At 47.9% G+C, this 144,179-nt stretch overlaps 1 long non-coding RNA gene across 1 annotated transcript; it reads left to right on the top strand.

Moving 5' to 3' along the window:
- Positions 1 to 43,903: 43,903 nt before the first annotated feature.
- On the top strand, positions 43,904 to 91,196 carry LOC119954479. Its single transcript, XR_005458249.1, has 3 exons — positions 43,904 to 44,305; positions 45,198 to 45,297; positions 91,134 to 91,196. It is a non-coding gene; the product is annotated as an uncharacterized LOC119954479 (long non-coding RNA).
- Positions 91,197 to 144,179: the final 52,983 nt, after the last annotated feature.

Below are 144,179 nucleotides of genomic sequence, written 5' to 3'. Positions count from 1 at the left end.
AGAACGTTGGTACCCACAAGTGGTTGCCCAATATTCTACCGATAATGGTAACTATTACATCTGCGGTATTACTGAATACCCTTGGCTCCCAATGGGATGGAGAGGAGCCTGCTATTTAGGATTCATTGTCCCCTTCCTCTGCCAATCTCCTTCCCTTTCCCTAGCGGATGTTGTGAACGCAGACTCAAAATACGGACATCTCATCCCACAGCTTGACAGATATCAAACTACCAATATCATCAAAAGGTCTAAACGTAAGATCACAGGGGCTGAGAAATTCTTTTCTGCTCTCAGCCCTGCCTATGGCGTAATTGTATTGACCAGAGAATGCATTGAATTGGCCGCAGCCTTTGAGAAAATAGCGAATGACACTACCTGACCACTAACTAGCATTTCAGCCGAGATGCTAGCCATTCGAACTGTGTCTTTACAGAATCATAGAACATACAGTGCAGAAGGAGGCCATTCGGCCCATCCATTCTGCACCGACCCACTTAAGCCCTCACTCGCACCCTATCCCCGTAACCCAATAACCCCTAACCTTTTTGGTCACTAAGGGCAATTTATCATGGCCAATCCACCTAACCTGCACGTCTTTGGACCGTGGGAGGAAACCGGAGCACCGGGAGGAAACCCACGCAGACACGGGGAAAACGTGCAGACTCCACACAGACAGTTACCCAGCAGGGAATCGAACCTGGGACCTGGGCGCTGTGAAGCCACAGTGCTTTCCACTTGTGCTACAGTGCTGCCCAAATCGGATGGCACTTGACTATTTGCTAGCCGAGAAAGGTGGCGCCTGTACCCTGATTGGTGCGGAGTGTTGCACCTATATCCCAGATAATTCAGAAGTAACCAAAAGCTTGTCAGCACATATCCAAAAAGAAGTTAGGAAACTTTAACAACCCTGTGACAACACCCTTTGGGATGGCTTTCCTGATGGTTGGGTGGCATATGAATTTCCATCATTTAGGAACTTCTCTTATTTTGCGTATTTGGACTTGTCATTTACGTAGTGATTTTGATGATCAGATGCATTGGCCAATGTATGGCTACCCATAATGCCCCATCAATCAAAGTGGTTCACAGTAGTTCAACTGCACCACCAGCCCATGACATTGAACAAGGCTCATACTATTGAACTGTTATTTACTGCATTATTATTGCATTATTAACCAGTTATTACTGAATCATATAATAAACTTCAATTATTGCTAAATTGTTATTGTACTATATAATAATTTTTTTTGAATAAAATACTTCTAGAATGTTTGTAACGCTTGCAAAGCTCACCCGCTCCATTGTTAAAGGCTGCTCTCAACCATTAAAGGCAATGTGAATGAGTTCCTCTCCGCGCTTACCTCTATCCTGTCACATTTCTTCCTTGATTTCAATTTGTTATTTTGATTCATCTTATTAATATGTAGAGGAATCAAAGGGGGGGGGGGGATGATAGAAATTGACTATTCTAGCCAGATATAAGGGGCGAAATTCTCCGCACCCGCGGAAAGTCGGCAAACGGTCGTAAAAATCGGGACCGTTTTACGACGGTCGCGAAGGCTTCATTTCCCGACCGATTCACTTCCTGGAAATGGGCTAGCAGCGCGGCCGCGTCAATTACGTGCGTGATGACGACGGAACGCGACGACGACACGAACCCGCCCATGTGACGCCGCCCGACGCCGTAAAAAGGCGCGGGCGACCACAGAATCTGTCGGGCAGGATGTCGGAGCCTAGGCGAGCTGCACCTCGCTTTATTGATGCAGACGTCGAGGCGCTGCTCGATGCCGTGGAGCAGAGGAGGGGCATCATCCGCCCGCGGAGAGGGCATCGCCAACCTGCCAGCACGGTACGCCAGGCCTGGCGTGACGTGGCTGCTGCCGTCAGTGCTGTGGGGCAGACCCCTCGCTCAGCAGAGCAGTGCCGAAAGAAGCTACATGACCTCACCAGGTCTGCCAGGGTAAGTGCCATGAGGGTGCCCCCTAGTCACAACCATCCCTCCCCCTTAACTGCCCGGGGGGGGGGGGAGAGGGATTGGGGCAGAGTTATTTGAGGGTGGTTCACAAAGTTGTCACAGACCCAGCGCTCTGGCCCCGAGGAGAGATGCAATCATCTGATGACAACTTGCCCCCCCCCCCCAAACTGTGCCAGTATCAGAACGGACTTCTGAGACCTACCGTTTTGTAATGATCTACCTATGTTTCCTCCCCCAACAGGCCAAGGCCGGTCATAACCACCGTGAGCGGCACAAGACTGGAGGGGGTTCGCCCAACATGCACCCCCTCAGCACCTTTGAACAGAGGGCACTGGACCTTGTTGGGGGGTCTGCCACCCGCGATATCGCGCAATGCGAGGTTGGCGGAACTGCAGCAAGTGAGACAACCCTCCCTGACAAACACCCTCCCCCCCCCCCCATCCTCTGTCCCTTCACACACCCTGCCCACTGGGACACCTCCCCATCCTCTGTCCCTTCACACACCCTGCCCACTGGGACCGTCCAGCGGCCTGCCGAGCAAATCGAAATAACCCGTCTCATTCTCTTCCCTAGGACGTGATGCCGAACGACCAGGGCCGTCTGGCTGCAGACGGAGACACGAATCTGCCGCCACCTCACCCGGGGCCTCACAACAGAGGGTGCCCGATCAGCGGGCAGCCCTATCTGCCCCAACCCAATCTGCGGACCAGGACGCACAGAGGGTTCGAGGTCCACCACCACCACCAGAAATGGCCAGGGACAACCCTCCTGTCGCTGAGCGGCCCCACACCCTGGACGAGGACCTAACCATTGAGAGCGTCGGGCTTGCGGCACTGCTTTCTCCCACCACTTCCATCATCCCAGAGATACACACCCCGGCGGGCCTATTTAGTGATGAGTCTCCTGGGGCACAGTCTGGTTGTCACATCACAGATGAGCAGGTACAGCAGGTGGAGGTCGGAGCAACAGAGGGCCCGGACACGCGGAGGCCAGACCAGGCCCAGGATGCAGCTGGCTCCCAGACGTTTTCGGAGTTCCTGGAGTTTCTCAACCCACCCGCACAGCCGATGCCTCAGGAAACCCAGGGAAACAATGACGGGATGAGGGCTTCCTTCCAGACTCTGCAGACGCTGTTAGAGGAGTCGATCCGCGTCCAAGAGCAGGGAGTGGTGCCGCTCATGGCAGAGACCCAGTCCGACACCGCACGGGTGGCATCCGCGGTGGAGGCAATGGGTCAGGTTATGCAAGACGTTGGGATTAATGTGCACGCGTCATCCTCGGCCCTGGACAGGGTTGCCCTCTCACAGGCAGCAATGTGCCAGAGCCAAACCGACATTGCCGGCGCCCTGCGGGCCATGGCCGAGTCTCAGCAGGTCATTGGCCAGTCGCAGCAGTCAGTCGCCGAGAGCATCAACCGCCTGACACATGTGCTGGATGGCGTCGTGCACAATCAGGTTGAGATCGCACAGTCCCTGGCGGGAATGTCTAACTCCCTGGACTCCGTCTCTGCAAACCTTCGGATCCTGGTGGATACCGTTGCAGGCCTCCAGGACTGGCAGCGCCAGGTGTCGGTGGTGCGACGGGGAACCTCCCCGCTCGCACCTCTGTCCCAAAGTGAGGCCCGGGGGCCACCGGGCTCCCCGAGGGAGGAGGAGGTTTCGGGGCCCGTCCCATTAACTCCATCACGGGACGTCCCGGAATTCTCGGCCTCCCCCCGTCCCATCCCTGGTGCATCGGGTGGGCAGCAGGCAGAGCAGGGTGGCACAATGTCACCCGAGACGCCCGCAGAGCAGCCTGGCCCATCAAGGCCGGGTCGCCCCAGGAAACGCTTGGCCAAGGAGAAACGAGTCGAGGGGGGCGATTCGCAGCAATCCTCCTCCACTCCTGCTGTATCATCTGGGGATTCACTTAGACGTAGTGGTAGGGCCCGTAAGGCAACTAAGATAGACACTGAGTAAGTTGGCACGGGTGAAGGGCACAGTTTAGTTGTAGGGGTAGGGCACCTGTAAATAATTGTTAATATTAAACACACTGTTCCACCTTACTTGTAATACCGTGTGATTGTTCCACAGCCACAGGAATCGTGATGGTGACCGAGTGTCGCTGGGGGTGGCGGGTGGTGAAACCTCGGTGCCGGGTGTGCAGTCCCTGCCCCTACCCCCCTCCCACAGCTAGCCCACGCGGGCACGTGATGGAGTGTCAGTGACGAACTCAGCGGCCACCAAGGTGGATGGTTCAGCTATTGCCATGGGTCAGACTCTCTCTAACGATTCTGAGCTCACAGCTCTTCGCAGAGCGGGCTGTCATCATTCCACATGGCACTGATCACACCCGCTGACACAGCCATCAATGTTGTGCCATTCCGTCTGGACCCAGTGATAAGCGTCATGTCGAAGTGGAGCAGTGTACACTGAGGGGGGGGGGGGGGGTTTGGTGGTGGCAGTTGTGTGGTGACCCTCTGCATGACTAGCGATGCAGGTGGTGGTTTGGTGTTCATCGGGGACGTCACATGCGATGCGTGAACCGTGCTGCCACCATGGCGTCGCGTGCCCGCCGTCCTTGCCGGGTCCGTCGTGCCGCCTCCTGGACATCACCAGCACCTGGGTCGTGTCTGCGTGCTGCGCCCGCCACTCTGCCAGCCTCCTCCTCCTCCTCCCTCTCCTCCTCCTCCTCTGTGCTGGCACCACTGCCACTAGCTTCTCCCTCCGCCTCCTGCAACAGGTCATCTCCCCTCTGCATCGCGATGTTGTGCAGCGCACAGCAGACCACTACAATGCGAGCGACCCTGTCGGCCTGGTACTGCAGGGCCCCTCCGGAGCGGTCCAGGCACCTGAATCTCATCTTCAGGAGGCCAAGGCAGCGCTCCACCACACCCCTGGTTGCTGCATGGGCCTCGTTGTATCGTGTTTCCGCATTGGTCTGAGGCCTCCGTATCGGCGTCATCAGCCAAGACCTCAGCGGATAACCCCTGTCACCTAGCAACCAGCCCCTCAGCCGGGGGGGACGTCCCTCAAACATCGCAGGTATGAACGACTGCGCCAGTATGTAGGAGTCATGCACACTCCCTGGGAACCTTGCAGAGACATTCATGATCCTCATGTCGGGGTCGCATACCACCTGGATATTCATGGAGTATGTCCCCCTCCTGTTTGTGAACACGTCCCTGTCCACAGCAGGCGGGCGCATGGGGACGTGAACACAGTCGATTGACCCCTGAACCCTCGGTATCCCGGCCACACTGGCAAATCCACGGGCTCGTGAGTCTTGACTTGCTCGGTCCTCGGGAAAGGTGATGTAGCGATCGGCGATGGCATAGAGGGCGTCGGTCACATCCCGGATGCACCTGTGCACCGATGACTGGGAGATCCCAGAGACGTCCCCGCTCGGAGACTGGAAGGAGCCGGTAGCATAGAAGTTCAGAGCGACCGTCACCTTGATGGCTACCGGGATCTCGTGTCCTCCCCCCGTTCCACGTGGGGCGAGGTGCGACAGGAGTTCGCAGATATGTATCACCGTCTGCCTACTCAGCCGGAGTCTTCTCCTGCAGGTGATGTCCGGCATTGTTAGGAAAGAGACCCGGACACGGTACACCCTCGGCTTTGGTCGTCGCCTCTGACGCCGTGGCTGCACCCTCACTCTCTCCTCTTCCTCTTCCTCCTCCTCCTCCTCCTCCCCCCCCCATGCTGCTCGACGACTGGCAACTCCTCGGCCCTTCCCTCTGCTGCTGCAGCTGGCCCTGCAGCCACTGCGGGTTGTGGGTGTGGATGCTGCTGCATCTCCAAATCCAGTAGAGCTGCCCCAACCACTGCGCAGAACATAGCCGTTCTGTTCCCATGCATCGTGCTAACCTACAGAAGGGTGGTGGGGGGCGGAGAAACGGGACATGTTAGACGGACGTTAGTCGACACCTCGGCAGCCGCCAGCCATGGGATACCAGTGTGTCCCGGTGGCCTGGTCGCGCTGCTGACACGCGGTCAGCCTAACCCCTGGTCACTTCCTGCATCCAACGGCCAGTAAACTATGTCCTCCTCACGGGTGCGTCAGTGGCCTGTGGCCGGAAGCCACAGGGGAACCAGCGGCCGTGTCCTCGTCACCTGCACACCATGGCATGGTGGCAGACATTTTGTTACGGGGTTGGACGGCTCACTCTCTACCTAAACCCCCCCCCCTCCGTCGCCCCCCACTGCCTCCCCGTCTCCCCCACTGCCCCCTCCATCTCCCCCACTGCATCCTCCGTCTCCCCCACTGCCCCCTCCGTCTCCCCCACTGCCCCCTCCGTCTCCCCCACTGCCCCCTCCGTCTCCCCCACTGCCCCCTCCGTCCCCCCCACCGCCCCCGTTCTGGACCCCCTCCCGTTCCCAGGGATGCCTTCCCCGTTGTGGCCAGACTCGAGCGGTGCGCTGAGCGGTGCGCTGAGCGGTGCGCAGAGTGGTGCCCTGACCTCCTCCAAGCAGTCGTCAGCCAGGCCGACTGGTTGACGAATTTAAAAAGCAGGTGTGTTTCACGACGTCCAAACAGGGCGCCATGACGTCGGGACTTCGGCCCATCCGGGCCGGTGAATAGCGGGGGGGCTCTCAGTGGCGATTCTGGTCGTGTCAGGGGCGGGAAGGAGGCGTTTGTCGGGAAACGCGACTCCGACAATTTGCGGGGTTCGGAGAATAGCGGGAGGGCGTCGGAACAGCGTCGCCGTAAAAATTTCCGACGCCCGCTATTCTCCGACCCGTCGTGAGTCCGGAGAATCTCGCCCAAGGGGCGCGATTCTCCGCTCCCACACCGATGGGAGAATCGCAGGAGGGCCGCTCTGGCACCCCCCGCGATTCTCCCACCCCCCCCAAAATGGCTGTCACGTTTTGCGGCACGGCGCTCGGAGAATCGCAGGCTGCCATTTTTCATGGCGACCCGCGATTCTCCGACCCGGATAGGCCGAGCGGCCGGCCATTCCTGACCGGTTCACGCCGGGGGCAACCACACCTGGTTGCTGCCGGCGTGAACATGGCGGCAGCAGCTGTTTTGTGGCTTGTGGGGGGCAGAGAGGGGAGTGAGCACCACGACCCGACGTCTCAACGGGACGCACTCTTTCCCCTCCGCCGCCCCGCAAGATCAAGCCGCCATGTCTTGCGGGGCAGCGGAGGGGAAGACGGCAACCGCACATGCGCGGGTTTGAGTTATCACCCGTCGTGACCTCAGCCGCGCATGCATGGGTTGGAGCCGGCCAACCCGCGCATGTGCGGTTGACATCATTAGGCGCGTCATTCTCGGCACGCCGGGCCTTGACGCCAGCAACAAGGCCCGGCGGCCGAGATTCACGGCTCGGCCCTCCTAGCCCCCTGGCGGGGGGAGAATAGGGGGCCAGGAGCGGCCTCCGACGCCGTCGTGAACCTCTCCGGGTTTCACGATGGCGGCGGGCCTGGCTGAGAATTCTGCCCAAGGTTTGAATGAGAACTCCTTCAGTGTAACTATGGATGGAGGCATATTAAGGGTTAATCCAGATCCAACACTTTAGCTTTCATTCATTAAAACTAGACTTTAACATTTGCAGACTAGCTAGAGAATCCAAGGCCAGTGACGTTAGCTGGCCCAAAAGACTACATTGTATGCAGCTACTTTCTCAAGCCTGGACAGTTCCGTTTCCATAGTAATACACAGTCTAAGGTCATAATGCCCAGAAAGCGATGCAAGTGTCGGTAAATCAGAAGATTAGCAAGCAATAGTATGAGAAATTCACATCGACTTATTTAAATACATATCTCTCTCAAAATTGACAGACAGACACTTGGGCCGAATTGAGTGAATTATAAGTTAGTTAAAGCCAATCAGAGATGAAAAGAAGGTGAGACGTAAAATAATAATCTTCTTAAAAAATCACTTGTCGGGATGGAAATATCCATTCGGGAATCAGCAAGTTTGTACTGTGTATCATGATTTGAAGAATTACCACGATTTGTATTTTAAACTCAACTCCTGTATGCGCTAAAGACAATTAATCTGACCTAAGTTTGTATTGTAACCAAAAGTTTACCAGTGGACATTAAAGCTTAAATGAAGTTCAACGAAACTTTGCCAAAAAGCACAGCCTGGAATCTCTGTTATTTGGGAACTAAGAAGGGAAAACGTATATCCAGGGTTCCGAATAGACACAGAGATCCATCACTGTCCCTCTACAGATCTATGCATAATTTGCAAACTTAGCAACAATGTCTTCAGTTCCTTCTTCCAGATCATGAATGTATATTGTGAAAAGTTGTGGTCCCAGCACTGACCCCTGAGGCACACCACTAGTCACCGACTACCATTCTGAAAAACACTCCTTTATCCCCACTCTCTGCCTTCTGCCAATCAACCAATCCTCTATCCATGTCAGGATCTTACCCTAAACACCATGGGCTCTTAACTTATTTCACCGTCTCCTATGTGGCAGCTGGTCAAAGGCCTTCTGGAAATCTAACTAATTCACGTCCACTGGTTCTCATTTGTCTAACTTCCTTGTTACTTCCTCAAAGAACAGATTTGTCAGACATGAACTCCCATTTTCTCAGTCCTATTTTATTATGAACTTCCAAGTACTCCGCAATTTCATCTTTAATAATGGACTCTAAAATCTTACCAATAACTGAAGTCAGGCTAACCAGCCTAAAATTTCTCGTCTTCTGCCTCCCTCCCTTCTTAAAGAGGGGTATTACATTATCCACTTTCCAGTCATCTGGGACCATTTCTGTCTCCAGTGATTCCTGAAAGATCAACACCATTGGCTCCACAATCTCCTCAGCTATCTCTTTTAGAACCCTGGGGTGTAGTCCATCCGGTCCAGGTGATTTATCAACCTTCAGACTTTTCAGTTTCCCGAGAACCTTCTCCTTCATGACGGTCACTGCACTCACCTCTGCCATCCCACTGGTGTCTTCCACCGTGAAGACTGATGTACAGTAACTGTTCAGTTCCTCTGCCATTTCTTTGTTTCCTATTATTACTTCTCCAGCCACATTTTCTAGTAGTCCAATGTCTATTTTTGCCGTTCTCTTACCTTTAATATGTTGAAAAAACTCTTCCTATCTTCCTTTATATTACTAGCTAATTTACACTCATATTTCATCTACTCCCCGCTTTTTTAGTTGTCCTCTGCTCATTTTTAAAGGCTTTCCAATCCTCTGGCTTCCCACTAATCCTCGCCACTTTGCATGGTTTTTCTTTTGCTTTTTTGCTGTCCTTGACATTCCTCGTCAACCATGGATGCCTTTTCCTCCTCTTAGCATGTTTCCTCCTCCTTGGGATGAATTTCTGTCGTGCCTCCCGAATAACCCCCCAAAAAACTCCTGCCATTGCTGTTCCACTGTCTTCCGTGCTGAGCCCCTTCTCCAATCAACTCTGGCCAGCTTCTCCCTCATATCTTTGTAGTTACCCTTATTTACTTGTAATACCGTTATATCGGATTGCAGCTACTCCCTCTCAAACTGCAGGGTAAATTCTATCATATTGTGGTCACTGCTCCCTAAGGGATCCTTCACCTTAAGTTCCCTAATCAAGTCTGCCTCATTACACATCACCAAATCCAGAATTGCCTGTTCCCTAGTCGGCTCTGTCACAAGCTGCTCCAAAAAAACATTGCTTAGACATTCCACAAATTCCTTTTCTTGGGATCCAATACCAATCTGATTTTCCCAGTCCGCCTGTATATTGAAGTCCCCCATGATTATTGTAATATTGCCTTTTTTACATGCCTTTTCTATCGCCTGATTTATTTTCTGCTCCACATCCTGACTACTGCTAGGGGGCCTGTACATAACTTGCATCAGGGTCTTTTTACCTTTGCGATTCCTCAACTCTACCCACAGAGTATGCCTTCTGATCCTATATCGCTCCTTGCTATTGATTTAACTTTATTCCTTACTAACAATGCAACCCCGCCGCCTTTGCCCACCTGCCTGTCTTTTCGATAGGACACATATCCCTGCATATTTAGATCCCAGCCCTGATCTCTATGTAGCCATGTCTCTGTGATGCCCACACATCGTACCGGCCAATTCCAATGGGCACAAAAAGCTCATTTACCTTGCTCCATATACTGTGCGCATTTATGTACAACACCCTTAATCCTGCATTGACCACCTCCCTTCTCACACTTGTCACTTTTTTTTAAAATTGAGATTACCCAATTATTTTTTCCAATTAAGGGGCAATTTAGCATGGCCAATCCACCTCCTCTGCACATTTTTTGTGTTGTGGGGGCGAAACCCACGCAGACACGGGGAGAATATGCAAACTCCACACGGACAGTGACCCAGAGCTGGGATCGAACCTGGGACCTCAGCGCCGTGAGGCGGTTGTGCTAACCACTAGGCCACCGTGCTGCCCTACTTGTCACTTTTTTTGCTCTGCCTGAGGGTCATGTGGTTCTCTTATTTTTGTTCTCTACTTCCCCTTCAGTTATTACACCTTCTAAGCTAACATTCTGGTTCCCACCCCCCTGCCATACTAGTTTAAATCCTTCCGCGTGACTTTAGCAAACCTACCAGCCAGGATATTGGTTCCCCTCCAGTTTAGCTGCAATCCGACCTTCTTGTACAGGTCCCACCTGCCCCTGAAGAGATCCCAATGGTCCAGAAATCTGGAACCCTCTCCCTCCCACACGCCTGTTTAGCCACGTGTTTAACTGCACTATCCTCCTATTTCTAGCCTCACTGGCACGTGGCACAGGGAGTAATCCTGAGATTACAACCCTAGAAGTCCTGCTTTTTTTAGCTTACTGCCTAACTCCCTGAAGTCCTTCTGCAGGATCTCATCACTCTTCCTGCCTATGTCGTAAGTACCTATGTGTACTAGGACCTCTGGCTGTTCACTCTTCCCCTGTGATCATTCAGAGACATCCTTGACCCTGTCACCAGAGAGGCAATATACCATCCTGGAATCTCTTTCATGTCCACAGTAGCGCCTATTTGTGCCCCTTACTCTGGAGTCCCCTATAACTATCACTCTCCTGCACTTTTCCTTCTCCTGCTGAGCAACAGAGCCAGTTGTGGTGCCACTGTTCTGGCTGCTGTTGTTTTCCCCTGAAGGCTATCCCGCTCAACAGTATCCAAAATGGTATACCTGTTAGAGAGGGGGACAGCCATAGGGGATTCCTGCACTGACTGCCTGCCCTTTCTAGCGGTCACCCATCTGCCTGCCTGCACCTTGGGTGTGACCACTCTATAACTCTTAACTATGATGCTTTCTGCCACCTGCATGCTCTTAAGTGCATCCAACTGCTGCTCCAACCAACAAAGCGGTCTGTGAGGAGCTGCCATTGGTTACACTTGCTAGAGATGTCGTCGACCAGAATGCTGGGAGTTTCACGAATCTGCCACATCTCACAGTTCGAGCACTGCACCCCGCTGAGTGACATTTAAGCACTAGTTAATTAATTTAAAACAATTATCTCTGGGTATAGGCACCAATCCGTGGACTTTGCTGAATTCCTGATGTTTTCAGTCCATGGGTAGTAGACTGGAAAGTATCAGATACACACCTGCTTTAGCTATCCAGTGCCAAATCTCGTGGAACCATATCACTAGGAATGGGACGTAATTTTCATCTTCTAAAACAGTCAGCTTTCACAGGATCATTTTGGAGATTAAAGATGACCTCAGCTTCCTTCCTCCATTGTGAACAATTTCCATAAACCTCTCTCACCTGTCCCTTCATACACAGCTTCAACAGTAGGTGCAAAGGAGCTCATGGACTTGTTACTAAGGCCGAAGCTGCTTTTCATATTTTTGTCCAGACATAAAAGTGATGTTTCTATAGTGGTGTTTTGGCACACTACAACGCATGTCACTCCTTTGAAGAACTCTAAGAAATTGGTTAAACACGATTTCCCTTTCACAAAACCATGCTGACTCTCCCCGATTACCTTGAGTTTTTCCAAGTGCCAAGCTATAACCTCCGCAATGATCGATTCTAACTGTTAACACACTGTTAACCTACTTAAGACTTCATTACGACTGACCGAATGATATCCAAAACCCTACGTCAACACCACTCCTTTCCCAAAGGGGCTGGTTTAGCTCACTGGGCTAAATTGCTGGCTTTTAAAGCAGACCAAGCAGGCCAGCAGCACGGTTCGATTCCCGTACCAGCCTTCCCGGACAGGCGCCGGAATGTGGCGACTAGGGGCTTTTCACAGTAACTTCATTGAAGCCTACTTGTGACAATAAGCGATTTTCATTTTCATTCATTTCATTTTCAAATACTAATCTGTCAATTCCTAATTGATCTTGCAATAACTTTTCCGAGGAATTGTTCTTTTTTGAAAAACAAATAAGGTGTCGCTATGTCTCCATTGACAGATTCAGTTTTTAAAAATTAATTCTTGTGATGTAGGCATCACTAACATTTATTGCCCATCCCTAACTGCCCTTGAGAAGGCTGTGGTGAGCTTCATTCGTGAACTCAATTGAAGGGCTTGCTCAGCCGTTTCAGGGAACAGTTAAGAATCAATGACATTGCTGTGGATCTGGAGTCATGTGTAGATCAGGTGAGGATGGTAAATTTCCTTCGCCAGAGGACACTAATAAACCAGATGTGTATTTCCTGAAGTGCTGTGGTCGCTGTTAGCAATGCCAGCTTTTTATTCCCGATTTCATTTAATTAACTGAATTTAAATTCCCCCAGTTGCTGTGGTGGGATTTGAGCTCGTGGCTCCGGATCGTTAGTCCAGGCCCCTGGGCTGCCAGTCCAGTAGCATAACAACTATGCTATTGTAGCTCTAATATGCTGGTCTATGTCTGTTATAGCAATAATTTTTTCAATGATAATATATATTTGACCTTGTGAGAATATTATTGCTGAGTGTTTGATGTCTTTTATATTTTAAACTTCATTTTCTTCAGTTGATTCATTGACACTGGGGTGTGCATTCGCTTCATTTGTTAATTCAATCATAGGTCAGGATTTGATTTCATGTGGCAACACTTTACTTGGTGAAAATTATTATCATGCAGATGCAATTTTTACACAGTACTTCACAATTATTAAGTACTGTATTAAACTGAAAATGTATCTGAATCTAAATTACAGTGATTTGCATTAAATAAACAGTTGGCATCAGGTCAACACATATTGTAATGACTCTTGGGTCTTGCCACCATACATGTGTGTGAGCCAATCAATAAACAGAATAAGCTATGAGACAATTTGCAACTTGGGTGTGTATTGTTCTGCATGAATGTGCTGTCGAAGACAAACAGAACTGGAACTGAAGCCCCTCCATAATTATTTAACCATTTTTTATTTTATATCACGCCACCAGAGGGTTGCTTAACTCAGTTGGCAAGTTAGCTAGCGTATGGTTTAGAATAATGGCAACAGCATGGGGTCAATCTCTGTACACAACTGAGGTAGCTCTAGGGGCCTGTCTCCTTACCTTTTGGCACAGAGCTAACATTGCATGGAAAATGGAGATGGACAGAGAGATTACCCCACCACTGGTGTCCATGCCATGAGCTCCTAAGGCCCTCAGATCTGGAATTCCCTCTGTAAACTTCTCTTCCTTCTTTACGATGCTCCCTACAGCTTTTGATCATCCGCTCTCGTATCTCATGCGATTAGATGTCAAACTTTCCTTCATAACACTCCTGCCATGGGCTTGTGATATTTTATTATCGTAACAACGCCATATAAATGTAAGTTGGTGTCAGTTTTGATCATCTATGTTATATAATCAGGTAACTATGACAATAAATAATTCCTAATGGCAGCTATAGCATGAATAGTTATAGCAATGCAGAGAACTGGATACCTACTTTATCCAGTTTCAATTTTGTCCAATGTCCTCCTGATGCACTGACTTGGCTGGAATACCCCTTCCGCTCTTTGTCAAAATGGTCAGGCTTCATGTACAGGTCTAAAGAATGAGACCAGCAAGCTATTTTATCACTGCTGAGTTCAATTCTGTCCTCATTTGACTTCCACACACGTGCACGTTCCAGCACCGACAGGTCACTGCATCTTGATCAGGACAGAAAACCTGGACTTTTCCCACCATAATCTCAGGACTCTGAAGCCAATTTTAATATCCAGCTGAGATCAGCGATCTCAGCACAGAACGGGAACAAAGATGATGCCTTCCTGGTTGGTACCATTTCAATCAGTGAGTTTTTTATTGTTTGGGACAGTTAACGTTTGAATTTGAGGGAGGGGATTAACCTGGTCATTTCCAAACATGAGCTTCTGATGATCAGACTCACAGTTGAAATTTGCAACCCTTATGGAGCTAACGTCCATTCCAAATTCTGCTTAGTCATTTCCTTATTCTTGTGATGTGACCATTGCTGGCAAGCTCAGTAATTATTGCCTGTTAGTAATTGCCCTTGAGAAGCTGGCAGTGAGCTGCCAGTGGTGTAGGTACACCCAGAGAGCTGTTAGGGAGCGAGTTCCAGGACTTTGACCCAATGACACCAGTGTTTTTCAAACTTTTCTTCCAGGGATCCAGTTTTACCAACTGGCCAACCATCGCGACCCATGCCGGCCGACCGTTGCGACTCATACCTACCGACCTTTGTGACCCACCATTTTAGCTTACCTTTATTTCGACAGGTGAGCCTGCTTGGTCCTCACAATCTCACATGTTTTGTCATTCAATGTTACATGTCTGTATGTGTTGTTCATCAGAGGTTTTGGTGCTCACACCAGCGCTGTTTTGTTCTGTTGTGGATTCTCCCGAACAGCCCACACCACCATTGCCTGGTCCTGCTGTGGATTCTCCTGAACAGCTCACACCACCATTGCTTTATGCTGCTATGGATTCACCTGAACAGCTCACACCACCACTCCTTTGTCACGCTGTGGATTCTCCTGAACAGCTCACGCCAGCACTGCTTTGTCCCGCTGTGGATTCTCCTGAGCCACTCACTCCAGCAGGTTTAGTTGTGAGATCCTCGCCTGTTTGTGTCGCTGGCCCTCTCTTCCTTATTACAAAATGATCCATTTAAAATTTTACCGTCCTGTTGCTTGTTTACTGCTGACAAAATGGAGGAATCGCCATCGCACCCAGAGCACGTGACGTCAATGTTTGGGACATGTGACCTGTTCTCTGCCGTTACTTCAGACAGGAAGACTGCATTTAAAAAAAGATCTTCTCCTGGGTCAGGGCACTGACGTCAGGAGGAGGCGGTCTCTGGGCATTGATGAGCGGGCACGCCTGCGCAGCGCGATCGCATTTTGAAAGCCAGTCTCAGAATGCATTTTTAAAAGCCGGCTGCTGCGGTCAATGCGCATTAATTCTCGCGATGGATGGCTCCGTGACCCTCCCAACACCTGCCCGCAACCCACCCATGGGTCGGGACACTGACTTTGGAAGTGACTGCAATGACACTAAACGAATGTCGATGTAGTTCAAAGTCACCATGGTGTGTAGTTTGGAGAGGAACTTGCAGGTGGCCTGGCGCACTTGTTCTTCTAGGGAATAGAGATTGAGGATTCGGAAGGTGCTTTCGAGGAAGGCATGGCAAGTTGCTGAAGCACAACTTCAAGATGGTCCACAGTGCAGTCAGCGTGTGGCAGTGGAGGAGGGATGAATAATAAGGTGATGGATAGGCGCTGATGAAGCCATTTGCTTTGTCCTGGACAGAGTCGAGCTTCTTGAATGTCGTTAGAGTTCTTCTCATCCAGCCATCATACTCCTCACTTGTGCCTTGTATATGGTGAACGCACCTTAGAGGGTCAGGAGGTGGCTGCTATTGAGTTTTGTTTTTTTCTTAAAGTACAATTCTTAATGATGTTTTAATGGTGGGATTTTGAAAACTATTGTGTTGAATATGGTTTTTAACTCTCCAGTACTAGTTTATACGAATGTTATAAAGCTGAAATCTCATTAATGTTCCATTGTGTTCAGTGATTCTGTAATCTTCCATTGATGGATGCAAAGCCTGCTGTGTGATGTGCTAAATATATGTTGTAATGTAAACACCAACATTCAGAACACTCTTGCCCTTTTTCCAGCTTATGAATAAATCTGCAATAAATGCAGCCATGAATAACAACAACATTAAAATTAGAACATTATCTCAAATGACAGACCATTGCAATTATTTTAATTTTTGCAATTGACTTTTCCTTCAGTTCCTTTGTATGTGCTGTGAATTAAGAAATTGAAAATTTGCTCAAGAATAGTATTTTTTTTAAAGATGATCATTTTAAATTGAAATTCTACTTACAACAAAATAACGAGTATTCTTAAACGTGACAGTATTCATGAAATTCCTGATGTTGGCGAGCGAATATTTATTGTCATATTTCCCATTTGGAACAGGCTGAATGCCAGTATTAATCTCTCTCTCTCTCTCTCTCTCTCTCTCTCTCTCTCCTCCCCCCCCCCCCGCCCCCCCCCCCCCCCCCCCCCCCCCCCGCCCTCTCTCTCGTGCTCACTCCCTCTCTCTCTACGACCATGCATCTTGTTTCTGGAGTAAGCCTAAAGCATACGTTGCGAAACTGTATCTATGTCAGGCCTCGTGATTGCTGGAGAGGTAATGGGGATTAAACATGTGTTCGGAGGCTGGAATAATGATCGTACGCTAATAGGAAGAAACATAGATATATACACAGGTATTAAATTGTTTACAACTAAAAATCTTGTCACACATACACAATTACATCCCATCCCTCTGAGCCTGAGTACTCTTGTTTTTATTGTAAGGAAAAGTGGTATCCAGGCCCCCAAATTATTATTTTTTTTACATTTAGAGTACCCAATTCATTTTTTCCAATTAGCTTGGCCAATCCACCTGACCTGCACATCTTTGGGTTGTGGGGGCGAAACCCACGCAAGCACGTGGAGAATATGCAAACTCCACAGGGACAGTGACCCAGGGCTGGGATTGAACCTGAGACCTCAGCGCCGTGAGGCAGCTGTGCTAACCACTGCACCGCCGTGCTGCCCAGATAGGCCCAAGAATGATATTCGCAGGAATTAATTGGATAATCTGAAATTGTTCATTTTGGGTCATTTGAGCTTCTTAGAACAGCATTCGTTCCCACTGAATGGACCATTTAAGATATCTGTAGTAGGTGAATGCTAGGAATAATATACATACATGACACTGACCATTTTGCAGCTTGTTGTGTCATGTCTGTATTGAACCTGCTGTGATTAAAATGCCTTCCCTGTACATTTTGAGTCATTACTTTTCCCAATATACCAATAAATATCCAATATCCATGACCATCGAATTATGTGCACGCACCCCCTGCCCCACTCCTCCAACTGCCTGTTGAGAATCCAGAGTGTCCCTTAATTGATTCCCCGAGAGTTGGTCACTGTGTTGCAGAGGCTTTCTGACATCTTCAGAGAGGCGTGTATACAGGGCTCAGAATTTGTAATGTGTCCATTCTTGTCCAAATAAAGGGTGATAGTATCCAAAATTCATGTAAACACACCCTCTGATTGATTGTGGCTTTAGCTGATGTGCCTGCAGCATAATCCCTGCTTCTGAAACATTGCCAGCAAACGCTGCATAAACATTGTTTGCCATTCATTTTTGGAAGGGCACTTCCTGTTTATTCCCTGCTAATTCCTGTATTTTCCCTTTCTTTTATTTAGCTGTTGCATTTTTGATCTGTGGATGATTAATGGACATGCCACTTTAAGACAAGCAGCCTGTAAGAAGACTGTACCTTTAATTGAAACAGAAGAATCTGAAGGCTGTGCTGGTTTAAATTGGTGATTGCAGACTGACCAGCATCAGTGAGGACCCAGTTTGATTGATTGGCTGGTGGACAGTGAATTGGCCCAAAAGGCTGTGCTCTGCCTGATAACAGGTGGTGATTGGATCTGATCCCACTGACATGTTTTTCAGAGTCCCAAGGCTTGAGTTTGGTTTTAGTTTTGATTTTGGAAGCAAGAAGGAGACATGAACCTCCATAAAGGCTGTGTTCCTCAATTGGCAAAGAGCCTGGATGAATCTATGTAGAGGAAGAGTCCATAGCCGACTAACACTCTCTCCGGAAAGGTAAAGGCAGAACCGACCAACTCCCTCTCCAGAAAGGTAAACGCCTGAATGCGAACCTCAAGCTGAAGGCCCAGTTTGATGAAAAGGTGTCTCTCCAAAAAGCCTGCTGCCTGCGAGTACTGCATTTTCTAAACTACAGGGATCCCTGAATTACTGGCTGTAAACCAGAGACTTTAATCAGCAAGCTTGCTGTGAAGAAAGTGGGCTAAACAACCACCATCTGAAGCAAAGACCTTCATCCTTAATATTCATTACCAATTTCCACCCCTCTGTCTGTTTTGTGTGTGGATAGAGATTGGAACAGTTAAAGTGGGTAGTTGGTGTTATCTGTCGTTAACCAGTTGCATTTACTGTATATTTCATGATAGTACTTGTTATAAATAAACTAATTGTGTTTAAACTTACAAACCTGGCGACTGTAACTATTGGGCAACCAAGGGCCAAAGATTTCAGGAATTTTTCAAAGAATTATTGGTTACTTCACTTGTGTTGTGACTCCGGGGTACATGGGGCTGGAATTGACTGCACACTAGCCCAGGATGCCATCATGACAACCTGTCCTTCTTAGAAGCAGGCTAGATGTTAAAGGGTAACTGCAGGAGTGCTGCAATGGAAATTCTTGTAAAGTAAATGTCAGGGTAGAAAGAAGGATCCAGAATGTCAGATGTAGTGCAGGAGGTATGAGGAGAAATGCTTCCAACAGAGGACCCTCAAGAACCATCCTCAGAAGGATGGGAGCAGCTCTCCAAAGTATCCAATCCCAGGTAGGAATCCCCAATCCAGAGTCAGAAACCTGACATTCAGACCAATCCTGTGTCCCAAATGCCTACAATGTGTTCCTGAAATGCCCACCTCAATTAAGTGTCAGCCCACCAATGGCTAGAGAGAGGGCACACTGTCTGATGGATTCCTGAAAATGGAAAGATAATGGATGTGCCTCGAGGTAGAATGTTACACCCTAATTACAATGGAATTGCAGTGCCTCTAGCAGTGATACACTGGCAGTTCCACAGGATAAGGTGGTGGTGTTGCCTCGGTGGAGAGAAAGAGGGTGCCTCAACATGGAGGCACCCGCTGCAGAAAAGGTCAAATTCTCATAGAATTGCAAATGACCACAGCTACCTGATCTTGACCGTTTGAGAGGCAGGCCCTCCACAAGTCAGCCAACAGCTACAGCTGTAACCCCCTGGCCATGACAGGTGTGGGTGGGGGTGTCTCTCATGGGATTAATCACAGAGCCATGTATAATCATGAGGCCACCTTGATGCACTGATATGCAAAGCCTGTTTTTCGACTGGAAATCCCCATTGGCATAGGAAAGGAGGCTCATAAATGCCCTCATCTGGCTTCCTGCCACTTCTCTCCTATCTGGAGGACTAAATGTTCATGAACATAATTTCACATACTGGGACTCATTTTAACTTTCGTCACTTTGTGCTAATGAGGCAGTAACAGTCTCAAAGTGTGGGTAACCTCTAAAATGCGATCATTGCTATTTTATTAGGATCCTATGTCTGGCAACTCAAAGCGCCTGCCTGTTTAAATATGCAAATTAGAGACCAAAGTCTCATATACACCCTCTTCAATAGATTTGTAAAATCCATGCCTATACAAGTAAGAGCAGAGGAATTGCCCGATATCCTGGCTAACTTTGATCTTCCCCCAACAACACTGAAAGTGGACTTTCTAATCATTTACCTCATTGCTGTTTTTGAGACCTTACCCTGGGTAAATTGGCTGAGCAAAGCAATGACCAAGCTTCAGAAGTACTTCATTGGCTGTAAAACACTTCAGGGTATCCTGAGGATGCAAAAGCCACGATATACATGCAAGTTCTTACTTTCTATTGTCTATAAAAATGATGGAACGCTGACCAAAAAGGTTTGAGGCAGAAATATTACAAGACCTGGGAGTAACACAACAGTAAAAGAAAATTCAGCATGACAATAAGACCACAAGTCGTAGGAGCAGAAGAAGGCCATTTGGCCCACTGAGTCTGCTGTACCATTCAATGAGATCATGACTGATCTGATATAATCCACGTCCACAGGCAAGAAATGAAACATGGGGCTGGTTTAGCACATTGGATTAAATAGAATTGTAATACAGAACAAGGCCAGCAGCATGGGTTCAATTCCCTTACCGGCCTCCCCGAACAGGCGCCGGAATGTAGCGACTAGGGGCTTTTCACAGTAACTTTATTGAAGCCTACTTGTGACAATACGCGATTATTATTATTATAAAGATAAAAAGCACATCAGTGAAAGAGCAATGTCCAAGCCTGGTTTGTAAATGCTCGCAAAATTAAAAATTCCTTCTCAATACGCAAAGAGTTGGAGACATAGAAAAGGTACTGGCTTATTGAAAGTAACAGATATGCTACGGTAAGTTAGGAGTGAGAAAATTAACTGAGTTTTGTAGATATTGTCATAAGCCACAAGACCAAGGTTCAAGTAGTCTAAATATCAAAGCCCTGAATAATATTGATGCCCGTTATTTCCAGAAGTTCCAGACGTTTGTCACAATAAACACCCCCAAGGGCCTTTTTCAGTATACAAGACTGCCATTCCATACTGCACTACTTTCCATAGCACGATGGAAAACCCCCTCCAAGGAATTCCCATGGTGATGGTTTATCTTGACAACGTCCTAGCTATTGGTACCACCTCTGAAGAGCACATGTCTAGCCTGAAGGAAATGATAAGAAGGTTTCAGGATATGGGGGCCCATCTCAAATGTGACAAATGCACATTTCAGGTCCCAGGAGTGACCGATCTAGGATTTTGCGTTGATTCGACAGGGTCACATCCACTGGAGGAGAACATCAAGGCCATACGCAAAGTCCCAGCACCCAGAAATGTAAGTGAGCTCAAATCCTTCCTCAGGATGGTAAATTATTACGGAAGATTAATTTTGAATTTAGACATGATATTGGCACCATTACACCAACTAGTAATAAAGCATCGGCGCTGGCAAAGGAGGGAACCTCAAAAATAAGCTTTTTGAGTGGTGAAGCAAGCCTTACAATCCTCAAACCTTTTGGTTCACTTCAACCCAGGAAAACCGGTCGTGCTCACATGTGGGGCGAAATTCTCCGACCCCCAGCAGGGTCGGAGAATCGCCTGGGGCCGCCGAAAATCCCGCCCCCGCCGTGGCAGAGATTCTCCGCCACCCGGGAAGTGGCGGGGCGGGAATCACGCCACTCCGATCGGCAAGGCCCCTGCGGCGATTCTCTGGCCCGCGATGGGCTGAAGTCCCGCCGCTGGGAGGCCTCTCCCGCCGCCGAGGTTTGAACCACCTCTGGTGGCGGCGGGATCGGCGGCACGACCGGGCCCCCGGGGTCCTGGGGGGCGCGGGGCAATCGGACCCCGGGGGGTGCCCCCACGGTGGCCAGGCCCGTGATCGGGGCCCCCCAATTAGGGTGCGGGCCAGTGCTCTGGGGGCACTCTTTCTCCTCCGCCGCCACCACGGCCTCCGCCATGGCGGAAGCGGAAGAGAAACCCGCAGCGTGCATGCCCCGGTGGTGACGTCAGTGGCAGCTGGCCACTGACGCCGCCGCCGGCGCATGCGCGAACCGACGAAAGCCTTTCGGCCAGCCCCGCTGCCGGGTGGCGGGCCTGGAAGGCCGCTGGCGCCGGTTTTTGCGCCAGTCGGCGTGGTGCCAACCGCTCCGGCGTAGGGCTAGCCCCCAAAGGTGCAGAGAATTCCGCACCTTTGTGGAGGCCCGACCCCGGAGTGGTTGGCGCCACTCCCCTAATGCCGGGACCCCCCGTCCCGCCGGGTAGGGGAGAATCCCGCCCGTGATGTGTCCCCTTACTGTGTCGGGGCAGTACCATCCCACAAGATGGTTGTAAATGTCCCATCGCCTTTGCCTCAAGGACCCTTTCAGAAGCGGAATGGAATTATGCCCCGATCGAGAAGGATGGCTGAGCAGTCATACATCGTGTGAAGAGATTCCGCCAATATGTGTACGGTTGGTGATTTGACATAGTCACTAACCTCAAGCCAAAACTAGGACTTTTAAGGGAAGACAAGCCGATACCGCCAATATCTTCGGCTTGGGTGCAGTGTTGGGCCTTGTTACGGGTGACCTACAACTAAGCCTTTCAGCACTGGTCAGGCGGTCAGATTGCCTATGCAGATGCATAGAGCCCACTCCACCTGCCGAAGAGCGCCCAGCCTCCATCAGTACGCCAAGAGTTTGTATTGGCCTTGAACTTCCTTGGCACCTTGTCAGTGTCGGCCAGACACATTTGTAACTGGACCCAGAGGGACCCCATACTATCAAAAGGAAAGAGGATGATACAGACCGGGTGGCACTATGAACAATCTGAGAATTTGAGGCCCTATCTTATCCGTCAGGATGAATTAACGTGCGAGGATAGTGTGATCTGGTGGAGATCATGAGTTGTCGTCTTGCCACCAGCCAGAGGACCGGTCTTACAGCAGCTGCATTGTTCCCACCTGGGGCAGACAACGATGAAGATGCTGGCAAAGAAATATATCTGGTGGCCAGGCATTCATAAATTATAGAATTATAGAATTTACAGTGCAGTAGGAGGCCATTCGGCCCATCGAGTCTGCACCGGCTCCTGGAAAGAGCACCCTACCCAAGGTTAACACCTCCACCCTATCCCCATAACCCAGTAACCCCACCCAACACTAAGGGCAATTTTGGATACTTAAGGGCAATTTAGCATGGCCAATCCACCTAACCTGCACATCTTTGGACTGTGGGATGAAACCAGAGCACCCGGAGGAAACCCACGCACACATGGGGAGGATGTGTGGACTCCACACAGACTGTGACCCAAGCCGGAATCGAACCTGGGACCCTGGAGCTGTTAAGCGATTGTGCCATTGAAGAATTGGTACAACAGTGTCACACCTGTCCAATGCAGCAGAAACTGCCTCTGCCGACCACTCTACACCCTTGGGGATGGCGAGGATGTCCATCTTCACCTCATTTTTATTTCTATCAATTTATTGGGTTCACATTGACTATGCTGGCCCTTTTATGGACAGGATGTTTTGAGTTTTGGCGGATTCCCACTCCAAGTGACTGTCTATACAGGAGATGGGGACCATGACATCAGTGACCCCAGTGTTTGCTGTGCCAAATGTTTGCTATTCATTTTTCTTTATTTTATTTTTTTAATATAAATTTAGTGCACCCAATTATTTTTTTCCAATTAAGGGTCAATTTAGCGTGGCCAATCCACCTACTCTGCACATCTTTGGGTTGTGGGGGCGAAACCCATGCAAACACGGGGAGAATGTGCAAACTCCACACGGACAGTGATCCAGAGCCGGGATCGAACCTGGGACCTCGGCGCCGTGAGGCTGCAGGGCTAACCCACTGCGCCACCATGCTGCCCATGTTTGCTATTCATAGACCTCCTGAGTTCATTGTATCTGACAATGGCACCTTTTCTGCACGTGGTGAATTCCGGGTTTTTGTTCAAGTTAATGGCATTCGCCACACTCGGACGGCCCTGTATCACTATCCGTCTAATGGTTTGGCTGTTCAGACCTTCAAGAACGCAATGCAGAAACAGTTTGATAAATCGCTATACCAATTTATACTGGCCAACTTTTTGCTGTCATACAATTCAACCCCCCACACCACCACGGGTGAGCTGCTGATTGGCCATTGCCTCAGAACCCGTTTGGACCTCGTATTTCCTAACTTGGTGGGGAGGGCGGAGGCATGTCAGGCCTCCCAGCGAAGTCAACAGGCTTCACAGAGGGGTGACAGGTCAATCCGTTTGGGGGACCCAGTTTGATGTGTAATTTTGCCTCAGGGCCACTTTGGCTAGCTCGACGGATTGTGCCCCAGTCAGGGCCTGTGTCATATATGATGAATGTAAATGGAAGGACTGTCAAAAAGCACATTAAGTCCCACTCGTGTTGTTGACAGTCCTGTGAATGTTCCTGACCAGAGGGAGCTGAGGACTCCCGAATTCACCCAGCCAGCTGGACTTGTGGAAGTCGCTGAGGCCAGCTAGCCTATCACTGCAGCGATGTCTCCTGAAATGTCACTGGCCACTGACAGAAAAACAGAAAATTCTGGACAATCTCAGCAGGTCTGATAGCATCTATGGCGGGAGAATGGAGCTAACGTTTCGAGTCTGGATGACTCTTTGTCAAAGCTGGAGGGAACTGGGAATAGGGTCAGATTTATACTGTTGTTGGGGAGGGGGGGAGCATAGAGCAGTGGGGCAGGATAGGGGGCCAGTGATTTAAAAAAAAAAATTTAGAGTACCCAATTATATTTTTCCAATTAAGGGGCAATTTAGCGTGGCCAATCCACCTAACCTGCACATCTTTTGGGTTGTGGGGGTGAAACCCACGCAGACACGGGGAGAATGTGCAAACTCCTCACGGACAGTGACCCAAAGCCGGGATTCAAACCCGGGTCCTCAGCGCCATAGGCAGCAATGCTAACCACTGTGCCACCGTGCTGCCCTAGGGGGGCAGTGATAAGTGGAGCTTGACAAATATGTCATGAACAGAAAGACAAAAGGAATGTAAATGGGGGTGATTAAGGCTAAGGAAGGTGCTGATAGCGGCACATAAAGAGATTAGAATGTGTTAACGGCAGGATAAAGGTGTGCAGTGTGTCAGAGGGCAACTAGGAACAGGGAAAAGATGGTCCAAGTGGAGTGGGAGGATGGGGGACATTGGTGAGGGAAAAAATAGATCAATGGAAGAAATTAAATTGATAGAAATAAAAATGGGGTGAAGGTGGAGGCGAGAGTTCACAGTCAGAAGTTGTGGAACTTTACGGCCTACTGGCGGCTTGACTACCTCGAAGGTTGCCGAGCCTGTGGGCAGACTGCAGAAGTCCGTGAGGTCTCTGAGGTCTCCAGATCAATTGACACCTTGATGAGCTCTCTTTCCCCAGGAGTCTGTTGCTGTGTATATAGGATCTGTATGTAATTTTTGTCTAAAATGTGATAAGGCACTTCAGGATGGAGGGATATGGTCGTGCGACCCCTTAAAGTCGGTGGTCTTGGTGGGTCACATGACCAGCTCAGGGCCAATCACCCGAGAGCACGTGAACCCTGGCCAATAAGGAGTTTGCTTTGGGCCCTGGGAACAGGACTCCAGTCAATGGGGACCCGAGAGCCAATGAGGCAACACTGTTTTCTGTGCCTGAATTGATACCAGCCTTTCATCAATAAACCCCTTTCTTACTTTTGGAAGCCTCCGGTTGTGTTTCTCAAGCCACCACAATCATATACCAAGAGAGCCGGATTTGAGCCCTTTAGAACTGGCATTAGAATTCTACCTTGAATTCACTCCAGGACATCTTCAGTTTTATATAACTTACATGGAAAGTATATGAGAGAATTTCTTTCAGTTTTGAGGTTGTTTTATAACTGCAGCGTAGTCACTTCCAGTTCTGAGAATCAGTGTACTAGATGTTGCTGATACATAACAATCCTCATGCTGAAGGATTAATGAGTGTGATACAATGGCTCTAGGTTTATTGGAAAATGATGTAATGTTGAATACTGGTACATCGTATATCCAGTCGATATTTGGAAGTAAAATGTGTGACTGTTAAACCACGCAGCAGGGCCATTTTTGCTGAGTTCAGTGACGTATTACTATCTCTGGGCATTTAAAAAAAAAACTCCAAAAGAAAATTCTCCCATTGGCCCAGTCTAGAGATTCAATTAGTACGTAGTCTTCTTGAACTAATTTATTGTAACCAAAGGCACTACACTCAACAACTGCAGGTTAATGAGGTACAAACCTAATTCCTGCAACAATGTGGATTCAACACCTTTTATGGAATAAACATATATTACTGACCTCACAATAGCTCAAGCAACATTAAATGTTTTGGGGAAGCAATCGTACTTGCGCAGTTAGTGGAAAATCTCTAATTTGATCTTTTTTGAATTAGAGAATGTTCTGTGTCAGCACATTTTAAAAAGCGTGACTTTTATTTAAACAGCAAAATCCTCCTTACATTAAAAAGCAATATGGGTGGCATGGCGGTGCAGTGGCTAGCACTGCGGCCTCAAGGCGCCGAGGATCCGGGTTCGTTCACTGTCCGTGTGGCGTTTTCACATTTTCTCCGTGTCTGCTTGGGTCTCACCCCAGAATCCAAAGATGTGAAGGGTAGCTGGATTGTCCATGCTATATTGTTCCTTAATTAGAAAATAAAAGGGCAGCATGGTGGCGCAGTGGGTTAGCCCTGCTACCTCACGGCACTGAGGTCCCAGGTTCGATCCCGGCTCTGGGTCACTATCCGTGTGGAGTTTGCACATTCTCCCCGTGTCTGCGTGGGTTTCGCCCCCACAACCCAAAGGTGTGCAGGTTAGGTGGATTGACCACATTAAATTACCCCTTAATTGGAAAAAATTAATTGAGTACTCTAAATTTATTTTAAAAATTTAAAAGAAAACTAGAAAATAAAATACATTAAAAAGCAATTTAAAATGTAATTTTCTCCCAAGGTTTGTTTTTGTGACTCAGTTTTTATTCTTTGTTGGCCTAAACATAATAGTTAATATTTAAAAGCTCAGCTAGCTCAGTTGTGGTAGTGCATCAGTCTGTAAATCTGAGGGCCCAGTGTTTAAGACGATGGGTGGTGTCATAATATCCACTCATATATATAATGAGATGCAGACAGGCAGTGATTGACACACAGGATGACCAATGAACACACAACACAGAACAACCAATCACCAGACAGGACACTACCACTATAAAGCCCACAGGGCATTAAGACTCTCCCTCTCTCAGGACCCAGCTACTGAGACAGTCAGAGTGCACAAGCTAGTGAGCACTATCACCATGCGGTAGCTAGTAAGTCTGGTCAAGCCAGTAAGAGGTCATCAGTTAGATTAGTAGAGTGTCAACCCACAGCTGAACATGTACAGCAGTCCACTAGTTAAATAAAACAGTGTTGGATCATCTCCTGTGTCAGATGTCTGTTTCTAGCTTCACTGCATCCTGTTGCAGTCAGCGTCAAACCAACCTGCCGAACACATCAGGTGGGATTTCCCCCCCCCCCCGCGGTGTATTTTCCAGCATTGGAGGACGGCCCGCCATTGGCTGGCAGTGGGATCTTCCAATTCCGCTGATGTCTACAGGGTTTTGCGTGCCCCACATCCTCCGCTGCCAGGGATCGCACGGTTTGGGGGGGGGGGGGGGGGGGGGGGGGGTCACCATCGGTGGGACCAAAGGATCCCGTGGTGGAAAGTGCCAGAAACCTTTGACCCATGTTCTCTTGCTGCCTTTAAAAATCAAGATCCTCATTTCGTACTCAAGCAGCTGTATAAAACACAAGCAATAGGCAAAGACCTTTCCTGTTGTTGCAGCAAAACAGATCTATTTCAATAATACAAAAGCAGAACGCTGCAGGTTCTGGAAGTCTGAAATAGACACGGAAAATGGTCAGTAGGTCAGGCAGCATCTGTGGAGAGAAACAAAATTGACCTTTCAGGCCCAGATGACATGAATATTACAGAATGGAAAGCTGACTGTCTGAGACACAGGAAGCAGATGTGGGGAGCGAAAGGACAGTTATTCAGGATGGGACGTGGGGTCCCACAAGGATCAGTGTTGGGATTATTAGTGGTGACAATTCACATCACTAATTTAGATTTTTGAATCAAAAACTCCAAATTCCAAATTATTAGGAGACACCAAATTGGGAGGGACAGTTAACACTGATTACAAGAGGAAAGAAATCACAAAATGGCATTAATAAACTTGAAGAGTGGGGGGATAATTGAGAAATGAATTTCACCATAGGCGAGTGTGAGGCCCGACCTTCTGCTAAGAAAATCAAGGAGGTCACATGTTACTCGGAAAATAAGGGCAGGATTTTCTGGCCCGGCCGTGGTGGGATCTCCCATTGCAGTAGCGAGCTAGCCAAAAGCCCACTGATTTCGCTGGGACCAGGTGATCAGGCCTGTGGGCCAGGCCAGAAAATTCCAGCCAAAGAATCTAAACGGAATAAAGGAGAAAAGGGGTCTGAGAATTTAAATGCACGAATCACTGAAAGTTGCTACTCTGGTTAACAAGATAAGAACAAATCAAGCTTAGGCCTTATTTCTGAAAGATTGGATTCGAAAAGTAGTGCTGAACTTGTATTGGACTTAATGTGTGGAGTACTGTGTACATTTCTGGTTGCCATATTGTAAAAAGGATGCAGAAGTACTGAAGTGGCAGCAAAAAAGATCTACAAAGATGACACCAAAGGTGTGAGATTATACCTGGCATGAAGACTTGAACAAATTGGATCTCCGCTCTTCAAAGAAGGCTGAATGGAACCTAATCGAGATCTTCAAAATGATAAAAGGCTTTGATGTATTAGACACAAAGAGAGTCTTTCTATCAGTGGGGAAGAGTGAAACTGAAGGCTATCAATATAAGATGGTCACAAAAGAAAATCAAGTAAGGAATTCAGAGAAAACATCTTTGCCTAGACTGCCATGAGAATTTGGAACTTGCCACCACAGGTAGTGGTCAAGACAAAAAACATGGACGCCTTTAAGGAGAAACTAGATAAACGGATGAGGGAGAAGGTAATAGATGGTTTTGCTGATAAGAGTCAGGTGAGGAAGGATGGGAGGAGGCTCGAGCGAAACATAAATACTGGCTTGGACCGACTGGCATGTTTCTGTGCTGTATTTTCTACATAATTCCATGTAACCATAACTACCTTCCTGAATGCAGTGCCGTGTGTGCAATTTAGATTTTGTACCGGCGCTAATCCACTGCTGCTCTATATTTTCCAAAGCTTTATGTGTTGGTGACTTACAAATCAAGAAATTGGGGGATGTATATATGCAGATAGGTAGACAATTTTCTTTCAAAGCAAATGGATTTTTGAAGTGTCAGAAGTCAAATAATTTGAGCTAAGTTAGTTTTGATATATTTCTTTTGGGTGCGTTTATGCAGGAACAGTCTGTAGTTATTAGCAAGGTTATAGCTTACTGTAGATTTGGTCATTCTATTTATAAACCGCCCACAAGACCATGTGATCAGTCAGACTAAAATCCCCAAAATTACTTGGTTTGCAGATTCTCACAGTGAGATTTTCCTTTCTAATTGAAATATGTAAAATGTTCATTTTTATTGTAAATGATGATATGTTTTTAACTCACAAGAAGGCTTAAAATATGAAGTCCCCAAGAATAAAATTTCAATATAATAGCAAAAGGCTCTGGTAAATGTGGGCGGCACGGTACTACAGTGGTTAACACTGTTGCTTCACAGCGCCAGGGTCCCAGGTTCGATTCTCGCCTTGGGTCACTGTCTGTGCGGAGTCTGCACATTTTCCCCGTGTCTGTGTGGGTTTTCTCCCACAAGTCCCGAAAGACGTGCTGTTCGGTGAATTGGACATTATGAATCTCCCTGAATTGTACCCGAACAGGAGCCGGAATGTGGCGACTAGGGGCTTTTCACAGTACCTTCATTGCAGTGTTGATGAAAGCTACTTGTGACACTCATAAAGATTATCATTATTTTGATAATCTCACTATCTATAATGATTGCTGAATGGCCAACATGCTACACAGCCTGTAAGAATGTTAAGTTGCTTGTCAGGCCAGCTGTGTATGTGCAAATTTGAAGGAAAATGTATAGGTGATAATTTGGAAAAGCATTTTTTACAGACCCTGCTGTCTCTGCATTTGCAAGCTCTGTTGCAAAAAACGCTGTGATATTTCTGATGGAGGAAAAGCAACTCCTAAATAATCAGCAATGGTAACACAAATGTGCAATTAAAAAGTCAACATGGGGTCGGCACGGTGGTGCAGGGGTTAGCACTGCTGCCTCATGGCGCCGAAGATCCTGGTTTGATCCAGGAACTGGGTCACTGTCCGTGTGGAGTTTGCACATTCTCCCCGTTTCTGTTTGGGTCTCACCAATCCAAAAGATGTGCAGGGTTGGTGGATTGACCGTGATAAATTACCCCTTAATTGGAAAATCTTTTTAAAAATTAAGTTAATATGGTATCAACTACATTGAAACATGCCTTGAAACTTGGTAGAAATGTATAAAACATAGAAGTGGATTGCACAGAAGGAAATCTTTGGGCCCATTTCACCATTGCCAGCCATTGAAGACTTCAAGATATCCAAAGCTTTTTAAAGCAAACCAGTGCTTTTAAAGTTCAGTCCTTGTAGTAAACGCATCAGGTAATTATTACACCGCAAGATTCCTGAAACAGTGTGATAATGACAAGTAAATCTATCTTTGTAATGCTGGTTGAGGATAAATATTGGGCCAGAACACCAGAAACATTACAGCCGCTAATGCAGCACCATCTTGACTTCAGCAACTATTGTTTGCAGTCCTGGAATTTTACAGAAAACCCGTATCGCAAATAGCATTCATCTGGATTTGAAACCAAGTCACAAAGGCAAAAGGCTAACCCCCTTGACCATCAGTACCCTTTATGGTTTATCATTAATCTGAAGTTATAGATACACTAACATTAGTGTGCAAAGATATATTACACCCGGTAATGTTTGGAAGCTGCTTTCATTGGCTAACATGAATGGGAGTTGATGTGTGCATTAAGGTGCACAGAGAGGTGGGGGGTTTGTGGATCTTGGTGGTTGGAAGGATGAAGATGCAGACAGGATGCCGGGAACGGATGTGGGAGGAATAGATGGCATGAGTGTTTCTTGCAGCAGGCTCCTCTCAACATCCTCTTGCTGAACTGTTTCTTGTCAATCAAAGCATTTTTTCCTCTGGAGTCTCCATGAGGAGGCTTCAGCGTTAAAAAAAAATCCTGCTGCATGGTGTGCACCGTCAAAATTCTTGACTGACTACTTTGAGGATTGTTCCAGACGCCGTAAGTGTCACTTTAACATGCTCGTGCTGAATGAGGCCTAGTGCATGAAAAATCATGAACAGGCACAAAGAAAAATCAAAAAAGCTAATGGAATGGTGACCTTTATATCTAGAAGACTAAAAATACAAGGGATTACGATAAGTACTACAGCCATACAAAATCCTGATTAGATCACACGTGTGAGCAGTCATGGGCCCCACCTCTTATGATGGATATTGGGGTGAGTGCAGTGTAGATTTTCTAGGATTGAACCTGGACTCTAAGGTCTAGATTTGTGTCTGTGCGTCAGATGCACAGTTAGAAATATTCCTGGCTCCGTGAACCTATCTTCTAAAAATGTCTGACTGATCATGCAATTTTTGGTCGGAATGTGGTGATGGACTATGTTTGGAGTCAGGCCAGGTGACCCGGAAGTAGTGAGGGGTCGGAGAGAGGCCTGGCACGGATTGGGCAACTCAAGCGCAGGTAAAAAGAGAGCCCTCAGAAAGGCCCAACTGAGAGGTTGGTCATCACTGGTGAAGTTCCCGTGCCTCGGAGGAGATAAGATTGACTTGTCAGGTGAGTGGGAGCCCTGTAAATGTTGTCCAAATGTTAACTGACCCTGGAATGGATGGCCCATCATGGTCTTTTCCCAGTAGAATATTGTCATTGTTGCTGCCTATTCAGTGTATCGTATTGAACCACTTAAAGCATGGAGTGGATTTGCAAGACACAGCCATGGAGATGCATCATCCCGCTGGCACTGCCTGGTACAAATATGCTGCAGTCATGTAGTTAGTTGCCAAGACTCAGTGGATAAATGATGAACACTGCCACACTCATTATACCCATCCACTTGCCCTTTTGTCACCCATTTATCAGCATGTGTCTACACTGTTGCCCCTTGACCAGGTTCTTCACAGCTGCACACTCTCAGGGTATAAGAACCTGACTAAAGGGGGAAACCAGGAGGGCTGTCAGTAGTCACGAAAAGTTGCAGTTGCAATATGAATGGCACCAAGCATTTGTGGAGTGATATTTTCTCCACCAAACCTTACCAGCTTGTCATTGACTTCAGAAAGCAAAGTACTGTACACACCCCTGTCAGCATCAATGGGGCCGAGGTGCAGATGGTTAGCAGTTTCAAATTCCTAGGACTCAAATCTCCAAAAATCTGTTCTGGTCCACCCACGTTGCGCTACCAGCAAGAAAGCACAACAGCACCTATACTTCCTCAGGAAACTAAGGAAATTCGGCATGTCCACATTAACTCTTACCAACTTTTACAGATGCACCATCGAAAGCATCCTATCGGGCTGCATCACAGCCTGGTATGGCAACTGCTTGGCCCAAGATCGCAAGAAACTTCAGAGAGTCGTGAAGACAGCCCAGTCCATCACACAAACCTGCCTCCCATCCATTGACTCCATCTACACACTGCCTGGGGAAAGCGGGCAACATAATCAAAGACCCCTCCCACTGCAACAACCAGGAAGGTCTGGATTCAAATTGGGGCTGTGGTGAACACAGTCAGAGACCGTCAGTGCACCTGGGTTCAGTGCAAGAAAAGGTTCAATTACCTGCTGCGTTCTGGCAAGGACATCCACATAGAGTCCCAATGGAAGGGTCTTATCTACTTGCTGCAGCTGAGGTGCAACCGTGACACATAGCTCTGCGTCAGCATTGAGGAGTTTATGTGTAAGCAGGACATGGAGGTGCTCACAGAACACAAGTGAATGCACTGCTGTTTATATAAAGGTACGAGGCTGTGATGGATGTCGTACCATTTGTACAATATGATGAGGCACATGGTTCCAGTGTGAAATCAGCCGCCATTATGAGAATCAATTTTGCACAAAGGGCTAATTTGGCAAAGATTCCCTTCCTGCAGAGAGTCAGCCCTGTCTACAAGTCCACACATCTCAGCTGCTCTGCTAGGTGGCCTCCTCCTTCACCTCTATCAGAATCGACAGAGGCATCCACCTCCTCCTTTTCCTCATCTTCCTCCTCCTCAATGATTGGAGCTCTGTCCATCTGTCTGTGGCCTCACTGCTATCGACTTGTAGGCTGTCTTCTGTGCAATGTTCTGCAGAATGCAGCACATCATTGCTATCTTGATCGCCTTCCAGGGGCATAACGCAGAGCTCCACCTGAGCGGTTGAGGCATCTGACCCACATCTTTAAAATGCCAATTGTCTGCTCAATGTTACACTTGGTGATGAATTGGCTGCTGTCGTGGTTGCCTCTGCCTCTGTCTATTGTTCCTAATGGGAGTCGTTATCCAGGTCCTTATGGAGAGGAGCCAGCCACGGATCTGTATTGGTGACTGAAATAACCGAGGAATTTGGGAGAAACCAAATATAAAAGTCATGGCAGCTGCCAGAGAACCTTGTAAAAACCACCTGGACGTTGAGTGAGTGGAAAGACTTCCAGTTGACTCAAGAACTTGTGAACATAAGAACTAGGAGCAGTAGCTCCTCGAGCCCGCTCCATCGTTCAATACGACCATGGCTGATCTCATCGTCACTTTCCTGTGATGTGGTTGAGAAACTTTCCAAAGTGTAGAAAATAACTTCTTTGCAAGTGTGAACAAGCAGGTAAGGAGGCGGCTGTGAATATTGACTATTTTTTTAGCAGGAGATGAATTCAGCCCCTTAAATGCCACTGTGTTCTTGCTTTCAACAGTAAGTTTTAGGAAGCCAGGCAAATATGTCCATACTCTAAAGTTTGAAAGTGAGTTAACATATCGCTCTAATTAAATAATTAATATCTGTTCTTAGGCAACACATCTCTCCTGAGGGGTTTGGGCACAAGCAGTCTGACGTGTTTTATTTAAACCTAGACGTCAGTGAGTTGGAAACAGTTTCCTGGGGGGGGGGGGGGCTGACAAATTTGCCTTTTTAAAGCCCCACCCCTCAACACCCAAACATAAAATTCTCTTTTGTGTTTAAAGTGCAAAATGGACTTGACCCCCCACAAACAGTATAAAGCCCGTTTTACAGGCAAACACTGGTGACGAAGGGCTGGACGTGGTGGGTGGCATGCATGTGCTCATCACATGGTAGAAGTGCACAGCCTGCCATATCAATAGAGGCCCGTCAGTAGATATTCAGGGTGAAACAAATTTTGAGCCTTGGCTTTATGCCTCAGGGTTGGCCACCTGACTTGAAATTAATGTTAGACTGTGATGGGCAGTGCGGTCACAGATGGTGCTTCAGTAATGAGGTGTCAACCCGGTGAAGCTGCAATACTGGAGTACAGCACAGCTACGCAGCAGAAGCAGCATGCTGTAGTTAGAGATACGTGATCCCCCAATCAACAAATCAGAACGAATCTCTGCAGTCCTGGTAATTAATTCTCCCACGGTACCTCATGGATAACCAGTCTTGAACTGTTAAATCTGTTCTGAACCATCTCATTTGACACAGTTGTACTGCTGTGCAAGAGACTGAATGGTGCTCTGAGTGTGAAGATGGGACTTTGTCTCCAAGGTCTGTGCAATAGTTCCTCCTACTAATACCACCATGGTCAAATACATATGTGAGGGCTAGGTTGGCGAAGATGAGGCCACAAATGATTTTCTCTCATATTGGTTCTCTCACCATTGGCCACATGTCCAGTTTGTCAGCTCTATCCCTCAGGACTTTGCCAACCTATTCAATAGTGGTGCTACTGCACCATTCTTGGAAATGGATATTGAATTCTCCACCTATTGTTCCTTTGCTGCCTTCAGGACATGTTCCAACATGGAGGAGTACCGGATCATCAACCAAGGGAAAGTGCTAAGTGGTAATCATCAGGTGCTTTCCTTACCTGCCTTTCACCTGATGTTATGAAACTTTGTGGGATCCGGAGTCAATGTTGAGGATATCCAGGGCAACGCCCTTCTGAATGTATACCATTGTGCCATCATCTCTGGTGGCTCTGTCCTGCCGTTGGGTCAAGACGTACCCAGGGATGGAGATGAAGAATCCTGAGACAGAGGGCAGGATTCTACAGTCTCGTCCATGGCGGAACCCATTGCGATCGAGAGCGGAAAATTCGGTGTTCCAGCCAAAACCCCATTCACCTTCAGCGGCACTGGAATATCCCAGCCACAAATGAGGATAGAAGATTTCGGCTATAGGCTGAAAAGTATGATTTTGTGAGCATGACTGGCTCAGGCTGTTGTTCCAATTTTTGTATAAATGTCCCCAAACGTTACTGAAGAGGGCTTTGTGGGGTCAACTGCGCTGGGAGTGCCTTTGCTGTATCTCAATTTGATGCCAACATCAAAGCTTGTGTTAAAAGGAATGCTTGCTTTTATACAGTGCTTTTCACAACCATTGGAATCTCAAAAGTGTTTTACAGATGATGAAGTAGTTTTTTTTAGTAACTATTGTAATGCAGGAAACACAGCTACTTTGCACGCAGCAAACACCCACAAACAACATGATAATAATGTAAGGGCCTTTTCTGTTGATTCCCTTTCTTCCCTTTTCTTTAATTTAGCTGCTATCATTTTGATCCATGGATGCTTAATGAACATACATCTTTAAATCGCGCAGGGGAAGTGAGGAATTCAAGAGTTACGAAACAGCCTTCGGACAACAGAACTCAGACTTCGCGGTACCCGAGAGATCAGTGAGGCTTGGTTGGCTGGTGGCCAGTGAATAAGCCAAAAGGCTGTATTCTGCCCGGTAACAGGTGGTGATTGGGTTCTGCCTGAGTGGGATGATTTTCAGAGCGCCAAGGTAAGCAGTTGAAGTCCTGAACACTCAGAGGAAAGAGGCTGCTCTCTTTCTCTACCTTGTGTTTTTTTCCAGAAAAGCTGCATAGCTGTACACAGAATCTGCATGAATCTACAGTTAAAACCTTGGACCGAAAGCCTAAATTGAAGAAAGGAGTGCAGGAAAAAATCATCAAAAACTAAGACTATCTTTTAACGTTCATTATTATTTTGGCAGCAAGGTGGAGCAAAGGGCTAGCCCTGTCGCCTTCCAGCGCCGAGGTCCCAGGTTCGATCACGGCTCTGGGTCACTGTCCGTGTGGAGTTTGCACATTCTCCCCGTGTTTGCGTGGGTTTCGCCCCCACAACCCAGAGATGTGCAGGCTAAGTGGATTGGCCATGCTAAATTGCCCCTTAATTCGAAAAAAATAATTGGGTACTCTAAAAAAAAAATTTTACCGTTCATTATTATTTTTATACCCCTCTTTTCCCCTCTGTATTTGTTTGTCTGTATTGTGTGTGTATGTAGAGGGTGTGGATGAGTTAAAGGGGGCGGTTAAAAATTAGATAATTGTTAACCCATTGTTTTTTCTGCAGATTTATTCATAGTTATTGTTATTAATTAAATTTAATGTGTTTAAATTTTACAAACTGGTGACTGTAGTTATTCGGCAGCCAAGGGCCAAAGATTTTGTGTTTTTCTCAGAATTATTTATTAATTTCAATTGTGTTGCGACTCTGGGTCAAGTGGGGTTGGAATTGACTATGCAGTAGCCCAGGGGGCTGTAACAATGACCAGATTATCTTTTTTGTGATATTAATATTATTACGATCCCAGACCAGACCGTTACGATCCCAGACCAGACTGTTTAGTACAACGCTAAATCGCTGGCTTTGAAAGCAGACCAAGCAGGCCAGCAGCACGGTTTGATTCCCGTAACAGCCTCCCCGGACAGGCGCCGGAATGTGGCGACTAGGGGCTTTTCACAGTAACTTCATTTGAAGCCTACTCGTGACAATAAGTGATTTTCATTTCATTTTCAAATTGTGTTTTAATTTTGTTAGACTGTGAGGAAAGGATACCTCACCCAGGAGTGATTTCACACAAAATAGAGATAAGGTATATTAAAACAAACTTTAATACTAACACAGTATTAAAATATCATCATCATCACACAAGAAAATGGCTTACAATTAATACTTGACCAATGCTGATCAACACAGTGTCACAATAGTCCTTCCCCAATGTCCTTTAGGGAAGGAATTCTGTTATTCCTCCCTGGTCTGGCCTACATGTGACTCCAGATCCACAGCAATGTGGTTGACCGTGAAATGTCCTCAGGGACGGGCAATAAATGCTGGCCCAGCCAGCAACGCCCACAACCCATAAACACATTTTTATAAACTGCTATCTTTATTTCCACTCAAACAACAAAACATTGCAGATCCCAATCCACTTTTAAATGTAGTTAGCACTCAGGAATGCTTGCTGTACAGAGATGACTTTACAGACTGTTTGAAAACATAAACCTGAGCTCTGTCAGAATGATGCAGAATCTCGGGCAACATTTCATCATAAACTGCTTCTCAGCTTGCCTTCCATCCACAGGCTAGCTCTTAACCTCAACACCTGACACCTTCAGCACTTGACTTCTCCCATTAACTACTTCTTACTAAACTGAACACAATGGGCAGGATTCTCCGCCCTACCATGCCACATTTCTGCCCTCACTGGCCGGCGGGAATCTCCGTTACGCCAGCCGGTCAATGGGGCAGTCCCACGCTGTTGGGAAACCCCAGGGTGCCGGCATAATGGAGAATCATGCCGGCGGAGAGTCCCGACCAATGTCTCCAATTAACTACTCTCCAGGGAACCTTCTCAATATAAACAAAAATCCATCAGCCCAAACTTTTACGATGCTTTAATTACACATCCGGCGCCCAGAAAGCCGAGCTGTCTTGAAAATCAGGGTTTTTAAACACACTACAGCAGCAGTTAAACACACATTAACTCAGGCTTTTAACCATTACTGCACCAAATACATATAATACCATTTTCCTGAAAATCCTACATTCATCACAATATGTCCAATTTGAATCCTATTAATGCTTTTTCATAGTGGGTTAGTATAATTGAGCATTGTGCTCGGTCATTTCAGAGATCAGTTAAGTGTCAACCGCATTTCTGTGACTCTGGAGTCAGAGGTGGGCCAGCAAAGGTAAATGTGAGATTTATTTCCCTAAAGGACATTAATGAACCAGATGGGTTTTTAAGGCAAGTTGTTAGTTTCATAGTCATAGTAGTTTTTTAAAATTCCAAATATGCTTTTCTGAAAGCATTGATAGTGTTTTAATACTATAAGTATAATATATGCAATGCTTTGGTATAAGACATATTTCCTGTATATCATCCACAGATTCTTCCTGAAACTTGACCCCTCACCTGGAAGTTTAATGCTGGAAACAGATCTTATCGAAAAGGCAAATGGAATAATTTGAGGCTATTCTCAGTGATTTTTCAGACACGGCATTCTGCACTGCATAAATTCTCTATCCATGAAAGATCATCTGCAAGGAAACCATTAATATGTTAACAGCCAGAGTGATAAGTTATGCAAAAACACAAATATACTTTCATGAACAAATTATATCAGAGCGATCGACTGAACTCGAATTGGAAGAGGGCCTTTAGATACACATGGGAAACTTTCCACCTTGGCACAAAAGTACAAATGTTTTGTTTGTACCAACAGTGCTAACTTTTAATCCTGTTAGGGATACAAAGAGCCACTTTGAGATACTTTCAGTTCCCGTCTGACCTGCCATTAGGAATTTTACATCATGGATATACAGAGTCTGTTAGGCAGAAGTGTGGAAGGATAACAGCATGGAATCCCACATAGCAATTACCCATTTTTTAAACTGTAAAATAGTTCTTATATCGCATGTACAAACAATGTCTATCTCTTATTTTTAAATATTGTGTAAGATAGCATTGTGCCACCACAATGACATTGGCCCAGATCTTCTGAGGAGCAGCGATCATCGTCGGATTGCTGCTCCATTCGAAAACTTCCCAAACTCAATGCTGATCCGCGTTTCTTCCAGGATCATCCGAGCCTAGCTTTTTCAGAAATGTGGAGTGCAATATCCCCAGGGATGTAGTAGAATCAGGGGGAAGACAGGACAGGCTGCCTTTTTATGGCGCCAGCTACTGTTTGGTAAGTTTAAATGTTAATGAATGGGTGAGTGAATGAATGAGTGAATAGCTAGGGTGTGAGATAAGTGGAAAAGTTGATACGGTAGGTGAGGTAAATCGGTAAATGGGTGATTGGGTAAATGTGTAGGGCAAGTAGATGTGTGGTGGTCAGGTGGGTAGGGGTAGGTGTCTGAGGTGGGTAAGTGCGTAGTGGGATGAGGTGGGTGTGGGTAGTGGGTAATTGGGTGAAGTGGCAGATGTCTGAGGATGGTAGGTGGGAGTTGGGTAGTGGATGAGGTGGGTAAATGGGGATTTTATGATTTAATTTGATTTATTATTGTCACATGTATTAGTATACAGTGAAAGTATTGTTTCTTGCAGGCTGTACAAACAATGCATACCGTACATAGGGAAGGAAGGAGAGACTGCAGAATATAATGTCACAGTTATAGCAAGGTGTAGAGAAAAGATCAACTTAATACGAGGTAGGTCCATTCAAAAGTCTGATGGCAGTAGGGAAGAAGCTGTTCTTGAGTCGGTTGGTACGTGACCTCAAACTTTGGTATCTTTTTCCTGACGGAAGAAGGTGGAAGAGGGTATATCCGGGGTGCGTGGGGTCCTTAATTATGCTGGCTGCCTTTCTGAGGCAGCGGGAATTATACATAGTGTCAATGGATGGGAGGCTGGTTTGCGTGATGGACTGGGCTACATTCACAACCTTTTGTAGTTTCCTGCGGTCTTGGGCAGAGCAGGCTCCATACCAAGCTATGATACAACCAGAAAGAATGCTTTCTATGGTGCATCTGTAGAAGTTGGTGAGAGTCGTAGCTGACATGCCAAATTTCCTTAGTCTTCTGAGAAAGCAGAGTTGTTGGTGGGCTTTCTTAACTATATTGTCGGCATGGAGGGACCAGGACAGGCTGTTGGTGATCTGTACACCTAAAAACCTGAAGCTCTCGACCCTTTCTACTTCGTTCTACTTCTGTCTTGAGGTAGACAGGGACATGTTCTCCACTACGCTTCCTGAGGTTGATGACAATCTCCTTCATTTTGGTGATATTGAGGGAGAGATTATTGTCGTTGCACCAGTTCACCAGATTCGCTATCTCATTCCTGTACTCTGTCTCGTCATTGTTTGAAATCCAACCCACGACGGTGGTGTCATCAGCAAATTTGAAAATCGAGTTGGAGGGGAATTTCACTACACAGTCATAGGTGGATAAGGAGTATAGTAGGGGGCTGAGGACACAGCCTTTTGGGGCACCGGTGTTGAGGATGATCGTGGAGGAGGTGTTGTTGCCTATCTTTACTGATTGTGGCCTGTGGGTTAGAAAGTTCAGGATCCAGTCGCAGAAGGAGGAGCCGAGGCCAAGGCCACGGAGTTTGGAGATGGGTTTCGTAGGAATGATGGTGTTGAAGGCTGAGCTGTATTCGATAAATAGGAGTCTGACATAGATGTCTTTGTTATCTAGGTGTTCCAGGGTAGAGTGCAGGGCCATGCAGATGGCCTCTGCTGTGGACCTGTTGCAGCGGTAGGCGAACTGTAGTGGATCACGGCAATCCGGGAGGCTGGAGTTTATTTGTGCCATGACTAACCTTTCGAAGTACTTCATGATGATGGATGTCAGAGCCACTGGACGATAGTCATTAAGGCATGCTGCTTGACTATTTTTTGGTACAGGGATGATGGTCGTCTTCTTGAAGCAGATAGGGACCTCAGATTGTTGGAAAGAGAAGTTTTTTGTTTTATTTTTGCCGGAGGGGGAGGTGTCAGTGTTGGAGGGAAGGAGCCGGTGCCGGAGGGGGGGGAGTTGGTGCTGGAGGGGGAGGAGCCGGAGGGGAGGAGTTGGTGCCGGAGGGGGAGGAGTTGGTGCTGGAGGGGGCGCAGTCGGTGCCGGGCTGGAAAGAGAAGTTGAAGATGTCTGCGAATACCCCCGCTAGCTGATCCGCGCAAGACCTGAGTGCTCGTCCGGGTACGCCATCCGGGCCAGTGGCTTTCCATAGGTTGACCTTCGAGAAGGCTGCTCTGACGTCTGCAGTAGTGATCTCAGATACAAGTTCATCCGCGGCGAGGGTTCGCTCTCGCTGACCCCTTGCTCAAAGTGGGCATAGAATGCGTTGAGCTCATCAGGGAGGGGTGCGTTGGAGCCGACGATTTTATATGCCTTCATCTTGTAGCCCGTTATGTCTTGCAGACCTTGCCATAGACGGCGGGGATCCGTGTGGCTAGCTTGGGACTCGAGCTTGGTCCGGTACTGTCTTGTGGCATCTTTGATGGATTTATTTAGATCATATCTGGCTTTCTTGTATAGGTCAGGGTTGCCTGACTTGAACACCTTAGACCTAGACTTCAGCAAGCAGTGGATATCCCTGTTCATCCAGGGTTTCCGGTTGGAGAGCATTGGGGTGGGTGGGCTGGGGAAATGACGGGGAGATGAGATGGTAATCTGGTCGGGGGGGGGGGGTAGTTGATGGTCAGGGTGGTGTTGGGGGGTGCGGTAATCAGGTCAGGTAGATAGTCAGATCAAACAACGGGAGTAGTGGTTTGATCGGGTGGCCAGTGTTGGTGGTCAGGGGTAGAATTCTGGTCAGGAATGTGGGTAAATGAGTGGCTCAGGCATTGGTCAGGGGTATGTAATTCTAACAGGACAAGACAGGGTAGATGCAGGGAAGATGTTCCCAATGGTGGGTGTGTCCAGAATCAGGGGTCACAGCCTGGGGATTCAGGGTAAACCATTTCAGACAGAGATAAGGTGACATTTCTTCACCCAAAGAGTGGTGAGCCTGTGGAATTCATCACCACAGGAAGTAGTCGATGCTAAAACTTTGAATATATTCAAGAGACGACTGGATATAGCATTTGGTGAGAATGGGATCAAAGGCTATGGGGAGAAAGCAGGATTAGGCTATTGAGTTGGATGATCAGCCATGATCGTGATGAATGGTGGAGCAGGCTCGAAGGGCCAAAAGGCCTCCTCCTGCTCCTATCTTCTATGTATTGATGTAGATGGGTTATTAGGTGGTAACCGGGTGGTTTGGGGGACGGGTTGTTGGAGCTGACTGGCTGGTTGTGGGGAGTCGTTGGGGTAGTCAGGAGAGTATTCAGATGGTCAGGGGAGTAGTCAGTGAGATAGTTAAGGGGGTCAAGGATGTCGGTAGGTGGCTGGGGGATAGTGTAGTGGTTCGGGTGCTAAATCGGTTGGCCAGGGGTGGGAGTGGGTGTCATGATTAGTGGGTCAGTTCTGTGCTTATCTGGAAGTTAGACTAGATTTGAATCTGTTTGACATTTCTTGGGTAACCATCCAGGTGAGCACATCGAATTCTCCCAAGTCTACGACGCTTACTCAGATTTTGAGACATTCGTGGAAGAGCCCAGGAAATAGCATATCGGAAGTTGAAACTTCCCAGACAATTCCACACAGGTCACCATATCAGGGCTTCCCAAGGCCGAAGAATATTTGGACCATTAAACGTTAGTGCCTCCAAAAAGTTATTTTTTAAAATTTAAATGGGAGAATTGAAATGCTGTTGTTACAGCAGTTTGGTCATTTTCCCTGTTTAGGCTGATCTTTAAAATGGAATCTGAAGCAGAACCAACTTCCACTTAATCAAATCAAAAAAACAAAGTTGGGCTGAATGCTGGATTTTATGTGATCTCACACTTTCTTCCCCAGTGGAGACACAAAGCATTTATATTACACATAACACACTTCCAATAAAGAAGAAACCTTTGTCCATAATTTGTCACTTGCTGGTGCCACTAATCTGCAAAGGTAATGGTCGTCGAGCCCAAGGTTCTTTTCCTTCGAGCAATTCGCCACCTTTTTAACTTTAAGACACGCAGTTGATCAATCAGCCTTTTCTTCCATTGTGAAGTGGTCAAGATCACCGAGAGTGAAGGGAGCTCTGTTTCAAATTTCATTGCGTCAAAAGTTTCGCTTTTTTTCTCTCTCCTTGAGCAGGTTTTCTTTCCGCATCTGTTGTGGTCCTTTCTCAGACACTGAAGCAGGCAGGCTAGCGCCTGGCTGCAAAAGGCTCTCATTCAGAGCAGGATTGCTCGTCTGTGCCTCGCTGTCACACTGTCAAGCCCAATCAGTCGCCGATGGAAGTGATGCAGTGGCAAAGCTTCGCCGGCAAGACCAAGAACAAAGGCAAACTCAGAGCGGAGCACAGATTTCACATCCAATTTAACTCTTTGGAAAAAGGATTTCAGGAGATACATGGCCGAGGGTTGGAAAAAATAGAGTTGGTTGAAGTATAAAGGCTAAAAGCATTATCCTGGCTTAGATAGCTACAAAGATAGGCTGATACTATTTTCTTCCATAAACCACATTAGCTGGCATTACACACTGAGCTTTTTTTTTACTCGTTACTTGCAAGGAGATTTGAGAAGAATTTAACAGCGACATGAAATGACTCTTTCATGATTCCAGCTTTAACAGTGGAGTTAGTTGTACAAGGTACATGAATAGATAGCCCCTAAATCGTGTTGTCAAACAAATCTGGTTTTACAGAGTTGGGCTGAGTTTACTACTTGAGGCTCAGTTAACTGAGAAAACATAGGACCTAATACCTTGCATGCCTGATAGGAAATGATTTGGACGCTTAAAAAAACACACAAAGGCGTCGCTTTATCCAATAGCACCACTTGCGAGTTACATAGACATTTTATATACAGCTGTATCACCCTAGGTTAGAGAGTTAGCAAGATGCGTCTTTTGGTGATAATCCAGTATTTATTAGCACAGCTGCATGTGGCTAGTCAAAGACACAAACTATTCATGATGTATTTCAGACTTCTATTGGTGTTCCCTCTTTGAGGAATACTTTGCTCTGAAACTGACGATCAACATTCTGGGACCGTTTCGAAGCAGGACTCCTTATTTATTTTCCGCTGATGATACACTTGCAATATTTCTCATGTTCCCAGGGTGACGTTGCTATTTGTCAGTAGCGTCGAAATGAGTGACACCAGTGGAAAAGCACATTGTGTTTTTTCTTAAAAAAACGGTCTGTCACTCCACTATCGCCTAAGTGACCAAGATCAGTTTCACCCCCTTTTTTTGAGTTTTTCTATTTTGCTACAAAAGACAAGAGATGAAAATGCTGACAGTCCATCCTGTCGAGAGTGATAAATTCAGTACTTCCAGCCATTTTCTGTCTCTTTTCACAGGATGTGTCAAAACCAAGTTGTGAATGCTAAGAAAAAAAAATATGAAATGACAAAAAAGATACAGTGGACTCGTGTGTGGATGCATTCTTTCAGCTAGCAAACACATTGAGTTTTACTGGCTGCTGTAGTCGTCGGATTAAAACACGTTTCTTTGTTGTGCATCAAGTTCATTTTCCAACATGACCTAAAAGGCTTGGTGACACATGCCAGAGCGGGGCCATCCAGGCTTTAGTTGCAGATTGGGAAGTGTGTTTAAAACAAAACTGCTTTCTGTAAACAAGTTGCTTATTATAGATGGGCAGATTGACAGATACCAACATTTCATCTCTGAATACAATTATGTTAATAATTGGAAATGTTCTTATGTTAATTCTCTATAATTAAGTAAGCAATTAAAGACAAAAACAGCTCATTAGTGATTTGTGACTGCTTTGCAGATGATTGCCAAGGAAGGTCATGGTGAGTAGTTGCGCAGGACAGCTGAATGTTTGCAAACTGTTCCGCTTTTTATTAGACACACCATTGTACATGGAGGACAGCTGCAGTTACCTCTCCCAGTTTTTGTTTGCGGGGATTGGGGGGAGCAGGTATATTGGAAGCTAAATGTTTCAATGCAGTAAATATATACTGTCCCAGTAAGGCTGGGAGCATCAACACACAATCTGTTCACGAAGTACAGCAGCATGGGGAACAATTTGTTTCAATGCTTATTGATTTAACTTGATACAAATTACCCAAATGTACAATATTTGTGAAGAAGGCATTGCTGGATAAAACATTCACCCGGTGGCACCATCAGTAGTTCTTATTTTAATCCAGGGTTCTGCAGCATATAGAATGGTAGCTAGAAAGCATATATTTTCAGAGAAATGTTGGGCCATTAATTCTTTTTTTGTGACTCTGGCTTTCAGCAATCATTGGTGAATAAGTAAGGTACAACCCCAACAGCGTTCAATTGAACATTTGGACATCAGAAAACTTTTGGGGGGGGGGGGGGGTGGGGGCAATGTATAATTACATTCAAAATAACAATTTTACTTTACCAGCTCTTTCAAAAGGTAGGTTAAGAATGCCGGGCATAATATACAATATATTTTAATTACAGAAAACTTACAAGTATGGAAATATACAAGTAATTTGACATCATAGAGATCCCATTATTTGCTGAGAATGGAGAGGAAAGAAACACCCTAATACTTGCAACAGGATGCACTGTTGCACTGTCATCATCATGGTTTGGCAATGTCTGTTTTTTGGACAGTTGTCTTTGAAAAAATCATAAATTAGTGCAAGAAGATTTTGATTCCAGTTGACCTGGCATTTCCTTTCCCCCCTCCTCTTCCCAACACAGATTCCTAACCAAATTGAGACAGAAACCTAGTCGCCAGATGGACAAACAAAAGGACTCTCTGCTTGCTCTGCACTGGTCTATCAGCCTTCAACTCCAACAGGTAATCAGCTCCTTTCTGTTTACCATTTCAGCATTCGTTTTTTTCTCTCCCAATCAGTTTTTTCCCCCAAAATTAAAGAGCATGAGCATAATCCATAATTGTATCAGAATTTGACTTTTTCAGTACAGGCCAGGAACAATATTAATTGCAGAAAATGAAACGTGAGCACAGTAGCATTCTGTTTATTGAAGTGCTGTACATAATTTTAAAAGTCCAATAAATCAACATTTGTCTTCCGATTTTAATAACTGATAGTGCAGAAATCACGTCTTTGTTTGCTTGTGTTTCTATTGTCTCTACATGAGCCATTTAATGAACATTTTAATTATTTGTCTGAATATTCTATCACCAATCTAATGTTTCATTCGGTTAATGAGAAGTTTGATCAAACAGTTCGTAAACTGATGGGCTGTCTTTGAAATTAATTCAGAAAATACAACATGATGTGACGTTGGCAAATGTCTGTTCCTTCTGGGAACAGATGTTGGACAAATTTGGCAACTAGTTTTGTTCTCTATATCTGTTGCAGTTCAAAATCCTCATGAATCTAATGTTTAAATAACATGAATAAAGATAAAGTGAAATGAATTCAACCTCAGTTTGAGCAGCAGAATAAAAATGAGCAAATTGTATTATCTCCTGCCACCTAATTTGGGTTGAATTTCCTCTGTATCTTTTTGTTTGTCGAAGGATCCTTTTTTATGAGTCTCCTTGGCCATTGACAAGGTCTTTTGAGATGAATATGAAAAGATAGATTTAAAGGTTAAGGCCAGGGTCAGCTGGATGCAGATGTTTTGAGAGAGATCGTACTTTTGGTTGTTAGTAGTTCTTTCCTTTCGTAATTTAAATGGAGGCAGTGTCATGCACAGCATTTTCTAACGGCCTTTGTTTACCTGTTCACATGCTTATATCGACACATGCATGGTTGTAGAACCTAATATCATCTTTATGTTGCTGTCTATTGGAATGTGCATCAATGTATTTGCCAGTCAGCATGCTGTTAAAACATTTAACGGTGATGCTGTAACATAATAAAGCAAGAGAGCAGAGCCTATGGGGTTATAAAAGGAATGCTGCAAACAAGGAAAAGCTAATGCAGGATGGCGTGAAAATTTAAAAAATTTTGTTTAAAAGGGGCAGAAGATTGCAGAATTTGCCAAAGAATAGTAAAGGCCTTAAATTAATGAAATAATTGAGAAAAAAGCTTTTGATAAACTTTTGTTTCCAAATTAAGTGGAAAGGTTTATATCGGTAGAAGGAAAGAATGAACTGATGTAAATAATGACATCATGAGAAATTGGGGGGGGGGGGGGGAGGAAATCAGAGCAAGAGTTTTCTGAATTTTCCAATCATAGTGAGAGAAATTTCCCAAAATAAAGTGATTTATTTTTGTTCGGAAAGGAAGTTGTGGGTAATGTTTAAGAAACAATAACCAGAGGGGGAAAAAATAACCGGCACTTGGAGAGGAGTGAGCAAATGAAGTATGGCCAGGGTGGGTTTGTAAAAGGCAGAATAGGTCTGACTAACCTAACCAAATGTTTTGATGGAGCACCAGAGAAGATAGATGAAGAGAAAGCACTGGATATTATCCGTACAGATTTTTAAAAAAGCATTTGACAAAGCACCATAGGCTGATTAATAAATAGGAGGGTCAGTGTCTGCTTGAATAAACAAATAGCTTCAGGACAGGAAACAGCAAATTATAGTAAATGGTTGGTCTTCAAACTAGAAAGATACAGAAGTTGGAGGTATGGCAAACAGTAAGGACGATAGCAATCGTCTGCAATAGGGCATAGCTAGTCTAGTGGAATGGACAGATGAATGTTCAGTGGAATTTAATGCAGAAATGAGAGGCAATGTATTTTGGCAGAAAGGATAAGAAGTAGCAATATATACGTAATGGCACAGTTCTAAAGAAGATGCAAGGCCAGAGGGATATGGGGTCCACGTGAGTAGATCTTTGAAGATGGCGAGACATATTGAGAGTAGTCAGTTAAGCATATGGGATCTTGGGCTTTATATATTGAAGTGTGGAGTGCAGGGAAGTTATGCTGAACATTTACAAAGCCCTGGTTAGGCCAGAACTAGGACATTGTGGCCGGCTCTGGTCACCACACTTCAGGAAGGCTGTGAGAATCTTTGCGAGGGTGCAGAGGAGCTTTACCAGAATGGTTCCAGGCATGAGAGAATTTAGCGGCAAGCTTAGGTTGGAGAAGCTGCAGTCTCTTTGGAGCAAAAGACACTGAGGGGAGATCTGATAGAGGTGTGCGGCAGACAAGACTCGATGGGCCAAATAGCCCAATTCTGCACCTATATCTTATGGTCTTATGTCCAATATTATGACAGGTTTACATGAGTGGACAAAGAAAAACAGTTCTCATTGGCCGATGATACAAGGACTAGGGGACACAGATTTAAGGTTTTGGGCAACAGGGGGGATGTGAGAAAGAACTTTATCATGCAGTAAGTGGTAATTTTTTAAAAATATAAATGTAGAATACCCAATTAATTTATACCAATTAAGGGACAATTTAGCATGGCCAATCCACCTAGTCTGCACATCTTTGGGTTGTGGGGGGCGAAACCCACGCAAACACGGGGAGAATATGCAAACTCCACACGGACAGTGACCCAGAGCCGGGATCGAACCTGGGACCTCAGCGCCGTGAGGCAGCTGTGCTAACCACTGCACTACCATGCTGCCCTTGCACTGAGTGGTAATGGCCTCAAACCCATTGCCGAGGAGGATGGTGGAAGCGGAGACAATCAACAAGCTCAAAAGGAATTTGGACCGACATTTGAGGGGAATAAAATTGCAAGGCTATGGCGATTGACTAGGAGAAAAGTGCTGACGAGACTGCGCTACAGAGAGCCAGCATGGACTCAGTACCATAATCATTCTGTGAGAAATATGAAAGGGACAACTAACAAATAGCAATGTGAATGTTAAAGTACATGTAAAATGACATCAGTTGTTTCAGCTCAGTTTAAAGAAAACTAAATACAGTTGTTAAACCCGACAGTAGGAAACAGAGGTTGCACTAGTTCTTTACATTATTAGAATCAGAGGGTTGAATTTAAACACAGGCTTCAGGACTTCAATGTTGGGACAATATGGGGATCCTGAGCCTATATTTGACGGCAACGGGACCAGCCCAGCAATCTTACTAGTGTTGGACCCTTCCGAACTCGGGCAGGATGTAAATACTGCCAGCCTAATCAGAGGGCCAGCAGCTCTGAATCTGCAACCCCCCGCCCCTCCGCCAGCTCGAGAGGTGGATGCTCCTGAGGCAAATCAGCGATCAAGAGAACCCCTCTATTTTGAGGGATGTTAGGAAGGATAAGAAAGAAAATGTTAAAACTCTGAGGGTCCGAGCAGGCAAGCCCTTCCAGCTGGCCCATTGGGCCAGCGAGGAGCTTTGTTGGGGGGGGGGGGGATGACGTTCCCTGCCCGGGGTCCCCTATTTGGGTCATGAAGCCTTCAATTCCAATGCACACACCTTTCCCTCCCCATCCCCACAATCCCTGGATGGCTGCAGGGAGAACATCTCCATGAAGCTGGCAACATCCCAAACAGAGGGGGCTGGTGTCGGCCTACCTTTGGCAAAATGCCAGTGCATCAGAAACATCTCCCTTAATCAGGCCTTTAGATAATTATCTAAAATGGCTGCCCGCCTAATGAAAGAGGGCAGCTGATCCACATCCAATTCTGCCACTAAAAAACGTCCCTGGCATTGGGAACGTATCAAGAAGCCAACCCAACACAACTCCCTACTATTTTTACAAACGCATCCACGAGCAGCTTACCGATTCTCACAGCAGGGCGGCAGAAAGTCGCCATCTCCATCTTTACCTCATGGGGTAGAAAGCCCAGGTGCCATAATTATAGGGCACCCGGTAATCCTGCACTATCCCCTCCACCTTTGCCCGGCCGCTGCTCCACCCTTCCCCACTAAACCTTCCTTGGTCAATCTCTACACAACTTCCACTGCCACTGCCCAGTCTCAAGCATAGGCATTTACAGATGCTCCCCAAACAGGACAATGCACTAAGAACTCACATTTAATCATGGAAGAAGGCAACCTCGCCAGGTGTACGCCACTTATGTGGAGTCATGAATGTGAACATTCTAATTTCTCGTAAGCAGGAAACTTAATTTGTCGGGGGAGCTTAATTTCAGTGAACTGGCCCTTTATTGAGTATGCTTGACACGCTAATGCCTGCAAGAGGGCATCTCGACATTGTTTGTCCGGGAACTCGACCCGATTTTAAAGACCGGAAAACTAATTGCCAAAGTTCATCCCACCGTCAGGAAAGTGATTGTTGGCCTCCCAACAAATTAAATTCCCCTGCCTGCCAAGCTTCCTGCTATTGGCAGAAGCAGGAGATTCCACATGGTCGCCATTACCGAGACTAGCATCAGTTCCAGATTTAATTCCACTATAATGGAGCTGATCCCATGTCCCCAGAGAATTAGCCTGGGCTTCTGGATTACTAGTCCAGTGACATTACTACTCCACCATCATCTACCCTGCATCCCTATCCTGATCTCTGTCTTTATCCCTGTGCCTCCTCCATGAGGATTCCAGCCATAATCACCTTGCCAGCCACATGTCAACTTTCGGCAGGGTGGCAAAGCCCACCCGACTCCCCCCACCACGTATTTGAGCAAGGCACGTGGCCTGACATTGATATTTTTACTCACCGAACTGCCTGTGGAAACTGCTGGTGTGGCAGCTCATGAGTCACCAGGATTAATCCGCATGAATCCTTTGGCCTCTTGCTCTAGCAGCCAAGATGGCCAGAAAATGGGCCCAAACCAGAATCTACCCCATACGTTCCAACCTTATCTGACATTAGCTCTAAGCTTTAACTCATATTGAAATTAATATAAATATTCAAAACATGCCGAGATTAACATGGACACTCCAACTTCACTGGCATTAATATATCTCCAATCTCAAGCTGCTATTAAATTGGTCACATCTGCCCCCTCATACTGACAATATAAAAGTCATTTCAGTTCATTCTGCCATCAGGCGTACATTACCAAGAAAGACGGCCAAGAATGTTTACCTGATTCTTAATGAACAGAACTTTAATTCATAAATGCTGAATTAGTAGACCAAATTTAGACCAAGCTCAATGTCCTGTCATGGGCCTTTTGAAAATGGCCAAATTCCACTGGAAGTGGCACAAAATGTTTAACATGCCTTGTTAAACATGGGTGTTGAAAAGTTACATTGTTGCACGTGTATATTTTCCAATTAATCTGTAATGGGTTATTGATCTATTTAAGGGATTTGCCTTCCAAATTAAACACATAACGATTCCAGTGTAAATCAATGCCTGTGATGGTCAATGCATCAGGCAGGTAAGCATGTTCAATTTGGAACCTTACAATAAAGATTAGTATAAATTGTTGGCTTAACCAAATAACACAACAGTGTTCCACTAGTGCAGGTTATCTGGTGTTGCCAGGAATCATTTCAGTACAGATCCCAACAACACCACCACTTTCACTGAATGTAAAAATCGAATGTTGAATATCACTTTAACATAGAAGTGTTATGCAAATTGGTATTTTGAATCAAATAATGTCAATCAAGTGACTGACACCAAATAAAAAGGGGCGGTATACTGCTGTCACGTCAAAACCTGCCTCATGATTGTCAACTTATTCCTTAAAATTCTCTTCTCAGTTTTCCAGCTGTTCTCCCTTTCTCTAATCTCGAGGTTTCTATGTTCTATCTGCTGTTTGAATGTGTTTGGAACCTTTAATATAATACCACAGCCCAAGGTACTTCACATAGGGGAGGATAGGTCAAGTCAGAGAGGTGACCCAAAGTGTGTTTTATTCTTGCTATTCAGGGTGGGGAGGGAAGTAGAAAGGTCTAGACTTTAGGGAAGGAATTCCAGAAGATAGGAACTACATGGCTGAAAGCTCAATCACAAAGGGAGTAGGGATAGTCAGGCTCTGAGGGATTGTATGAGAAGAGATGCAGGTGGATTAATTTCTGGCTGTCTGCAGGGAAGGTATCCTGTTTCTTCACCAAAGCTTCTGAGATGGCTCCATCTCATATTGGGAATCATTTGTGTGGGTATTCTGTGATTATAGATTCTATTTATGGACAGAAACAATTGTCAATTCAATTTTAGCTGATAACTTAAAATAGAAAATCTGTGAAAACGTTACCTTATTGCACGTGGCGTCAGCTGTGGCTCAGTTGGAGCTGCTCTTGCTTTTGTGTCAGAAGATTGTGCGTTCAAATCCTACTCCTAGAGACTTGAACACAACAATCTAGGCTGACACTGCACTGCATTACTGAAAAAATGCTGCACTATACGAGGTGTTGTCCCTTAGAATTCTCCGGCTGTTTACTGGCGGCGCACCACGCCCGCAGGTTTCCCAGCTCGGTTGGGTGGCTTCGATGAGCATTACTCTTGACAGCAGCGGGAACAGAGAATCCCTCCACCAGCGAATGGCGCACCGCCAGGAAACACGCATCATGGAGGCCAGGGAATCCCGCCCACTATCCCATGTGAGTGTAAAAGATCCCATGATGGGCAGCTCGGTGGCGTAGTGGATAGCAGTGCTGCCTCCCGCTGCCGAGGTCCCAGGTTCGATCCCAGCTCTGGGTCACTGTCCGTGTGGAGTTTGCACATTCTCCCCGTGTTTGCGTGGGTTTCGCCCCCACAACCCAAAAATGTGCAGGCTAAGTGGATTGGCCATGCTAAATTGCCCCTTAATTGTAAAAAATGAATTGGGTACGCTAAATTTGTTAAAAAAAAGATGCCAGGATACTGTTGTAAAGAAGAGCATGGGAGTTAATTCCAATGGCCTGGCCAATACATACCCTTCCAACTACATCACTAAAAACAGAGTATCTGACCACTATCAGATTATTGTTTATGGGATGACCAAATTAGTTGGTACATTTCATAGAATTTGCAGTGTAGAAGGAGGCCATTTGGCCCATCGAGTCTGCACCAGCCCTTGGAACGAGCACCCTACTTAAGCCCACGCCTCCACCCTATCCCCATAACCCAGTAATCCCGACTAACCTTTTGGACACTATGGGGCAATTTAGCATGGTCAATCCACCTAACCTGCACAGCTTTGGACTGTGGGAGGAAACTGGAGCACCCGGAGGAAACCCACGCAGACACAGGGAGAAAGTGAAAACTCCACACAGACAGTCACTGAATCCGGAATTGAACCCAGGTCCCTGGAGCTGTGTGGCAGCAGTGCTAACCATTGTACCACTCTGCTCCCCTTTCCTGCATTAAAACGGTGATTATACTTCACAAGTATTTCATTGGCTTTAAACACTTTGGGACATTCTGAGGTCATGACAAGTGCTTTACAAATGCAAGTTTTTTTTTCTCCTGTCATGTCACATTGCCTTCTTGATATTGTGGTTTGGGAGAGGAGCCATAGTCAATTTTTGTAAAGCAGCATTGTCCGTTTCCATCACGAACCCGTCCCCTTTCCACCATTACTTGGAGAAGTGGACCGGAATTCTTTGGCCGTTGCTATTCTCTTTTCCCGCAGGCAGTGTAGCCTGACCCGTGGGTTTCCCAGCAGAATAGAGTGGCTTCAATGGAAAATCCCATTGACAAGTGGAGGGGAGTTGATAATCCACCCGCTAGCGAACGGTGGCGAGAAATACGTGGCGGGGGTATCGGAGAATCCAGTCCATGGTGTTTAGAAAAGAGTGTGAAAAAGGTAATTGCGCATCAGCAATAAGACCCTGTTGAACTCCGCCTCCCCTCTCCAACGAATCGAGTGCCAGCAGGCAACCTCTGCTGCACTGCTTACACCAATTTCAGGTGGTAACTGGTTGGCAAAATGTAAATGAGGCTGGGACTCCACGGAGAATGCTGGGATGGCAGCATGCATGGCCCACCCAGAAGTGCGGTAAATTACATGTGAGAAACATTAAGACCAGGTAACAGTCGAAAGAAATGTTCAACCATGACATTGGCAGTTGACATATTAGTTCACTTCACAACTTACAGAAATTATTACAATAGAAACCCGAAAGGTCAAAGTGCAGCACCGTGGATAGAGGTCTCTGAGTACTGCAGGATTCCTCCATTCCTTTTAATACCCTTTACCTGTTTTTATCTTCATAAGAAGCTGTTGTCAGCACTGAATCAGAGGTGAATAGAGAGTGTCATGGATTACCAGCATGACTGGATACTAAATTAAATGTTTGGGATGAAAGAATGGAAAATGTGACATGCATCGATAGAATGCATTTACAGAATTCTACAAAGATACCTTTGCAGATTAATGCAGACAAAAGGCACCAACACTAAACTGAATCATATTCCTACTGCACGCTATTATACCCAGTAAACCACCCAGGATTTGAAATGCTATGCAGTCTCCAATCAAGTCTATCTCTGGTGAAATAAGAGTCTAGACAACCTTAGATTATATCGTGTTACAATGACGGCATACACAGAGATAAAAGATCATATTTTATATCACAGCATCTCCCACACAAGAGGCTTGAATCAGGATCACATTGCATTGGATAATATTTCAATTACTTAAGCGGAAGTTAAATTTGACATAAAATGGATTGTTTCAAGTTTAATCCGTTTAGTACTGAGTTTCTACGACAAAGTTTTGGACATGATAACACATTCTCAGGCTTATCCTCCGTTTCTATTGAGGAACCTGTGACAGGTGATACCGTGTGTTCAGTGTTTGTTTGTGAAAATGATCTGACATAGCTTTGTATTGGTACCAATATGGAACAGGGACTTGTCCTTGTTGTTTAATGGTTAGTGTGATATGTGGAACGTTGTGTGGTTGATTTTCAAATCTTTGTTACTGTTGACAGTTTGCTAAACAAAATATTTCTCTGGCAACTTTTAGAAAGCACTACAGTTTCTCCAGTATAATCTGTACAGAAAAGTTGTAAATTGTGAATATTGGAAAACCACAGCAAGATTAACCTATACAGTTATCAGACTCAGATATTAAAGTGGTGAGATCTGTCATCAACATCTGCAGAACAACAATATGCAGAGCACAATATTTCAGGTATGCCAAGACATCAAAAATTCTAAAATTATTTTGGAGATCTGAAAGTAATTCCTGCAATTAAGTCAAATATGTTGGTCAGAGCCAACAGTGCATGGATAAATCTTCCAACACAGAGAAATGATTATGTGCCTCAATGCAAATAGTAACATGTACTTTTTAATAATACAAAGCAAAGTAACAAATCAGTTCTTTCTGAATATTAAACAAGGACTTGTGCCAATTTGCCACATGCTTTTATATGCAAAATAATTGCAAAGTAATTAAGATGCAGTAAATAGGACAGCAAAATCAAAACTACAGCCTTATGAGATTTTCCTAATAAACAATAATTATGCATTCATTGCCAAAATTAAAACAGTTTTGCCCTCTGGCCACGTGTTCTGTGTGGAATAGCCACTAAGATGCTGTGCATTTGCATTAAGAGGCATTTTGGGTTCCCTAATTCCTACCTGAAAGTTTTTTTAACAGTAACAATGCAATATTTCATTGTCATGACTCAATTAAATGGTTTGGCCTCAGAAAATTGGGGATTGTAAAGTGAGGACGGAACATGCTTTGATCCTCCTTCCAGGGTTATTGTTTCATTAATAAATGAACATGTCATTTGTCTCACCAGAGGGAGCTCATGCCCTCCAGGCTTCTTTCGTTTTTGTTAGGGTTTTATAAAGATGAATTTCCAGTGCTCTAAAATACCATGGATTAGTAGTTAAGCTTGACAGCACTTCGGGGAGTAGTGGGCTTAAAGTGTCTCATACAGGTCTCCAAAGCACTTGTTTACTAATAGGGAAATCAACGGCCGTCTGCAGCTGCTGATACCACATTACCATTTAGAAAGACGGACATTGAGATAGCAATCCGCACAGGTTTAATAATTACTACCGTATTCCTGTTTTTTTTACATATTTGCCAAGCTAGCGGTTTAAGATTGATTCTAGCAGGGAGTTTCAACTTTTATTTTGTAATAAGTTACATCTCCAGTAAAATTACAAATGTTAACAGCTGCAATATTTGGCCTAACCTGTAACTTGAAATGTCATTAAAGCAGATGAATATTATATCTGTATTGAGTGTGTTTGAAATTAGAGGTCCAATTATTGCAATGTACTTTCCACGTCTGTTGAAACGTCTCACCCTCCAAATAAGTCCCAGAAACATTTACAGCACCAGGCAGCTCCACTGCTGATTTAAATGGGGAATAGATTAGGTACTAAACCATTAAAGTAGAAGTGCCCCAAACCTCCATTGATTTGTAATGAGTTGCCTCATTTCTGTCAGGCGTAAAGCAACACCAATACTGCCAGTTTAGGAAAGGAATGATCAAAGTTCCTGCTCTGGATCGCTATGCAGTAATTCTGGCTCAAAAATGTGTGGACGTTGGGTGGAGGGTTTGACCATGATGCCCACTGAGTTCTTATTCAAAGGGTTGTGAATCTTTAAAATCCTCCACCCTCAAACAGCACATGACGTTGAGTTGTTGAGTATATTCAAAACAGATTTTTGAGTACTAAGGGAATTAAGGGATATGGGGATAGTGTGGCAAGGTGACGTTGAAATAGAGGATCATCTGTGATCTTGGTGAATGACAGAGAAGGGTCGATGACCAAATAGCCCACTCCTGCTTCTACTTGTTACGTCCTTTCTCAAATGCCTGCCAACACAGATTGCAGCCAACGTGCAGAGAGCACAGGAAACAAAGAATCTATTTTGAGGCCTAGTGAGTTGAGCAAGCCAGATGCTGTTCATTGGATCCAAGAAAATGCAATACTGGGCTTGGGCAGGCATAAGGCAAGTCTGGGGCAGGGTAGGGGAGGTGATGGTATTGGGACATTTCTGTTCTTTTTGGCCCCATAAAAATATTTAAACTTACTCCATTACCTGTGAAACTTGTTGAAGAGCACTCAAGACATGGTGGGACCAGTTCTGCCTCCCCCACAAAAAAAATTGGAGTTTTATTTCTGACAGACATTCTCAAATTGCATATTTAAAGGGATCTATTGCTTTAAACTGGCAGATGCTTTAACCATCCATCAATTGGTCCCTCTGGAAGTGCCTCAACAAGGTAGTAAGTCCATTGATTTAGTTTGAATGTTGTTACTGTCCCTGTTGATGTCCATTTCAGAAAGTCAACATCGAGGCACTCTTATGCGAAGAATGACAATTTGAGCAGGATAATGGAGGACTCTCACCACCTTTGGCACTTTTGTTCAGTCAGAGTCGGAGAAAAGAAGAATTGGGAGATTTGGGAAAATTCATTTTTGAAAAACATTTCTGACAGTTTTGATGTTCAAAAGTGAACTAGGGTGATGTTCAGTGACTTTCTACTTAATATTTGTTCAAAAATTGGTTAAGACTCCTTTTTTACAACTTACTCATGGGTTGCAATCATGGCTGGCGAGGTGAGCATTTGTTGCCCATCCCTAATTACCCTTGAGAAAGTGGTGGTAAGGCTCCTTCTTGAACAATTGATACACAGTATGCTGCAGTAGATACACCCTGGTGCCATTAGGGAGGGAGTTTTAGAATTTTGACCCAGCAATAGTAAAGGAGAGGCAATATAGTTCCAAGCCAGGATGGTGTGTGGCTTTGTGGGGAACTTTCAGGTGTTCCCATTGTATATGTATGTTGCCCAATTATTATGCTCCCAGTCAAGACCTTAACAGTGGCTAGGATATTGGACTAAAACCCCAATATTTTAGTTTATTTGTAAGACTGCGCAGAAAGAATGATTCACGCCAGGAGTGGTTGCATGAAGAAATAGGGCTTTGGTATTTCTGAAACAAAACTTCATTATTGATACAATAACTTTACACCCAAACAGAACAGCTTATTATTACCCCTTAACACTACTACTCAATTTCCCATTAAACAACAAGAAAAGAAAAATACAGCTGTCAATCCAGCTTAAAAATCAGCAAGGCACAGCATTATATTTGTTTTGCAGAACAGATTCTGGGTCTTTTTTGAAACCCTTCAGACTCTGGCTGAATATCTTCAAGTAGCTGCTTCAACTCAGTTGCTTCAGCCTCTTCCATGTCTGTGGACAAGACTGCTCTGCTTTTAAAATATTATTACTCTTTTTTTAAATTATCCTACTGGGAAAGGAAACTGCCTTTACTCGTGCTCTAAAAACGCAAGGGTTACCAGGTCAGACTTCACTTCCAAAAGCCTTTCTTCAAAAAATGTATCTCTTAGTTCCATCCAACATTGACATAATTTCTCCATGCTGAAAGACAAATAATCTCTGCAGGCTGCAAAGCACATGAACTCCCCAGAGATTACCCCAGGCAAACCATGTGGGCAGCATGGTAGCATTGTGGATAGCACAATTGCTTCACAGCTCCAGGGTCCCAGGTTCGATTCCGATTTGGGTCACTGTCTGTGCGGAGTCTGCACATCCCCCCCGTGTGTGCGTGGGGTTCCTCCGGGTGCTCCATATTCCTCCCACAGTCCAAAGATGTGCAGGTAAAGTGAATTGGCCAAAATTACCATTAGTGTTGGGTGGGGTTGCTGGGTTGTGGGGATAGGGTGGAGGTGTTGACCTTGGGTAGGGTGCTGTTTCCAAGAGCCGGTGCAGACTCGATGGGCTGAATGGCCTCCTTCTGCACTGTAAATTCTATGAAATTAGGCCAAACTGCAAAACACATTCCTTTGTCAATTTCATCTACTGGCTGCTAAAAGCACCCAGGACGTGCAAAACAGAATTAAAAAAAAAAAAAATGACCGTTGCAGTCAAACACACTCTAACCCCAGGCTTTAAACTCTTAAATAGCCCGATACATTTATAATCCAATTTTCCTAAAATTGTCCAATCATCGCACAATTGAAAGTACCCTATAACAAGGTCACATTACGGGTAATATATTATTCATAGACCTCTGTGAAGATTAACGCACCATATTGCCATAATAATATAGTTTATAAAATCAGCCAGTCAAAATGTGTAGTGTGTTATCTTTGGAGATTTGGACCGGAATTCTCAGGCCGATGGATTTTCTTTTCCTGCCGGCAGCACACTTCCACCTTTGTGATTCCCGGCGGTGTGGGGTGGCTTCAATGGGAAATCTCATTGACAAGCGGCGGGAAGATAAAATCCCACGTGAAATACATGGCTGGGGAAGCAGGGAATCCCGTCCTTGTTGTCAGCTTTGAAACATGCGAAGAATTGTAATATTTTTAATTTCTCTTCAGAATTTCATGGCATTTGGATTCATTCAGAGAAAGAATCCTACTGGTCCACGATGATGATTAATTCATATTTTAATTCATTGCTGTGCTTTCTTTAAGATTTTTGATTTTCTTTAGCACTGGTGTTAGAGTCTATTTCATATGTAAGCTCAGTACTAACAGATATATTACCGTTTTGTAAAAAACAATTTACACCGTGAAGAGGGAGATTTTCTCTGTGCGCTATGCACAAAAGCATAAAGATATTTAGAATTTCACCAGGCTTTACACATAGAGGAAGCTGATTCACTACTGGGGAGGGACTCCGGGAGTGTGATCTTGAACTTCCCAACAAGAATTCCTGTTAGAAGCAGAGATGATATGGACGGGCAAAGGAGTTGAATCATGTCCTTTCATGGAGGTTGGAGTAGCAGAAACAGATAATTAACTAATGGCTAGTGACTGATTGGTAGCCTGGTTTTTACCTCACCGAAAACCCATTCACTGACCTCTTTAAAACTCGGCCTGTAAAACATTAGTTCTGGAAGGATTTGCAAACAGGCCATTGTTTGACCTCGGAACCCTTAGATGGAATGTGAACACTGTGTGGGGAAAAGCTCTAACAAATGTATAATTTTAGGTGTTTTGTTTAGCCAAACGCTTAATTCACAATGCTTAGGAAGTTTCCTTTTACATAGAATTACATAGAATTTACAGTGCAGAAGGAGGCCATTCGGCCCATCGAGTCTGCACCGGCTCTTGGAAAGAGCACCCTACCCAAGGTCAACACCTCCACCCTATCCCCATAACCCAGTAACCCCACCCAACACTCAGGGCAATTTATCATGGCCAACCCACCTAACCTGCACATCTTTGGACTGTGGGAGGAAACCGGAGCACCCAGAGGAAACCCACGCATACACGGGGTGGATGTGCAGACTCCGCACAGACAGTGACCCAAGCTGGAATCGAACCTGGGACCCTGGATCTGTGAAGCAATTGTGCTATCCACAATGCTACCGTGCTGCCCTTTTGTTGCTCTTTCTCCTATTTTTGTTCTCCTGCCTATCAGACAGAAGTATAGTTCCACAGATGCCAGTAGCCTCCTTGTGCATCACCTAATTCTAGAACCTTTCTGTACTGGAGTAAGGTGGTGTATTCAATCATTCAAGGGGCCCCCTTTGAAGTGCTTCTTTCGCTAACAACATTCTTCCTTTCCGTTCAAGCTTTCTTTTGAATAGATAGCTTATGTACGATCAATTCTTTATTGAGGAATTTTTCAAGTAATATAAACCACTTTCTATTCCATCTTTATAACTGCAGTCAATGTCTACGTTATTTTTATCAGTTGAAAATGTACGAACCGTTCGGCCTCATACAATTCTACTAATCTTAGCAATCAAAGAAAGGCAGAACATTTTTGCTTTCAGTTGGGTGACCATCAATCCTTGTTCCATTGGGTGATTAAAGAGAGCTGGTAGTTAAGGCATTACATCAAAATGATCTTAATTGGTGCAAGGTTTAGCCCTTTCTGTGCGGAGAGGGAAAAGGTGGAATAGCCTTTTCAAGTCACATGAAAGTTTCTGGGATGAATATACGGTAATTAGATTAATAAGTAGCTTAATTTATCAGAGCTGAGAATTTCAACAGCCACACACTGGAGCAAGAAAGATTAGTGTGATTTCAGTCCCCCAGATTGTACAGAAACTTCATTAAGCAGAGACAGAGAGCTTTTAGTTTTCCACCAGGGTTAGAAAAATGTTGACTAATCAGAAATGTCACTTTACCTCAATGAGAGTTACCAGGCAGAAGAGAGGAACGTTTTTTTTCACTGTGGCCTCTCGTGATACGGTTCAGCGAACTTAGTGGTACATCACTGGGACTATAACACTGATCTTCAGTGTAGGTCCAGGGTGAAAGACAGAGCACTCTGCATTCAGATTGCTCGCTGCCGCACGGTGGTCTTTTAAAATGTGAATTTGGGGGAGCACGGTGGCGCAGTGGGTTAGCCCTGTTGCCTCACGGCGCCGAAGTCCCAGGTTTGATCACTGGTCCCCGGTTCGATCCCTGGTCCCCATTGAGCCTCTCCCCTGGTCCCCAGTTTGCCTCTCCCCCCCATCCCCAATGAGCCTGTCCCCCATCCCCAATGATCCTCTCCCCCCATCCCCAATGATCCTCTCCTCCCCATTCCCAATGATCCTCTCCCCCCCATCCCCAAAGAGCCTCTCCCCCATCCCCAATGATCCTCTCCTCCCCATCCCCAATGATCCTCTCCTCCCATCCCCAATGATCCTCTCCTCCCCATCCCCAGTGAGCCTTTTCCCCATCCCCAATGAGCCACTCCCCCATCCCCAATGATCCTCTCCCCCATCCCCAATGAGCCTGTCCCCCATCCCCAATGATCCTCTCCTCCCATCCCCAATGATCCTCTCCTCCCACCACCAATGAGCCTCTCCCCCATCCCAGTGAGCCTCTCCCCATCCCCAATGATCCTCTCCCCATCCCCAATGAGCCTGTCCCCCATCCCCAATGATCCTCTCCTCCCATCCCCAATGATCCTCTCCTCCCATCCCCAATGAGCCTGTCCCCCATCCCCAATGATCCTCTCCTCCCATCCCCAATGAGCCTCTCCCCCCATCCCCAGTGAGCCTCTCCCCATCCCCAATGATCCTCTCCTCCCCCCCAATGAGCTTCTCCCCCCATCCCCAATGAGCCTCTCCCCATCCCCAATGATCCTCTCCTCCCCATCCCCAATGAGCCTGTCCCCCATCCCCAATGATCCTCTCCTCCCATCCCCAATGAGCCTCTCCCCCCATCCCCAGTGAGCCACTCCCCATCCCCAATGATCCTCTCCTCCCCCCCAATGAGCCTCTCCCCCATCCCCAATGATCCTCTCCTCCCATCCCTAATGAGCCTCTCCCCCCATCCCCAGTGAGCCTCTCCCCATCCCCAATGATCCTCTCCTCCCCCCCAATGAGCCTCTCCCCCCATCCCCAATGAGCCTCTCCCCATCCCCAATGATCCTCTCCTCCCCATCCCCAATGATCCTCTCCTCCCCATCCCCAATGATCCTCTCCCCATCCCCTATGATCCTCTGCCCCCATCCCCAATGAACCTCTCCCCTCAGTCCCAATGAGCCTCTCCTCCCCATCCCCAATGATCCTCTCCCCCCATCCCCAATGAGCCGCTCCTCCCATCCCCAATGATCCTCTCCCTCCATCCCCAATGATCCTCTCCCCCCATCCCCAATGATCCTCTCCCTCCATCCCCTATGATCCTCTCCCCCCATCCCCAATGATCCTCTCCTCCCCATTCCCAATGATCCTCTCCCCCCCATCCCCAAAGAGCCTCTCCCCCATCCCCAATGATCCTCTCCTCCCCATCCCCAATGATCCTCTCCTCCCATCCCCAATGATCCTCTCCTCCCCATCCCCAGTGAGCCTTTTCCCCATCCCCAATGAGCCACTCCCCCATCCCCAATGATCCTCTCCCCCATCCCCAATGAGCCTGTCCCCCATCCCCAATGATCCTCTCCTCCCATCCCCAATGATCCTCTCCTCCCACCACCAATGAGCCTCTCCCCCATCCCCAGTGAGCCTCTCCCCATCCCCAATGATCCTCTCCCCATCCCCAATGAGCCTGTCCCCCATCCCCAATGATCCTCTCCTCCCATCCCCAATGATCCTCTCCTCCCATCCCCAATGAGCCTGTCCCCCATCCCCAATGATCCTCTCCTCCCATCCCCAATGAGCCTCTCCCCCCATCCCCAGTGAGCCTCTCCCCATCCCCAATGATCCTCTCCTCCCCCCCAATGAGCTTCTCCCCCCATCCCCAATGAGCCTCTCCCCATCCCCAATGATCCTCTCCTCCCCATCCCCAATGAGCCTGTCCCCCATCCCCAATGATCCTCTCCTCCCATCCCCAATGAGCCTCTCCCCCCATCCCCAGTGAGCCTCTCCCCATCCCCAATGATCCTCTCCTCCCCCCCAATGAGCCTCTCCCCCATCCCCAATGATCCTCTCCTCCCATCCCTAATGAGCCTCTCCCCCCATCCCCAGTGAGCCTCTCCCCATCCCCAATGATCCTCTCCTCCCCCCCAATGAGCCTCTCCCCCCATCCCCAATGAGCCTCTCCCCATCCCCAATGATCCTCTCCTCCCCATCCCCAATGATCCTCTCCTCCCCATCCCCAATGATCCTCTCCCCATCCCCTATGATCCTCTGCCCCCATCCCCAATGAACCTCTCCCCTCAGTCCCAATGAGCCTCTCCTCCCCATCCCCAATGATCCTCTCCCCCCATCCCCAATGAGCCGCTCCTCCCATCCCCAATGATCCTCTCCCTCCATCCCCAATGATCCTCTCCCCCCATCCCCAATGATCCTCTCCCTCCATCCCCTATGATCCTCTGCCCCCATCCCCAATGAACCTCTCCTCCCATCCCCAATGATCCTCTCCCCCCATCCCCAATGATCCTCTCCTCCCCATCCCCAATGATCCTCTCCTCCCCATCCCCAATGATCCTCTCCTCCCATCCCCAATGATCCTCTCCTCCCCATCCCCAGTGAGCCTTTTCTCCATCCCCAATGAGCCTCTCCCCCATCCCCAATGATCCTCTCCTCCCATCCCCAATGATCCTCTCCTCCCACCACCAATGAGCCTCTCCCCCCATCCCCAGTGAGCCTCTCCCCATCCCCAATGATCCTCTCCTCCCACCCCCAATGAGCCTCTCCCCCCATCCTCAATGAGCCTCTCTCCATCCCCAATGATCCTCTCCTCCCCATCCCCAATGATCCTCTCCCCCCATCCCCAATGATCCTCTCCCCCATCCCCAATGATCCTCTCCCCCATCCCCAATGATCCTCTCCCCCCATCCCCAATGATCCTCTCCTCCCCATCCCCAATGATCCTCTCCCCCATCCCCAATGAGCCTCTCCTCCCATCCCCAATGATCCTCTCCCCCCATCCCCAATTATCCTTTCCTCCCCATCCCAATGAGCCTCTCCTCCCATCCCCAATGATCCTCTCCTCCCCATCCCCAATGATCCTCTCCCCAATCCCCAATGATCCTTTCCCCCGATCCCCAATGATCTCCTCCTCCCCATCCCCAATGATCCTCTCCTCCCCATTCCCAATGATCCTCTCCTCCCCATCCCCAATGAGCCTGTCCCCCATCCCCAATTATCCTCTCTCCCCATCCCCAATGATCCTCTCCTCCCCATCCCCAATGATCCTCTCCTCCCCATCCCCAATGAGCCTGTCCCCCATCCCCAATGATCCTCTCCCCCCATCCCCAAAGAGCCTCTCCCCCATCCCAATGATCCTCTCCCCCCATCCCCAATGATTCTCTCCCCCCATCCCGAATGATCCTGTCCCCCCATCCCCAATGATCCTCTCCCCCCCATCCCCAATGATCCTCTCCTCCCCATCCCCAATGATCCTCTCCTCCCCATCCCCAATGATCCTCTCCTCCCCATCCACAATGATCCTCTCCTCCCCATCCCCAATGAGCCTCTCCCCCCATCCCCAATGATCCTCTCCTCCCCATCCCAATGATCCTCTCCCCCATCCCCAATTATCCTTTCCTCCCCATCCCAAAGAGCCTCTCCCCCATCCCCAATGATCCTCTCCCCCATCCCCAATGAGCCTCTCCCCCATCCCCAATGATCCTCTCCCCCATCCCCAATGATCCTCTCCCCCCATCCCCAATTATCCTTTCCTCCCCATCCCAATGAGCCTCTCCCCCATCCCCAATGAGCCTGTCCCCCATCCCCAATGAGCCTGTCCCCCATCCGCAATGATCCTCTCCCCTCAGTCCCCAATGATCCTCTCCTCCCATCCCCAATGATCCTCTCACCCATCCCCAATGAGCCTCTCCCCCCATCCCCAATGATCCTCTCACCCATCCCCAATGATCCTCTCCCCCCATCCCCAATGATCCTCTCACCCATCCCCAATGATCCTCTCCCCCCATCCCCAATGAACCTCTCCCCTCAGTCCCCAATGAGCCTCTCCTCCCCATCCCCAATGATCCTCTCCCCCATCCCCAATGATCCTCTCCCCCCATCCCCAATGATCCTCTCCCCCCATCCCCAATGATCCTCTCCTCCCCATCCCCAATGATCCTCTTGTCCCCATCCCCAATGAACCTCTCCCCTCAGTCCCCAATGAGCCTCTCCTCCCCATCCCCAATGATCCTCTCCTCCATCCCCAATGATCCTCTCCCCCATCCCCTATGATCCTCTCCTCCCACCCCCAATGATCCTCTCCTCCCCATCCCCAATGATTCTCTCCCCCCATCCCCAATGATCCTCTCCCCCCATCCCCAATGATCCTCTCTCCCATCCCCAATGAGCCTCTCCTCCCCATCCCCAATGAGCCTCCCCACATCCCCAATGAGCCTGTCCCCCATCCCCAAAGAGCCTGTCCCCCTTCCCCAATGAGCCTGTCCCCCATCCCCAAAGAGCCTGTCCCCCTTCCCCAATGAGCCTCTCCCCCCATCCCCAATGAACATCTCCCCTCAGTCCCCAATGAGCCTCGCCTCCCCATCCCCAATGAGCCTGTCCCCCATCCCCAATGAACCTCTCCCCTCAGTCCTCAATGAGCCTCTCCCCCATCCCCAGTGATCCTCTGGCCCCATCTCCAGTGGACTTCTTCCCCGCCTCCAGTGGGCCTCTTGCCTGTCACCAGTGTGCCTCTTCCCCCATCCCCAGCCAGCCTCTTCTACTAAGCCCCAGCCAGCCTCTCCTACTAAGCCCCAGCCAGCCTCTCCTACTAAGCCCTCAGCCAGCCTCATCCCCCTGGTCCCCAGCGAGCCTCTCTCCCAGTCCCCAGCGAAGCATTCCCCTTTTCCCCAATGAGCCTCGATCCCCATCCCCAATGGACTTCTTCCCCATCTCCAGTGGGCCTCTGGACCCATCCCGAGCGAGCCTCTCCCTGCCTTCAGTGGGCCTCTGCCCTGTCACCAGTGTGCCTCTTCCCCAATCCCCAGCCAGCCTCTCCTACTAATCCACAGCGAGCCCCCCCCCCCCTCTCTCCCCTCAGTCCCCAGTGAGCCTCTCCCCTGAACCCCAGTGAGCCGCTCCCCTCAGTCTCTCCCCTCAGTCCCCAGTGAGCCTCTCCCCTGGGCCCCAGTGAGCCTCTCCCCTCAGTCCCCAGTGAGCCTCTCCCCTGATCCCCAGTGAGCCTCTCCCCTGGTTCCCAGTGAGCCTCTCCCCTGGTCCCCAGTGAGCCTTTCCCCTGGTTCCCAGTGAGCCTCTCCCCCTCAGTCCCCAGTGAGCCTCTCCCCTGGTTCCCAGTGAGCCTTTCCCCTGGTTCCCAGTGAGCCTCTCCCCTGGTCCCCAGTGAGCCTTTCCCCTGGTTCCCAGTGAGCCTTTCACCTGGTTCCAGTGAGCCTTTCCCCTGGTCCCCAGTGAGCCTCCCCCCTGGTTCCCAGTGAGCCTCTCCCCTGGTTCCCAGTGAGCCTCTCCCCTGGTTCCCAGTGAGCCTCTATCCTGGTTCCCAGTGAGCCTCCCCCCTGGTTCCCAGTGAGCCTATCCCCTGGTTCCCAGTGAGCCTCTCCACCTGGTTCCCAGTGAGCCTCTCCCCTGGTTCCCAGTGACCCTCCCACCTGGTTCCCAGTGAGCCTCTCCCATGGTTCCAAGTGAGCCACTCCCCTGGTTCCCAGTGAGCCTCTCCCCTGGTTCCCAGTGAGCCTCTCTCCTGGTCCCCAGTGAGCCTTTCTCCTGGTTTCCAGTGAGCCTCTCCCCCTCAGTACCCAGTGAGCCTCTCCCCTGGTCCCCAGTGAACCTCTCCCCTGGTTCCCAGTGAGCCTCCCCCCTGGTTCCCAGTGAGCCTCTCCCCTGGTCCCCAGTGAGACTTTCCCCTGGTTCCCAGTGAGCCTCACCCCCTCAGTCCCCAGTTATCCTCTCCCCTGGTTCCAAGTGAGCCTCTCCCCTGGTTCCCAGTGAGCATCTCCCCTGGTTCCCAGTGAGCGTCTCCCCTGGTTCCCAGTGAGCCTCTCCCCTGGTTCCCAGTGAGCCTCTCCCCCTCAGTCCCCAGTGAGCCTCTCCCCTGGTTCCCAGTGAGCCTCTCCCCCTCAGTCCCCAGTGAGCCTCTCCCCTGGTTCCCAGTGAGCCTCTCCCCAGCATCCCAGTGAGCCTCCCCCCAATCCCCAGTGAGATTTTCCCCTGGTTCCCAGTGAGCCTCTCCCCCTCAGTCCCCAGTTAGCCTCTCCCCTGGTTCCCAGTGAGCCTCTCCCCTGGTTCCCTGTGAGCCTCTCCCCTGGTTCCCAGTGAGCCTCTATCCTGCTTCCCAGTGAGCCTCCCCCCTGATTCCCAGTGAGCCTCTCCCCTGGTTCCCAGTGAGCCTCTCCCCCTGGTTCCCAGTGAGCCTCTCCCCTGGTTCCCAGTGAGCCTCTCCCCTGGTTCCCAGTGAGCCTCTCTCCTGGTCCCCAGTGAGCCTTTCTCCTGGTTTCCAGTGAGCCTCTCCCCCTCAGTACCCAGTGAGCCTCTCCCCTGGTCCCCAGTGAATCTCTCCCCTGGTTCCCAGTGAGCCTCCCCCCTGGTTCCCAGTGAGCCTCTCCCCTGGTCCCCAGTGAGACTTTCCCCTGGTTCCCAGTGAGCCTCTCCCCCCTCAGTCCCCAGTTAGCCTCTCCCCTGGTTCCCAGTGAGCCTCTCCCCTGGTTCCCAGTGAGCCTCTCCCCTGGTTCCCAGTGAGCCTCTCCCCTGGTTCCCAGTGAGCCTTTCTCCTGGTTTCCAGTGAGCCTCTCCCCCTCAGTACCCAGTGAGCCTCTCCCCTGGTCCCCAGTGAACCTCTCCCCTGGTTCCCAGTGAGCCTCCCCCCTGGTTCCCAGTGAGCCTCTCCCCTGGTCCCCAGTGAGACTTTCCCCTGGTTCCCAGTGAGCCTCTCCCCCTCAGTCCCCAGTTATCCTCTCCCCTGGTTCCAAGTGAGCCTCTCCCCTGGTTCCCAGTGAGCCTCTCCCCTGGTTCCCAGTGAGCCTCTCTCCTGGTTCCCAGTGAGCCTCTCCCCTGGTTCCCAGTGAGCCTCTCCCCTGCATCCCTGTGAGCCTCCCCCCTGGTTCCCAGTGAGCCTCTTCCCCTCAGTCCCCAGTGAGCCTCTCCCCTGGTTCCCAGTGAGCCTCTCCCCAGCATCCCAGTGAGCCTCCCCCCAATCCCCAGTGAGATTTTCCCCTGGTTCCCAGTGAGCCTCTCCCCCTCAGTCCCCAGTTAGCCTCTCCCCTGGTTCCCAGTGAGACTCTCCCCTGGTTCCCAGTGAGCCTCTCCCCTGGTTCCCAGTGAGCCTCTATCCTGGTTCCCAGTGAGCCTCCCCCCTGGTTCCCAGTGAGCCTCTCCCCTGGTTCCCAGTGAGCCTCTCCCCCTGGTTCCCAGTGAGCCTCTCCCCTGGTTCCCAGTGAGCCTCTCCCCTGGTTCCCAGTGAGCCTCTCTCCTGGTCCCCAGTGAGCCTTTCTCCTGGTTTCCAGTGAGCCTCTCCCCCTCAGTACCCTGTGAGCCTCTCCCCTGGTCCCCAGTGAACCTCTCCCCTGGTTCCCAGTGAGCCTCCCCCCTGGTTCCCAGTGAGCCTCTCCCCTGGTCCACAGTGAGACTTTCCCCTGGTTCCCAGTGAGCCTCTCCCCCTCAGTCCCCAGTTAGCCTCTCCCCTGGTTCCCAGTGAGCCTCTCCCCTGGTTCCCAGTGAGCCTCTCCCCTGGTTCCCAGTGAGCCTCTCCCCTGGTTCCCAGTGAGCCTCTCCCCTGGTTCCCAGTGAGCCTCTCCCCCTCAGTCCCCAGTGAGCCTCTCCCATGGTTCTCAGTGAGCCTCTCCCCTGGTTCCCAGTGGGCCTCCCCCCGGTCCCCAGTGAGCCTCTCCCCCTCAGTCCCCAGTGAGCCTCTCCCCTGGTTCCCAGTGAGCCTCTCCCCTGGTTCCCAGTGAGCCTCTCCCCCTCAGTCCCCAGTGAGCCTCTCCCCTGGTTCCCAGTGAGCCTCTCCCCTGCATCCCAGTGAGCCTCCCCCCGGTCCCCAGTGAGATTGTCCCCTGGTTCCCAGTGAGCCTCTCCCCCTCAGTCCCCAGTTAGCCTCTCCCCTGGTTCCCAGTGAGCCTCTCCCCTGGTTCCCAGTGAGCCTCTCCCCTGGTTCCCAGTGAGCCTCCCCCCTGGTTCCCAGTGAGCCTCTCCCCTGGTTCCCAGTGAGCCTCTCTCCTGCATCCCTGTGAGCCTCTCCCCCTGGTTCCCAGTGAGCCTCCCCCCTGGTTCCCAGTGAGCCTCTCCCCTGGTCCCCAGTGAGCCTTTCCCCTTGTTCCCAGTGAGCCTCTCCCCCTCAGTCCCCAGTGAGCCTCTCCCCTGGTTCCCAGTGAGCCTCTCCCCTGGTTCCCAGTGAGCCTCTCTCCTGGTTCCCAGTGAGCCACTCCCCTGGTTCCCAGTGAGCCTCTTTGCTGGTTCCCAGTGAACCTCTCTCCTGGTTCCCAGTGAGTCTCCTCCCTGGTTCCCAGTGAGCCTCTCCCCTGGTCCCCAGTGAGCCTCTCCCCTGGTTCCCAGTGAGCCACTCCCCTGGTTCCCAGTGAGCCTCTCCCCTGGTTCCCAGTGGGCCTCCCCCCGGTCCCCAGTGAGCCTCTCCCCCTCAGTCCCCAGTGAGCCTCTCCCCTGGTTCCCAGTGAGCCTCTCCCCTGGTCCCCAGTGAGCCTTTCCCCTGGTTCCCAGTGAGCCTCTCCCCCTCAGTCCCCAGTGAGCCTCTCCCCTGGTTCCCAGTGAGCCTTTCCCCTGGTTCCCAGTGAGCCTCTCCCCTGGTCCCCAGTGAGCCTTTCCCCTGGTTCCCAGTGAGCCTCTCCCCTGGTTCCCAGTGAGCCTCTCCCCTGGTTCCCAGTGAGCCTCTATCCTGGTTCCTAGTGAGCCTCCCCCCTGGTTCCCAGTGAGCCTCTCCCCTGGTCCCCAGTGAGCCTCTCCCCTGGTTCCCAGTGACCCTCCCACCTGGTTCCCAGTGAGCCTCTCCCATGGTTCCAAGTGAGCCACTCCCCTGGTTCCCAGTGAGCCTCTCCCCTGGTTCCCAGTGAGCCTCTCTCCTGGTCCCCAGTGAGCCTTTCTCCTGGTTTCCAGTGAGCCTCTCCCCCTCAGTACCCAGTGAGCCTCTCCCCTGGTCCCCAGTGAACCTCTCCCCTGGTTCCCAGTGAGCCTCCCCCCTGGTTCCCAGTGAGCCTCTCCCCTGGTCCCCAGTGAGACTTTCCCCTGGTTCCCAGTGAGCCTCTCCCCCTCAGTCCCCAGTTATCCTCTCCCCTGGTTCCAAGTGAGCCTCTCCCCTGGTTCCCAGTGAGCCTCTCCCCTGGTTGCCAGTGAGCCTCTCCCCTGGTTCCCAGTGAGCCTCTCCCCCTCAGTCCCCAGTGAGCCTCTCCCCTGGTTCCCAGTGAGCCTCTCCCCTGGTTCCCAGTGAGCCTCTTCCCCTCAGTCCCCAGTGAGCCTCTCCCCTGGTTCCCAGTGAGCCTCTCCCCAGCATCCCAGTGAGCCTCCCCCCAATCCCCAGTGAGATTTTCCCCTGGTTCCCAGTGAGCCTCTCCCCCTCAGTCCCCAGTTAGCCTCTCCCCTGGTTCCCAGTGAGCCTCTCCCCTGGTTCCCAGTGAGCCTCTCCCCTGGTTCCCAGTGAGCCTCTATCCTGGTTCCCAGTGAGCCTCCCCCCTGGTTCCCAGTGAGCCTCTCCCCTGGTTCCCAGTGAGCCTCTCCCCCTGGTTCCCAGTGAGCCTCTCCCCTGGTTCCCAGTGAGCCTCTCCCCTGGTTCCCAGTGAGCCTCTCCCCTGGTCCCCAGTGAGCCTTTCTCCTGGTTTCCAGTGAGCCTCTCCCCCTCAGTACCCAGTGAGCCTCTCCCCTGGTCCCCAGTGAACCTCTCCCCTGGTTCCCAGTGAGCCTCCCCCCTGGTTCCCAGTGAGCCTCTCCCCTGGTCCCCAGTGAGACTTTCCCCTGGTTCCCAGTGAGCCTCTCCCCCTCAGACCCCAGTTAGCCTCTCCCCTGGTTCCCAGTGAGCCTCTCCCCTGGTTCCCAGTGAGCCTCTCCCCTGGTTCCCAGTGAGCCTCTCCCCTGGTTCCCAGTGAGCCTCTCCCCTGGTTCCCAGTGAGCCTCTCCCCCTCAGTCCCCAGTGAGCCTCTCCCATGGTTCCCAGTGAGCCTCTCCCCTGGTTCCCAGTGGGCCTCCCCCCGGTCCCCAGTGAGCCTCTCCCCCTCAGTCCCCAGTGAGCCTCTCCCCTGGTTCCCAGTGAGCCTCTCCCCCTCAGTCCCCAGTGAGCCTCTCCCCTGGTTCCCAGTGAGCCTCTCCCCTGCATCCCAGTGAGCCTCCCCCCGGTCCCCAGTGAGATTGTCCCCTTGTTCCCAGTGAGCCTCTCCCCCTCAGTCCCCAGTGAGCCTCTCCCCTGGTTCCCAGTGAGCCTCTCCCCTGGTTCCCAGTGAGCCTCTCCCCTGGTTCCCAGTGAGCCACTCCCCTGGTTCCCAGTGAGCCTCTCCCCTGGTCCCCAGTGAGCCTCTCCCCTGGTTCCCAGTGAGCCACTCCCCTGGTTCCCAGTGAGCCTCTCCCCTGGTTCCCAGTGGGCCTCCCCCCGGTCCCCAGTGAGCCTCTCCCCCTCAGTCCCCAGTGAGCCTCTCCCCTGGTTCCCAGTGAGCCTCTCCCCTGGTTCCCAGTGAGCCTCTCTCCTGGTTCCCAGTGAGCCACTCCCCTGGTTCCCAGTGAGCCTCTCCGCTGGTTCCCAGTGAGCCTCTCTCCTGGTTCCCAGTGAGTCTCCTCCCTGGTTCCCAGTGAGCCTCTCCCCTGGTCCCCAGTGAGCCTCTCCCCTGGTTCCCAGTGAGCCACTCCCCTGGTTCCCAGTGAGCCTCTCCCCTGGTTCCCAGTGGGCCTCCCCCCGGTCCCCAGTGAGCCTCTCCCCCTCAGTCCCCAGTGAGCCTCTCCCCTGGTTCCCAGTGAGCCTCTCCCCTGGTTCCCAGTGAGCCTCTCCCCCTCAGTCCCCAGTGAGCCTCTCCCCTGGTTCCCAGTGAGCCTCTCCCCTGCATCCCAGTGAGCCTCCCCCCAATCCCCAGTGAAATTTTCCCCTGGTTCCCAGTGAGCCTCTCCCCCTCAGTCCCCAGTTAGCCTCTCCCCTGGTTCCCAGTGAGCCTCTCCCCTGGTTCCCAGTGAGCCTCTCCCCTGGTTCCCAGTGAGCCTCTATCCTGGTTCCCAGTGAGCCTCCCCCCTGGTTCCCAGTGAGCCTCTCCCCTGGTTCCCAGTGAGCCTCTCCCCCTGGTTCCCAGTGAGCCTCTCCCCTGGTTCCCAGTGAGCCTCTCCCCTGGTTCCCAGTGAGCCTCTCTCCTGGTCCCCAGTGAGCCTTTCTCCTGGTTTCCAGTGAGCCTCTCCCCCTCAGTACCCAGTGAGCCTCTCCCCTGGTCCCCAGTGAACCTCTCCCCTGGTTCCCAGTGAGCCTCCCCCCTGATTCCCAGTGAGCCTCTCCCCTGGTCCCCAGTGAGACTTTCCCCTGGTTCCCAGTGAGCCTCTCCCCCTCAGTCCCCAGTTAGCCTCTCCCCTGGTTCCAAGTGAGCCTCTCCCCTGGTTCCCAGTGAGCCTCTCCCCTGGTTCCCAGTGAGCCTCTCCCCTGGTTCCCAGTGAGCCTCTCCCCCTCAGTCCCCAGTGAGCCTCTCCCATGGTTCCCAGTGAGCCTCTCCCCTGGTTCCCAGTGGGCCTCCCCCCGGTCCCCAGTGAGCCTCTCCCCCTCAGTCCCCAGTGAGCCTCTCCCCTGGTTCCCAGTGAGCCTCTCCCCTGGTTCCCAGTGAGCCTCTCCCCCTCAGTCCCCAGTGAGCCTCTCCCCTGGTTCCCAGTGAGCCTCTCCCCTGCATCCCAGTGAGCCTCCCCCCGGTCCCCAGTGAGATTTTCCCCTGGTTCCCAGTGAGCCTCTCCCCCTCAGTCCCCAGTTAGCCCCTCCCCTGGTTCCCAGTGAGCCTCTCCCCTGGTTCCCAGTGAGCCTCTCCCCTGGTTCCCAGTGAGCCTCCCCCCTGGTTCCCAGTGAGCCTCTCCCCTGGTTCCCAGTGAGCCTCTCTCCTGCATCCCTGTGAGCCTCTCCCCCTGGTTCCCAGTGAGCCTCCCCCCTGGTTCCCAGTGAGCCTCTCCCCTGGTCCCCAGTGAGCCTTTCCCCTTGTTCCCAGTGAGCCTCTCCCCCTCAGTCCCCAGTGAGCCTCTCCCCTGGTTCCCAGTGAGCCTCTCCCCTGGTTTGAGTGAGCCTCTCTCCTGGTCCCCAGTGAGCCTTTCCCCCTCAGTCCCCAGTGAGCCTCTCCCCTGGTTCCCAGTGAGCCTTTCTCCTGGTTCCCAGTGATCCTTTCCCCCTCAGTCCCCAGTGAGCCTCTCTCCTGGTTCCCAGTGAACCTCTCCCCTGGTTCCCAGTGAGCCTCTCCCCTGGTCCCCAATGAGCCTCTCCCCTGGTCCCCAGTGAGACTTTCCCCTGGTTCCCAGTGAGCCTCTCCCCCTCAGTCCCCAGTGAGCCTCTCCCCTGGTTCCCAGTGAGCCTCTCCCCTGGTTCCCAGTGAGCCTCTCTCCTGGTTCCCAGTGAGCCACTCCCCTGGTTCCCAGTGAGCCTCTCCGCTGGTTCCCAGTGAGCCTCTCTCCTGGTTCCCAGTGAGTCTCCTCCCTGGTTCCCAGTGAGCCTCTCCCCTGGTCCCCAGTGAGCCACTCCCCTGGTTCCCAGTGAGCCTCTCCGCTGGTTCCCAGTGAGCCTCTCTCCTGGTTCCCAGTGATCTTCTCCCCTGGTCCCCAGTGAGCTTCTCCCCTGGTCACCAGTGAGCCTCTCCCCGGTCCCCAGCAAGCCTCTCCCCCCAGCAAGCTTTGTGGCTGTGAAGATCAGCTGGCATGTGCCGTGAAGATCAGCTGGCATGGGCCGTGAAGGTCAGCTGGCATGGGCCGTGAAGGTCAGCTGGCATGGGCCGTGAAGGTCAGCTGGCATGGGCCGTGAAGGTCAGCTGGCATGGGTTGTGAAGGTTGGTCGGTCGGTTGGTAAAAGGAGGTCCCGATAAAAAACGTTTGAAAAACACTGCCTTAATATATTGTCCAGAATACTGTCCTGTCTACACTCCAGGATATCCTCCTCGATGATATTGTTACAAAAATAATTTTCCCAATCAATATGCAGATTAAAATCGGCCATAATTACAGATGTTCCTTTGTCGCATGTGACTCTCATTTCTTGTTTAATGCCATTCCCAACACCACTACTAGTTTGCGGAGGCCGAAAGACAACCACCATTAATGTTTTTTGCCCCTAAGTGTTTCTCAGCTCGACCCATACAGCTTCCACATTGTCAGAGCTCATCTCCTCCCTCACTATTGAGCTACTTTCCTCTTTAACCAGCAACACCACCACCTTTTCCTTTTTGTAGCTCCTTCCTAAATATTGAAAACCCCTCGATGTTCAGTTCCCATTCCCATGCAGCCATGTCTCCATAATCCCAACTATATCATACCCGTTAATATCTATTTGCACAATTAATTCATCCACTTTATTGCGAATGCTCCACACATTAAGGCACAAAGACTTACGGCTTGTCTTTTTAACATTACCCATCCTGTTCCGACTATTTTCCACTGATTCTGGCCCTTAGTTTCTCTGCCTATCACTTTTCTTATTCCCTTTTCTGCCTTTTGTTCTTGTCCTTGATTCCCCGTCCTCTGACTCCTTGTATTGATTCCTCTGCCATTTTAGTTTAACCCTCCAACCATTCCAGCAAATACTCCCCCTAGGGCATCCCAGTCCTGCCCAGGTTTATCCCATCCAGTCTGTGCTGGTTCCACCTTCCCTAAACGGATCCCAATGTCTCAGGAATCCTAAACCCTCCCCCTCAGCTATGTATACATCCGATACATCCTTCCCTTTCTACTCTGAATAGCACGTGGCACTGATAGCAATCCTGAGATCATTATGTTACTTTTCAACTTACTTCCTAATTCCCTACATTCTGCTTTAGTCTTTTTTTTACATGTGTTGTTTGTACCAATGTGTACCAGCACCACTGGCTGATCATTCTCCCCCTTCAGAATGACTTGTAGCCACTCTGAGACATCCTTAACTCTAGCACCAGGGAGGAAACATACCATTCTCGAGTCTCGTTTATGACAACAGAAATGCCCATCAATTTCCCTTACAATTGAATCCCCTGCAACGATTGCATTCCCATTCTTTTTACTCCTCCCACAAGCAGCAGAGCCAACCGTGGAGTAACTAATTTGACTGTTGCTGCTTTCCCCTGAGATGCCATTCCCAACAACAATATCCAAAACGGTATATCTCTTTTGCAGGGAAATGCCCACAGAAGGTTCCTGCACTGCCTGCCTCATCCTCTTGCTGTGCCAAGTGATCACCCATTCCCTTCCTGCCTGCGGTATGACTGCCTCTCTATATGTGCTATCCACAATAATCTCTGCCTCAGGGATGCTCCACAATATCCTCAGCTCCAGCTCTGAAACCCGGGCTTCCAGGAGCTGCAGTTGGAGTCACTTCTTGCATGCATGCTAGCCCCGGACTCTGGAAATGTTCCTTGCTTCCCACATAGAGCAGGAGGTGCACCCCACTGTTTCGAGCTCTGCTGACATGACTTACCATTTAAAATAAATTAACCCTTTCGGAAGATACTTAATATCAAATAATATCAATTACTCTCAGGTCCTTCTTACCTGCTCCTCATTATTACAGAATATAGCTCTTACAACTGACAAGCCACGTAAGATCTTAAAACCTATCAGCGATACAGGTAGTAAATACTTAGCCGACTGTACCCAAGGCAGACAAAGTATCATTTCGCTCCCTAATCACCGAACTTCTTCAGGTCACCAAACTCCCAACGGAAAAAGCCTACCGCAGCCCAAAGCAAGACTGTAGTGTCCCCCGATCCTCAACAGGTCACTCCCCTGATCCCCAGTGCGTCTTTCCCTAATCCCCAGAGAATCTCTCCCCGCCTCCCCAGTGAGTCTCTCTCTGATTACGAGGGGTCACTCAGCCTGATCCCTGGCGAGTCCATTCCAGGCTCACAGTGAGTCTCTCCCGATCCATAGTACCTTCCTGACCCCCAGCAGAGTGGCTGCCAGTGTTCCCCAGTGAGTCTCTCCCTGATCCCCAGAGTCTCTCCCCGATCCCCACTGAGTCTCTCCCCTGATCCCCAGTGCGTCTCTTCCAGATCCCCAGTGAGTCTCTCCCAGATCCCCAGTGAGTCTCTCCCAGATCCCCAGTGAGTCTCTCCCCTGATCCCCAGTGAGTCTCTCCCCTGATCCCCAGTGCGTCTCTCCCTGATCCCCAGTGAGTCTCTCCCAGATCCCCAGTGAGTCTCTCCCAGATCCCCAGTGAGTCTCTCCCCTGATCCCCAGTGAGTCTCTCCCTGATCCCCAGTGAGTCTCTCCCTGATCCCCAGTGAGTCTCTCCCAGATCCCCAGTGAATCTTTCCCAGATCCCCAGTGAGTCTCTCCTTATTCCCCAGTGAGTCTCTCCCTGATCCCCAGTGAGTCTCTCCCTGATCCCCAGTGAGTCTCTCCCCTGATCCCCAGTGAGTCTCTCTCTGCTCCCCAGTGAGTCTCTCCCTGATCCCCAGTGAGTCTCTCCCTGATCCCCAGAGAGTCTCTCCCTGATCCCCAGTGAGTCTCTCCCTGATCCCCAGTGAGTCTCTCCCTGATCCCCAGTGAGTCTCTCCCTATTCCCCAGTGAGTCTCTCCCTGATCCCCAGTGAGTCTCTCCCTGATCCCCAGTGACTCTCTCCCAGATCCCCAGAGAGTCTCTCCCAGATCCCCAGTGAGTCTCTCCCTGATTCCCAGTGAGTCTCTCCCAGATCCCCAGTGAGTCTCTCCCTGATCCCCAGTGAGTCTCTCCCTAATCCCCAGTGAGTCTCTCCCTGATCCCCAGTGAGTCTCTCCCTGATCCCCAGTGAGTCTCTCCCTGATCCCCAGTGAGTCTCTACCTGATCCCCAGTGACTCTCTCCCTGATCCCCAGTGAGTCTCTCCCTGATCTCCAGTGAGTCTTTCCCAGATCCCCAGTGAGTCTCTCCCAGATCCCCAGTGAGTCTTTCCCAGATCCCCAGTGAGTCTCTCCCTGATCCCCAGTGAGTCTCTCCCTGATCTCCAGTGAGTCTTTCCCAGATCCCCAGTGAGTCTCTCCCAGATCCCCAGTGAGTATCTCCCAGATCTCTAGTGAGTCTCTCCCAGATCCCCAGTGAGTCTCTCCCTGATCCCCAGTGAGTCTCTCCCTGATCCCCAGTGAGTCTCTGCCAGATCCCCCGTGAGTCTCTCTCTGATCCCCAGTTAGTCTCTCCCTGATCCCCAGTGTGTCTCTCCCTGAACCCCAGAGAGTCTCTCCCTGATCCCCAGTGAGTCTCTCCCAGATCCCCAGTGAGTCTCTCCCTATTCCCCAGTGAGTCTCTCCCTGATCCCCAGTGAGTCTCTCCCTGATCCCCAGTGAGTCTCTCTCCGATCCCCAGTGAGTCTCTCCCTGATCCCCAGTGAGTCTCTCCCAGATCCCCAGTGAGTCTCTCCCTGTTCCCCAGTGAGTCTCTCCCTGATCCCCAGTGAGTCTCTCCCTATTCCCCAGTGAGTCTCTCCCTGATCCCCAGTGAGTCTCTCCCTGATCCCCAGTGAGTCTCTCTCCGATCCCTAGTGAGTCTCTCCCTGATCCCCAGTGAGTCTCTCCCAGATCCCCAGTGAGTCTCTCCCTGTTCCCCAGTGAGTCTCTCCCTGATCCCCAGTGAGTCTCTCCCTGATCCCCAGTAAGTCTCTCTCTGATCCCCAATGAGTCTCTCCCTATTCCCCAGTGAGTCTCTCCCTGATCCCCAGTGAGTCTCTCCCTGATCCCCAGTGAGTCTCTCCCAGATCCCCAGTGAGTCTCTCCCTATTCCCCAGTGAGTCTCTCCCTGATCCCCAGTGAGTCTCTCCCTGATCCCCAGTGAGTCTCTCCCCAATCCCCAGTGAGTCTCTCTCTGCTCCCCAGTGAGTCTCTCCCTGATCCCCAGTGAGTCTCTCCCTGATCCCCAGAGAGTCTCTCCCTGATCCCCAGTGAGTCTCTCCCTGATCCCCAGTGAGTCTCTCCCTGATCCCCAGTGAGTCTCTTCCCCTGATCCCCAGTGACTCTCTCCCTATTCCCCAGTGAGTCTCTCCCTATTCCCCAGTGAGTCTCTCCCTGATCCCCAGTGACTCTCTCCCTATTCCCCAGTGAGTCTCTCCCTGATCCCCAGTGAGTCTCTCCCCGATCCCCAGTGAGTCTCTCCCCAATCCCCAGTGAGTCTCTCCCTGATCCCCAGTGAGTCTCTCCCCCTGATCCCCAGTGACTCTCTCCCTATTCCCCAGTGAGTCTCTCCCTATTCCCCAGTGAGTCTCTCCCTGATCCCCAGTGACTCTCTCCCTATTCCCCAGTGAGTCTCTCCCTGATCCCCAGTGAGTCTCTCCCCGATCCCCAGTGAGTCTCTCCCCAATCCCCAGTGAGTCTCTCCCTGATCCCCAGTGAGTCTCTCCCCCTGGTCCCCAGTGAGTCTCCCTGATCCCCAGTGAATCTCTCCCTGGTCCCCAGTGAGTCTCTCCCAGATCCCCAGTGAGTCTCTCCCTGATCCCCAGTGATTCTCTCCCAGATCCCCAGTGAGTCTCTCCCCTGATCCCCAGTGCGTCTCTCCCTGATCCCCAGTGAGTCTCTCCCAGATCCCCAGTGAGTCTCTCCCAGATCCCCAGTGAGTTTCTCCCCTGATCCCCAGTGAGTCTCTCCCTGATCCCCAGTGAGTCTCTCCCTGATCCCCAGTGAGTCTCTCCCAGATACCCAGTGAATCTTTCCCAGATCCCCAGTGAGTCTCTCCTTATTCCCCAGTGAGTCTCTCCCTGATCCCCAGTGAGTCTCTCCCTGATCATCAGTGAGTCTCTCCCCTGATCCCCAGTGAGTCTCTCTCTGCTCCCCAGTGAGTCTCTCCCTGATCCCCAGTGAGTCTCTCCCTGAACCCCAGAGAGTCTCTCCCTGATCCCCAGTGAGTCTCTCCCTGATCCCCAGTGAGTCTCTCCCTGATCCCCAGTGAGTCTCTCCCTATTCCCCAGTGAGTCTCTCCCTGATCCCCAGTGAGTCTCTCCCAGATCCCCAGAGAGTCTCTCCCAGATCCCCAGTGAGTCTCTCCCTGATTCCCAGTGAGTCTCTCCCAGATCCCCAGTGAGTCTCTCCCTGATCCCCAGTGAGTCTCTCCCTGATCCCCAGTGAGTCTCTCCCCGATCCCCAGTGAGTCTCTCCCTGATCCCCAGTGAGTCTCTCCCTGATCCCCAGTGAGTCTCTCCCTGATCTCCAGTGAGTATTTCCCTGATCTCCAGTGAGTCTTTCCCAGATCCCCAGTGAGTCTCTCCCTGATCCCCAGTGAGTCTCTCCCTGATCTCCAGTGAGTCTTTCCCAGATCCCCAGTGAGTCTCTCCCAGATCCCCAGTGAGTCTCTCCCCTGATCCCCAGTGAGTCTCTCCCAGATCCCCAGTGAGTCTCTCCCCTGATCCCCAGTGAGTCTCTCCCTGATCCCCAGTGAGTCTCTCCCTGATCCCCAGTGAGACTCTCCCAGATCCCCAGTGAATCTTTCCCAGATCCCCAGTGAGTCTCTCCTTATTCCCCAGTGAGTCTCTCCCTGATCCCCAGTGAGTCTCTCCCTGATCCCCAGTGAGTCTCTCCCCTGATCCCCAGTGAGTCTCTCTCTGCTCCCCAGTGAGTCTCTCCCTGATCCCCAGTGAGTCTCTCCCTGATCCCCAGAGAGTCTCTCCCTGATCCCCAGTGAGTCTCTCCCTGATCCCCAGTGAGTCTCTCCCTGATCCCCAGTGAGTCTCTCCCTATTCCCCAGTGAGTCTCTCCCTGATCCCCAGTGAGTCTCTCCCTGATCCCCAGTGACTCTCTCCCAGATCCCCAGAGAGTCTCTCCCAGATCCCCAGTGAGTCTCTCCCTGATTCCCAGTGAGTCTCTCCCAGATCCCCAGTGAGTCTCTCCCTGATCCCCAGTGAGTCTCTCCCTAATCCCCAGTGAGTCTCTCCCTGATCCCCAGTGAGTCTCTCCCTGATCCCCAGTGAGTCTCTCCCTGATCCCCAGTGAGTCTCTCCCTGATCCCCAGTGACTCTCTCCCTGATCCCCAGTGAGTCTCTCCCTGATCTCCAGTGAGTCTTTCCCAGATCCCCAGTGAGTCTCTCCCAGATCCCCAGTGAGTATCTCCCAGATCTCCAGTGAGTCTCTCCCTGATCCACAGTGAGTCTTTCCCAGATCCCCAGTGAGTCTCTCCCTGATCCCCAGTGAGTCTCTCCCTGATCTCCAGTGAGTCTTTCCCAGATCCCCAGTGAGTCTCTCCCAGATCCCCAGTGAGTATCTCCCAGATCTCTAGTGAGTCTCTCCCAGATCCCCAGTGAGTCTCTCCCTGATCCCCAGTGAGTCTCTCCCTGATCCCCAGTGAGTCTCTGCCAGATCCCCCGTGAGTCTCTCTCTGATCCCCAGTTAGTCTCTCCCTGATCCCCAGTGTGTCTCTCCCTGAACCCCAGAGAGTCTCTCCCTGATCCCCAGTGAGTCTCTCCCAGATCCCCAGTGAGTCTCTCCCTATTCCCCAGTGAGTCTCTCCCTGATCCCCAGTGAGTCTCTCCCTGATCCCCAGTGAGTCTCTCTCCGATCCCCAGTGAGTCTCTCCCTGATCCCCAGTGAGTCTCTCCCAGATCCCCAGTGAGTCTCTCCCTGTTCCCCAGTGAGTCTCTCCCTGATCCCCAGTGAGTCTCTCCCTATTCCCCAGTGAGTCTCTCCCTGATCCCCAGTGAGTCTCTCCCTGATCCACAGTGAGTCTCTCTCCGATCCCTAGTGAGTCTCTCCCTGATCCCCAGTGAGTCTCTCCCAGATCCCCAGTGAGTCTCTCCCTGTTCCCCAGTGAGTCTCTCCCTGATCCCCAGTGAGTCTCTCCCTGATCCCCAGTAAGTCTCTCTCTGATCCCCAGTGAGTCTCTCCCTATTCCCCAGTGAGTCTCTCCCTGATCCCCAGTGAGTCTCTCCCTGATCCCCAGTGAGTCTCTCCCAGATCCCCAGTGAGTCTCTCCCTATTCCCCAGTGAGTCTCTCCCTGATCCCCAGTGAGTCTCTCCTTGATCCCCAGTGAGTCTCTCCCCAATCCCCAGTGAGTCTCTCTCTGCTCCCCAGTGAGTCTCTCCCTGATCCCCAGTGAGTCTCTCCCTGATCCCCAGAGAGTCTCTCCCTGATCCCCAGTGAGTCTCTCCCTAATCCCCAGTGAGTCTCTCCCTGATCCCCAGTGAGTCTCTCCCCCTGATCCCCAGTGACTCTCTCCCTATTCCCCAGTGAGTCTCTCCCTATTCCCCAGTGAGTCTCTCCCTGATCCCCAGTGACTCTCTCCCTATTCCCCAGTGAGTCTCTCCCTGATCCCCAGTGAGTCTCTCCCCGATCCCCAGTGAGTCTCTCCCCAATCCCCAGTGAGTCTCTCCCTGATCCCCAGTGAGTCTCTCCCCCTGGTCCCCAGTGAGTCTCCCTGATCCCCAGTGAATCTCTCCCTGGTCCCCAGTGAGTCTCTCCCAGATCCCCAGTGAGTCTCTCCCTGATCCCCAGTGATTCTCTCCCAGCTCCCCAGTGAGTCTCTCCCCTGATCCCCAGTGCGTCTCTCCCTGATCCCCAGTGAGTCTCTCCCAGATTCCCAGTGAGTCTCTCCCAGATCCCCAGTGAGTCTCTCCCCTGATCCCCAGTGAGTCTATCCCTGATCCCCAGTGAGTCTCTCCCTGATCCCCAGTGAGTCTCTCCCAGATCCCCAGTGAATCTTTCCCAGATCCCCAGTGAGTCTCTCCTTATTCCCCAGTGAGTCTCTCCCTGATCCCCAGTGAGTCTCTCCCTGATCCCCAGTGAGTCTCTCTCCTGATCCCCAGTGAGTCTCTCTCTGCTCCCCAGTGAGTCTCTCCCTGATCCCCAGTGAGTCTCTTCCTGAACCCCAGAGAGTCTCTCCCTGATCCCCAGTGAGTCTCTCCCTGATCCCCAGTGAGTCTCTCCCTGATCCCCAGTGAGTCTCTCCCTATTCCCCAGTGAGTCTCTCCCTGATCCCCAGTGAGTCTCTCACAGATCCCCAGAGAGTCTCTCCCAGATCCCCAGTGAGTCTCTCCCTGATTCCCAGTGAGTCTCTCCCTGATCCCCAGTGAGTCTCTCCCTGATCCCCAGTGAGTCTCTCCCCGATCCCCAGTGAGTCTCTCCCCGATCCCCAGTGAGTCTCTCCCTGATCCCCAGTGAGTCTCTCCCTGATCCCCAGTGAGTCTCTCCCTGATCTCCAGTGAGTCTTTCCCTGATCTCCAGTGAGTCTTTCCCAGATCCCCAGTGAGTCTCTCCCTGATCCCCAGTGAGTCTCTCCCTGATCTCCAGTGAGTCTTTCCCAGATCCCCAGTGAGTCTCTCCCAGATCCCCAGTGAGTATCTCCCAGATCCCCAGTGAGTCTCTCCCAGATCCCCAGTGAGTCTCTCACCTGATCCCCAGTGAGTCTCTGCCAGATCCCCCGTGAGTCTCTCTCTGATCCCCAGTGAGACTCTCCCTATTCTCCAGTGAGTCTCTCCCTGATCCCCAGTGAGTCTCTCCCTGATCCCCAGTGAGTCTCTCTCCGATCCCCAGTGAGTCTCTCCCTGATCCCCAGTGAGTCTCTCCCAGATCCCCAGTGAGTCTCTCCCTGTTCCCCAGTGAGTCTCTCCCTGATCCCCAGTGAGTCTCTCTCTGATCCCCAGTGAGTCTCTCCCTATTCCCCAGTGAGTCTCTCCCTGATCCCCAGTGAGTCTCTCCCTGATCCCCAGTGAGTCTCTCCCAGATCCCCAGTGAGTCTCTCCCTATTCCCCAGTGAGTCTCTCCCTGATCCCCAGTGAGTCTCTCCCTGATCCCCAGTGAGTCTCTCCCCAATCCCCAGTGAGTCTCTCTCTGCTCCCCAGTGAGTCTCTCCCTGATCCCCAGTGAGTCTCTCCCTGATCCCCAGAGAGTCTCTCCCTGATCCCCAGTGAGTCTCTCCCTGATCCCCAGTGAGTCTCTTCCTGATCCCCAGTGAGTCTCTCCCTGATCTCCAGTGAGTCTTTCCCTGATCTCCAGTGAGTCTTTCCCAGATCCCCAGTGAGTCTCTCCATGATCCCCAGTGAGTCTCTCCCTGATCTCCAGTGAGTCTTTCCCAGATCCCCAGTGAGTCACACCCAGATCCCCAGTGAGTACCTCCCAGATCCCCAGTGAGTCTCTCCCAGATCCCCAGTGAGTCTCTCACCTGATCCCCAGTGAGTCTCTGCCAGATCCCCCGTGAGTCTCTCTCTGATCCCCAGTGAGTCTCTCCCTATTCCCCAGTGAGTCTCTCCCTGATCCCCAGTGAGTCTCTCCCTGATCCCCAGTGAGTCTCTCTCTGATCCCCAGTGAGTCTCTCCCTGATCCCCAGTGAGTCTTTCTCTGATCCCCAGTGAGTCTCTCCCTATTCCCCAGTGAGTCTCTCCCTGATCCCCAGTGAGTCTCTCCCTGATCCCCAGTGAGTCTCTCCCAGATCCCCAGTGAGTCTCTCCCTATTCCCCAGTGAGTCTCTCCCTGATCCCCAGTGAGTCTCTCCCTGATCCCCAGTGAGTCTCTCCCCAATCCCCAGTGAGTCTCTCTCTGCTCCCCAGTGAGTCTCTCCCTGATCCCCAGTGAGTCTCTCCCTGATCCCCAGAGAGTCTCTCCCTGATCCCCAGTGAGTCTCTCCCTGATCCCCAGTGAGTCTCTCCCTGATCCCCAGTGAGTCTCTCCCCCTGATCCCCAGTGACTCTCTCCCTATTCCCCAGTGAGTCTCTCCCTATTCCCCAGTGAGTCTCTCCCTGATCCCCAGTGACTCTCTCCCTATTCCCCAGTGAGTCTCTCCCTGATCCCCAGTGAGTCTCTCCCCGATCCCCAGTGAGTCTCTCCCCAATCCCCAGTGAGTCTCTCCCTGATCCCCAGTGAGTCTCTCCCCCTGATCCCCAGTGAGTCTCCCTGATCCCCAGTGAATCTCTCCCTGATCCCCAGTGAGTCTCTCCCAGATCCCCAGTGAGTCTCTCCCTGATCCCCAGTGAGTCTCTGCCAGATCCCCAGTGAGTCTCTCCCTGATCCCCAGTGAGTCTCTCCCTGATCCCCAGTGAGTCTCTCCCTGATCCCCAGTGAGTCTCTCCCTGATCCCCAGTGAGTCTCTCCCAGATCCCCAGTGAGTCTCTCCCTGTTCCCCAGTGAGTCTCTCCCTGTTCCCCAGTGAGTCTCTCCCTGATCCCCAGTGAGTCTCTCCCTGATCCCCAGTGAGTCTCTCCCTATTCCCCAGTGAGTCTCTCCCTGATCCCCAGTGAGTCTCTATCTGATCTCCAGTGAGTCTCTCCCCCTGATCCCCAGTGAGTCTCTCCCTATTCCCCAATGAGTCTCTCCCAGATCCCCAGTGAGTATCTCTCTGATCCCCAGTGAGTCTCTTCCTGATCCCCAGTGAGTCTTTCCCTGATCCCCAGTGAGTCTCTCCCTATGTCCCAGTGAGTCTCTCCCTGATCCCCAGTGAGTCTCTCCCTATTCCCCAGTGAGTCTATCCCTGATCCCCAGTGAGTCGCTCCCTGATCCTCAGTGAGTCTCTCCCCGATCCCCAGTGAGTCTCTCTCTGATCCCCAGTGAGTCTCTCTCTGATCCCCAGTGAGTCTTTCCCTGATCCCCAGTGAGTCTCTCCCAGATCCCCAGTGAATCTCTCCCCTGATCCCCAGTGAGTCTCTCCCTGATCCCCAGTGAGTCTCTCCCTGATCCCCAGTGAGTCTCTCCCTGATCCCCAGTGAGTCTCTCCCTGATCCCCAGTGCGTCTCTCCCTGATCCCCAGTGAGTCTCTCCCTGATCCCCTGTGAGTCTCTCCCTGATCCCCAGTGAGTCTCTCCCTGATCCCCAGTGAGTCTCTCCCTGATCCCCAGTGAGTCTCTCCCTATTCCCCAGTGAGTCTCTCCCTGATCCCCAGTGAGTCGCTCCCTGATCCCCAGTGAGTCTCTCCCTGATCCCCAGTGAGTCTCTCCCAGATCCCCAGTGAGTCTCTCCCTGATCCCCAGTGAGTCTCTCCCTGATCCCCAGTGAATCTTTCCTAGATCCCCAGTGAGTCTCTCTCTGATCCCCAGTGAGTCTCTCCCTGATCCCCAGTGAGTTTCTATCTGATCCCCAGTGAGTCCCTCCCTGATCCCCAGTGAGTCTCTCCCTGATCCCCAGTGAGTCTCTCTCTGATCCCCAGTGAGTCTCTCCCTGATCCCCAGTGAGTCTCTTCCTGATCCCCAGTGAGTCTCTCCCAGATCCCCAGTGAGTCTTTCCCAGATCCGCAGTGAGTCTCTCCCTGATCCCCAGTGACTCTCTCCCTGATCCCCAGTGAGTCTCTCCCTGACCCCCAGTGAGTCTCTCCCTGATCCCCAGTGAGTCTCTCCCAGATCCCCAGTGAGTCTTTCCCAGATCCGCAGTGAGTCTCTCCCTGATCCCCAGTGAGTCTCTCCCTGATCCCCAGTGAGTCTCTCTCCGATCCCCAGTGAGTCTCTCCCTGATCCCCAGTGAGTCTCTCCCAGATCCCCAGTGAGTCTCTTCCTGATCCCCAGTGAGTCTCTCCCTATTCCCCAGTGAGTCTCTCCCTGATCCCCAGAGAGTCTCTCCCAGATTCCCAGTCAGTCTCTCCCTGATCCCCAGTGAGTCTCTCCCTGATCCCCAGTGAGTCTCTCCCTGATCCCCAGTGAGTCTCTCCCTGATCCCCAGTGAGTCTCTCCCTATTCCCCAGTGAGTCTCTCCCTGATCCCCAGTGAGTCTCTCCCGGTTCCCCAGTGAGTCTCTCCCTTATCCCCAGTGAGTCTCTCTCTGATCCCCAGTGAGTCTCTCCCTGATCCCCAGTGAGTCTCTCCCTGATCCCCAGTGAGTCTCTCCCAGATCCCCAGTGAGTCTCTCCCTATTCCCCAGTGAGTATCTCCCTGATCCCCAGTGAGTCTCTCCCTGATCCCCAGTGAGTCTCTCCCCAATCCCCAGTGAGTCTCTCTCTGCTCCCCAGTGAGTCTCTCCCTGATCCCCAGTGAGTCTCTCCCTGATCCCCAGAGAGTCTCTCCCTGATCCCCAGTGAGTCTCTCCCTGATCCCCAGTGAGTCTCTCCCTGATCCCCAGTGAGTCTCTCCCTGATCTCCAGTGAGTCTTTCCCTGATCTCCAGTGAGTCTTTCCCAGATCCCCAGTGAGTCTCTCCCAGATCCCCAGTGAGTATCTCCCAGATCCCCAGTGAGTCTCTCCCAGATCCCCAGTGAGTCTCTCACCTGATCCCCAGTGAGTCTCTGCCAGATCCCCCGTGAGTCTCTCTCTGATCCCCAGTGAGTCTCTCCCTATTCCCCAGTGAGTCTCTCCCTGATCCCCAGTGAGTCTCTCTCCGATCCCCAGTGAGTCTCTCCCTGATCCCCAGTGAGTCTCTCCCAGATCCCCAGTGAGTCTCTCCCTGTTCCCCAGTGAGTCTCTCCCTGATCCCCAGTGAGTCTCTCCCTGATCCCCAGTGAGTCTCTCCCCTGATCCCCAGTGAGTCTCTCCCAGATCCCCAGTGAGTCTCTCTCTGATCCCCAGTGAGTCTCTCCCTATTCCCCAGTGAGTCTCTCCCTGATCCCCAGTGAGTCTCTCCCTGAACCCCAGTGAGTCTCTCCCAGATCCCCAGTGAGTCTCTCCCTATTCCCCAGTGAGTCTCTCCCTGATCCCCAGTGAGTCTCTCCCTGATCCCCAGTGAGTCTCTCCCCAATCCCCAGTGAGTCTCTCTCTGCTCACCAGTGAGTCTCTCCCTGATCCCCAGTGAGTCTCTCCCTGCTCCCCAGAGAGTCTCTCCCTGATCCCCAGTGAGTCTCTCCCTGATCCCCAGTGAGTCTCTCCCTGATCCCCAGTGAGTCTCTCCCCCTGATCCCCAGTGAGTCTCTCCCTATTCCCCAGTGAGTCTCTCCCTATTCCCCAGTGAGTCTCTCCCTGATCCCCAGTGACTCTCTCCCTATTCCCCAGTGAGTCTCTCCCTGATCCCCAGTGAGTCTCTCCCCGATCCCCAGTGAGTCTCTCCCCAATCCCCAGTGAGTCTCTCCCTGATCTCCAGTGAGTCTCTCCCCCTGATCCCCAGTGAGTCTCCCTGATCCCCAGTGAATCTCTCCCTGATCCCCAGTGAGTCTCTCCCAGATCCCCAGTGAGTCTCTCCCTGATCCCCAGCGAGTCTCTGCCAGATCCCCAGTGAGTCTCTCCCTGATCCCCAGTGAGTCTCTCCCTGATCCCCAGTGAGTCTCTCCCTGATCCCCAGTGAGTCTCTCCCTGATCCCCAGTGAGTCTCTCCCAGATCCCCAGTGAGTCTCTCCCTGTTCCCCAGTGAGTCTCTCCCTGTTCCCCAGTGAGTCTCTCCCTGATCCCCAGTGAGTCTCTCCCTATTCCCCAGTGAGTCTCTCCCTGATCCCCAGTGAGTCTCTATCTGATCTCCAGTGAGTCTCTCCCCCTGATCCCCAGTGAGTCTCTCCCTATTCCCCAGTGAGTCTCTCCCAGATCCCCAGTGAGTATCTCTCTGATCCCCAGTGAGTCTCTTCCTGATCCCCAGTGAGTCTCTCCCTGATCCCCAGTGAGTTTCTCCCTATGTCCCAGTGAGTCTCTCCCTGATCCCCAGTGAGTCTCTCCCTATTCCCCAGTGAGTCTATCCCTGATCCCCAGTGAGTCGCTCCCTGATCCTCAGTGAGTCTCTCCCCGATCCCCAGTGAGTCTCTCTCTGATCCCCAGTGAATCTCTCCCTGATCCCCAGTGAGTCTCTCCCTGATCCCCAGTGAGTCTCTCCCTGATCCCCAGTGAGTATCTCCCTGATCCCCAGTGAGTCTCTCCCTGATCCCCAGTGAGTCTCTCCCTGATCCCCAGTGAGTCTCTCCCTGATCCCCAGTGAGTCTCTCCCTGATCCCCAGTGAGTCTCTCCCTGATCCCCAGTGAGTCTCTCCCTGATCCCCAGTGAGTCTCTCCCTGATCCCCAGTGAGTCTCTCCCTATTCCCCAGTGAGTCTCTCCCTGATCCCCAGTGAGTCGCTCCCTGATCCCCAGTGAGTCTCTCCCTGATCCCCAGTGAGTCTCTCCCAGATCCCCAGTGAGTCTCTCCCTGATCCCCAGTGAGTCTCTCCCTGATCCCCAGTGAATCTTTCCTAGATCCCAGTGAGTCTCTCTCTGATCCCCAGTGAGTCTCTCCCTGATCCCCAGTGAGTCTCTATCTGATCCCCAGTGAGTCCCTCCCTGATCCCCAGTGAGTCTCTCCCTGATCCCCAGTGAGTCTCTCCCTGATCCCCAGTGAGTCTCTCCCAGATCCCCAGTGAGTCTCTCCCTGATCCCCAGTGAGTCTCTCCCCAATCCCCAGTGAGTCTCTCTCTGATCCCCAGTGAGTCTCTCCCTGATCCCCAGTGAGTCTCTTCCTGATCCCCAGTGAGTCTCTCCCAGATCCCCAGTGAGTCTTTCCCAGATCCGCAGTGAGTCTCTCCCTGATCCCCAGTGACTCTCTCCCTGATCCCCAGTGAGTCTCTCCCTGATCCCCAGTGAGTCTCTCCCTGATCCCCAGTGAGTCTTTCCCTGATCCCCATTGACTCTCTCCCTGATCCCCAGTGAGTCTCAATCGGCTGGTTGGCAATCTGTGGGTTGATCATGAACCCTGTTCTTGCTGACAACAGTCAGTGATTGGTTTCTGTGGGTTGCTTCTGGGAGAGCTGAGAAGAAGCTCTTCTTCACAGAAGAAGCACGGTAGCATGGTGGTTAGCATAAATGCTTCACAGCTCCAGGGTCCCAGGTTCGATTCCCGGCTGGGTCACTGTCTGTGCGGAGTCTGCACGTCCTCCCCCTGTGTGCGTGGGTTTCCTCTGGGTGCTCCGGTTTCCTCCCACAGTCCAAACATGTGCGGGTTAGGTGGATTGGCCATGCTAAATTGCCCGTAGTGTCCTAAAAAGTAAGGTTAAGGGGTTGTTAGGTTACTGGTATAGGGTGGATACGTGGGTTTGAGTAGGGTGATCATGGCTCGGCACAACAACAAGGGCCGAAGGGCCTGTTCTGTGCTGTACTGTTCTATGTTCTATGTTCTAAGTGATTGGACAATGAACGAAGAAGGTGCTATCTCTCTCTCTCTCTCTCTGCTGAAGTAAGCTTTGTTGATCTGAAACTAACGAGTGTCTGGCACATCTTCACCAAATGATTGAAATTATCTTGAATCTCCAAAACGACAGGCCTGCCAGCAAAAACACTCTCAAGCTTAGAAGGAAGAAACATTGAAGTGAAAGGTTAAAATCCTGAAAGACTTTGACTGAGAGATCTTTTATCCTTTTTACTTTATCATCAGTTTTCTTCCCTTTCCACCACCGTTTCCCTCAATGATGTCTGCGTGTGTGTCAGTGTGTGTGCTGTGTATGTGTATGTGTGTGTGTGTCAGTGTATGTGCTGTGTATGTGTGTGTGTGTGTGTGTGCTGTGTGTGTGTGTGTCAGTGTGTGTGTCAGTGTGTGTGCTGTGTATGTGTATGTGTGTGTGTGCTGTGTATGTGTGTGTGTGTGTCAGTGTGTGTGTGTCAGGGTGTGTGCTGTGTATGTGTGTGTCAGTGTGTGTGTGTCAGTGTGTGTGCTGTGTATGTGTGTGTGTATGTGTGTGTGTGCGTCAGTGTGTGTGTGCGTCAGTGTGTGTGCTGTGTATGTGTGTGTATGTCAGTGTGTGTGCTGTGTATGTGTATGTGTGTGTGTGTGTCAGTTTGTGTGTGTCAGTGTGTGTGCTGTGTATGTGTGTGTGTCAGTGTGTGTGTGTATGTGTGTGTGTCAGTGTGTGTGTGTCAGTGTGTGTGTGTGTCAGTGTTTGTGCTGTGTATGTGTGTGTGTCAGTATGTGTGTGTATGTGTGTGTGTCAGTGTGTGTGCTGTGTATGTGTGTGTGTGTGTGTGTAGAGTGGGGCAAGTTGGAAAGTGGGGATTGGGTATGGGGTTTTAGGTAGTCAGTTACATTTTTGTCAGTTTAATTATATTACTGTTAAATGATAAAAGGTTATTTGTGTTAAAGTTACAAAGCTGGTGACTGCAGTTTATTGGGCTCAGCCAAGGTCCCCAGGTATTTTAAAATAACTTCTAATTTCATTTGTGTTGCGACTCCGGGTCAAGTGGGGCTGGAATTGCCAGCGCGCCAGCACTGGGGTTGTGACATCAATGAGTATCGCCCCCTGATCCTCAATGCGTCTCTCTTCTGTTCCCCAGTGAGCCTCTCCCAGATATCCAGTGAGTCGCTCCAAGATTACCAGGGAGTCTCTCCCTGCTCCCCAGTGAATCTCTGTCCCTAATCCCCGTGAGTCTCCTCTGATCCATTGTGAGTCCCTCCCCAATTCCCCAGTGAGTATCTTCCCCAGTCTATGTCAACTATGTGCAAACAGCAAATAGATGCCACTTTTGGCCATTTGGAGAAAGCCAGTGAGTGGTGTAGCGAGTAGGGCAGCAAGCGGGGCACTAGCCAGGCAGCAAGCAGGGTGGTAGCTGGGCGTGAGTGGGACAGTGAGCAGGGCAGGAGGGAGGCAGTACGTAGGGCTGGAGGGAGGCAGCAAACAAGGCAGGAGGAACTCAGTGTACAGGGTGGGAGTGACATTGGGAGTGAGATCGTGAGTTGGGCGGGAACGACGCAACAAGAGGGGATGATCTGGGTATCTTGCGAGCCAACTCCTGAGGTTACAGACAAACCTCCCCACAGCACTGTTTTATTGCTCTGCCAACAACGATGATGCACAATGCGTGAAAGTAATGTAAATACAGAATTTGCGACACAAATCAGAAACAGGTCCTAAAGAATAAATGACTTTAAAATGAAACAACTTTAAATAAATGACTTTAAAATGAAGCAGGATAACTTAAAGCGATATTCTAGTTTTCTCACATCAAGACTAAAGTAACATTTTAAATTTTAAACTAATGAAAGAATCTTCCTCGGTATCTTTAGTTCAATTAAAATTGTTACATCAATTGGGTTAATTAATCTGGCAGCACCGTCCCTAACTATACACACATGCCACTTTCACACATACATGTGCACACCCACATATTACTACTTCAACAATTGAGTCAGAGAGAGGACAACGCTTCCCTGGGTTGGGGAGTCTAGAACTGGGCGCACACTTTCAAAATAAGGGGGATGCCACTTAGAACACAGATTCAGAGAAATGTCTTTCCAGAGCGAATCTTTGTGAATATTTGGAATTTCGTATCCCAGAGGGCTTTGGAAGGTCAGTCATTGCGTATGTTTCAAGCAGAGATTGACAGATTTTTGATTAACAATAACACATGAGGATAGTGGGTGTAAACAGCATTGAGGTGATGATTGTATTAAACAGCGGAGAAGGTGTGATGGGCTGAATGGCCTACGCCTGTTCCTGTGTTTCTAAAAATTCAGAAAATATTTATTTTGGCTGTTGCTACATCAGTGGTCTGACATATTTGAAAGTGGGATATCATGGGGACCATGTAGTGCAATGGGTTGAACACTAGTTATTCACCAATAACCTCTAGCATCAGGGTTCAAAAACAACCCAGACTGATTAAAGTGTCCTCAATGTATTTGGTAATTGTTCCCATGTGAAACAAGGGTTATCTCAACGCAATCCCTGGATGACAGGGCCACACTGTGGAAAGCTGCCCCTAACCTGACACTAACTTTGTATTCTCCTTCAATATAGGATCATTTCAGCAGAAACTGGAAAAGGCTGCACATTGGTGCAGCAAACGTTATTTTTCTGAGGTTAGTGTCAGAAACATTTGGCCGGGATCATCCATTTGGGAGAACGTGGGCGTGTTTCTCCATCCTGCCGGCTGTTCAATGGGGTTTCCCATTGTGCAGCAGCCCCACGCCACCAGGAAACCCCTGGGCTGCCGGCAAAACGGAGAATCCCGATGGAGGAGAATTCAGCCAGAGGAAAATTGCTACTGATTTGCGTTCCCATGACAAAGCAACTCAATGTCCCTCGCCATGCAAATATTTACACAGTGAGAAATACAAGGGACTCCTGATATTGGGCCGCCACTTTGAGCTGGCGGTCCGGGAGCGAAGTCCCGCGGTTGGCCACCCCCTCTGCACTGTAAATCAGGCCCCCACCCCCACCCCGCAGGCACATGCCCCAATGCCCAGATCTAACCCCCAAATGATCCCTTGCTACTCATGCCCACCCACCCCTTCCATAGTTTCCATGCTAAAGTATGCTCCACACCCACCCTCTGTTTTTCTCATGCCCATGCCAGGACATGAGCTCCTCCCACCATCTAAGGCCCCTTTTGCCTCCCACTGCCCAGATATTCCCCTCAAATATTCCCCATGGCCCCTCATTCTCTATGTGCAGGTATTCCCCCAAAACTGCCACAATGGTCTCTCATGCTCTGAATGATAGGCCATAGGGCTTCCATGCTCATTCACCCACTATGCCCTGTATAGAAACAATGGATCCGATAGTGACAGTTTGATGAGTTTAAAAAAACATTTTTTTAAACAATCATTTATTGATAACTTTCCATTTTTATAAACCCTTCTTGCGACAACCCAACAAAAGTTTCACTTTTCCATACTCTAACTACCAATAGCTGAAACTGAAAGCACTTGAAATTTCTTTATCTTGTGTAACTAAACATTGTGTAATTGATAGCATGTATCAGAGAACCATACAATAATGAGATGAACCACAAGTTAATGCATTTCGTGTGGCATTGGCTGAACAAATAATGTTGGCAAGAACACCAGGAATACCTCTTTGAATAATGAATGGAAATGTTAATATTCTGCACTGTATGCATGAAAATGTTAATATTCTGCACTGTATGCATGAAATGTTAATATTCTGCACTGTATGCATGAAATGTTAAAATTCTGCACTGTAAATTCTATGATTCTATTCTATGATCAAGCGAAACCCCTGCAAAAGGTGGTCAGAGCCCCCAACAGTGTAACAGCCCCCGATATTGCACTGGAATGCTAGGCCATATTCAGTCTTCAGGTTGAAGAGTGTGCTTGAACTGACAACCTTGTGTGTTCGAGGTGAAATCATACCAATTATACAATTTAGGATTACCAAATTATAGTGAATGAAGGTAACTGAGGAAACTGAAAGACTTTTCATCTAACATTCAAAAGTAAAGTCCTTTGGGGGCAGAAAAGCAAGTTGTTTTGAATTTGGGGTTTGAGAAAATCCAGTGGTTTTCCAGTCCCTCAAATCATACGCCTCTCTACCCCCACCACAATGACATCTTTGGGCGCACGCAGATCCCAAATGTTTTTGAGGGAGAACAGTGACTGGAGGGATTGTTCCTCGGGGATTGGAGATAGCCCCTCGGGAGGTGGCTGATGATGCCAGTGCAGAGGCCTGCGGAGACTCGCTACAACGAGGCTCATGCATCAACTTGAGTGCTGGTTGAGCAGGTGATTGCACTGCTCCAGATGCAGTTTCAGTGGCTGGAACAGTCCAAGGAAATCCCTGCAATGTCGCCCCCAGGGGGTGTCCCGCATCATCGTGGTCTGAGGCACTCTCCACAACTTGGCACTGCAGGGAGGTGACTAGCTGGACCAGGAGGAGATGGGGGAGCGCCACATCACCTCGGACGAGGAGGTGGTTGAGGAGGGTGGTCTGTGGAGGAGGAGGAGGAAAGACCTTGGGCCATGGGGAGGGCCCGCGTGGGCCAAAGAGCTAGGGACATCCTGATATCCTCTCGGTTTAGGGAAGGCCAGGACTAGGGAGTGAGGACCTCTTCCAGGGTAGGTTCTCATGATGATGCCCAAATGCTAAAGGCTAGACTCTGCAGGAGAATGATGATGACTTGCATTGAGCACAGAGCAAGGCTCCTCTCATCCTCAGCGATATATCTGACTCCTGCCTGACGGAGAGCTCAATGCATCGTGCCAAGGAATGGGTTTTTCATGAGCGTTTAAGATCTCATCTGCTACAGCCCCCTATGAGGTCAGGGGTTCTGGTGTGTTGCTCCAATCAACCCCCGAGGTGCTTCCAGTTTCTTACTCTTCCTCGCCCTCTTGCTACATCCAGGTGTACCCCCAGGATCTACAGCTGAGGTTGAGGCAGCCCGTTGCTGTCCATGCCCTGTTGGGGTGAAGCACTGGAGCTCTTGCATCACTCAGGGTGGCTATCCCCTTTCACACCTGTTGCGCTTGAGTTTGCCCTGCGGAGAGACCGAGGGGGAGATTGTAGATGGGAGTCCTGCCAGTTCAGATGATTGAGGAGCAGTAAGTGTAGAACTGGAGTGGGAATCGGGAATGTGAGGAGCAGAGTAGAAATTGGGGGGGGGGGGGGGGGGGGGTACCATGGGGATTGGTGGGGCAGGCGGGGGGGGGGTGGGGAGAGGCCCTGTGACATGTGGGAAACCTGTAAGGTGGCTGGGTGCAAGGTTACCTTGGAGGCGTGAGGCATGATGACGGATGCAGAGAGAGACTGGAGGTGACAGGCATACCTGGCTGTGCGAAGGTCATTGATTATTTTGCATCTTTTTCTGCAGGGAGGAGGCACTGACTAAAGCTGTCATGGCCTCCCAGGCGGGGCTGGTCATCTGTGGGAGGCCGTGTATATGAGGTCCTGCCTCTGCTGGATTCCATCCAGGAGTCTAGTGAGGGCTCCCTCGGAGAATCATGGAGCAGGCAGCTAGGCCCTTGCTTAGATCTGGAACACGTGCTGGGGCACGCTAGCAGTTGGGAGGGGGGGGGGGGGGGGGGGGGTCTTTAAATGGAGCTCATCTGCTGATTGCAGTGATATAGTTTCCCCAAGACGAGTGTATCAGCTGGAGGCTGCCAAGAGCACGGCATGATTCATGTGAAGATAAAGCTTTTGTTTAAGAGGCTCAATATTCCATAATACCTGGCACCAGCAGGATTTGCACCGCACTTTGCTGTTGTTTGGTAAGGTGCTGTCCAGGCACCACAGTAGCACAGTGGTTAGCACTGCTGCCTCACAGTGCTCGGGACCAGGGTTCGATTCCCTTGTGTGACTGTCTATGGAGTTAGCACGTTCTCTCTGTGTCTGTGTGGGGTTTCCTCTGGATGCTCCGGTTTCCTCCCACAGGGTTACGACAGGGGAGTGGGCCTCGGTAGGCTGCTCTTTCAGAAGGTCGGTGCAGACCCCGATGGGTCGCATGGCCTCCATCTGCACTGTATGAATTGTATGGAACTCTGTTTCTCTTTCCACCTTTCTTGCCAGTCCTGCATTTTCTGTTTCTATTTCAAAACAGATAGGGCGCGATTCTCCGCCCACCACGACGGGTCGGAGAATAGCGAGCGGGCCTTCCCGACATTTTTCCCGACCTCCCGCTATTCTCCCCCCCCCCACGCCCGCCCCCCAACATGAATCGCTGCTCGCCGTTTTTTTACGGCGAGCAGCGATTCTCCCCTAGCCGATGGGTCGATTTCCTAGGCCTTTACGGCTGTTTTCACGAACGGCAACACACCTGCTCTCACCGTTCGTGAAAACGGCCGCAAAGTGCCATTCTGGGGAACCATGGCACCGATTGGCACGGCCGTACCACGGCCGTATCAAGGGTGCCATGGGCCCGCGATTGGTGGGCACCGATCGTGGGCAGCTGGTCCAAACCCCGCGCACTCTTTGTTCCTCCGCCGCCCCGCTGGATCAGTCCGCGGGGCAGCTGAAGGGCATACCGGCCCGCGCATGCGTGGGTTTCACGCATATGCGCGATGACGTCATCCGCGCGTGTGCAGTTGACGTCATCGTGCCGTCAGCCGCCGTTAACTTTGGCGCGCGGGCTTAGCGAATTTCGCTAAGCCCGCGATGCCGAAGTTCACGGGGCCCCGCTGCTAGCCCCGACCGGGGAGCAGAATCGGGTCCCGGGAGGGGGCGTGGAGGCTGCCGTGAAACACGGCCGGTTTCACAGCAGCCTTCACGACTCTCCGCATTTGCGGAGAATCGCGCCCCCTCTGTTTGATGTGATTCTGCAATTGGGCAACATTTGCTGAATTACCTTAAGTTTGTTAATAGCTACACTAACAACCAATTGAAGATAATGGGTTTCTGGGATTTTAACCAATGCTGTGGAGATCACGGGATGGATTCTCCGTCGACGGGATCCTCCGTTTTGCCGGCACCCCACTCACACCCACGGATTACCCAACGATGTGAGGCTGCCCACAATGAGAAACCTAATTTGCCGGCTGCCAGTGGGGGTGCAGCGGAGAAGAAAGTGGGTGCGGCTGGACGGAGAATCCCACCCCACATTTTTTTCAATCCATCTGCTTATAAGTAAGCCTACTAGTTTATGATGATTGATTAAGTCAAATTTTGTTTTATTGCAAATTTGGGTGATTTTTTTTGTATTGTGTGATTTTATCCATTTTTCTATGAACACAGCGCTCAACACTAATTACAACATCTGTGGTTTGAATATGCAAAGGAGAAAGTGCCGAGTACTAACTAAATGGTCTTGTATGTTAAAAAGGCTTAAATTGCCTAATACATACTCAAGGAGTCCCCACAGTGCAGAAGAAGGCCATTTGGCCCTTCAAGTCTGCCGACCCTCTGAAAGAGCACTCGACCCAGGTCCACTCCCCCGTCCACCCTACCCTCCCCACACATCCCTGGACAGTAAGCGACAATTTTGAACGGCCAATCCACCTAACCTACACATCTTTAGACTGTAGGAGGAAACCTCCTCCTCCACGACCACCCTCCTCGACCACCTCCTCCCGGAGGAATCCCACACAGACAATGGGGAGAACATGCAAACTCCACACAGACAGACACCCAAGGCCAGAATCGAACCAGAGTCCCTGGCGCTGTGAGGGAGCTGTTACGGCCCCCGACAGAGACAGAGCTTGCATAGAGCATTTGCTTTCCCTTCAACAAATATGTTAAGTTTATTGACAACTCAAGAATACAAAAGAATCAGCAACATGCTAAATGCAGTCATGAAATTCAGTAATATGCTAAAAGCATTTACAAGACACCAAAAAACCACAAGCTCTCAAGCCAGCACATACCCACCATCATCTCCCAGCCCCAACGGTAGCCCCACATTGGCAGAAAGGAGCACAACGAGGAGCACAGACCACGGGACAGGGACAAACCATTGCAGGGCATGGCGGAAGAGAGAGAGAACTCCCTTTACAAAAGATATACAGAGCAACCACAAGAAACCCAACAAACAATTAAGTACAAGACATAGCCGCCAGCACTCAAGCTGGCACACCTACCACCCTCCACCCTCGCCCGGCTCCAGCAACAGTCATTGGAGATGCGGCCGCAAGCATCATAGTCCACCAAAAAAGGACAGGCAGCGCATTGTTGAGGAGGACTAGTACCACTAAGGACTCACTCAACCCCCAATGCACAGATGCAGGAGGGCCACAACTGGTCAGCACCAAGCCGTGAGGCACAAATAAATAAATTCAAAATAAATAAATTCAAAAACAGCTTCTTCCAGGCTGTGAACAGACTCCTAAATGACCCTCTTCTGGACTGACCTCATTAACACTACAGCCCTGTATGCTCACCCGATGCTGGTGTTATGTAGTTACATTGTGTCCCTTGTGTTGCCCTATTATGTATTTTCTTTTATTTCCTTTCTTTTCATGTACTTAATGATTTGTTGAGCTGCTTGCAGAAAAATACTTTTCACTGTACCTTGGTACACATGACAATAAACAAAATCCAATCCAATGCATCCACGTCGCCGTGGGAACGGTGGAGTTTTATGCGCACAAAACGGCCACCAATTTCCCGGGTATCTGGGGGCTATCAGGACGGCGGCGTAGAACACCCGCCTCTAGCTGGGTCTGGCTGCGCATGCGCATTGCGGTGGCCTGCAGCGGCCTTATCTCCAAATATTACATTGTTGTAGTGAGTTTATTTTGGTGGAGGCCTAAAATGGCCACCAGGACTAATATGGGGAAGAAGGTAAAATAAACCAAGTTTTATATATTACATTAAATTGAAAATTTAAAATGAACATTACATTTAGATTTATTTAATCAATATTATTTTGACTATGCATAACAGTTACTTTCTTCTGCTAAAATAAAATACATGTTCTGGGACATCTCAATGCACTTACTCTATGTTCTAATTATAAATAAAACTGACCTGATTCAAATCGCAAGTAATCTTTGGTGGTGGTTTCAAAAAGAGGTTATACTTCAACAGGAATTGACATCTCAAAAGGTTGGGGCAAGATACAGGATGCCTAATCTGTTACATACATAAAATTGTGTGGTAGTTATCACACATTAACAGGCCATTTGGCCCAAACCATTGGTGATAGAGTCTATCCTCCATATGAGCAGTACTCCTAACCCCATGCACCCTCATCATCTGGGTGGGCTGCATGCCTGGATGAATGATCAGTAGAATCATTCAGAGGAGTACAAAAGTAAAGGATTTGCTGGTTTCACCACATTAATAAGATCTGATTTCCCGTTAACTCCTTGTCTTCTTAAGGGAACAAAAGCTTCAATAAACTTAATTTTGTTTGGAGTGAATGAAAACTTCCATTGAAACCTCAGATTTTAAAAATATCGCCTTATTAAATACGATCTACAAATTGACCACCACGCTATTGTCAAAGTTAAGCCTTTATCTATAATATGAAAGTTCACTCATTGTCAGTGTTGTGTACATTATGGTTCTGAACATTTTAAATGGTTTCAAATAAATGTTACAATTGTTTAAAAAGACCTCCTTAAAAAAAGTATATAGAAGTTGCCCACTTATCATCAATGTCAATATATCTTTGTTTGAAGTTGGGAAAGAAAATGTTTTGCCATTTGTGAAATAAATGCAGCTCAAAATCAACAAGAATAAAGCAGCGTAATAATGAGCTTATTTTATTACTTTGCAACCATGATCTCTCCGCTTATTCAACTTGCAATTAAAAACTGCTGTTGATCAACAAAGGTGTCTCATTGAGTAATAGAAAACATGGCTCTTTACTGATAATGTTTAGCTGTAGCATTATTTACATGAAAGCAAAGCATAAAATTGTGGATTGTGTTTGAAAATTATTCTGTGAAGTTATGTTGATAACTTTAACAATCAAAGAAGATGAAGGCAGTACAGTGCATTTTTTTTAATTGTCCATCTGCTTCGCACACCAATTTTTGTGTTTCAAACTTTGAGAACAATTTTAAAAGATTCATTTTAAATAATTGCAGACTAAACCACCAGAAACAACCCCTACACCACTAAGGATTACTTGACCTCGTATAACAGATTGTAGTCAAACTCCAATGTTGATGAACAGCATTTAAAAGATGACTGTGGCCTCTGGTTAATCATAATATCCAGAAAGCATTTAACATTCAGCTCGGTCAATAGATTTGCTTTAGTTATTCAAAGGAATAACACATATTCCTTTATCCGGAAAGCAATTGGCCTCAATGCAAATGATCTACAGTCAGGAAAACATAGCAAGGGCTAGATTTTTGTCGAGTTGGACCAACGTGGGAGCCATTTAAAAGGGGCAGCCAAGACTGATTCCAGGAGTCCCACTCCCATTCCCAATTCTGGCAATTTTTGCGGTACGGGATAAGGGTGCAGGCAATCTGCCGCATGCAGCATTCATCCTTGCCGGCTCCATTGCGGAGGTGGTTGGATTGGATTGGATTGGATTTGTTTATTGTCACGTGTACCGAGGTACAGTGAAAAGTATTTTTCTGCAAGCAGCTCAACAGATCATTCAGTACATGGGAAGAAAAGGGAATTAAACAGAATTCAAGAAAATACATGAGAATACATAATAGGGCAACACAATATATACAATGTACTACATAAGCATTGGCATCGGATGAAGCAGACATGGGTGTAGTGTTAATGAAGTCAGTCCATAAGAGGGTCATTTAGGAGTCTGGTGACAGTGGGGAAGAAGCTGTTTTTGAGTCTGTTCGTCCGTGTTCTCAGACTTCTGAATCTCCTGCCCGATGGAAGAAGTTGGAAAAGTGAGTAAGCCGAGTGGGAGGGATCCTTGATTATGCTGCCTGCTTTCCCCCGGCAGCGGGAGGTGTAGATGGAATCAATGGATGGGAGGCAGGTTCGTGTGATGGACTGGGCGGTATTCACGACTCTCTGAAGTTCCTTGCGGTCCTGGGCCGAGCAGTTGCCATACCAGGCTGTGATGCAGCCCGATAGGATGCTCTCTATAGTGCATCTGTAAAAGTTGGTAAGGGTTAATGTCGACATGCCAAATTTCCTTAGTTTCCTGAGGAAGTAAAGGCGCTGTTGTGCTTTCTTGGTGATAGCGTCGACATGAGTGGACCAGGATAGAGTTTTGGTGATGTGCACCCCTAGGAATTTGAAACTGCTCACCATCTCTACCTCGGCTCCATTGATACTGACAGGGGTGTGTACAGTACTTTGCTTCCTGAAGTCGATGACCAGCTCTTTAGTTTTGCTGGCATTAAGGGAGAGATTGTTGTCGCTGCACCACTCCACTAGGTTCTCTATCTCCCTCCTGTATTCGGACTCGTCGTTATTCGAGATCCGGCCCACTATGGTCGTGTCGTCAGCAAACTTGTAGATGGAGTTGGAACCAACTTTTGCCACGCAGTCGTGTGTGTACAGGTTAGTTCAAACCTCTCCACATCTTAAGTAGACTTGATTCACATTCTCTCAGATGAATCATGAACCATTGGGGAATCCCAGTCCCAAGTGGAAAATAAAAAGAAAAGCTACCTTTTCCTGGAATTCTTTCATTCACAAGCTTTGAAATACAAATATTTCTTCTTTCTGTTTCAATAATTAGATGCCATATTGTAAGTTAGATATGTTTTTACTGCAGTGATTGAATATAGGGCTCTGTACTTCAAAAATAAGTTGACCATTACATGGACCAGCATTGTGCAAGTGTTGAGATGCATCAGATTGCTGTTTCCATTGGAAAAAGTGTTATTATGCATTTAAAACTAAGATACTGCTTGGGCTCTCAAGTCTGGCAGAGTTTCAAAAGCTACATTTTGATTGACAGTTTTAATAAGTTATTAATATATTATCTGTCTTTGATGGGGAAGGTGAGTAAATGTTAGTTTCGTTTTATAACACTTTGAATGGCTTTCATGGAAGCATGTTTTTAGTATGAAGTGTGTTTGAATGACAGTTCTATTTGATTGTTATTTATTTTTAATGTCCATAGTTTACACAAGGGGCTAGATTCTTTGCACCCCGACGCGAATACATGGCCGGCACCGGGTCGGGGAATCCATTTTGGCGCATGAAATCGGGACCGGCGCCAGTTCCCCAATTCTCCGAGCCCTGAAAAGCGGAACACTCGGAGAGTACGCAACGTCGCATATCACCTACCTGCAGCCATTGCTGGAGGTCCCACCTGCCATTCTCCACCCCCAATTGACTGAAGTCCTGACGATGTGGATCTAACATGGCCCTGCCAGTCGGGGTACTGGCGTGGTGGCTGTGAACTCTGTCTGTGGCCGCCCTGGTCAGGGGCAGGCCGATCGGAGGGCACGGGGGGGAGGGGGCTTTAAACGCGACCGGGCAATGTTTGGGCGGGTGGTCAATATCGTGCACGCTGCCAATTGTGGGGGTCCATTTTTAATGTCTAGCTCCACGGTCTGAGTCCACCATGGAGCACGGCGCGGCCGTTGGAAGCCGTCGCCGTGTGCATGCGCGACCTCCAACACTGAAGTGCGGGGACAGTATCTGCAACAAACACTGCTAGTTTGACACCGGGTCCCTGCTAGCCTCCTGCAGGGCCAGGATTATGTGGCCCTTTCATGCCAGTTTTTCTGGCGTGACAGTCCACAGTTTTTATGACGGCGTGGGGACATAGTCCCAAAAACACAGAATCCAACCCAAGGCGAGTGGCTATGGAAGATACATAGTGGTCTTGGAAAGTACATGAGGCGGCATGGAGGGAGTACGAGGGAGCACGGAGGGCATGTGGATGGGTGGCAGATGAGGGCCTGATATTGATTATTACAATTGGGCCTGTGTTCAAGGAAATAGAGGGGAGTGTTCCAGCCTGCCAGCCTCACCCATTCCCCCACTTCCGTTGTTGCCTCCAACCTGCCTCTGAAAGTGGTGAGCCTGACTCCACCAGAATGAAAAAATGGAGGGCAGGGCATTTTTCAATAAGACGGATCTGCTGAGACAGCAAGTTTACCAACTCAACCTTCCCACTTTTTGGATGAAAATCCAGCCCTTGGCCTCAGTCCTAACCACAATTTAGTAATGGCTGTTGGAAAGTGTGCATAGGTGAATGTCAGGCAAGAATGGGCTTTTGCTTAGCTGCAACGGTCCAAATTGACAGACACCAACCATAGGATAAAGGGGGGAAATTCAAAAGTGATGTAATTTTTAAAAATAATAAAAAATTATAGAGACACAACCTCACACCATTGGTCGTGTACTGGTTTCTGAATTATTCCAGAGGAAATTCAGAAGTGAGAGCTTGTAAATGCATTAAAATACTTTTTCACTATTGCCTTTTAATGCCTCCAAATAATGCTTTGGTAATGAGCGAATTACTTGACTTAGAATAATGGTATTGCAGCCAAGAACAATTTTGCCTTTGAGCCTTCTGTAAACAAACTGCAAAAATAGATGAATCATTGTTTCCAGTATCTCTCTGCTAGAATTTAATATGGTTTTATAGGTTGCAGCAGCAGTAGTTTACAATAGTAAGCAAATTGGAAAGGTTTGTAATCCCGAATGAACAGAGTGGTTGTCACCTACAAGATCTGGAGTTTGCTGTGTAGGCATCTGTGTCTGAAATCCTGCCTAATGAATTTTTATTTGCTGAAAGGTTTAATGAGAGATGTCACCACGAGGGATAGGTTTTTTTTAACTCTTCTGTTTACTTTGGAGGAAGCTGGGGATTTCTGAAAATCCAAATCAAATTGAACTATAGTCAATATGAGACAATGCTAACTATTGCAAGAGGACCCATTATACGGTGCTTTCAGGTTACTGATCAAGGTTTCTTTCTGCACAAATGAACGGGCAGATCATATTCTCGATAATAGGCACGTTACATATAATTGTGTACTGGAATAATACATTTTGAGGTTGCATCTTGCACCCTCTGAACAGGCAGCCACATATATAACTGTTTGGCAAAATGTTTACAACTGCCCCTTCCAAAAATATTGAATAGGAATAGTAGAGAAAAGCAAACAGTTTCAAAAAGAATGGCAGGAATTTTGTTCCTTATGCAGAGAACGTAACCTTGACTTGTCAATACACAGCCGCTGCGTTTAGAAAGTGTAGCTAATGGTGTGATGAACTAATTGTTTTCGGAGCTGGCTTCTTATGAGTTAGCCAGTTTCGCCTTTTAATTTGTCCATTGATTAACCTATTGAAATGTTAAGTGAGTCAGTTTCCTCCTAGAGCAAACAGTAACGACATACCACATTGGCTTCATTAGTTGGAAGGAGTACTCATTTGCTCGACTAAATGTGCTGGTATTTTCAACACCTCCCTGAGCTTTTAATTAGATGAGCCAATTCCAAATGTATTTGTCTGCAGGAAAGGTTATCAGTTCTGCTGCTGACCTACAGAGGCTAGAATGAGGCAAGCAGCTATAATAGAAAGGCTTTTTTTCACTATGACTGCTGTACTTGATTGTATTGTAATGATAATGGAGTTGAGGCCTTGCTTTCCTCAGTGTTTTTGTTGCAGTAACTATGCAATCAGGTGCTTCCTCTGTCATCTATATGCACTCATTAAGCACTCATTTGGCTGTAATCTGCATGCAAATAGTCAAGTGTTCCTTCGGGCTAATACTACACCATGTGGATTTGTGGTATGATCAAGCAGTTGTAAAGAAGGTAGCCCCCAGCTTAATGGGGGAGGTGGGGAGGTTTATGCCAAGAAAATTGAACCTGTCAACAGAATTTAGCACCTTCATTGTGGAAAGGCCCTTCTGGGGTTTCCTTACCCAAGAGACCAACTGGTTATCAGGGAAAACGACACACTAAGCATCAATAATCACAGTTCAGTCCACAGAAAAGCCTTCAGGTGAGAACATTAGTGAAGCTACTGGAAATGAAAACTGATGGTTTAATTAATTTGGCAGGAGCAACATTAAAGCCACAGAATTTTAAATAGAAAATAAAGGCGAGCAAGTGAGAAAAACAGCAGGTAGTCGCCGGTCTCTTTTTGAATGATGCATCATTATTATACAGATTAGCAAATCAAGGAGCATTTAGGATTACATTGTAGCGTACTGGGCTGGTGGCCTCTGATAGTTAAGAAAACGGGAAACAAGAAAAATACTGCACAATGTGCAGACTGGCGGTTCGGGTTGCAAACGTGATCAAACCGTCCCATATTTTCAAACAGGTATTTTCAACAAGGTTGTGAGATGCACCCAGTGATCAGTAAGCTGGAGAGGACTAGAAATGAGCGTATTCAGCTTTTCATTTGATTTGGGCTGTATTCCAACAGTCTGACCAGACTTCACAGCCTGAATTTCCCACGGGGGGACATCTGCCTGTTTGGGCTGACGTGGGAGGAGAAATGGTGGAGAATTTGGTCGGGGTGCTGATAGAGAAAGGCTCAAGCTGTGGTAGCACAGTCTGAAGGGAGGGTAAAATTGTCTGGAAGGCAAACACTTGCAGAGAATAAAGGGAGGTAACAATATCTATCCAGAAGGGGGAGTGGCAAGAGTTGATTTCCTACTGTGCTCAAAGCACCTCCTGGAGAGATGGCTATGCGACCAACTGCTCCACCCATCAATGGAATATAGTGCAGATACAACTGGGGAGAAGTGATGAAAGATTGGTTGAAGACATATGGCGGGGAATAGTGGGAAAGACTGATGTCTGATGTATTTTTGTTTTGTTCTGGGAATGTGGGAGATGCGGGTGTAATAGAATTTATCGCCTATCCCGAGCTGCCCTTCAACGCCCAAAGCTATTGGGCTTAGGTACCCTTAAAATGGGGTGAAGTCGAGATTTCCAGGATTCTAACCCAGAGATGATGAGGGAATGCCGATATACTTCACGTCAGGATGGCATGTGACTTGGAGTCGCTAGAGCTCCGATGATTTTGCTGCCTTTGTATTTGTAGACGGTAAGCATCTTGGGATGTTTCCGCTGTGTTGAAAGCATTATGCAGCTGCAAGCCTTTTGTTGTAGAGGCCACAGAACAGGGAAAAACTGTTGGAATAAACTTGGGAAGTTGCTGCACGTTATCGAGTAAATGGTAAATGCTGGAGTCACAAGTGTGCTAATGATGAAGGATGAGGATATTGTGTGCAGCAAGCAAGATGCTGATGAGGTGGGAACCTTTCTGAAATGTATCCAAGTATTTTGCATGCAACGGTTAGCAGATGTGGTGATTGCTATGTAGCTAACCTGTGTTATAATTTGTATGACACAATGGGACACTATGTTGTTCATGGACATGTGAAGAACGGTTGTTATTCATGCTCATGTACTTGTATATCTTACTTTATAATAGTTGTTTTCCTTTGTAGTCTTTATTGATCTCATCATAACCTATTATGGTAGCTAATTGTAAAAGATTAAGTTGGACTGGTCTTGCAACATTTTTCAGTAATATCAATCCTAGTTTAAAACTTAGGTAAAGAGTTTAAGATAGGTCGTCTCCTTTTTCACAGATGTGTTGAAGTTGAACCACATCAAAGTGGTGGCTGACTCGTACAAGCTAAACAATGGTCCGTAACATTATGCAAAAGTATGTACATAGGAATAAGATCTAGTTGCAGGGGTGGGAGTAATTAATGGCCAGGCCTTACAAATATAACGAAAGTTTGTCCAAACTCTGTTTCAATAAAGAGCTTCTGTACAGAGGCAGGGCAGCTCATTGGGGTTGACAAACAGATTAGCTCAGGAATTTTACTTTTCTGAGAAAACTAACTAAGCCCAGTGTAAGAGATGAAACTAAAATCTGTAGCTTTGTGGAAAGAATTTCCAAATTAAAATATGAAATGAGAAGTTTATTATTTTCAGAGCAAGCTATATTTACAGCAAAGTTCACATTTTAGATGAAGAGTGTGTTTTAAAAAGAGTGAAGGGTTTAAAGTACCACTTTTCACAGTAACTTCATTAAAGCCTACTTGTGACAATAAGCGATTATTATTATTATTATTAATAATAATGGCTGGAATTCTCCGTTCCTGAGGCTAAGTGCCGGCGGCAACGGAAAATCCGTGGGTGATTCACGATGGGAAAATCGGCGCGAACCCATCATCGATTCTGGTACCAGTGAGGGGCTAGCACCAGTGCCCTGAGGAATGCCGCGGAAGCCATTCTCCACGCAGAAAACGACTGGAGAATCGCTGGGTCCCGGGCCGCGCATGCGCAGGCCTGACGATCTCCGCCTGTTGCGCCGGAAGACATGGCGTCGGCCATGTTGGAACCCTAACCCACCCACCCCGACCCCACAGCCCACCTCCTGGCCACCCTCCACCACTCCCCCCTGGCTCTAGCAGCAGGTCCTCGGCCAACGGCATGGATCCCGGACGAGGGAGGCGCTGCTGGACACTGTCCGCTGCCAGCATGCCAAATTCCTGACCACTGGGACCACACGTGGCCCGCGCCATCAGGAACTTGGCCCATCAGGGGTGGAGCATCGCAGGTGGGCCGCCTGATGTCATGCCAACGGCCTTATGAATGTGCAGCGCTCCCTCCGATGACGCTGATTTGGAGGGGGTGGAGTATCGTGACACAGCGTCAAGCAGGCGGAAGCCATTCTCCGCCCGATCGTCGATCCTAATTTCGGTGCCGGGCTGCGGAGAATCCCGCCCAATGTTTTTTAAAGTCATGTGATAATTATTGAAAACAACCCTTGCATTTGGTAGATACTGGACTCTTGTGTTGGGTCAACTATAAATTATTGCACTGAAGCTAATTTATGTCCCCGTTATGCTATTCCCACCATTAGACTTCCCACTCAAACTGTATTGGGGAAGTTTTGACTGAATATGGTCTCCCAAAGTATTTGCTGATTGCTATGTAGACTGTTTATCTTCCGTTACCTGCCTATTGGTTCTGCATTCCCAAACTAACTTTGCGAGGCTAAAGTGGGCATTCTACCTGGTGAAATGTTAGAATTATTTTACCTCCCAACTCCTCCCTACTATGAGTTTGCAATATCAAATGGGTATTAATGTTGTTTTCACCCTGAACCAAAAATGTCCAGTTGTCATACAGTAAAAGGAAATGAAATGTGTACAAACTGATAGCTTCACAAGAGTATTGCAGGCATTTGTCCATTTGCCCAGAAACATCAAGCAGCTGTTTGCAAAAAGGAGCAGTTGACCTTTTTCAGGTCAGCATTTGAAGATGAAGGCCAGCCAACTGGATTGAAGAGATAAGTTCATTCTAGTAACATTGACGTTCACCCCGAAGATCAGCTGACTCCAAGGGTTCAAAAGCTCCATTTTGTTTTGTTTTAATCCGCTGAAATAAATATGTATTAAAGAATGTTTAAAGATAATGTGGTTGATTAATCTAGATAGGTAAATGAGGCAGCACAGCATCTTTCTAAAGCTCTGTCCGAGCTTCCTTCGGTACAAAAGAGCTGAAGCAAACATCTCATATCCTGAAAGGCTGGAGAAATCGATGCTTCATTCAACGCAATTGATCAGCTTCAAATTAATTAGACTTTAAGGCTTATGGCAGTTGATAAGATAACTTGTTAATTTTGCCATCAATAGTATTTCCCCTTAAGCAGCAAATACCCTCTTGTTCGGAAAAAAAAACACCTGTGGCAATGAGGGTGAAAAGGATCAGCGTTGACCTCGTTTCACCTCCCAAGATTTAACTGAACGTGAAGCTTTGATGACAGCAGACTTTAAAAAAAAAACATTATTGTCTCAATTGTAAAAAATGAGGCAATGCAGAAGACTGCAGGCAACATGTGGCAGCACTTCCCTGTTGGCATGGTGGCACAAAGGGACAAAACATCATGAGTGTGCAGGTGCCATCAGCTGCTCCTGGAGACGGTGGCCTGGTATTAGCAGCACTGTGAGAATGCTGATAAGTCCCAGTGAAGAGCCCATGCTTTCCTGCTCGCGTCCATGAAGTTGTTGAGCACCACACGTTGTTCATGAAATAAAGAGACCTAATTGAGATTTTTTTGTGTTGTTGTTGTTGTTGTTGCTCATTTTACCTGGTTAATTTCTTTTTCACTTGATCCATTGGGTGAGTGTACTGGGTAGACAGCAGGAGACTGAATGCTTGGCACTATTTTGGCTAATGTTTTCCACTGGATGTAACGCTGCCTTTCAAAGTATGAGAACAATTTTTAATTTTGAATTTTAATTATAACACCGGAGAACAGTGCTTATTAGAGCTCCTGCGTAGAACGGCGTCAGTTGTATATCTTCTGAGAATGATTGGCAGCATTTGCAGGAATTAATATGTGCTCCATTCTACTGTATGGTTATTATTTTTGGGGCCTACATTTTTGTGCCTGCAGGTGACACTTTGATGAAAAGTAAAATTAATAAATCAACCGCAAATCTCGCACCTACAGTTCACTGTAGGAATTCAAAAGCAAGTATAAGAAGGGAGCTTTCTACATGCTTAGTATAAAACCACATTACAAAAGCACTTGTCAGAAATTTCTGTCAAGTTTTAACAGTTTATTTTAATATATATTTTTAACCTCTTGAAAGCTTTTGTTAATCAACAAGTTTCATGTGGTTCTAGCAGGTGATTTTGCCATTAATCTCCCATCCACCACTCATAGCTTATTAATTAAGAGAAGAGAACTGCTCTAAATTTGACCCTTTCTTTCTTGCAAGAAATCAATTCAGTCGACGAACATTCAATATATTCCATTGAATAGGTAGCAGTCATTGACATTGATGGCCCCAGAACTAAAAATGGCACTTACAATAGACAATTTACACCCATTCTTTGACACACAATCCTTCCAATGAGCGTTCCTTTGGCACGTTATGCAGCTGACTCATGTCTAATTTTCACTGTGTATTGTTGCAGCCTTTTAAAGCCAGCCATGGAAGACTGCCCCTAGTAGATGTACAAGGGAGTACCTAATTGGAATTACCTTAGAATAACCATGGTCTACATAAACCACAGCAGATGGTTTATTTTGGTATGATGTGGCACAGAATACTTGGAACCACAAGTAATGAGTAAATACACCACACAAAAATAACTGATTCAAAATACACCAAATTAGACAACTACAATAAAGGGAGGAATTTCATGTTACAATTAAAATTGCTAGGTTATTACAGTAGCTTGAAAATCCCGGCATGTGTCTATTTACTAGAAAGCACTTGCTATGCCACACCCTCAGATAGCCCAAAGACATCTGTGCTTTCATTGTTAATAGAGAAGTCATATAACATTTTCCATTGAATTACTCTGAAACACGTTTTGAATGTTTTCCTAAAACATTGTTTTCTAAGGGATCTGCTCTAAATACTTTGTTGTTGACAATGTATTGATTCAAAGCATTGCACATACTGTGGGTTGGTTCTTCAACATGTTATGTGGATTCATGCATATTTTGCCATCTCTAATAAGTTCTCTATCTGAATTGTGATGTGTCACAGTAATCAGAAGTATTAATCCTTGCAAATGGAAAGCTCTTTTAATGACTTCTTAGAAAATAACATTGGCAGAATCATAAGGATAGTCATTTTGTTCTGTCTTTCAAGGGGTAAAAAGGGATATTGATCAGGAAAAGTAATTTAAAATAGTGGGGAAAAATTGAAGTACTCTGATTAACAAGCTTAGCTTACGAATCACAGATAATGAGGAGTGGTGGCATAGGGGTGTAGTATGTTGCACACCTGATAGAATGTGGATTTATGTGAAGACCTGACCTTGGATAGAGGGAAAACCAGAGAGAGAGAGCCAACCAGCGTCCCTATGTTATTTCTGACTGGCTTTTGAGCATCTTTGCAGTAGGGGAGGAAAGGCACCGTGTCCGCTCGAATACTCGGCTGGGAATGGTGAATGGCACAAGAAGATTAAAGAAGGACAATGGGAGGAAAAATATTCCGAACATGATGGAGTGAGAGAGGAGCGCGTGTTGAATATGTGGACATATAATTATGTGAAATCTGTGATTATGTGTCAAAATATGGCCACAATATTTTACAGACAATTACTTAAGGTGCAGCTTAATGTATATAAAGGCTATGTATTCATTTGCTTTTCAATTATTGGCACACAAAGCCAGAATTAAAGGGTCATGTTAATCTTTGCGGGTTTATATTTCAAACTAGACCGCGATTCAATTTTTATTTTATGGTCCCACGTTATTGTTCTTGATTTTGTAATTATTGTGTTTCAAATGCTTTTGTGCATTCCTTTATCAGTTTATTGTATTTTTCCGAAATAAAATGAATGGATTTGTTAAATACAACCGCAGATGTAACATTTTTCATATTTTCATTTTCTTCATGTGCACAAGAACAAAACATGATTGTGGAAGGAGGGAATCCTACAGGTCCTTGCTAGTCTTTGCAACCGATGTACTGTACAACTATAAGCTTTCTGTTGCCTTTTTCTACCCCAACAGCCTTGAACCACTTAAAGTAATTAAATGAACCCTTAGCACTTGTCATTTTCTCTTTTCAGTATGTTGCAAGATCAGATTATGTTCTTCATACATATGCAGGCCTTGGCTCTTGCCGCTCTTTCTAATGAGCTCTTACTTAATCAACAGGACAATGTCCTTCTTTTTCTTTTGTCCTCACCCGTAGGAAAAGCTGGTGTGAAACGCGTGAACAGAAGTAGCATTCCTTGCCAAAATATTAAAGTATGCTTTAGATGAATCCTGGTTGGTCATGCATTGTTCCTTAGAAATGTGTAAAACAAATTGGATTAATGGTATTCACTTAAGCAGCAAATTGTGAATAGTAATTAAGCTGACAGAAGTTAAAGCTGCATGCATGCTGATTATTGAACATTAGTTCATACTTTTCAACAACTTGTGTTTAAGGTGTTTTCTGTAACACAATGGCTGATTGATTGAATTTTAATTACCCTGTGTTTTAACCTTCAGCGCTATATCAATTCTGAGAACGCACAACTTCTTAGGCCAGTACTGGAGCCCGAGTAGATGCACATCCTTTATATTGCAGGCAGTTTTGTTATACCAATTATCGACAATGTTTTGGTCATTTTCGAATGTAAGACAGAGCTAATGAATGAATGATAGCATTGCCTTTTCTCTGTATCAGAACATATTAGATGTAATTAATCAGGATGTTGGGTTGCATGCAGAAGGCTCAGGTCATTCACTTAGGAGCAGCCTGATCTTTGAACAAAAGCAGCTGCATATGTCCCTTGGTGCCTTTTTGGAGCCACCAGTTGAACTGGTCAGAAGTCCTCAGCTGCAGGATTTTGCCACAGGCAATTGTTTCCTTCAGTTCGCTATTGCGTCGGCTTGAACCTGCTGTGCTGAAGCTGAATGTGACTGATGTTACCCTGTCACAGGGATCAGGGCTCCGTGGGTCAGACAATCTGGATTTAGGTGCAATATGGCAGAAGCTTTTAAATAGGAAGCTCCTTTTATCCCTCTGTTAGATAGGAGCTTTGTTAAGTGTGATGAAAATTTTGTTATTTCAGATATCAGGGTACAGGATCTAAAACTGAAGCCTTCTCTTCAAACCTGATTTGTTTTTACACATATATACCATCCAGAGCACATTCTTCATATTTGATTTCAACACAATTTCCCTTCTATAAATGGATGTTATTGATGTATCAGAGGTTGGTCGACATTTATTTAGCCAATCCACAGTCTGGTACAAGAACTGGGAATTTTAAACTTCCTGATCCTTGTGTATTGCTGAAAAAAGAGACATGACATTGAAGTTTTTTGTTTTGCACTCCTCAGGACAGATTCACAAGAATGCAAATTGTAAAGGGATTTATACTGCATGAGAAGATAGTTCTGATTGTTTGGTAAATGAACTCTGATTGGTCGAGGCCTTGTCATAGAGAATGCACCAGGGGCAGTTACATAGAACATAATATATAGAACAGTACAACACAGTACAGGCCCTTCAGCCCACGATGTTGTGCCGACCACTTATCCTAATCTAAGATCAACCTGACCTACAGCTGTCCATATGCCTGTTCAAGAGTCGCTTAAATGTCCCTAATGACTCTGACTCCACCACCTCTGCTGGCAGTGCATTCCACGCACCGGCCGCTCTCTATGTAAAGAACCTACCTCTGACATTTCCCCTATACCTTCCTCCAATCACCTTAAAATTATGTCCCCTCGTGACAGCCATTTCCGCTCTGGAGAAAAGTCTCTGGCTATCCACTCTATCCATGCCTCTCATCACATTGTACACCTCTATCAAGTCACCTCTCTGCCTTCTTAGCTCCCTCAACCTTTCTTCATAAGACATGCCCTCCAGTCCAAGCAGCATCCTGGTAAATCTCCTCTATACCCTCTCCAAGGCATCCACATCTTTCAGATATTGAGGCGACCAGAACTGGACACAATATTCCAAGTGTGGACTAAACAGGTTTTATTTGTTTTAGAAAATGTTTTATTGAGACATTTATAATTTTAACATTTTAAACAACAGAGATCCAACACACACAAAAAACCCACAATAACACACCCAACTCCCCCAGCCCTAAACCCTAACTGTCCATATATTAGATTCCCTGCCCTTATTCATCACTTCCATGCCTCCCCCCCCCGCCCATCCTGCTGACGGTCAATTCTCCTTGAAGAAGTCGATGAACGGCTGCCACCTCCGAGCGAATCCCTGCAATGAACCCATTTAGGTGAACTTAACTTTCTCTAGCCTAAGAAACCCTGCCATGTCACTGACACAAACCCCCGACTTTGGAGGCTCCGAGGCTCCCAGCAAAATCCGTCTCCGGGCCACCAGGGAGGCAAAGGCCAAGACATCGGCCTCTCTCTCCCCCTGGACTCCCGGATCGTCCAATACTTCAAATATTGCCAACTCTGGACTCGGAGCCATCCTCCTTTCCAGGACCTCTGAAATGACATCTGAAATTCCCTGCCAGAATCCCCTCAGTCTTGAACATGCCCAAAACATATGTAAATGGTTCACAGGACTTCCCTCACACCTGTTCCCTACCTCCTCAAAAAAACCTACTCATCCGGGCCACAGTCATATGAGCCCTATGGACCACCTTGAACGGGATCAGGCTAAGCTTGGCACACATCGAGGATGCATTAACTCTCCTCAGGGCCTTCTCCCATAACCCGACGTCCAACTCCCCTCCCAGCTCTTCCTCCCACTTCCTCTTTACCTCCCCAGTTGGGATCCCTTCCCACTCCATCAGTTCCTTATATATTTCTGAGATTCTCCCCTATCCAACCCCTGTTTTAGACAACATCTTATCCTGTAATCCCCTTAATGGGAGGTGAGGAAAGCTCGGGACCTGCCTCTGAGCAAAATCCAGTACCTGCAGGTACCGGAACCCTTCTCCCCGTGCATCCCCCCCCCCCCCCCCCCCCCCCCCCCCCCCCCCCCCCCCCCGGCCACTCGAACTCCTCCTGTAGCTCCTCCAGGCTCGAGAAAACCTCCTCAATGAAGAGATCTCCAAATTTTTCTATCCCTGCCCGCCTGAAGCCCCCGACTAACCAGGGTTTTCTAAAAGCTGCAGCAATACCTCACGGCTCTTAAACTCAATCGCACTGTTAATGAAAGCCAACACACCATAAGCCTTCTTAACTACCCTATCAACCTGGGTGGCAACTTTGAGGGATCTATGAGATGAAATGAAAATCGCTTATTGTCACAAGTAGGCTTCAATGAAGTTACTGTGAAAAGCCCCTAGCCGCCACATTCCGGCGCCTGTTCAGGGAGGCTGGCACAGGAATTGAACCATGCTGCTGGCCTGACTTGGTCTGCTTTAAAAGCCAGCGATTTAGCCCAGTGTGCTAAAACAGCCCCTATGTATGTGGGCCCCAAATTCGCTCTGTTTTTTCACACTTCCAAGAATCCTGCCTTTAACCCTGTATTCAGCATTCAAATTCGACCTTCCAAAATAAATCACTTCACATTTATCTAGATTCAACTCCATCTGCCACTTCTCAGCCCAGCTCTGCATCCTGTCAATGTCCTGTTGTAACCTGCAACAGCCCTCGACACTATCTTCAACTCCACCAACCTTCGTATCATCAGCAAACTTATGAACCCACCCTTCCACTTCCTCATCCAAGTTATTTATAAAAACCACAATGAGCCAAGGTCCCAGAACAGATCCCTGCGGGATACCACTGGTCACCGACCTCCAGGCGGAATACTTTCCATCCACTGCCACCCGCTGTCTTCTTTCAGCCAGCCAATTCTGTATCCAGACTGCCACATTTCCCTGTATCCCATGCCCCCTGATTTTCTGAATGAGCCAAAGCTTTTGTTTACATTCAACCCAGGCCAGTTGACTCTGGTCAAGGTATTGCCATGAGGACTGGACCAGGGAATGGCCACCCCCCAAGCTTTCGTTTTCCTGAAAAAGTCGCAAGATGCTCTTTCAGTTTGCAACGCCAGGGCCCTGTGTGTGAATATATGTAGCTTCTAGCACTGCAAGACTGACTGATGATCTTAAATTGGTTGTCAGCGTAATTCTTGGCACAATAAGGATTGTCTAGTACGTGCTTTCAAATCATGGAATCATTTGTAATGTTGGACACTATGACCTAATTTTGCAAACAAGAGGTAGTTGAGTATGGCCCGTACTTTGCCTGTTGCGAACAGCTGGAAGGACGTGCTATTTGATATGATTCAACAGGATGTACACCTGGCATCACACCAACACTGAAAGTCCTATACCACATTTGTGTGATAGGCAGAATGCCATTTTGGCTTGATGGCAACATCCTGTTACTGGAGAATACCACTTTTGTTGCTGCTGCATAGCAACAGCGTGAAACAGCTAGCTTCACCTATTGCTCAAAGTTTTGAGATACCTTGGAGTTCCTGGGTAATCTGAAGTTGACTGGGCACTTTTCAGGACTGAAAATGGTGGCCTTTCGGCCCATTCATGACTTTGCATGATACACAGTGAGCAATGTTCTGAACAGGGTAGCCATTATCCACAGGAGAACTTGGCTGTCCCCTATTTCAACATCAACTTACACAAATATGAGCAAATATCTCGGGCCCTATTTTACAAGGCTGTCGATAAGGCCAATCCTTTGGCGTGTGGGATTGTAGGGATCAGAACCTCTACATTGACTAGTGAAGATAGGCTTCCAGTAGACAGTTATGTGGAAGGTTCAATGAGGTATAGGAAGCATGTAATCACAATTGATCCAGAACAACTTTTCACCCTTGCACATTTTGTATTGAGGAAGTGGAAAGTACTCGGGCTTGGTTCATCAAAAATACCATACTTTCCTCTTCTGTCAGGTTTTACTGCTGTGTAATAGTATATTTTTAGTACGAAGTCTTACAACGCCAGGTTAAAGTCCAACAGGTTTATTTCAAACACTAGCTTTTGGAGCACTGCTCCTTCTTCAGCTAAATCCCCTTCAAGGGATTCAAGGGAAGGAGCAGTGCTCCGAAAGCTAGTGCTTGAAACAAACCTGTTGGACTTTAATCAGGTGTTGTAAGATTTCTTACTGTGCTCACCCCAGTCCAACGCCGGCATCTCCACATCAAGTCTATTTTTAGGTAGAGATGACAATCTGGAACTGGGACATGAAAATCTTCTGCTTGTCACCCGCAGACAAAACCCTCATCCATGTCTTTGTTACATGTAGACGTGACTATACCAATGCAGTCCTGGCTGGTCTCCCACTTTCTACCCTCCGTTGAGGTCATTCAAACTTCAGCAGTTCGTGTCTTTATTCACACCAAGTCTCATTCACTCATCATTCCTGCACTCACTGATTGATCAATGTTGGCTCCTGGCTAAGCATTGGGAGGGATTTTCAGGCCCCCCGTGGTGTGTTTTCCAGCAGTGAACGAGGTTCGCCATTTGCCGCTGTTGGGATCTTCCAATCCCACCGATGTCTTAAGGTGTTTTGTGTGGCTTGCCCGTCCCACCACTGGGTAACCAGCCACAGGAAATAGTCGTCACCAGGACCAAAAGATCCCGCTGACAGGAAAGCTCAGAAAATCCCACTTCAGTGTCTCAATTTTGACTTCTCATCCTTGTTTTCACATCCCTCCATGACTTTGCCTCTCTCTGCCTCTGCAATGTCCTCTGGTCCTATAACCCTCCATTTTATCTGCATTTCCCCAATTCTAGCCTCTTGAGCATCACAATTTTAATCACTCCAGCAGTGGTGTTCACACCTTCAGCTACCAAGGCCCTACACTCTTCAATTCCCTCCCTAATCCTCTCATTCTTTCTACCTCTCTTTCCATCCTAATATCTCCCGATGTGGCTCGGTGTCAAATTTTGTTCATAATGCTCTTGTGAAATGCGTTAGGATATTGTATTACAATAAGTAATTGTACCGGGGGGGTTTAAACTAATTCAGCAGGGGGATGGGAACCTAAATTGTAGTCCCAGTGTACAGGATGTTGAGAGTAGTGAGGTCAGGAATAGGGTTAAAAGTTCTAAAGAGGGCACCGGCAAGCAGGACGCTGGTTTGAAGTGTGTCTACTTCAACGCCAGGAGCATCCGGAATAAGGTGGGTGAGCTTGCAGCATGGGTTGGTACCTGGGATCTCGATGTTGTGGCGATTTCGGAGACATGGGTAGAGCAGGGACAGGAATGGTTGTTGCAGGTTCCAGGATTTAGATGTTTCTGTAAGAACAGAGAAGATGGTAAAAGAGGGGGGGGTGTGGCATTGTTAATCAAGGAAAGTATTACGGCGGTAGAAAGGACGCTTGAGGACTCGTCTACTGAGGCAGTATGGGCCGAGGTTAGGAACAGTAGAGGAGAGGTCACCCTGTTGGGAGTTGTCTATAGACCTCCGAATAGTCCCAGAGATGTAGAGGAAAGGATTGCAAAGATGATTCTTGACAGGAGCGAGAGTAACAGGGTAGTTGTTATGGGGGACTTTAACTTTCCAAATATTGACTGGAAATACTATAGTTCGAGTACTATAGATGGGTCAGTTTTTGTGCAGTGTGTGCAGGAGGGTTTTCTGACACAGTATGTAGACAGGCCAACAAGGGGCGAGGCCACATTGGATTTGGTACTGGGTAATGAACCCGGCCAGGTGTTAGATTTAGATGTAGGTGAGCACTTTGGTGATAGTGATCACAACTCGGTTATGTTTACTTTAGCAATGGGCAGGGATAGGTATATACCGCAAGGCAAGAATTATAGCTGGGGGAAAGGCAATTATGATGCTATTCGGCAAGATTTAGGAGGTATAGGATGGGGAAGGAAACTGCAGGGGATGGGTACAATCGAAATGTGGAGCTTTTTCAAGGAACAGCTACTGCGTGTCCTTGATAAGTATGTACCTGTCAGGCAGGGAGGAAGTTGTCGAGCAAGGGAGCCGTGGTTTACTAAGGAAGTTGAAACACTTGTCAAGAGGAAGAAGAAGGCTTATGTTAGGATGAGACATGAAGGCTCAGTTAGGGCACTTGAGAGTTACAAGTTAGCCAGGAAGGACCTAAAGGGAGAGTTAAGAAGAGCGAGGAGAGGACACGAAAAGTCGTTGGCGGATAGGATCAAGGAAAACCCTAAGGCTTTCTATAGGTATATCAGGAACAAAAGAATGACTCGAGTAAGATTAGGGCCAATCAAGGATAGTAGTGGAAAGTTGTGTGTGGAATCAGAGGAGATAGGGGAAGCATTAAATGGATATTTTTCGTCAGTGTTTACACTGGAGAAAGACAATGTTGTCGAGGAGAACACTCAGGTTCAGTCGACCAGGCTAGATGGAATTGAGGTTCAAAAGGAGGAGGTGTTAGCAATTTTAGAAAATGTCAAAATAGATAAGTCCCCTGGGCCAGATGGGATTTATCCTAGGATTCTCTGGGAAGCCAGGGAGGAGATTGCTGAGCCTTTGTCCTTGATCTTTATGTCGTCTTTGTCGACAGGAATAGTGCCGGAAGACTGGAGGATAGCAAATGTTGTCCCCTTGTTCAAGAAGGGGAGTAGAGACAACCCTGGTAATTATAGACCTGTGAGCCTTACTTCGGTTGTGGGTAAAATGTTGGAAAAGGTTATAAGAGATAGGGTTTATAATCATCTTGAAAAGAACAAGTTGATTAGCGATACTCAACACGGTTTTGTGAAGGGTAGGTCATGTCTCACAAACCTTATTGAGTTTTTTGAGAAGGTGACCAAACAGGTGGATCAGGGTAAAGCTGTTGATGTGGTGTATATGGATTTCAGTAAGGCGTTTGATAAGGTTCCCCACGGTAGGCTATTGCAGAAAATAAGGAAGTATGGAATTGAAGGTGATTTAGCGGTTTGGATCAGTAATTGGCTAGCTGAAAGAAGACAGAGGGTGGTGGTTGATGGCAAATGTTCATCCTGGAGTTCAGCTACTAGTGGTGTACCGCAAGGATCTGTTTTGGGGCCACTGCTGTTTGTCATTTTTATAAATGACCTGGAAGAGGGTGTAGAAGGATGGGTTAGTAAATTTGCAGATGACACGAAGGTCGGTGGAGTTGTGGATAGTGCTGAAGGATGTTATAGGATACAGAGGGACATAGATAAGCTGCAGAGCTGGGCTGAGAGGTGGCAGATGGAGTTTAATGCGGAAAAGTGTGAGGTGGTTCACTTTGGAAGGAGTAACAGGAATGCAGAGTACTGGGCTAATGGCAAGATTCTTGGTAGTGTAGATGAACAGAGAGATCTCGGCATCCAGGTACATAAATCCCTGAAAGTTGCCACCCAGGTTAATAGGGCTGTTAAGAAGGCATATGGTGTGCTAGCCTTTATAAGCAAGGGGATTGAGTTTCGGAACCACAAGGTCATGCTGCAGCTGTACATAACTCTGGTGCGGCCACACCTGGAGTACTGCGTGCAGTTCTGGTCACCACATTATAGGAAGGATGTGGAAGCTTTGGAAAGGGTTCAGAGGAGATTTACTAGGATGTTGCCTGGTATGGAGGGAAGGTCTTACGAGGAAAGGCTCAGGGAATTGAGGTTGTTTTCGTTAGAGAGGAGAAGGCTGAGAGGTGACTTAATAGAGACATAAGATAGTCAGAGGGTTAGATAGGGTGGACAGTGAGAGTCTTTTTCCTCGGATGGTGATGACCAACACGAGGGGACATAGCTTTAAATTGAGGGGTGAGAGATATAGGACAGATGTCAGAGGCAGTTTCTTTACTCAGAGAGTAGTAGGGGTGTGGAACGCCCTGCCTGCAATAGTAGTAGACTCGCCAACTTTAAGGGTATTTAAGTGGTCACTGGATAGACATATGGATGAATATGGAATAGTGTAGGTCAGATAGGCTTCAGATGGTTTCACAGGTCGGCGCAACATCGAGGGACGAAGGGCCCGTACTGCGCTGTAGTGTTCTATGTTCTAAGGATGCAACATAAATACACATTATTGTTTACCTCACAAACGCTCGAACATTGCAGACTGAGAAGGGGGATGGGGTGATAAGTTCGATGCTACAGTTCTGGGAGCATTAATATTCCACAATACAGAGGTGTACAGTAACATTTATGAAGACTGCAGAGCAGTGAAGATTGGTGTCATTATTGCAAAGATATATTTATTATAAAGCATACATGAAATAAATTGTTCAACAACTCATTAGCATTAGGTATCCTCTAAGACTTTGGCCTGAATTTTTGCTGCTGGGTTGGCAGTGTAATTCCCAGCTCTGCAAACCCGATTTAGGGAACAATGCCCCGAAAGCTTGGAATTTTGTTCTGAAGAAGGTAAATAAAAGTGGCTGCAGAGATGGTCTGGGATAAACGCTGGCCTCTGTGCTCTGGCACTTCGCCGAAGCTATGAAAGAAAGGAATCATACAAAAATCAACCCTCACTCCTCACCTGCCGTATCTCCCCCACACACAGACCCTATGTTCCATCCATGCCACCCCAGTGCCTCTCATTCCCTTCATGACACCCTATGCCTCTTTACCCAGTCCAAATGGCCACCCAGACACTCCATGCCAACCCATCCCCCACTCCTCCACGTAGCTCTTTATAGCCCCTGACAATTTAGCGCCATCTCATGCCAACCCATGTGCCTCACCCAACAACTTTTGCTCTTATATCCTCCATGTCAACTTACCCAGCATCAACCGATGCGGAGATTGAATAAAGTTCTTAAGTGTCTGATTTCAGTATTTGGAAAAAAAACCACTCTTATTGATTTAAAAATATCTTCACTAAGTTTAACCAACTTTCATACCTTATAAAAACAAGCATTTCTGTTCATAGAGCCACTTTATATGCACTTGGAGCTATCAATGAAACTGTGAACTAATAGGCACTTCACTGTGCTAATGATAGGTTGGGCAATCAGTCATGCAGCATAAACCTATAATGGCAACACTCGGGTATATGTGAACAGATAGAGCAAAATAGTAAGCACTAATTTAATTTAGCACTGTAGACAGTTTTTTCAATTATTTAAGGGACAGGGGATTTAAATCTACTGACAGCTTGACCGCCACCTTTGGCCATTTTCTTTTTTTAAATAAATTTAGAGTATCCAATTCATTTTTTCCAATTATTTTTTAAAATAAATTTAGAGTACTCAATTATTTTTTCCAATTAAGGGGCAATTTAGCATGGCCAGTCCACCTAACCTGCACATCTTTGGGTTATGGGGGTTAAACCCACACAGACACGGGGAGAATGTGCAAACTCCACAAGGACAGTGACCCAGAGCCGGGATCGAACCTGGACGACGCCGTGAGACAGCAGTACTAACCACTGTACCACCGTGCTGCCCCTGACCATTTTCCTGTCAGCTCTCTTGCTATTTCCAGTGAGATTAACAGTTCCAATGAGTTTATGCATTTTCCATGCACCTTCATGTCTAATTTTAGTAAATAAAACAAGACCTGACCTCTTCCAAAGGGCACACGATCACTCCCATAGGGTACCCTACCTCCCTAAATAACTCTATTTAGTTTAGACCGTCTCCTGCCAGGTCTAAAGTGTGCAAGTCATGTATTGGATATTCCACCAGCAAAAGTCAGAAATGGCTGAGGAAGATGCATTTTAACCATGGACATGCTGTTTAAAATCTGCCTCAAGTCTCTCTCCGCCGCCCCCACTCGCGAAAATGGCAGGAGCTGGGTTTTAGATGTGAGACCTCTGTATTCGTGCCTCCCCAGATGTTTTCAAAGGTGAAAAGCCTCTCTATCGGCATGAAAGTTCAGGCTTTTGTCTAAAATCCCTCTTTCCTACATGCACCAAGCACTGGTTACTACTACTTTCTCTCTAGCTGTCACTGAGGAAGAAACACAATACTCATATTCCCATTCTATTTAACACTACAAATACTCGACAGGTTAAAGCACAGTTTAACAATGTGAAGCAATGTCTGAACCTCTTTTAAATTGCTAGAAGAACATGAGTAGGAGTGAAAAAGAGTATCTATCGCAAACACTGTTACCTGAAGCGGTGGGGCGGGAATATGGACAAACACAGGGTGCAGGAGTGCAGACAGGGAGGGGTTTTGAGATGATGAAGAAGTTAAGGAATTTACATAGAGAAGAGGTAAGATGAAACAAAGCGATACATTGGCGAAAATAAGATGAATGCTGACAATCTATGTTGTTGCTCTGGATTAACTTTCAGATGAGCTCAACAGGTTTTGTGTAGCCAATATCTCTCTTAAGTTCTTGGTTCATTAATGATGAATCAATGCATTTTTGAAATACTACCAAAGAAGTACACCTTAAAGTTCAAATATAATTATCTTGAAACAGGACTGCCTCAATCCAATTTTGATTCTGCAATTATCTTCCATTCCACTAATTATAGATATGGGATTTAATGTATTTTAATTGCATTGTAGAGCGGGATTCTACTTCAACCCTCGGATTTCATTCATTGTAAAAAGATACCATGAATATGTAGCTATATCAATCCAATATTAAGATAGGCATTGGATACATTTGTTGCTCAAAGAAATGAATGGGTGAGCCCCATACTAACACATATATCCCTGTCTTAGGTGCCCTCTATTAAATACTGCAATATAAAATCAATCTTATGCAATGACATATCGTGATATATTCTGCAAAGACAAACTGTGAAAACTGGCAGAGGGGTCCAAAACTGTGGAAAGCTTAAAAGAATGTAGACTAATTCTTCTTCAGTGATCACGTGCTAATGAATATGATTTTTTAAAATTTAGAGTACCCAATTCATTTTTTCAAATTAAGGGGCCATTTAGCATAGCCAATCCAACTACCCTGCACATCTTTGGGTTGTGGGGGCGAAACCCACGCAAACACAGGGAAAATGTGCAAACTCCACGCTCCACATGGACAGTGACCCAGAGCTGGGATCAAACCTGGGACCTCGGTACCGTGAAGCAGCCGACCTAGCTAACGAATATGATTGTCTACTGAGAAACTCTGTGTTAGTGGCCATGGGTTCTGTGAGTCCTTGTATGGTTGATGAGCCCGATTCTGGAGCCGCATCTTTGACCGTACACTTGGCAGATATTTTTGGGAAGTGGAATCAGTCCTTGGATTCTAGATTGCCGGTGTTCCTTTTTCAGGCTCATTTTCCGGGCCTCTTCTTGCCATCGGGTGTCCTTGAAGAATTGTGTCCTTTCAATCAGGAGATTTCTCTAAGTAGGTCCCTCCTAAGCATGTTTGTCCCAGGCATTGACATCTATTTTGCACTTCTTGAGGTAGGCCTTTAGGGTGTCTTTGAAGCGTTTCCTTTGTCCTCCTCGTGCCTTCCTTGTGCTAGGCAAAGGAGATTTGCTTTGGCAGTTGAGACTCTGGCATCCCAAGTACATCGCTGGCCCAGCAGAGTTGGTTTCGAATGATCATGGCCTCAATGCTGGTGCTCTTGGCTCCTTCAAGGACGTTGATATTAGTATATCTGTCCTCACAGGTGATGCAGAGAATCTGTCTCTGACAGCATTGATGATAATTCCTCATGGCCTTGAGGTGACGCCTGTATGTAGTCCAAGTTTCCGAGCAGTGTAGAAGAGTTGGTAGGACAACTGGCTTATACACGAGGATCTTGGTGTCAGGACGAATGTCGTAGTCATCAAAGTCCTTAGGCATCTGAAGGACGTGTTCGCAGATTGGATACAATGTTGGATTTACACATTGGTTTCAGCCTTAGGTGAGAGTTATCTTGTTACAATTCGGTTAGGAACCAGTAAACGTCATTTAAAGTGAATAAAGTTGGGAATCCCAATTACCCACTTGGAGAATAAAGCCACAAGATTCCATGGTTTTAATAAAATAAACTTTATATTTTTATATATTTCATGGGATGTGGGCATCATTGTCTTGATCAGCATTTATTGCTCATCCTGAATTTGAGAAGGTGGTGGTCAGCTGCCTGTCGAACTGTTGAGTACATGTGTTGTAGGTACACCCACAATGCTGTTAGGGAAGGAGTTCTAGTATTATGACACAGTGACAATGAGGGAATGATAATATGATTCCAAGTCAGGATGGTGGTGACTTGGGGTGTTCCCATGCATCCTCTATGCTTAGTCTCCCAGATGGTAGAGGTTGTGGGTTTAGAATATGCTGTCGAAGGAGACTTGGGAGTTGCTGTATTGCATCTTGTAGACAGTACACACTGCTGCCACTGTGTTTCGTTGATGGAGGGAACAAACGTTTGTTGTATTGGATGGGGTGTCAATCAAGTGGATTGCGTTGTCCTGGATGTGTCAAGCTTCTTGAGTGTCGTTGGACAAGTATACAGGTTCCCATCACACTCCTGACTTGTAGATGGTGGACAGGCTTTGTGGAGTTGCGGATGCGCAGAATTCCCAGCCTTTTACCTACTCTTGTAGCCACAGTATTTATATGGCTGGTCCAGTTCAGTTTCTGATGAATAGTACGTCAGGATGTTGACAGTGGGGGATTCAGCGATGGTAATGCCGATGAATGTCAAATGGAAATTATTAAATTCCCTCCTGTTGGAGATGATCATTGCCTGACACTTGTATGGCATAAATGTTACTTTCCATTTATTAGCCCAAGCCTGGATATTGTCCACGTCTTGCTGCACTTGCCTTGGACACTGACTGCTTCAGTATTTGTGAAGTTGCGAATTGTGCTGAACATTATGCAATCATCAGCAAAAATCCCCACTTCTGACCTTATGATGGAAGGATGGTATTGGAAAAGCTTGGCTGGGGGTGTGGCTTGATTTTGGGCACACGTCTTCAGTATTATTACTGAATGTCATCAAGGCCCATAACCTTTGCAGTATGCAGTGCCTTCAACCATTTCTTGATATCACATGGAGTGAAACTGATTGGCTAAAGACTGGCATCTGTAATGCTGTGAGCATCAAGAGGAGAGCAAAATGGATCATCTATTCGGCACTTCTGTTTGAAGATGGCTGCAAATGCTTCAGCCTTGCCTTTATACTAAACAAAGTTAGAAAAATAAAACAATCTACATTATCCAACTTATACTCTAACATTCTGAATTACCTTGAGATAAATATGAATTAATAAGCAAACCATTTCTGAACACCACAGATTGGGCATTAAATGGCAGATGTGACCAAGACAGATTCCATGGATTTCTCAGCAACCCACCTGGCTGTCAGTGACCTTTATGAGTCACAAAATCTTGTTAAAACTCTTGTCTCCCTTGCCAATGTTAGAGTGTATAAGGCTAGGCGAGGGATTATTTAGCAAGAAGCAACTCAGAACAGTTGTCATTTTTAGCTATGCAAAGTTCTCTGGAATGAAATTTCAAAGCAAAATCTGCTGGGATACTTAACATCTATTAGGTGAGACAAAGACACAGCAAAAACTAAATCAGACCTATCTTGAAAGATGTGTGAAGCCAGCAATTACAGGTAATTAGGTGTCAGTCGCTGGAGTGCTTGATACACAGCAAAACAAGACAGGTGGTCAGAAATACTTGGCCCCCATTATGATAGATTATGAGCCCACATGACCAAGGGCCTCCTTCAATCATGAAAGGACAAACACAACGTAATAACCCAGGGATAGAGCTCTGACTTAGATTTGATTGGCTAAGATGGTTTCTCCCTGTGCACACTTAAATAAACAAATAAACAATTGAGAACACTGTTCCTGAGTCTCCAAGGTGTTTATCAATTTCATCGCAACATCAGGGATTTCAACTTTTCACTTCTGCATATCTAGCCTCTGAATTCTCTCAAACGCCGCTCCGGCTTGGACTGCATCAACATCAGCTCACTCCCTGTGTTTCAATCTCTCCACCGGAGACTGTTCCACAGGATTCACAAAGTTGCATTCCTGCCTCAATTACCAACACACCTCCAACTCTTTTGCAGCCTGCTAGCTTCACTAAGCTGGCACTGCAAACTGCAGTCTCCCATCTGCACCGAGCTATAAATTACGCCCAGGCTTCTTCTGAGCCTTCAACATGGAACCAGTGATGTTTTGCTGCCTGCTCACCTTCCCAGGTTTTCTCCTAAGCACTAATTGCACCGAATGGTTTCCCATGGCTTCTGTGTGAACTGCAAATCACATCAAGTCCAAATGCTCACAGCAAACACACAGATAAATTGAAACCAGAGAACCTTCTTCAGCTCTACTCATCTCCATGACATGTAGTCATTTGGGGTTTACTGAATGGGTTCAAACTAATTTAACTCTGACATTCCATCTCTCTGGACTGCACTTCTTTAGGCAGGTTCATGGTACATACTCGTGCCACTCAGCCAACATTGTCTACCTCATACGCTGCAGGAAAGGATGGTAGATTGGTGAGACCATGCAGACGCTGCGACAACGGATGAACGGACATCGCGCGACGATCGCCAGGCAGGAATGTTCCCTTCCAGTCAGGGAATACTTCAGCAGTCAAGGGCATTCAGCCTCTGATCTTCGGGTAAGCGTTCTCCAAGGCGGCCTTTAGGACGTGCGACAACGCAGAATCGCCTAGCAGAAACTTATAGCCAAGTTCCGTACACATGAGTATGGCCTTGACCGGGACCTTGGATTCATGTCGCATTCCATTCGCCCTCCACCATCTGGCCTGGGCTTGTGAAATCCTACCAACCGTCCTGGCTTGAGACAATTCACACCTCTTTAACCTCTGATTATCCCTCTCTCCAGTTGCTCTGGACCTGTAGACTTAATTACCTGCAAAGACTCGCATTCAAAGTATCGTATTGCATCTTTGAATTTGTCTAATATATGTTTCTGGAACCCACCTCTTCATTCACCTGAGGAAGGAGCAGTGCTGCAAAAGCTACTGATTCGAAACAAACCTGGTGGACTTTAACCTGGTGTTGTAAGACTTCTTATTAGTGTGCTCACCCCAGTCCAACGGCGGCATCTCCACATCATGGCTTCTTTAGAAGCATTGTAGACACCGCTGGCAGGATTCCCTGACCCCGGGGCCGGGTTGGAGAATTGCCGGGCCGGGCGCTCTACGCAACCCCCCCCCCCCCCCCCCCCACCCGACGAGTGGCTGCCAAGGTAGCCCTAGTTCCGCCGGCAATGTTCATATGTGTCTTACCGGTGGGACCTCGACGTCCATCCTGCGGGGGGGGGGGGGGGGGGGAGGCGGGCGGCCTGGTGGCGGGAGGGGGGGATCCACCGTGGCCTGGCCCACGATCGGGGCCTGCCAATTGGCAGGCCGGCTTCTCCTGATGGGGGCCTCTTTTATTACGCACCGGCCCCTGTAGCTCTCCACCATGTTGCATCGGAACGGCGCAGCGAAGGAAGTGCGCGAGTTCGCACCGGTCGCAGCACACATGCCAAATTTGCACCAGTCGCAATGCGCATGCGCAGTCCCGCGGCGCCCGTTAGACGCCGGTATCGACAGCTGGAGCTGCGTGAGTTGCTCCAGTGCCGTGATGGCCCCCTGTAGGGCACAGGATCGCTGCTCCTTGCGGCCTGTTGACGCCGTCATTAAACGTGACGGCGTTTACGACGGCATCAACACTTAGCCTCAGGATCAGAGAATCCCGGCCCACGCCTCCAGTTATCCAGCTAATTAAGCCCACCTGTTGTTTTATTAAGCCCACCGTCAGAACTGGGCGTGAAACAGCCAGCAGAGCCTGGCAGAGGCCTCCCCTGGGATTTCCGTCAGCTATTATGCCTCACCAAGACCTCGCGAGAGGTTATGATCTGGGTCCACCCACAATGGACTGGACCTATCTTGCATGGCTAAGTGAGTTTAAGAACTCACTTAGCCATGCTGACGCCAGATCAATTGGCTACCCGCCATCTATCAGCCTCGTCGAGGAAAGTCCAGCCGGGCGCCATTCAGTACTGGTTCCCACAAATGGGGACAAGTGTAGTGGTACCTGGGGGGGTGTTCCAAGGGATCAGAGGCCCCTGGCCGGTCGACCTCTGGGCAGGGTGGCACCCTGGCACTGCCGATGCCTCCTGAACTCCTTGGCATCCTGGCAGTGCCACCTGGGCACCCTGGCAATGCCACCTGAGTGAAAGCCTGGCACTGTCATGATGCCCAAGTGGTATTGCCAGACTGGCAGGGGCATGGCCAGCGGTGCCAAGCTGGCAGTGCCAAGGTGCCAAGCTGGGATTATACCCACGCCAGGGAGCAGGTCCGGGGGGGGGGGCGGTTTCCAGGGGTTGCATCGAGGGCGTCGCGAGATCAGGGTACCATTTAAAATTGTCGTTTCTTCCCACATTTCCTGCAGGAAATGACGCTAAGTGCGGGCTCTGGGGGCTTTACCCACCGGGGCACGAAAACAAGTCAGAGTGTCATCAGATAGTGAGGTCGTTCCTGATGCCACAGAGTGGACTCTGTTTTATTTTGGTTAGATCGCGCCCATTGTGTGCCTATGTGGTCTTCGCTAAAAGATAAGAAACAACACATTTTGAGAGGGAAAATAAAGTTTTAAAAGTGGGATGGATTTTTTAAAGGATGGTCTTGTTAAACCAACCTTATTAATTTCTTTGAAGAATTAACAGTTATTAAGGGAAAAGCAGTGGATGCGGTGTACATGGAGTTTCAGAAAGGGTGTGTAGAGTCAAGCATCCCATAGCAGAATGGGAGCTATGCTGAGATCACTGTCAGTAACCTTAGAAATAAATGATCTGGACTCAGAAATTAGACTATGAGGCTGAATTTTGTGGCGAGTGTACAAATCCCGTTGCCCAGTATTATGGGACAGGGTTTAGAGAACACCAAAGTATATCATGCAGTTCATCTGACCCACAACCTTTAATAGATTTTGGTTATGGGGAGCACAAGGGCCCACTTTAGAGGTGCAATGCAACAGAGAACCAAAAGTATTTTTAAACAAAAACAATGTTTATTCTATGAATCCAGTCAACATTTTATAAACAGTAAACAGCTTACCAACTACCAACACTGATAATCCCCACAGATACAATACTCTGCAGGTAACCCTTAATAACTTTCCCAACAGCATCCATAAGTCAAAAAACTATTTTTAATAAAGACAGCAGGTTTAAGTTCTCTACAGAAACAGGTATTAGTTTGAAATCATCAAGTGATCTGGGGACATTCTTTATCATGCAGAGAGAGAGAGAGAGAGAGAGAGAGATCAAACATACATCTGCTTGGTTCAAATGCTGCTCTCCAACTGAAAGTGAAACTAAAACACAGAGCCAAAACAGCTTTGAGCACAAAACAAAAGTAAAAAGCAGAGCAGAGCCCAGCTCCAACCACACAATGACATCACTGCAGCCATTTGATAAAGCACACTTTTCTTAAAGGGACATTCACATGACACCGGGTCAAAAGTGAAAGCTGACCCTTGGCCAGTAAAGAGATTTAGTGTGGCATTTGGCTGCTAGAACTGCTGCCCTAGTCAGGCTGCCACCCGTGTCCAGGAGCTGCCAGCCCGAGCAGAGGGCATTAGCAGAGACCATTGCTGAGATTGCAGCTGCAGGGAGATGGCACCTCATTGGCCTGGCAACCGTGTAGAAATGCAAATGGAGTTAGGTGATGTCGGGGCAAAGGGGACAGACCCTGGCTGTGGAGTGATTGGGGTTTTGCTGAGCTCCAATGGCACCATTGCCTCCAGGATGGTCATTGCTGCTGAGGGCACCTCAGTGAGCTATGGAGGGTCCATAAATGAGGTTCGCCAACCCCCACCCCTCCAGAACACATAGGCTTGTGGCTAATAATGCAGAGAATAAATGGCAAGTGTCTATCTCAGAAGATGAGAGTGTAAGCACCATTGGCCATATCTTAGATTGTGGTATTGATGTAAAGAAGACTAAAACATTTGTATCTTGTATGCAGTAGAAGGTATTTGAAATGAAAATCACTTATTGTCACGAGCAGGCTTCAAATTAAGTTACTGTGAAAAGCCCCAAGTCGCCACATTCCGGAGCCTGTTCGGGGAGGCTGTTACGGGAATTGAACCGTGCTGCTGGCCTGCTTGGTCTGCTTTCAAAGCCAGCGATTTAGCTGTGTGCTATGACTTTTTCACTATATCTTCCTTGGCGGAATACTTTATCTTGAATATAACCCCCTGAAGTAATAAGAGACTAAAAGATATAGTTAGAAATACAAATGCCCAGAATTTCTTTGAAATTTTTCACATAATGCATAAGAATGGCATTTTTGCTCGGAAATTGGTGTGTAACTAATTTATGCTGGTTTTATGCTGATACTTAAATTTCCTTGATCATTAATGCCACTTCCAGGTTACAGCTACCAAAACCTTTGCTCCTTTGCATATCTCTGCAAAGATAAAAGCACATAGGTCACTTGCATTCATCAAAGTACTATGTTAACACAGATGTAAGCCACAAAATATAGGCACAGCACAGCCTGAAGTCACCTGATATCGGTGTAATTATCTTTGATTTGAATTCTTTTTTCATACCAAGTCCTGCATTATACCAAGCCAAATTCCTCGGTTTCAATCCGTTCAAGGTATTTCAGTTCCGCCCAGCCTATGTGTTCAGGTTAAATGTTCCCATTATTGTATAAAAACATTTCCATTGTTTGGATATCTTTTCAGTAATACTACAGTATACCTTTTAGAAATATTCACTGTAGTTAAAAGTTATAGGTCGGTATTCTCCCCCACCCACCCCCCGCCAGGTGGGAGAATCGCTGGGGCGCTGCGCGAATTGCGCCACGTTGCACCGACCCCCGCACGCGATTCTCCCACCCCCCCCCCTGAAACCAGCACTGCGCGAATCGCACTGGGCCGCTCGGAGAAAGGCCGCGAATGGCGAGCGGCGATTCTCCGGCCCGTATGGGCCAAGCGGCCACACGTAAACGGGCGAGTCCTGCCGGCGCCATCCACACCTGGTCGCTGCCGGTGGGTACTCATCGCGAAGGATTGGGGGGCCTGTGGGGGGTGGGGGAGTGGGGCTCTGTTCCCGGGGGGACGACCTCCGGAGTGGCCTGGTATGCGATCGGGACCAAGCGATCGGCGAGTGGGCCTCTCTGTTGGTGGGCCTCCTTTCTTCCGCCGGTGAGCCTGGATCCATCCGCCATGTTTGTGCGGGGCGGGCTGGGGGTGGACGGCCACCGCGCATGCGCTAGTTGGTGCCGGCCCAACTGCGCATGCTCGTGACCCAAGGCATCGCGTCTTTTAAGCGGCGTCAGGTCTCTGACGCCGCGCTGAGGCCCCGCCCCATAAATCCCGCAATGCCCCTGCTAGCCCCACAGAGGGGGGAGAATAGGTGTCTGGGAACGGGCGCTGACGCCGGAGTAAAACACTCCAGTTTTTACTCCGGCGTCAGCACTTAGACTCCCGTTGGGAGAATCCCGCCCATACTGCTTAACTAGGGTAATAAAGATAACCGAGAGTTTGACTTATTTAACATTCGCAATTACCTCTGTAGTTCAGAGAATATCAGTTTATTATCTTTTGTCTGAAACATACAGGATTTATTTTACTGGTTGTATCCCTGAGCTAAAGAAAGTAGTTTCAGGTCCATCAGACCATAAGGTATAGGAGCAGAATTAGGCCATTCAGCCCATTGCAGCTGCTCCATCATTCAATCATGGCGGATATGTTTCTCATCCCCACTCTCCTGCCTTCTGCCCATAACCCTTGATCCCTTTATTAATCAAGAACCTATCTATCTCTATCTTAAAGACACTCAGTGACTTGGCCTGCACAGCCTTCTGTGGCAAAGAGTTCCATGGGTCTATATTATTTTGGTGAATTGTGCACTTTAGTATTCCAGCATGAAACTGCGTACACATCATTTGTTAGGTTGTAATTTTTTTACCTGAACTTACACGTTTTACTTTTGCTCTTTTGTCACACTATCAGCACTAGTTAATCAGTTGTTTTCGAATATATTGATATCTTTTAGCAAAAGAGATTGCATTATGAAAGGAATCTCACTGTATCACAATTTGACATGGATCTGAATAATTTATAGAGACAATAGGTTTCATACATTTACTGAGAAAATTGGCTTTGGAAAATTACACTTACCAATCCTGCAGGACAAATTACTTTTGCTCTGCTGAATTCGAAGCATAGCATTAAATCTACTTGTTATTTTTTATGCATGCTTCTTTATCCACTTCCACTTACTTGTTCATTGCTTCTTTCTGTAGTAACAATTGCATTTGTTACAATCTGTTGCAGCGGTTTCTTTCTACTTGCACAACGCTCTATCAGTATGGAATTTCACTTTGTTTTGGTATGCATTGCATGCGGTTAAAGATTAAGTAACAGTATTGGGTCATCCAACTTCAATTGCATGAAGTCTATATCAAGGTATAGCCTTGACTCAATGGTAACACTCCTGGCTCTAAGTCCAAAAATGTTGATTCAAGCGCAACTCCAGAAAGGGTGCACAGAATATAGACTGGCACCTCCATGCAGCACCAAGGGACTGTTGCACTCTGAGGTATGTGAAGAATTGGGGAAAATTAAGATTTAAAAAATGAAATTGGGATAAAATAAAACAAGGAGTTGATAAGGGCAACTGTCTGAAGAGATTTTGAGATGCAAATTGGCATATCAGTGGGAAAAGCAATTGTTTACCTCTGTGACTGGAAGAGAACAATGAGCTTTCGAAGAGGTAAATTTAAAGAGGAAAGGTGAGGAAATTGACATGTATATGCTAAAAGCTGACTCCACAAGGTGGATAACATCAAAGAGAAAGAATGATATATCCATTGCACAAGGACTGGGTAAAGAGACACAGACGCAGTGCCACCATAGCCACATCCAATTTCAGAAACAATTCCCAAAGGAAGTAGCAGATTTCACCTTTATTGAAACTGAAGACGGTTTCCCCATATTTGGCAAATAATCTGTGTGTGGTAACTATCTGCTGGAATTAGCTGATAGTTATATTATATTGGCTGTTGGGTGAGAACAAAGACATCTCGGTGTTCAGGGAACATAGGTAGGGATAACTTACTGCGTATGTATAGCCTACAATGTAATTAAGTGTTGTAGTGTATTATAGTCCTTCTTGTCATATGGTTTGCTTTCTATTAATTTAATAAATATTTTTTATTAATTGTTCACACAATGTCTGGACTATTCTTCCTGGCTCACATATTGTTCTCATGGCATACCAAATTGAAAATATGTTTTCCAAGTTATCCTTCTGGGTTATGGGAGAGTCTCGCATTTAACATCAGTGGGGTTTTTAAACAATTGAGATGTTAAACCCTGGTGATTAATGCCTTTTCAAATGGATGTAAAAGAGCCCACAGCATTATTTAAAGAAAAACATGGGAGACCTCCCGATCTCCTCACCAACATTTGATCCCTCAACCAACATTTAAAATGCATGATTTGGTCATTTATTTCATTGAATTTGATCTGCAAAAATTGATTAATATCTTTTGTACTCTGACTGTGAAGCACTTTGAGTTACCCTGAGGTTCTGAAAGTCCATATATAAATGCAAATTTTTATTTTAACCGAGGAGGCCATTTTATCAAAGAGGAAACTGAAATTTTATATAACCTAGTTTCCAGGTGGCGTATGCATCAATTCCTAGAAGATCGGTATATATGCAAAGTCAGGTTTTAGGGAAGTTTTCAAGATCATTTCAATTCTAGTCTATCGTTTAAGATAATTCATTAATTGTGAAGGAAACAATTGTAATTTTCTTAGATAATAAGAAATACTAGAGTCCATGTGACCTGGTGTACGGGTGCCTGGAATCAGTACCTCTAAGACCATAAGACATAGGAGCAGAATTAGGCCACTCGGCCCCTCGAGTCTGCTCTGCCATTCAATCATGGCTGATATTTTTCTCATCCGCATTCTCTTGCCTTCTCCTCATAACCTCTGATACCCTTATTAATCAAGAACCTATCTATCTATGTCTTAAAGAAACTCAGTGATTTAGTCTCCACAGCCTTCTGCAACAAAGAGTTCCACAGATTCATCAGCCTCTGACTGAAGAAATTCCTCCTCGTCTCTGTTTTAAAGGATCATCCCTTTAGTCTGAGATGGCATCCTCTGGTTCTAGTTTTTCCTACAAGTGGAAACATCCTCTCCACGTCCACTCTATCCAGTCCTCGCAATATCCTGTAAGTTTCAATAAGATTCCCCCCTCATCCTTCTAAACTCCAACGAGTACAGTTACAGAGTCCTCAACCGTTCCTCATAAGACAAGTTTTTCATTCCAGGGATCATTCTTGTGAACCTCCTCTGGACCCTTTCCAAGGCCAGCACATCCTTCCTTAGATAAGGGGCCCAAAACTGTTCACATACCCACTGGAAGGAAATTAAGATACAGAGACAAATCTCGAGCAGAGACAAATCAGCTGCAGCAGGGAAAGAACAGTGAAGGAGATCTGTGTGTCATGCAGTTGAAAGGGACAAAAAGCTGAAGACAGGGTTAGAGCAGAGACTGCAAATTGGACAGTCCCACTGCTATGCTTTGATTTTGCCAGAGCTAACCAGATTGTTTAATGATCTTTATTAAAGGAGACAGTGAAAGGAGTCTCTGGGGAATCTGTTCCATCAAGACCATCGTGAACCTACCTGAGGACCTGGTTTTGGTGGCGACTGTCTCTGGAGACCTCAGAAGGAGTAGAGCTATTGTTGCAGATGAGTTGAGGGCCAAATCCATTGAATGAGAAAAGTAAGAGATCTGACCAACCTGGAGCCTAGTGGAAAGACAGTGAGATGACACGTGGTGCCACATTTGTGTGGGCAGTGATGTGAATGTATGACTCGCATGAGATAGTCTTTGTTGTCTTTGCTATTCTATGTGTCAGGTATAGTTTGTACCAACCATAATTTGCCTGTTACTTCATGTATAATTCACATTAATTCTGATTCACATCTAAGTGGGTGGCACAGTGGTTAGCACAGTTGCTTCACAGCTCCAGGGTCCCAGGTTAGATTCCTGGCTTGGGTCACTGTCTGTGCGGGGTCTGCACGTTCTCCCCGTGTCTGTGTGGGTTTCCTCCGGGTGCTCCGGTTTCCTCCCACAGTTCAAAGATGTGCGGGTTAGGTGGATTGGCCATGCTAAATTGCCCATAGTGTCCAAACTGTTAGACCTGGGTCTGGGGAATGAGTTGGCCCAAGCGGATCAAATATCAATAGGAAAGCATTTAGAGGACAGTGATCATTGTTTCATAGGGTTTGGGCTGGCCGTGGAATAGGACCAGGAGATCTCCAGAGCGGGGATAATTAATTAGGGGGAAAGCCAACTTCGATGGGATGCGACTGCAAGAGTTGGAATCAAATGGCGGAAAAAACGGCAGTTGAACAATAGGCTACCTTCGAAGAGATGGTATTGCCGGCATTGTCGAGATATATTCCTTCAAAGGGGAGATGTGGGACAAATAAATCTGGAATGCCCTGGATGATGAAAGCGATAGATATGAAGATGAAAAGGAGGACATATGCATATGACAGATGCCAGGTGGAATATAGAAGGACCAGAAGGGGGGAGGCGGGGGTGAAGGTGAAAAAACTAGTCAGAAAAGCAAGTAGAGGCATGAGAAGAAACTGGCAGCAAACATGAAAGGGAATCCCAAGGTCTTCTATAAGCATGTAAATAACAAAAGGGTGGGCAAAGAAAGAGTAGGGCCGATAGACATAAAAACGGAGACTTGAGAAGTAGCAGAGATATTAAACAAGTACTATGCATCTCACTTTACAAAGGAAGAGGTTTGTATCCAGGCAGAAGTGAGAGAGGAGTTAACTTGTACACTCGAGGAATTTGCAATTGAGAAGGAGGTTTTGTTGGAAAGATCATCTTTATTTAAAATTGATAAGGGACCAGGACTGGATGAGATGCATTCAATGGTACTGTGGGAAGTGAGAGTGGCAATTTTGGAGGCACTGGTGATTATCTTTAAGTTTTCCTTAAAAGCAAGCGTTGTGCTGGAGGATTGGAGAATTCGGAATGTTACACCTTTGTTCACAAAGGGGTGCCAAGATAAAGCTGGCAACTACAGACCAGTCAATTTGACCTCCGTGGCAGGGAAACTTCTGCAAATTATATTTGGGATAAAATCGTAGACAGGTTCAGGATAATTAAGAAAGTCAGCATGGATTCTTTAAGGAAAAATCATGTTTAATTAACTTACTGGGGCTTTTTGAATGGTAACAGAGAAGGTTGATAAGTTCAATGCTGTTGTTGTTGTATAAATGGATTTTCAAAAAGCATTTGATACAGTGCCACATAACAGACTTGTGAACAAAATTCTAGCTCATGAAATAACAAGGAAAGTAGGCGCTTGGACGAGATATTGGCTGAGTGACAGGAAGAGGAGGGTGTGATTCAGCGAACTTGGTGAAAGTCCACTGCAGGGCGTGTTCAGTGGGGTGCTTCTCAGCAGTTGTGGCTCTGAGAAACATCCTGCTATCCAACGGTTGGCACTTCCTGGGTGCCCAGGAGCCGTCATTGTCCCCGGCCAAGCGAGGGTGTCCAATGACCTCCGGGATCCCCGGAGTGGCCATCACTTCTAGTGGAGACCAATACTAATTGGCGCCCAGGTGAGGCCTTGCCTTTGCGGCTGGTAACTCCTGGGCTCCGGGAGAATTTGGCCTCAAACTGGCCGCGCATACTTAGATGAGCCATTATATGATTACCTGGATCATGTCCCGGGAGGGCATGCTCCAGATTGTGCCGGTCATCGCAACTCGGCGCCCGGTGCAAAGCCTGTTTTGGGCTCCTCCCCCGTGCGTTTGGGGCAACGGGATTAGCACCGGGCGCAACACGGTGGGAAAATCGTGCCCAAAGAGTGCCATACCTCTACAGACCACAACCCCGGTGTTCGTGGAAAAGTTTTAAACCAAAGCTCAAGGATCTTTCACTGGAGTTTGATGCTGCAGTCATTTGTGCTGAAAATTGTTTCGACCTATATCATGCACAGTGTGATTCTGGATACCCTGGCTAGAGTTTAAAGAACAAGGAACAGTAACAATGTCTTAAAACCAGGTCATGATGTGGAGATGCCGGCGTTGGACTGGGGTGAGCACAGTAAGAAGTCTTACAACACCAGGTTAAAGTCCAACAGGTTTGTTTCAAACACAAGCTTTCGGAGCACAGCTCCTTCCTCAGGTGAATGAAGAGGTATGTTCCAGAAATATATATGTTTCTGGAACACACTTCTTCATTCACCTATGGAAGGAGCAGTGCTCGGAAAGCTCGTGTTTGAAACAAACCTGTTAAAACCAGGTGACCGTATTGGCATTTATAAGATTGTAAACTAAAACTGCATGTTTGTAATTAAGTTTGTCTTGTAAAGACATTGTATCATTGTTGTTACCTGTGCAACATTTAATAGGCTAGGCAGCTGCTACTGCCAACATTTCAAACTTGTCCAAGAAAGTTGACGAACGACTGCCACCTCCGGAAGAACCCGAACATTGATCCTCTTAATGCAAACTTTATTTTCTCGAGGTTGAGAAACCCAGCCATGTCATTGACCCAGGTCTCCACACTCGGGGGCTTCGAGTCCCTCCACATTAAAAGGATCCGTCTCCGGCCTACCAGGGAGGCAAAGGCCAGAACATCGGCCTCTTTCACTCCCTGAACTCCCGGGTCTTCTGACACTCCAAAGATCGCCACCTCTGGACTCGGCACCGCCTGCTTACCTAGCACCGTGGACATTGCCTTGGCAAACCCCTGCCAGAACCTTCCAAGCTTCGGACATGCCCAAAACATATGGGTATGGTTTGCTGGGCTTCCCGCACACCTCACACAATTGTCTTCTGCCCCGAAAAACGTGCTCATCCTCTCCACCGTCATGTGGGCCCGCTGGGCCACCTTAAACTGGATTAGACTGAGCCTAGCACATGATGAGGAGGAATTGACCCTACTTAGGGCTTCCGCCCACAGTCCCGGCTCTAACGCTCCTCCTAACTCCTCCTCCTATTTGCCCTTAAGGTCCTCCACCGGGGTTTCCTCCACCTCCAACAGCTCCTGGTAGATGTCCGACACCTTCTCCTCCCCCACCCAGGTGCCGGAAACTGTATCTCTATGAAAGGAACTTGTACTTTAAATACTATTGTACAGAAAACTTCATAATGGTAACGCTTTTCTTTTTTTCAAAGGGACAGTCTGACATTTGACCCAGAAGCTGTACAGTAAGGAAAATTAGTAATTTCTTTAAAATTTCCATAAAATCTGTAATTGTTTTTAAGAATGTTTGGGAAAGAGGTTGCATCATTTGTAAGGGGATCAATTGTAATTTTCTTGGATTATATGAAATATTGGTCCATTTGGCCTTGTGACCCTTCACCTGGAAGCAGTGTCAATATGCAACATATTAAAATATATGAATGTGGATGAATATCCTGGCCCTGACCAGGTATATCCAAGAACACTGCGTGAGGTACCAGAAGACTGGAGTGTAGCAAATGTTGTGCCCTTATTTAAGAAGGGCTGCAAAGAAAATCCTGGGAATTATAGATCAGTAAGCCTAACATCTGTGGTGGGTACGTTACTAGAGAAGATTCTGAAGAATAAGATATATAGGCATTTGAAAAGTCTCATTATGAGTAGTCAGCACGGCTTTGTGCATGGGAGATCATGCCTTACAAATTTGTTAGAGCTCTTTGATGAAGTGACCAGGAAGGTTGATGAGGGAAGGGTGGTAGATGCAGTCGATATGGACTTCAGTAAGGCCTTTAATAAAGTTCCACATGGTAGGCTGCTCTGGAAGATTAGATCATATGGAATCCAGGGAGAGCTGACCAATTGGATATACAGTTGACTTGATGGTAAGAAGCAGAGGGTAATGGTGGAAGGTTATTTGTCGGACTGCAGGCATATGACTAGTGATGTGCCTCAGGGGTCAGTACTGGGCCCATTGCTGTTTGTTATCTATATCAACGATTTGGATGAGAATGTACAAGCCATGATCAGTAAGTTTGCAGATGACACTGAAATCGGTGGTATTGTGGACAGTGAGGAAGGTCATCAAAAATTGCAGCAGGATCTTGATCAGCTGGGGAAGAGAATTGTCAAATGGAGTTCAATATAGATAAATGTGAGGTGTTGCATTTTGGAAAGTCAAATCAAGATAGTACTTTCATGGTGAATGGTAGGACCTTAGGGAGTATTGTGGAACAGAGGGACCTTGGAGTTCAGGTGCACGGTTCTCTAAAGGTGGAGTCACAGTCGATAGTGCAGTGAAGAAGGCTTTTGGCATGCTGGCCTTCGTCAGTCAGAGCATTGAATATAGAAGTTGGGAAGTTATGTTGCAGTTGTACAGCACGTTGGTAAGGCCGCACTTGGAGTTGTGTTCAGTTTTGGACACGTTGCTATAGGAAAGATGTTGTTAAATTGGAGAGAATGCAGAAGTGATTGGACAGGCTAGGACTTTTTTCTTTGGAGCGTAGGAGACTGAGGGATGATCTTATGGAGGTGCATAAGATCATGAGAGGCATGAATGGGGTGAATGCACTTTCCTCAGGATTGGCAAATCGAGAACTAGAGGGCATAGGTTGAAGTTAAGAGGAAAAAGAATTAATGGGAACCTGAGGAGCAACCTTTCTACACAGAGTGTACATGTGTGGAATGAGCAGCTGGAGGAAGTGGTTGAGGCAGGGTCAATGGCTTATTTAGAAGGCATTTGGACAGATACATGGATAGGAAAGTGCATAGGGATATGGGTCAAATGCAGGCAAATGGAGTTAACTTCGGTGGACTTTTTGGCTCACATGGACCAGTTAGGGCTGAAGGGCCTGTCTCTGTGCCGTAGAGTCTATGATTCTGTGAATCAAGTTATGATGCAGACTAAAAACTATATGAGCAAAGACAAAGTAGCTGCTGCGGGTGAAGAACAGAGGACGGCATTCTCTGATCCTGAGGCTAAGTGTTGATGCCGTTGGAAACGCCCACGCCGCTCCAGCTGCTGATCCCGGCGTCAGCTGCTGATCCCGGCGTCAACTGGGTGCCGCAGGGTCCGCACATGCGCAGTGGCACCAACGCGCGCGTGCGCAGTGTCTCCCTTCTCCGTGCCGGTCCAACGCAACATGGCGTAGGGCTACAGGGGCCGGCGCAGAAGTAATGAAGTCCCCAGCCTGAGAGGCCAGCCCGCCGATCGGTGGGCCCCGATCGCGGGCCAGGCCACAATGGAGGCCCCCCGGGGCCGATCCACTCCCTCCTACCCCCCACAGGCCGCCCCCGGACTCTTCCGTGCTGAAGTCCCGCCGGCTGAAAGAAGATTAGAACGCCGTCGGCGGGACTTGTTTTTTTTGCTACGGCTGCTCGGCCCATCCCGGGCCGAGAATCGGCGGGGGGGGGGGGAAAGACCGCGACCGGCGCTGCGCCGACCATGCCGGCGCCAATGGCACCGATTCTCCGCTCTGCGGTGTCAGGGCGGCGTGGCATGATTCGTGCCATTCACGGGGATTCTCCGGTCCGGCCCCAGGCTGAGAGAATCCCGCCCTGAGAATGAACATTTACAAGGATCTCTGTGTGTAATACGGTTAAAAAAGAGATTAAGTTGAAGACAGCGTTGGAATAGAAGTTGTGATTGGTAAAATTTCACGGCTATGCTTAGTTTATCCAGACTGTTTAACAAGGTCGGAGTCAGCTAAAGGAGTCTCAGGGGAACCTATACCATCAAAACTGTCATGAAGCTGTCGTGAAGGCGATCCCGCTGGATTATGCCTGTTTGGATGACTATTATCACTGGAAACGTAGAAGTTGTGGAGCTTCTGTTTCAGATCCATTGAATGAGAAAAGTAAGAGGTCCAATGTAACCAAGTTGGAAAGGCTGTAAGATTGTAAGTGGTGCCACATTTGCAGGAAATGATGCAAATGCATTTAATCTCATGTCTTTGTGACATGTGGATTGGATTGGATGTGTTTGGATTGGATTTATTTATTGTCACGTGTACCGAGGTACAGTGAAAAGTATTTTGCTGCGAGCAGCTCAAACAGATGATTTAGTACATGAAAAGAAAATAAAATAAAATGAAAAATGCGTAATAGGGCAACACAAGGGACAAAATGTAAATACATAGACACCGGCATTGGCTGAAGCATACAGGATCGTAGTATTAATCAGGCCAGTCCATAAGAGAGTCCTTTAGGAGTCTGGTAACTGCGGGGAAGAAGCTGTTTTTGAATCTCGTGTTCTCAGACTTTTGTATCTTCTGCCCGATGGAAGAAGTTGGAAGTGAGTAAGCCGGGTGGGAGGGATCTTTGATTCTGCTACCCACTTTCCCCAGGCAATGGGAAGTGTAGATGGGGTCAATGGATGTGAAGCAGGTTCGATGCTGGACTGGGCTGTGTTCACGACTCTCTGAAATTTCTTGCGGTCTTGGGCTGAGCAGTTGCCATACCAGGCTGTGAGGCAGCCAGATAGGATGCTTTCTGTGGTGCACCTGTAAAAGTTGGTAAGCGTCAGTGTGGACATGCCGAATATCCTTAATTTCCTGAGGAAGTATAAGCGCTGTTGTGCTTTCTTGGTGGTAGCGTTGACGTGGGTGGACCAGGACAGGTTTATGGTTATGTTTACCCTGAGGAATTTGAAGCTGTTAACCATCTCCACTTCGGCCCCATTGATGCAGACAGATGTGTGCACAGTACTTCGCTTCCTGAAATCAATGATCAGCTCTTTAGTTTTGCTGGCATTGAGGGATAAATTGTGGTTGTTGCACAGGGTCCGCTATCTCCCTCCTGTATTCTAACTCGTCCGTTGTTCGAGATCCGACCACTTTGGTCGTGTCGTCCGCAAACTTGTAGATGGAGTTGGAACCAAATTTTGCCACGCAGTCGTGTGTGTATAGGGAGTATAGTAGAGGGCTAAATACGCAGCCTTGTGGGGACTCGGTATTGAGGACTATCGTGGAGGAGGTGTGTAATTTATTGTTAATACCGACTGTAATTTACAAGTAACTTCATGTTTAACTAACGTTGATTCTGATTTGTGTTCAAGCAAAAGTTACAAAACAGTGAAACTTGTCAATAATTTCTTCATTTGGGATTCACTTTCTATATTATTCATTTTGATTTATGGTTCATCCATGGGAATCAGAACAAAATGTACATGGATGAAAAAGGGTTGCAATGAATTACAACAATTTTTACAGAACAGTGACTAACAATGCCAGATTGGCACTCAAATTCACAATGAAGGAAGAACTAAATGTAAAAGAAGACTGCTATGGAGAGCAGCACGGTAGCATAGTGGTTGGCACTATGGCTTAACAGCCCCAGGGTCCCAGGTTCGATGCCCGGCTTGGGTCACTGTCTGTGCGGAGTCTGCATGTTGTCCCCACAAGTCTAAAGGTGTGCTTGTTAGGTAATTTGGACATTCTGAATTCTCCCTCTGTGTACCCGAACAGGCGCCTGAATGTGGCGACTAGGGGCTTTTCACAGTAACTTCATTGCAGTGTTAATGTAAGCCTACTTGTGACAATAAAGATTATTATTATATACAGCAGACATTAATAGGTTAAATCAGAAAATACTGTCCAATTTATGCAGTAGACTGCAAGTGCATATTTTACTGTTTAACATTTTCAACTAAAAATGTGTCAGACTTTCCACATTTTCAAGCTGATTCTCGGCAGGCAGGAGCTATTCTGCTGCCTCTCTGACCCTCAGTACTACTTTTGGAATTTTCCACTGGAAGTGATATTGGAAGTTGAATACATCTATCCATGTTTGGGCGAGCCTATACAAGTTTTAAATGAATGAAAGGATATTAACCAATATATGTGCCATAATTAATGTACTAACACTGCTGGACATTCGGATCATTCTGACATTTTTTGGCACCCAGCATTGCTAAAATGCGTGGGGTGGGGAGGCGGGGTCAGGGGAATGCGGCACGGTTCAAAAATAAGAGGGCACATTGCCGAGTGCAATCAATCACAGAGAGGGAGATTTATGATACATTTTGACAAACATTGTCGGGGTGAGCCACACTGGAAGCACCACTGGGAGCCCACGCTATAAAGGAAACCTGACCCCACAACATTGGCAAAACAAAATCTAAATAAGTGCATCAGTTCAATATAGAAAAAGACAAGTGCCTTAGTGGGACGACGAGAGTACAAAACACATTTCATGACTGGCATACAATAGGTCCCCCTCCCCCAACCCATCCCCCACCTCATAACTCCATAAAACCATAAGCTGGCATACACATATTAGTGCCGCAGAGGCATGTCACAGTCCACTGAAGAGTTAACACACAAGAAAAGTTTGAACATGAAATTAAGAGCAGTTTGTAAGCTGTTGCTCAATGAACAGAGCAAGTATCGAGCCACTGTAAAGGCAAGCTCAGCAACTGACTGGATGATCATTGAATGTGTAAAATGCCATCCTGCATACAGTGAGCCTATTTACACATAAAGTATGAGATGTATGGAAGTTTATGATAACACAGTATACAGTGCGCATCACTAAAATAAGTTCTAATATTGGAAGCGGTGGCTCGGTAGAGTCAAAAGATGATCGATTAAAGACCTGTTTGAAAAGCTATCATCATTTATTTATGGGCTGATTACTCACTTCAAAAAGACCAAACCAGTGACCAATTGCATTAACTCCTTCAAGAAGAAAATAGTTGAGGTTTCTACATGACAAAGCAGAACTTCTGATGTAACCTTAAATACGGGTTAAATACTTACAGCGATGAGCAGTACAGACAAATTCACAATAAAATGCTATAGTAAACCTACAGGCACGTAAATAATAAATAATAAATTAATACAACGTTGACATCATTTCAAAGGGATTTTTTTCATCAGAGCACATTCAAAAGATCCGAAGGAGCTAAAACAGAACATTTTCCATACCTCAATATATTTAAAGTTTATATTAGCCACAGTATGGGTAATTTATCAATTAGTCCAAAGAAAATCTGTTCATATTGTGTGTGTATATATTCGTATATATATGTGTCTTTTAGTTGTAAGTTGTGTGTTTGTGTCTTTAAATTGTAAGTAGAAAAAAATGTTCAGTTGAAAAAGCCTTTTGCCTCTAAATTTATGATTTCAAATGTTCCTGTTTAAAGAGTGAATCACAATTTTATTGGTCTCGAATGGATTCCTTTAAAATTGTTAAAACGCATATACATAATTCTACTGCACAAATCAACTGCTTGGAGAGTCCAGAGCAGATTTCACATTCGGACAAACTAGGAGGCAGATTGAGATTTGTACTCAAACAGATTGAATTTTGAAGACAGGAAGGTTTTGTGAAGGTGAATGTAGTAAGGATGTAATTCTGTTAGTGAATATTCAATGCAAGATATCACATTGTTGGGTCAAACATATTTTGTTTGGGGAAATTCACAGAGCCGTCTTTGGGGGAAAGATTTGTTGTGGAATTGTCGAGGATATCTTTTATTAGATGCCAATCTATTGAAAGGTAGGTAACTGACCGTCAATGCTTGGAGGTGGGCGAGGTTGCAAGCGAGAGGTCTGATGGCAGTGAATACATAAAGCAAGGAAAGAAGAGGAAGTTGTTTTCACGGAAGAATAATCATGGAATTAAATCCCCAAAACATCAGCAAAAATCTGGAATACTATGTAATGAAAATGGAACCTGACTTTTTCAATCGCTATAAATCAATGGTCATAATTAGAAATGGATGGAATTATAAAATCAAATTCCAAAATGCTTATAAGAATGGAACGGGTCTTATTCAGCCCAGTAAAATTGTGTCAGGAAATGGAGGAGCGATCATGAGAAGTACATTATTATATATGTATCATTAAAAGAAGGTCAAACCTGAGAAAAGAAAGTCATAGAGAGATTAATTTTATGCAGGATCTATGACCTCTCTGACATCATTATAGTCCACTTATCACAGCAAATATCTGAATTGGTTAACGTTTGAAAAGTAATCTCAATGACACATATTTTGGGTTCCAAAATCATTTGTACACTGCCAGAGGGCCAATCTTTGCATTGCAGTGCTGGGTTGCTGCTAATTTGCATTAATATAACTGGTTTGTTTGCAAGTGTTTCTGAATGCAATGTCAGGAAACAAGATGCTTATATTGCCCCTTCAATATAAAGGTAATCAACTCAGAGGAGTATTAAGACATATGGTGCTTTGGTCACTCAAATAGGGTTTGGGTGTTTACTTGAGCACCCCTATGGTAATTGGGAATGCAACAATTCTTAAAAAGTAGCACTGTCAATGAAAAGATCTAGTGAGGTGTGAAGAAATTTCTTGAGACTAGAAACATAATCTGGTGATCCAATTCTCCCCACTGTGTCCATTTCTGTGAAACTCCATTTGCTTTCGCCCAGTTGCCACTTGCTCCCCCACCCTACCTAGCCAATCCTATAGGTTTCCCACATTGTCTTAGCCTTTTGTCTTTCTGGCTTTAAACAGAAGAGCAAGGAACAAAGTTCTAAGGGGCAGGGAGCATCAGGAGCTGGTG

The sequence above is a fragment of the Scyliorhinus canicula genome, chromosome 2, assembly GCF_902713615.1.
Source record: "Scyliorhinus canicula chromosome 2, sScyCan1.1, whole genome shotgun sequence".
Lineage (NCBI taxonomy): Eukaryota > Metazoa > Chordata > Chondrichthyes > Carcharhiniformes > Scyliorhinidae > Scyliorhinus > Scyliorhinus canicula.
Note: the sequence above shows the minus strand (reverse complement) of the source record. Positions and strands in the feature narration are given on the sequence as shown.